This window comes from Halichoerus grypus, chromosome 2 (assembly GCF_964656455.1).
Source record: "Halichoerus grypus chromosome 2, mHalGry1.hap1.1, whole genome shotgun sequence".
NCBI lineage: Eukaryota > Metazoa > Chordata > Mammalia > Carnivora > Phocidae > Halichoerus > Halichoerus grypus.
In genome coordinates, this window is record NC_135713.1 from 141,018,388 (window position 1) to 141,162,566 (window position 144,179).

Sequence of the window (144,179 nt, forward strand, 5' to 3'; positions counted from 1 at the left end):
CCAACGCCCTGAGCCTCAGTGTCCTCATCTGTCAAATGGGAATGAGGATAGGCCCCTTACAGGGCTGTGGGGACAGTTGAACAAGTAATATATGCAAAGCTCTTTGCCCAGTGTTTGGCCCACGGTCAACGCACATGCGGGCCATTGTCACTAAGCATATGCTGGCCTGTGTTCATCTCCTTTCTCTTCATGGGGGAACCACGTGGCGCCCAGCTGGACAGGAAGTGCTTGGAGAGCATTATTCTTCTCAGCCTATGTCCTCCCATCTCTCCAGCCAGCACGGTGTCGGGCGGGTAGTGAGTTCCCAACAGATACTTGTCCATTGACTCCTAAGCTCTGCAGCTGAGCTCAGGCACCCCCTTTCCTCTGCAGCCCCTGAGATCCTGTGGCTCCAGCTGCCCTTGTTTCTCTTTGCTCTTTTATAGAGAATGCTACCTGCTTCTAAGCACTTTCTGGTTGTTTTTGTTTTAGAAAAAGATGTTTCTGTGATTTGATCTTTTGGTCTGTCTATGTGAGGTAAAGGAAAAGAAAGGAGAAAAATCAAGTTAATCAAGTTAATCAATTTAAGTGTGCCTTTTGAGTCAACCCAGTAAGAGCTTGTTTTTTTCTGCTCTTAAACTATAGGATATTAGGGGAAAGAAAATTTGGTTTCACTTTGCTTTATATTCTCCACTTGGAAAAAAAAGGAGAAAAACACGTTTTTGAATGCAGTGGTGATTGTCTTGTTTTTATAAGATGGTATCAATAAAGAGACACCCCATAAAGTGTATTCAATAGTAGGGACATGAAGAGGATTACATTCTCCTCCACCACTGGGTGAATTTTAAGTTAAAGGTAGATCTGATATAAGATGAATTTTGTACTCTGTCAGATAGCAAAAGAAATCATTGAATTAAATCTTAAAATATGCATAATAGATATTAATGTTGAACTCACAAAGGAGTTTTCTTGTTTAACATAGACTTCATTTTTTTAAAGATTTATTTATTTATTTGAGGGGGGAGGGACGGAGGGAGTGGGAGAGAAAGAAACCTAAGCAGACTCCCTGCTGAGCGTTGAGCCTGAGGTGGGGCTTGATCTTACGACCCTGAGATCACGACTTGAGCTTAAACCAAGAGTCGGATGCTTAACCCACTGAGCCACGCAGGAGCCCCAGTTTAACATATACTTTAAAAATAAATAAAAATGAAATAGTACAGTCACTTGGGAATACCGTGTGTGAGTTTCCTGAAAACGAAACATGCACTTTGTATCATCTAGCAATTGTACTTGTGGGTATTTATTCCAGAAAAAATGAAAATTTATGTTTATACAAAAACTTGCCCATGCATACTCGTCGTAGCTTTATTCACAGTATTCCCAAACTGGAAATAATCCAAATGTCTTTCCTTGGGGAACGGTTGAACAAATTGTTGCTTATTGCTACGTCCATACTGTGGACCACTCCTCAGCCATAGAAAGGATGAATTCCAGATAGATGCATCAGGAATTTTGTGGAGGAAAGAAATCAGTCTCAAAAGGTTACATACCGCCTGACTTTATTTATGTAACATTCTTGAAGGAAGAAAATTACAGAGATGTCTCGAGAACAAATCACTGGTTGCCAAACGGGAAGGAGAGAGGTCTTAGCTATAAAAGGATAGCACAAGGGAAGCTTGGGTTGATGAAGCAGTTCTATATTCTGATTGTGGTGGTGGTGACACTCCTCCACACCTGTGATAAAATTGCATAGAACTATACACACACACACATAACAGCATATAACACTGGTAACACCTGAGTAAGCTCTGTGTCCTCGGCCAACATCAGTGTCCTGGTTTTGATGTTGAACTCTAACTCTGCAAGGTGATACATTTGGAGCAAGCTGGGTGACGGGCACGTGGGACCTCCCTGCTTAGATATTTTGCAACTTCTTGTAAATCTGTAATTCTTCCAAAAATAAAAATTTAAAACAAAAATACGAAAAGGAAAAGTAGGAGTTCTGTGCAAAATAAATTTCCACTGCAGACATTAGTTTTTCTCCGTAGACATATCTAAAAAGGGAGCCATGTGGTATTAGAAATGATACACAGAACGTGAGCCTTGGGGGTGCCTGGGTGGCTCAGTCGGTTAAGCTTCTGACTCTTGATTTCAGCTCAGGTCGTGATCTCAGGGTCGTGAGATCGAGCCCCACGTCCGGCTCTGTGCTCAGCGCAGAGTGTGCTTGAGCTTCTCTCCCTTTCCATCTGCCCCTCCCCCTCCTCATATGCTTGTGCGCTCTCTCTCTCAAATAAATAAATACAATCTTTAAAAAAAAAAAAAAAAGAAAGAAAGTGAGCTTTGGGGCTCAAAAATGTAACCCAACAAACTTTCTCTTTGACTTAGCTTGTGAACACAGATGGGAGTCGATTTGACCATAAAAACTTCACTCTCCAAAATAACAACTAAATTTGAACTCCCAAGGGTTTTGATTGATCTTTTTTTTTTTTTTTTTAAGATTTTTATTTATTTTTTGACAGAGACACAGCGAGAGAGGGAACACAAGCTGGCGGAGTGGGAGAGGGAGAAGCAGGCTTCCCGCGGAGCAGGGAGCCTGATGTGGGGCTCGATCCCAGGACCCTGGGATCATGACCTGAGCCGAAGGCAGACGCTTAATGACTGAGCCACCCAGGCGCCCCGTTTTGATTGATCTTTTAAAAATCCAAGAGAGCTCCCAGCATAGCTGTTAAAGAACACACACACTTGTCCATATTTTCAGAGGAAGAAAACGAAGCATAAAGTTTCTCCCTGTATGCATTCTACATACTACAGATTTGCTGTTAAAATTCCTTATTCTCCAGAATCCTCTGTATTCCTTTCTCTTCTTTTTGATCCTTGTAATAATTGCATGAAGTATGTAGAGGAAAGGACCGATGCAGAAAAATCCTAGGCTGCTAATACTGCCATTCTTCTATGAACTGCGAGATGATCACACATAGCCAGACGCAGGTGTCCCCAGTAACTCAGAGACCGCCTCCCGGGTATCCCTCATATATGATACCAAAAGTCCACAAAAATGTGAAATGACTTGCCAACTCCTCCAAAGCACTGTGCTGATGTAAACGTTGTACTGTTTGGTCCATTCCATTCCCCAACATTTTATTCTTCTTATTTTCCTGTAAGCTAGGCCTCTGATAGGTAAAGAAACCACATTACTCATAAATTTGCAAGTGAAGCCTAGAGGTGACTGAGTCTGGGGCTCGTCCTGGCCCAGCCACACTCGCGGTGACTCGGCTGTCAGCTTCTGGAGCCACACTGCGTGGGTGTGAATCTCAGCTCCGCCACACGTGAGCTGTGCCGCCCAGGCCGGTTACATGACCTCTCTGTGCCACAGGTCCCTCATTTGTAAATTAAGGGCGATTTTGAGGATCAAAGAACTTCATGTATGTAAATCACTTAGTCAGGAGTCATCAAGCTTGTCCACGGCTATGGACAAGCAATAGCCTGCTGCCTGTTTTGGGAAATTGAGTTTTATTGGAACAGGCCCACACTCATTCCTTATGTGTTACCTGTGGCTGCTTTCTCACTCCAACAGCGACATTGAGCAGTGGTGACAGAGATCATGGCCCAGAGCGCCCAGGACATTTGCTAGCTGGTCCTTCCCAGAAAAAGTTTGCCATCACCTGATTTAGTTGACTACGTAGCAAAAGTTAAGTGTTCAGTAAGCGTTAGCATTTTGTCCCTGTTGCTGTTCACGTTCACACCGAAGGCTTGGAGGACAGACTCCCCCATCCACTGAGGGCCCAGGCACAGTTCATACGTCAAGTGATGTGTGTTCCAATCATAAGTCACTTAGAAAACCCATACAGCCAGCTATGTCTTAGGCCTGTGTTATGAGGGCAGCCTCCTGGTAGAACAGGTTTCTCTTTACTGAAAAAACTGTGGAATCACTTTAGTTAATCTTTGGGGGTTTTGTTTTGTTTTTTTGTCTTGTCAAAAAATCGGTTTGGAGCATAGTTGCAGCATGACTTTTCCAGGTCCCACCAACCAATGCATTTGCAAGAGAGCATGAGACAGTGGACTGCGACCCCCTTGCCGCCCCGGCCTCCCTGCCACCTGCTGGGTCCCCAGGGTCACGTTCTCTGCGGAGGGGAAGCATCATTACCTAAAAGGCCCTGCTGTTTAGGCAGTCCTCCCTGTAGGACTCCCCTGTCCCTCCCTTGAGTAAACCCCTTGAGTCACCCACCGAATTCTCATTTTAGCATAGGATCCAAATTCCATGACCCTGCTCCAACTCCTTCTCTGACCTTAGTCTGCCATTGCTCTCTCCCGCTCGCTCCCCTGGGCTGACCACGGAGGCCTTCTTTGGTTGCTAACCCTTGTGCCTCCTTTGCCCCCTCTTCTCCCCGGTTCCTGCTCATGTTTTTGGGTCTCAGCCCCAGCCAACTTTCTCTGGAGATCACTCACTCACATTTTCCAGCACTCCTTCCCATTTGAGGTCATTCGTCACCCTCATCACCAGCAGAAAGGATCTCGTTAATGTGCTTGCTGACTCCCTGACGGTCTGTCTTTCTGCACTAGCACCTAAGCTCTGGGGGAGCCTGGAATTTCTCTTACAAAATCGATACTTGATAAATAGTTGTTAAGTGAATGAATGAACTGGTGAGGTTTTTAACCCCACAACTTAAAAAAAAAAAAAACTGGCTGAGATAGAAGATAAGAATGCTTCAGGGCACATTTATTTAGGTCAAGGAGCAGTATGTGGTTGGAGCACAATCAAGGGACAGAAGACTGTGTCAGAACTATTTGGAATGTGCTTTCGAAATGTCTTCTTCTGATACACGCTTCCTCTCTCCTGCCGTTTAGGCAGCATACTTGGAAAGTCTGCGGAAATGTGTTTTAACCAGCAATTATACTCCTCCTTGTTAATCTTCCTCAAACTGCCCATAAAACCCGCAGATGGATGCAGTTGCCCTGAGCACTGAGTCCCCTAAGTGCCTACAGGTCATCATTCCCTTCCGTGTCTCTGGGATCATGCTCCAAAAGCCAAGTCCCTCCTTCAGAAGCAAACGCAAATCATTTATGAACACTCTTTAAACTTTTTGTTTATGGCTCCATTTCCTGTTTTAAAAAAAAACATATGTAAAGTTGGGGCACCTGGGTGGCTCAGTCGGTTGAGTATCTGCCTTCGGCTCAGGTCATGATCCCGGGGTCCCTGGATTGAGCCCCACGTCGGGCTCCCTGCTCAGTGGGGAGCCTGCTTCTCCCTCTCCCTCTGCTGCTCCCCCTGCTTGTGCTCTCTCTCTCACTTGCTCGCTTGCTGTCAAATAAATAAATAAAATCTTTTAAAAATATATGTAAAGTTATGAAAATAGAAAGAAGACCGTTAAGGAAAATAACCTTGCACCTCAGAGTAGTTCTTCAATATTTTCACAAAAAGTAAAAGTAGGCTTGTCGTAGGAAAGAAATGATGTCGTTAGCCCTCGGAAAGCCCTCTAAGAGAGTTCTATTTTTTTTAAGTTTTATTTATTTAAGGAATCTCTACACCCAACGTGGGGCTTGAACTCATGACCCCGAGATCCAGAGTCGCACGCTCTTCTGACAGAGCCAGCCAGGTACCCCCAGAGTTTTTTTTTTCACTAGTACTAAAATTAGATAAACATTCCACACAGAATGAGAGTTCTAAACAGCCCCTTAAATTACCTACACTAGGCTGCCGTGAAAACAGGCATGGGGCCCTGTAGGATCCACTCTGAGGACCAAGCATGTCCAGTGCATTGGACCAACCGTACATGGATATCATATTGAAAATGTATTTAAATTAACATACAACATAAAATGCACAGGTTCATACATGTGGAAAGCTCTAGATGAGCTTCAGAAATTAAAGGAAGGGGAAAATTTAAGATAATTCATTGGATTTGGAGAAAAAAATGCATTTTGATGTAAGAAGCTCCTAAGTAGAGACCTTCATTTCTAGCTCATACATTGTTTTTTCAGTTGTGCAGTAAAAAACCTTGCTGCTTCATTCATTTATTCATTCATTCATTCATTAAACAATGACTTTTTTTTTTTAAGATTTTATTTATTTATTTGAGAGAGAGAGAGCAGCAGAGGGAGAGGGAGAAGCAGGCTCACTCCCTCGATGTGGGGATTGATCCCAGGACCCCGGGATCATGACCCAAGCCGAAGGCAGATGCTTCGGCTGAGCCACCCTTAACAATGACTTCTTTTTTTTTTTCATTTTATTTTATTCATAATGCAAATGAAGCATGGTCATCGAAGAATGCTCTGCATCAGAGGAGGACTTCTGGGTAGAGGTATGAGGCATTGACACTAAGGATTCTTCTTTTTTTTAATTCATTAATTTTTGTATTAACATAACATATTATTTGTTTCAGGGGTACAGGTCTGTGATTCATCAGTCTTACACAATTCACAGTGTTCACCATAGCACCTACCCTTCCCAGTGTCCATCACCTAGCCACCCCTCCCACCCCCTAACAATGACTTCTTAACTACCGATTATGTACCAGGTGAAATTCTAGGCTCTCACAGAACTTACGTACTAGGGAAGCAAGACAGGCAATTATCAAATAGGAAAAAAAAAAAAAATTAATTCCAGATTTTAAAATGGAAGTTCTGAATGTCAAGCAAAATATCTGAAAGAATTATAGTCTTGACTAATCTTTAATATTCTTCAGGTAAATTTAACATCTCTCTGGACAGACCTAGGGAATATTAACTCTGGCGAGAATTCTGAATTTCGCACAGACACAGATTTGAGTGAGAATTTCAAAGCGGGGCAGGCGAGACGTGTCTTCTGGGAGGATTACATTTTTATTGCACCGAAAGGATTGGGCTCAGATTTTACAGAAGCAAATTAAATGTAGGGCATTCATTCTCAACATGGAACGAAAGGTATTTTCTAAATGGAGTTTATCAAATAAAATGGCTTTTTATGTATTTGGTGCAATAGAAAGATTAGTGTTTCATGGAGTGGGACATTTTGTGTTCTCCACAGAATGCACACTGAAGGAGAGCCCACCTGTACGGGAAAACGTGGGGCCTTGTTTGCAGATTGCTCGGTCTCTGCTAGGTGCAGGGACCTTAGTCACACCTTGACCTCACTTAAACCATGGATACGGGAAACAAGGGGCTGATTACCAGATGGAGAGGGTTTGGGGAGCAGGCAAAATATGCAAAGGGGATTAAGAGGTTCAAACCTTCCAGTTATAAAATAACCAAGGCATGGGAATGAAAAGTACAGCCTAGGGAATATAGTCAATAATATCATAATAACTTTGTAAGGTGACAGATGGCGACTACACTTACCATGGGGATCATTTTGTAATGTGCAAAAATATTGAATCACTATGATGGACACCTGAAACTAATAGGATACTGTGTGTTGATTATACTTCAGTTTAAAAAAAAAATTTTTAAGATTTATTTATTTGAGAGAGTGTGCGAGCGCGTGCACAAGTAGGGGGAGGGGCGGAGGGAGAGGGAGGGAGAGAGAGAGACTCTCAAGCAGACTCCCCACTGAGCACAGAGCTCAATGCAGGGCTCCATCCTATGACCCTGAGATCATGACCTGAGCTGAAATCAAGAGTTGGACACTTAACTGAGTCACCCAGGCACCCCAATAAAGAAAATTTTAAAACATAAATAAACCTGACAAACAACTTGACCAGGCAGGTGGGGAAAGGGAGGGAAACAGAGTTAAGCAATTTGCCCACGGTTGCAACAGCTAGTAGGTCAGCACGTTTAGACCTGCCTCTGGGGTCAGTAAGCACTCAGCCACTTTCCTGGGGTCTCTCTCTTAGTTGAGAAATGTCCATTAAACTTGAATCTGAATCAAGGGGATGTTATGGTTCATTTGGCTGTTTCTTTAAAGCAAAGTGCTCAGAGCCACTGGACAAAACCCTAGGGCCTTTGAAGGGCTCGTTTTGACAATGCCCAGCAAAGGTGTTTGGTCTTCTGCCTTGGTTCCTCACTGTGGGTCATAATGCAAATGAAGCATTGTCATCGAAGAATGCTCTGCATCAGAAGAGGGCTTCTGGGCAGAGGAATGAGGCATTGACACTAAGGATTCTTTTTTTTTTTTTTTATTCACTTATTAGTGAGAGAGAGAGCACAAGTAGGCAGGGCAGCAGGCAAAGGGAGAGGGAGAAGCAGATGCCCCGCTGAGCAGGGAGCCTGATGCAGGGCTCAATCCCAGGACCCTGGGATCATGACCTGAGCTGAAGGCAGATGCTCAACCGACTGAGCCACCCAGGTGCCCCTACACTAAGGAGTCTTCAAACTTAACAATTTTAATTATGAAATATTTCAAATACACAGAAGAGTATAGAAAATAATATAACAGATGCCTGTGTAACCACCTCCAGGATTAAGGAGATGCTAACTGCTGGGGAGAGAGTGGGTGCATTCTTATGCAGTCCTAAAATTTCCTTCTCTGTGAAGGATGCCGACGTACTGACACACTCCTGGTCTCTGGCCCATGGGAGGTGGAAGGTCTGCCCTCACTGGCAGGTTTGCGAACGGGGACTACTCATGCTCAGGGTTGTTCCTTGCTCCCTCCTTCCTCTTGAGAGCATGCTTGCCCACCGAGAGCATAAGCTCTCCATGGCTTTCTGCCAGGTGACAAGCCAAGTTTCAAAGGCGCCCATGTGGGGGTCCCTTTGGGGGTCCAGCCCTGTTGGTGATTGGATCAACACTTCTATTTCTGGGGCTCAGTATTTAGAATTCCAGAATTCCACATTTCCATCATTTGTTTACTTTAGTCATAAATGTGATCTTTTGTTGTTGATTGATCTGACTCTTCACCTTTCTTTTATTTGACTCAGAACTTTGGTGGGAAGAGGGGTGCTGTTTTGAGGGACCCCTCAACCCGCAGCATTAGAATCTAACCATGCTAAGAGCCCACCTTCTTAAAATGAGTAACAGTTACAGGCACCTGGGTAGCTCAGTTGGTTGAGCATCCGACTCTTGATTTTGGCTCAGGTCATGGTCTCAGGGTCCTGGGATTGAGCCCCGCGTCGTGCTCCTCGCTCAGCGGGGAGTCTACTGGAGATTCTCTTTCTCCCTCTGCCGTGAAATAAGTAAATCTTAAAAAAAAAAAATGAATAACAATTACAGTTACAGCTAAAGCTCTCCACCCACCTCATTTGCCTTTCCTTCCTTTCCTGGTGCTGACCCCTAACCGGAATGCTCCCTTCCCATACAGGTTTTTGGTATTTTTACTATATTGGCATATGTCTGTAAACAATATTATGTTGTTTCGTGTGCCTTAAAATTTTGTCAGATGATATCATCCTGTGCACATTCTTTTGTAACTTGCCTCTTCTGGTCATTATTGGTTTTGAGATTTTTCCCTATCGATATACATGGAGACCTCTTCGTTTCGTGTTTCATTGTATGAGTAAACCGAAGTTGTGTTCTCCCACTTATTTTCCTCAGAGTGAACAATGCTACAGTTTGTTTTAATTTGCAGATCTAATTGGCTTTATTAATTGATTCAGGCTCAGGCAGCAGAGGGGAGCCCCTGAAATGCTATCATTGATACGTTATCTGTTTCCGAGCACAAGAGATTTTCTAAGGGTAGTTACCTCTCTGAGTTAACACACGCTGGATGATTTAACAGACACACCCTGAAATCTCAATGATGTAACGTAAGGGAAGTTTGTTTCTTGCTTATGTGAAGTCCCAAGTCCGAGGTGGGAGTGAGGAAGGGAGGAGAGAATTCTGTTCCAACAGAACCATTCCGAGACCAGGCTGCAGGACGTTCTGCCTGTTTGTCGGCATCCAGCCAGAAGACAGAGAAAGGGAAGGAGTGGGGAAGGTACACGAGCTCTTTACCCCGTTTGGTCCGGATAGTACATACCTGACTTCTACTTACCTTCCACTGGTGAGCACCCGTGCACCTGCCTGCAAGCTGGCCAGAAAATATTGATCCACTGCCTACCGAGCATGGTGTTTCATATGCAGGATTAGAATCCAATGCAAGTAAACTTAGTAACTGTCATTTGAAATTAAGAGAAAAGGGAAGGCACATATGACAAGACCTATCCTCTATTTTTCCTAAGTTAATTCTGCTCGGTCTGGTTTTGGCCCAACACACTGAGGATACGATCCTCGCCATTAAAGAACAGCCACTCCTCCTGAAAGTGATTCTCAGAGGGCTACACACCCCGCAGGGCCAGGACAGGTAGCCTTGAATTTATTCAAAGGGCCACGGGCAAAGAAGAATGGAGGAGCAGAATATTCCCAGAAATGTGATCACAGAGTGGTTTCCTTTAGAGAAGCACCTCTTTATGAATTTATTAAACATACTCTTGCAAGAATGATTCGTTTGTATCCCCTCTTGTGACCAGTTTATTATTTTTTTTAAATATGTCTATGTGTTCTGTTTGGGGCAGAGTTCTCTGGCATAGGGCCATCTGGCCAGCTAATGCATTACAGTGTTTCTGAGTAGGGGCACCTGGGTAGCTCAGTTGGTTGAGCATTGGACTCTTGATTTCAGCTCAGGTCATGATCTCGGGTCGTGAGATCGAGCCCCACAGGAGGCTTTGTGCTCAGCAGGGAGTGTATACAGGAGATTCTGTCCGTTTCCCTCCCCCTCTGCCCCTACCCTCTCCCATCCCCACTCATGCACACACACTCTTTCTCTTAAAATTAAAATAAAAGTTTCTGAGTAGCCTGACCTAAACCTAATAGAGTACTCTGTTTCTTTGCCATCCTAACCTAAAGGATGACCCACGGGGAAGGAGAGTGGTGATAGTATCCTTTGGTGATTCTGAAACACACCCCAACCTAACACCCACACTCACTCACTCAGCCATCCTTGAGGAATCAATAACTCTAAATCAAAGATGGCTGGCGGCCATTGGTCATGATAACCTTCCACTCAAGAAGGAAGTTAAACCAAATCAAAAGTAGATTTCACCGTCTTTTTCTTAATGGGCAATAAGGGGAAAAAATTACCACAATGGTTTTAATAATTTGTGATCCTAGGACAGTCCAGCTGGGATGTAAGTGGTTACTTTAAGGAGTTATGCTCTCCAAAGGTTCTGGTGGGTTTTGCCTTACATTTTTGTTTTTCCCACAAACTTACTAATCAACCTTATCAAAAGGAAATTCATTTTGAGACCAGGGAACAGACTTGGGGCTGGAAATAGTGACCTGGTTTCTCTAGATATTGCAGGAAAATTACAGATTTATAGGTCACTGTTGTTTTTTTTTTTCCCCTACCAGAAGTGGCTAACTAAATTAGATTAAGGCCTGCAGGTCCTTCACCTGTCTCTCGTACAAATAAAATTTCCTAAGAGTGCCCTTTCGGCCCTACACGTTGGATGACTGGCACAAGAACATTTCAGCTGGAATAAATTACCTTGTTTGTCTGTTTCAGCAGAAACTCGGTTCTCTCAAGTGGGGGGCGGAGGGGTGGTGATATGAAAATCTGCTCAAAGCCAAAGGTGAGTGATAAAATACAATAGTCTCTAAAAGGATCCCTCTGCCTCTGAGACCCCAGAATCCTATGATTGTAGCATGGGGAATGGAATTCAGTGAGATCTACTCCCCACAAATGAGCAGACCGAGAATGAGAGGTCTGTCAGAGCTCGAAGACAGCCCCAGACTTATTTTTAGGTTCTGCGAATCTTCCAAGGTTCTCAATTTCAGAAACAAAACCCGCTCTAGCTAGTCGAAGCAGAAAAAGAATGTCGTTACAGGTTTAAAGTAGCCGTCAGGATCTCAGTGAGGGCCATAGAACCTGCTAGAACCCCTGGCCGTGGTCCCGGGAGGCAGCAGCCTCTCCCTCTACCTGCCACAATGGCTTCTGCATATAGGTTCCCATGAGCTGGGTCTGATCGGCAGAACCCGGCCCGTCTATCCTCAGATTGAAGATGTCAAGAGGGTTTCCAACTTCTTTGGAGAGCAAATGCTATGAAATCAGGACATTCTCCAAACATAAAATGGGCTGAAAAGCAATGGGTGGCCAAAAAAAAAAAAACCAAAAAACCATGTCAAATGCTCACTCTGGTAAAGTAGCATCACTCCGGCTTCTGCTTAGGTGCCTGGAGGGGCTGAGGCATGCCTTGCTGGGCGGGTTAATGACCCACGGGGCAGACTCTCGACCCGTGGGACATAGGCAATGGGAAAGAGCCGGCAGAGAAAATTTTTTCTTCCCTTGGGCGCCTAGGTGGCTCAGTCGGTTAAGCGTCTGCCTCAGCTCAGGTCATGATCCCAGGGTTCTGGGATCGAGTCCCATGTCGGGCTCCTTGCAAGGAGTCTGCTTCTCCCTCTGCCGCTCCCCCCCCCACTCATTCTCTCACTCTCTCTCTCTCTCAAATAGATAAATAAAATCTTAAGAAAAGAGATTCTTTTCCCTTCCTGTCCGCTGAGGGGCTGCCTTGAGATACTGTAGTTTCTTTGGTTTTGCTGAACCCATCCCGGGAGAGGGAGCATTCACCTCTTGCAACAAATAACAGGCTGACCAGCCTCTCTCGCATTTGCCTGGCACTCCTTCCCTTTTCCTTCACTCTTGCTTCCCTGGGCTTGCATCTCCCTACAAAGGGCAGCTCCTAAGGTTTTCCCTTAGGCTCTGGTTTCTCAGGGAACCCACGCTACTAGAGCGGCTTACGGCAGGTGCAACGCATTCTCCCTACTCCTAGCTGGGTCTCCATGACCAGCTTCAATTATTTTCCCTAGAAAACTAGTAATAGGGGCACCTGGGTGGCTCAGTTGGTTAAACGTCTGCCTTCGGCTCAGGTCATGATCCTGCAGTCCTGGGATCGAGTCCCGCATCGGGCTCCCTGCTCGGCAGGGAGTCTGCTTCTCCCTCTGACCCTCTCCCCTCTCATGTGCTCTCTCTCTCTCTCTCTCTCTCTCTCTCTCTCTCACTCTCTCAAATAAATGAATAAATAAAATCTTTAAAAAAAAAACTAGTAATAGACGCTCATGCTGATGTATACACCGCCATTCGCCACAGCTGTCGCTCATGCTGGAGGCTTCCCTTCTACTCTCTCTCACTTAGTGTTGCCTTATGTGCAAAAAGAGAATTTCTCATTGGGAGATTGGGGTTGGGAGAGTGGGAATGGAGGAATTCGCTTGCCAACTCTCTCAGGGTCCCTGAGAGTCTCCTAGCTCATGGTTGAAACAGCCTCTTGCTTTGTTAGAGACATGCTGACTTGCTTTAGGTTCCCTAAACCAACCGTTGTGCCCTTCCTCAAGTTGTTCTCTAAAAAGCTCTGCTTCCTCTTCTCTTATTTCTGCAACTACTCTACTTTCTGTTGAGCTGTGTATTCCTATAAGGCACTGTGCAGCATATTTATGTGGGCCATAGGGGACTTCAGTGATGGTTCTCCTGGCGTGTCTTCCCTCAAAGATGATCAGGTTCTTTGGGGCCAGGACCATGTCTCATTTGGCTTTGTAGCCCAGCTTCAAGCAGCGTTAACAGGCACGTAATGGTTATCCAGGAAGAAGCTGCTCAATGAACGCATACAGTTTATGGGATAGCTGGCGGAGTCGTCCCACTTGGAGTCCCTATGCAGCGTCATGGTGGGGCCTGCAAAAATCCCCTTTCTGAGCCCTCCTCCCAGTAGAAGAGCTGCTCCACCCTTCCACCTGGGTGTGAAATAGTCACACTGCACTGTTATATACTCATTCATTTATTCATGGATCCATTTAGCAACATTGACGCTAACAGTGCGTCTCTATCAGGCCTAGAGTTGCAATAGTGCACAGAGCAAAGATCATCCTTCCTGGAGCTTGCATTCTAATGGGCGAGGCACACAAACATTGTAATCTGTATTCAGTAATTCTTTCTTTCAACAGATATTTCTTAAGTGCTGTTGATTTAACTCTCCTGTGGCCGACATGGCAGAGATACCAGGGTGCCCCATGGAGGAGGCTCCCCTGTAGATCACATCATCACACAAATAGGTCATAACCAATGGCGGCATCTGTTACGGAGGAAAAGCAGATCAGAGAGATTCCAAATCTAAATGGCGCTGGAGGTGGCCAAGGAAGGCTTCCTTGGGAGCTGACATTCAAACTGTGTCCAGAAGGTTCATGACTAATAAGATAAAGGAAGGGTGGGAGGCTCATTCCAGACTGAGCCCCTAATATATGCAAAGGGATGCTGGCGTATTCTGGGATCTGAAAGATGCCCAGGGCAGCTGGAGAGCCAGGGGAGAAAGAGAGGGAAGCAGGAAAGGTGGCCTGGGCCAGATCATGCAGGGTTTGACAGGTCATGGAAGGAGTCTGGTCACACACGGAGGAAAATAATAGATTACAGAAGGGGGACTGGGGTTGTTGGTAAAAATTAGTTCATGAACTTCAAAGTTTCTCATCTCTATTCTTTTGTTTTACCTTCTGGTGTAAGTAGGTGAGTTTTGTCTTTTTTAGATCATATGGAAATTGGTGGCATTAAAAACTATACCAGTGACTTCCACTAAAAAGAACTCTTAGATTTAGTATAACGTTTGGGAAACTGAAATCTATTTAAGTGAAACGTCAGTTGACTATATTTGAGAATCTGAATACGTGTAAATGTTTTTATTTATCTGCTATGTTTCAACTGGCATGCACCTTCCTGCCCCTATGGGTGATAGATATATCCAAATAAGGATATTCTAATTTTGATGCCTTTAGGATGAAAATATTTTTCTTTTGCAAATTCAAGTGTAGACTCTTGCTTACTGTTTCTCAGGTGACATCTGGTGGTTGAAAAGTGAAATGCAGTTTTATGTAGTTAAGTGAGGTTCTCAAATTTGAGTAGGAAATCATTAAAGAATTTGAGTTGAATTGGCTGAAGATTAATTTTGCTTAAATTTTTGGCATTGTATGATCCACAGCGAGTAGGCGTTATGGTAGGAGATGTGATGGAGAGAATGGTAGTGCTCCACTGGATTTGGATTTCAGTCCTGCTCAAACCTAACAATTAATAGCTAGATTTGATTTTGTGTTTGCTTTTCAAAAGCACTCGAAAGAGATGCTGAATGAGCCAACCGGCTGCACCCAACCATTTCCAACATAGTGAATTATGTTGAATCATTCTTGAAATCCTAAGGGGGAAAAAAATCTATTTTTCTCTTAATTCTTCTAAGGTACCTCTGGATTCCGTTCGCTAAAACTCTGCTCAACATTTTTTGCATCAGTGTTCATAATTGATTTTCGTCAGCAGTTTGCTTTGTGCTCTTGCTGTCCGTTGTTGGTAACAATCATATGGTACTTTTACTGCTAGAATTTGGAAGATTTTCTCTTTTGTCTCTGTTCTGGAACAATTTTTAAAACACATCAGAACCTATTTGTTTCCTAAGATTTGGTTAAGATTAGCCTCTGACGTCTTCTGGCCCCCGTGTTCTTTGGGAGTCTACCAATTTAACATTTTTTCTTTTTCTTTTTTTTTTTTAAGATTTTATTTATTTATTTGTCAGAGAGAGCGCATGCACAAGCAGGGGGAGTGGCAGGCAGAGGGAGAAGCAGACTCCCCACTGAGCAAGGAGCCCGAAATGGGACTCGATCCCAGGACCCTGAGATCATGACCTGAGCCAAAGGCAGACACTTAACCCACTGAACCATCCAGGCGTCCCACATTGTTTCCTTTTTCTTAGGTTTCTCATAGTTAATGTTTAGATGTTTCTCTTACCAATTTTCGTAAATTGTATTTTCTTAGAAAAATCATTCATTTCATCTCGGTTTTCAAATTTATTTGCAGGCAATTGAGCAAAATCGTCTCCTGTGATTCTTTTACTTTCCTTTGCATTTTATATTATGTATATTTGTGCTTTCTTAATTCCCAGTCAGGTTAGCTAGTAGTTTACCTATCTTAATTGGTTAAAAAAATTTTTTTAAGATTTTATTTATTTATTTATTTGAGAGAGGGAGAAACAGGCTCCTCACTGAGCAGGGAGCCCAAAGTGGGGCTTGATCCCAGGACCCTGGGATCATGACCTGAGCTGAAGGCAGCCGCTTAACCGTTTGAGCCACCAGGCGTCCCTTAATTGGTTAAATGTATTCATTGAGATCATTTCTCCATTTTAAATTTTATTATTTTCTGCTTTCACATTTCTCAATTCATTTTTCCTTCTTTCCTTTTTTGGCTGTTGATTTTTTCCCCCGTCTTCTTGGTTAATTAATTTACTTTTATTCTTTCTTATTTACTAATATAACTTTTGGCACCACGAATTTGCTTCTATTGCTTTAGCTGTATTCCATGGACACTAATATGCAGTGTTACCAGAATTTTTAGTTTTGATATCCTTGTTGGCTCTAGAGTTTTATGAGAATTTTAAAGTTTCAGGTAACAGGGTCTTTTTGTCTTCTCAATCCATTTGCTTAGTGATCAGAGAATTATATCTGCGTTATTTCTGCTTTTTTGGCATTTATTGAGGTTTTTGTGGCCTAAATATATGGTCAGTTTTTGTGAATGTTTCTTGAGAGTTAAAAAAGAAAGTACTGTCGGGATGCCTGGGTGGCTCAGTTGGTTAAGCATCTGACTTCGACTCAGGTCATGATCTGGGGGTCCTGGGATGGAGCCCCATGTGGGGCTCCCTGCTCAGCAGGAAGTCTGTTTCTTCCTCTCCCTCTGCCCCTCCCCCCACTCGTGCACGCACATGCTCTCTCTCTCAAATAAATAAATAAAAATGTAAAAAAAAAGTATTACCTCTTTTTTCAGTGAACAGAGTTCAATATATGTCAGATCTAGCTTATAAAATATATCATTTTGTCCACTCTGTATCGAAAGCCCCTTCTCTATGTTCTCCAGGTAGTCTTCCCATGGCTTGGCAGCCTTAAATGAGGAGAGTGGTTTTGCTATAGGTGTTTCACAGCTATGATCCTAAGAGAGTGAACATCCCTGCCTCCCAAGCTAAAAACCAATTGTTAGCGGAGGTGTTGATAGGCAGAGGAAACAAACCTATAAGAACCAGTCATTCATTTATACTGACCAGCAGCCAGCTCAAGCAAACACTAGGATTTACATATTTATACGAAACCAAAACCTTGTGGCGCCTGGGTGGCTCCCTCTGCTAAGCGTCTGACTCTTGGTTTCAGCTCAGGTCACAGTCTCAGGATCATGGGATCGAGCCCCACGTTGGGCTCCGTGCTTGGTGTAGAGTCAGCTTGAGATTCTCTCTCTCTCTCTAAAGTAAGTAAATAAATCAAATCTTTTTTAAAAAAGAAAACTTTACTTTTTTTCTTTCTTTTTCTTTTGATTGTACCAAGGTTTCCACCAGCTACTTCACACAGACTGATCCATATAACACCCTCTGAGCAGTCACTCAGTACAACTTATTTTCTTGCCCAAATCGGGGTGGGATGTCCACTTCCATGTATTTCCCTGTCCTTGGTGCCATGTCTTGGTGTCGACAGTCTTGCCTTGATAATGGCCCTAACATTTATAGATTCTCCTTCCAGCGAGAACAAGCCATAAAATGCTTCTGTGCACCGAATTATGCACATCACTAGACGTTTACTTTTTGTTATATTTTATAGGCACCAGTTAATGTTAAATTGGCGGCATCAGGATTATCTCAGCCTATGTGTAATAAAAATCCAAAAAAAACACAATGGTATTTAAAAAAAAAAAGCCGTGGTTTTAAAAATACATAATTGTTTTTCTCCCATAAAAAGAAGCCCAGTATACCTGCTCAAATTAATACATGACAATTATTAAAAAATTCCAACATTACGGAAGTCCCAACTACTACTTGATACTTTCTTTATTATTTTCTTGATGTACAATTTCTTAACTTCCACACTTATGTATAGGGAGATGCTTTTTATTGAAAATTCTCAAGCAAGAGTAAATACTTAATTGAAAAGTTATTTTGTTCCTATGAGCTAGAAGTTTCTGAAAAATTTCCTATACGTCCAAGGAAATACAGAGATGACACATGAGTTTCATTTTCTAGCGACCTGTAAAAGAATGACCCTGCGATAACATTTTCTGAAATTCTTTTTTTTTTCAGAAATGGTAAGTTTATGATCATCCCATGGGTTGAAATTCTCAGGGAAAAGTGTTCTTTGGGGACTAAGTGTTGCAGCCATCGAACTATCTATCAACCACACTGAAGATTTTTCATTTCCCTGAGGCTGATGTGAGGGATGCCAGCCTAGGACCCCCTTCAAACCCGACTGATGATCTTTATTGTCTACCAGCTGCCAGGAAAAAACTGATCTTCAAAAGAAGAAAAATAGACTTGGAGGTTATAGTGGTTTACAAAATTAAGTATTAATCGTAAAGGCAGGTCCAGGCTTCGTGGTCGACTCTACTATATTCAAAGCCATATTGTCTTTAAAAGTTTGTTAACTGGGGCGCCTGGGTGGCTCAGTCGTTAAGCGTCTGCCTTTGGCTCAGGTCATGATTCCGGGGTCCTGGGATCGAGCCCCACATCAGGCTCCCTGCTCCGCGGGAAGCCTGCTTCTCCCTCTCCCACTCCCCCTGCTTGTTGTGTTCCCTCTCTCTCTGTCAAATAAATAAATAAAATCTTTAAAAGAAAAAAAAGAAAAGAAAAACTTAAGTAAGGATTGGTAGGGAATACAATGATGTGGAGCAAAATCGACTGTAAGATAAACTATTATTTTCACTATTTACTGTTATAATAATAATACCTATATAATATATAATAGTATATATATAATATAATATATAATAGTAATAACTAAAAGAGTTTTTTTAGTAATAAATAGATTTAGAGGAAAAATACGTTTGCATTTAAAGACTGAACCAGGAAATACAAAAACAGTTTAAAAAGCCCATCAAGCTGGTGTGACAGGCAGTGCTAGTAACTTCTCATAGCAACCCAGATAAATACCTTTTCAGGATGTTTTGCAGGTAGGGATGGCCCCATGTGACTCAGTTATAGTTAATGATACATAAATGGAAAGCCCTCAGTAGGGCTCTTAGGAAAGCTTCTTAAAGAGGAACGGATTGGGCACCTGGGTGGCTCAGTAGGTTAAATGTCTGCCTTCAGCTCAGGTCATGATTCCGGGGTCCTGGGATTGAGTCCCCCATCCAGCTCCCAGCGGGAAGGCTGCTTCTCCCTCTCCCTCTGCACCTCCCCGCCGCTCGTGCGTGCTTGAGTGTGCATGTGTGCGCACGTGCTCTCTCTCAAATAAATAAATAAAATCTTTAGAAAAAAAAAGAAAGATTTAAAAAAAATAAAGAGGAATGGGTTCACTGTCATGCTCCTTTTGCTCTTTGCCTCTGTAGCAGACATTGTAGGGGTCGCACCTCTGAGTTAACCCATCTACACTGGCAGTTCCCACTTGGGCCCATGCCCCTTTGCTTCTTGGCTTAATGGCTTTCTCTGGGAGCTTGTTTGGTCCTTGTGTGTGGCAGCCTGTAAATACTGAAGTTTAATACCCACAGAGAAGTCTTCAACCAGAGAGTTTGGGGATTTGTTAGTTATCTCAGCTTCTCCATCCCTTGGTGGAGCAATTGTGAGGAACGTTCTGTCAGCTTCCTTAGGAGGTCCCTAGGTAGAGTGAATCTATGTGTCCCCAGCAATAACCACTAAAGCCTCTTTATAGGCTTTTCTCCCTTCCCTTACTTTCTCCACCCTCTCACTTGGCTTCTTGGGACCACCTCCCAAATAAGCCCCCTCCACTACCCAAGTCCTTGACTCATGATCTGATTTCAGGGAAACCTAAACTTGCAATCTTCTTCCTTCTTCCTAGTTGGAATATAGTCATGAGAATTAGAAGGGAAGATATACCATGATTGTAGATAATATAACAGCATAAGTGGAAACTCTAAGAGAATCACTATAAAAATAGTACCAAAACTAAGAGAGTTGATTAAAGTAGCAATATAAAAAACTAACAAAAATCTACTATCTTCATATATTCAAAGAATAACTAGTGAAATGATATGAAGGGAGGGGAAATCACGCTTATAGTTGCAATAAAAAACTTAAGAATAAACTTAAAGGAAAATATTTACTCTTCAAAGATGTGAAAGTAGACATGAACAAATGTAAAAGCATACCTTGTTCATGGTTAAGATAACTTATATAATACATATGTTAATTCTTCCCAAGTTAATAAATTTAATGTGATTTCAATAAATACCTGGATTTATTTTCCCCCAAAGTAGACTATTAATTCTAAATGAGAGGAATTAGACCTATAATATACTAAAACATTTTATAAAGACTCTATAATTTTAAAAGTGTATATTCATTGGTGCATAAATAGACACAGAATGATAGCATAGAAAATTCAGAATAGGAGCACCTGGGTGGCTGAGTTGGTTAAGGGTCCAACTCTTGATTTCGGCTCAGGTCCTGATCTTAGGGTTATGAGATTGGGGCCTGCATCAGGCACTGTGCTCAGCAGGGGTGAGGAGTCTGCTGGAGATTCCCTCTCCCTCTGCCCCTCCCTCCACTTGTGCTCGCTCTCTCTCAAGTAAATAAATAAATCTTTAAAAAAAAAAGAAAATTCAGAATAGGGCAATTATATGTGAAAAGTTAAGTGACACCTAAAATCAGTGGTGAAAATATACTGTTTTTAATAAATGTTGTTGGCATAAGTAGATAGCCATTTGGGAAAAAGCAAAATTGGATCCGTATCTCACACTGGATATCAAAATAAAATCCAAATAATCTAGATATCTACAGGTAAAAAGTGAAACCACACAAAAAAACAAGAATTCATTTCTTTACAAACTTGGAGTGAGAAAAGCCTTTCCAACTATGATTATAAATCCAGAAGCATCAAAGACAATTCTAAAATATTGACAAATTTGACTACATAAAAATAAAAAGAACTTGTTCAAAGCAAAAAAAAAAAAAAAGCAAAAATCACAAAACAAAAACCTAGAAGAAAATATTTGCAATTTATATCACAAAATTATATCAGAATCACCTAATTGATAAAGAGCTCTTTAAAAAAAAATGGAAAGAGAAGCCCAAATGCCAATGGGGAGAGAATGTGAATAGAGAGTTCAAAGAAAAGGAAAGTCGATATCCTCCCACTTGTGAAAAAAGGCTGACCTTCACTCCTAAGAAAAAGGCATATTAAAATTACTGAGAGATACCATTTTCCACCTATTCTGATTGTCAAAATCCAAAAAGTTGAAAAAATAAAGTGATAAAGAAACAGGCATCCTCAGGCTTTGCTAGTGGGAGTGCAAAATAATACAACTTCTATGGAAAGGAATTTAGCAATACCTGTGTTGTGTTTTCATTCATCTTTTGACTCAGCAATTCTACTAAAGATATGCTTCCCCAATATGAAATACTGATGAATCATTACTTTTAACAGCAAAAGATTGTAAATAACCCATACATCTATCAGTAGAGGACTGGTTGAATAAAACAATGGAGTATGATGCATTAAAAAAAAAATGAGGACGATTTCTGTGAACTGATACCAAGTGAGTTCCAGGAGATATTGTTAGGTGAAAAACGTAAAGTGTGGAGGATTATATGTAATATGTGTTATGAGCTGAATTGCGTCTTTCAAAGAGATGTTGAAGTCCTAACGCCGAGTACCTGCAAATGTGAACTTATTTAGAAATAGGATCTTTGCAGTTGTAGTCAAGGTAAGGTCCTACTGGATTGGGATGAACCCTAATCCAGTGACTGCTTATAAGAAGAGGAAAATTTGGGCACCTGGGTGGCTCACAAAACTGTCAAATACAGTAAATACTCTGATGGGCTGTCTAGTGCAGGACATAGTCTAAGGGCAAAAAGAACACAAAAATGGTTTTAAAATTTCACTCAGTAGGTTTACTGTTAGTGGACATATTAGAACTATAATTTGAAAGTACGCAATTGTTGCAAGAAAACGCAAACAAGTACTATGTTGATAGTGTAAGGAGCCAAGATTTTCAGTGCAAGAGAAAAGAAATGCAAATACAAAAGGGGTTAAGGAAAGGCAAACCTCTGATATTAAATTAGAATTGGTACAAAATGTAAGAAATGAAACCGTACAATACGAATATATTTTGTAGCTCTGATCTCTGAAAGGGCCTGGACGTGAGGACCCAGGCAGCTGCCTGACCTCGTTGCAGAGGTCTGCTCTGGTTTTCTGTTGGTGGGATTCTTAATCCCTTCTCGGAACTTCCCATCGTAACAAATCACTGAGAGTCTGCACCAGCAGGTGTCTTGCTTGTGCATGCGTTCCTTAGAGTATCCATGCTGCTGCTGCCCCTGCGGAGACCCCTGAACTGAAGTTCTTGATGGCCTGATTTCCCCTGAGGCTGCCAGATGTTTCCAGACTACCAGTTACAGGGGCTCAGGCGGTGCTATAGCAACAGACCTCATTTTGGACAAAATGTGCGTCTATAGAGAGGTTTTACCTTCACAATACACCCAAGCTGCCTACTTCCTCCTACTTAGTGGGGAGAGGAGAGGGAGCCCATCTTCTGTCTCCACATCTGCCAATGACCTTGTGCTGCAACTCTCCAGTCAGGAAGAGCCCACGCCCCTATCAAAGACGGACATTTCCCCTTGTGTCCTGGACTCCAGGGCACAGACACCCTCCACTAGTCTTCACCTTGAAACCCGACACATCTTCCAGCGACCACCTCATTTGTCTGATCACCTGTATCGCAGAACCATGGAAATCCCTGTCATTTCTATTCCTCACCTTCGATATCTCCTCAGCCCTCTCAGCGAGGCTTTGGTCCTCACCATCCCACTGCCAGGGCTCTTGCTGGGGGTGGCCGAGACTTCCCTGTTGCCAAACCCAACCAGCATTTCTGTTTTCATCTCACTCAGCCTCTGGGCGGCAGACCACACCAGGTCTGTGATCATTCTCTCTTCCAAACACTTTTTTCTTCCATAGACTTCTGGTTTTCCTCTCTTCTCTGGGACCCCTCCTTCTGAGTCTCCCTCCTCCTCCTCCTCCTCCTCCTCCTGTCCATGCACCTATGTTGGAAGGCCCTAGGACTCAGTTCTCAGATTTCAATTTCTCCTCCACCTGTGTGAGCTCATTCAGAGTTATGTAAAATATTGTCTACACGCAGGGGCACCTGGGTGGCTCAGTTGGTTAAGCATCCGACTCTTGATTTCGGCTCAGGTCACGAACTAGGGGTTATGAGATCGAGCCCCAGGTAGGGCAGGGAGTCTGCTGCAGGTTCTCTCTCCTTCTCCCTCTGCCCCTCCCCTTGCTCGAACTCTCTCTGTCTCTCTCAAATAAATAAATAAATCTTTAAAAATAAAATGAAATATTTTCTACATGCAGATGAAGACCAAAGTCACATCTTTAGCTCCAGTCTCTCTCCTGGCTCCAGAAGCATTTTATCCAGCTGCCTGTTCAACTTCTCTGCCAGGATGGTCTCTGGAGTCAGGCTGCCTAGGTTTGTATCCTTCTGTGAAAAGGAGATAATTGCAGTACCTACTTCACTGGGTTACTTAGAACAGTGCGAACACAGTAAGTGCTCAGTAAATACCCTATTTGTTTACTTGTTTAAATTCCCTAGAAGTTAGAAAGAAGGAACCTGTGTGTGTGTGTGTCCGCGCATGTGCACGCGTGTCTAACTCTACAATGAATTCTAAAGGCCTAGAACAGTGCCTGGCATCTAGTAGGAACTGGGTATTGATTGAATGAGCAAAGGGATGAATGAATGAATCCATTTCTTTAGAAGAGGAAAAGGCGGTGCGCCCCGGAACCAGGCGAATTGCCGCTGGTTGCCTGTGTTTTAACTACAGGAGTCATCTATGGCTTTTTTCCAACCTCCCGACACAGTTCTCTTTGAAATCTCTCTTCTTATTGACCAAGTGTGGCATTTCTGCCTCTGGTATCTGACAGTGTGGGTCATGCCCTGTTTCGTTTCTTTGAAAGTGTGAAATATAGTTAACTGTTCAAGCCCATAAATAAATGCTTTTTCACTTAGGCTGAGTTTCACCAGCGCTTAGTAGGAACCTAGAAAGAAGTTCTATTACGTAAAATAGCTCTATGTATCTATAGAGCTCTATCTATATATGACACAAACAAGTTTTATTTATTTATTTATTTATTTATTTATTTATTTAACTGACAGAGACAGCTAGAGAAAGAACACAAGCAGCGGGAGTGCGAGAAGGAGAAACAGGCTTCCCGCCAAGCAGGGAGCCCGATGCGGGGCTGGATCCCAGGACTCTGGGATCATGACCTGAGCTAAAGGCAGCCGCTCAACCAACTGAGCCACCCAGGTGCCCCATGACACAAACAAGTTTGACAGTAAAAGGTGGGTAGGGGAGCGGAGGTGAATGAGGGGTCTAGAAAGATGTTGCTGAATAAAAGTAGACAAGTGCACGGGAAAAGTTTACACAAACCCGCAGCGGCGCAGTGAGGCTCTGGCCGATCGCCCCGCCCCCCGGCCCCGCCCTTTTCTGTGCCCCGGCCCCGCCCTGCCCGCTCTCTGGCCCAGCTCAGAGCTCGTTCCGGCCCCGCCCCACATCTTGGCCCCGCCCCTCCCTGACCCACTCTGCACTCAGGCCCTGCCCCACATCTCGACCCCTCCAGCGCGCCCGCCTCGTCCTGAACCCCGGACTCGCTCCTTGCTCCAGCCCCGCCCAGCACTCTGGCCCTGCCTAGCATCCCCGCAGAGCCCCGCTCTGTCTCCCGACCCCGCCCCATCCCTCGGCCGCCTTGCACTTCGGCCCTCCTCCGCCCCGGCCCCGCCCCACATCTCGGCCCCGCCCCGTGCTCCGGGCCGCCCAGCCCCGCCCCACACTTCGGCCCTGCCCCACATCTTGGCCCTGCCCCTCCCTGACCGACCCTGCACACAGACATCTCCACCCCGCCTGCGCTCCCGCCTCGCCCAGAGCCCCGGCCCCGCCCCTGCTCCTGTCCCGCCCAACGTTCCGGCCCTGCTTTGCATCCCGGCAGAGCCCCGCCCCGTCCCCAGGCCCCGCCCTACATTCCGGCAGGGCCCCGCCCTGCCCGCCCTGAACTCCGGCTCGGCGGCGGCCGGCAACTTGGCAGAACCCCGCCCCGAGCCCCGGCCCCGCCCCGAGCCCCGGCCCCGCCCCATATCTCGGCCCCGCCCTGCGCCTTGGCTCTGCCGTGATCTGCGTCCCGCGGAGCTCCACCGTGCCCGGAACGGTCTGCAGGACCAGGAGCTCCCGCGGCCGGAACCCTCTGGCCCCGGGTGGCCGCTGCGGCCCGAGCAGCTTGGCGAGGAAAGATGGCCGCCCTGACGACGGTCGTGGTGGCGGCGGCGGCCACCGCGGTAGCCGGGGCCGTGGCGGGGGCGGGCGCGGCCACCGGGAGCGGAGTGGGAGCAGCGCAGGTGCCGCAACAGGTAAATCGAGACGGGCCAGAAGCCTCTCAGCCAGCGGGCGTGGGCCTGACTGAGGGGGCTGTGGGTGCCGGGGGCGGGACGGGGTCCCGGCCCTCGCCGAACAGGTGTCCTCTGCAGCGCGGTTCCGCAGGCGGGAGGCGCGGCGCTCGCCTCCCTTTGCTCGCGGCCTGGCCCACGCCCGGCGTTGTGCTTTGTTAGCTTGTGCGTTTAACTGCTTCTCCAGAGCCACCTCCATGTGGTTTTGGAATCGAGGAAAGATCTGGGTGGAAACCCGGGCTCTGCCGCTTCTTAGCCTTGTGATGAGAACATATCCTCTCCGCGACTCAGTGCCTTCTGCAAAAACTGGATCCGGTAACTGCACCTTACGGAGCCGCGGTCCTTGTGTCTGGGAAGGCCCTTGGCACGGTGCTTGGTTGGAGAGCGATTCGGTGCCCAGGAATTGGCTGCTTTGTTACTGTACCTGCGTTGGGAACACAAGGAGGAATAAATACGGGGTGGTCCGAGGCCGATGTGTTTCCAGAGATCTGCCTCGGACCCCTTTGTCTGGCAGCATGGACCACAGGATCCTCAAGAGTGGTTGGATCCAGTTGCTTAAGCCAAGACCTTCACTGCTCTCATTGTCTCACAGCCCACACCCAAAGCGTGGGCAATTCCTCCATGTTCTACCTGCAGAGTAAATCAGGAATCCCACTCTTCACACCTCCCAGTGCCACTGTCTTTGTCCACGCCATCATTTCTCCCTGGCTGAAATAACTTTCCTAGTTGGTTTCTGTTCTAACAGTCTTGTCTTCCTAAAGTATTCACAACAGCCAGGGTGATTCAGTCCAGTAATGACACTCTTCTGCTCAGAACCCTCATAGTCAAAGCCAATGTCCATGGTCTACAGGGCCTGTGAGCTACCCCCACCATCTCCCTGTTAGCTCTTCTCCAGTCCCCTGCTCTAAGTCGGCTGCAACCATACCCGCCTCCTGGTTGACCCTCAGAGAGGCCTAGTTCTCTCCTACCTTATAAGCTTTGTAATTGCTGTTCCCTTTGCTTGAAATGCTCTTCCCTCCTGGTTCTATGGCTAGTTGTGTTTCTTTCACTTAACTTTGTTCAAATGCCATCAGCTCAGTGATTCTTTTCATGACCTCCCTAAGCTGAATCCCCTTACCGAGCATGCCCTGTTCCCTTTTCTGGTTTTATTTTGCTCCATATCACTTATTACTATATGCTCAATTACATATTTTCATTTTTCTCCACACCTCTGCCCCCTCCATGGGAATGTAAGCTGTAGGAAGGCAGAAACGTTTGGAAGTCTTTTTCACTATTGTGTTCCCAGTTCCACTCTTGAGTTTAGTCCTGGAACATAGTAAGCACTCGCTAAATATTTGAGGATCAATCCAAACCTAAAGGAAGGCCGTTGTGAGCTGAGGACAGGTTCCATCTTTTTCTTCCTATAAGGGAGTATAGCGATTTTCTGTCTTTACTTGTATGAGCTCAGGAAATTCCACCTCAGGCAAATGTTTTCACACATCCTCTGTAATTCTCTTTATTATTCTAACTCTGGCCCAAATGTCTCGGGGGGAAAAAAGTAAAATATATAAAAATACATAATGCATAAAATATTTTAAAGATAACTTTTAACATTTTGTTTAATGTATGATCCTAGTGGTTTAGCCATCTTTCTGGCTTTCTCCATGAAACCTTTCTGGCTTACTCTGGTTCAAATTCTTATAACCGTGTTTTGCCTCCTGGTTTGCATTTCTCACAAGTTGCGTAATATTGTTATTGATGAACCTTTTTATCACTCCCTTCTGGTGATCCTCAGAGGTTTGCCTTTCCAGGGCATGGACCAAAATCATCTATGGAGCTGTTTCAAATGTTTTATCTGTTCCCGACGTTTAGCAAAGTCTGGAGATGTTTTTGGTTGTCAGGACCAGGGCAGGGATGGGTTGTGTGGGCTACTAGCATCTAGCGAGTAGAAGCCGAAGGACAGCCCCCCACAACAAAAAAATTATCTAGTCCAAAATGTCAGGCGTGTTGAGGTTGACACCCTGCTTTCTGTGCTCTCATCATTTTAGGGAAGGCGGAGCCTCGTAGTTGATGACGACAACAGTAACAGAGTAGATTCTCGAGGGTGTTTGGACTTTAAACAAGGAATTAGAATCACAGCTGTACCATATTGAGGTTTTTGAGGATTTTAACTATATGTTATCCATCTTTGGACTTCCCTCAGTATACCACACACATACCTACACACTCAAATTCTCAGCCTACTGTTGAACTTGAATATTTGTCGTATGATTGAGTGAATGAATATTCCCACTGACCCTAATAGTGAAACCAACTAATGTTTTCTTGAGGAGAGATTTTCCTGATGACAACCTCATGATGTAAGAGATGTTCACTAAAATACTTGAAAGTCCTGTATTAGTCTGTTAGGGTATCCATAACAAAATACCACAGACTGGGTGGCTTACACAATAGAAGTTAATTTTCTCACAGTTCTGGAGGCTAGAAGTCCAAGATCAAGGTGCTGCCAGGATTGTTTGGTGGTGTAAGGTCTCTCCTTGGCGTGTAGATAGCTGCCTTCTCATGTGTCCTCAGGTGGCCTTTCCTCTGTGCACGCGTAGAGAGAGAGATCACCGATGTCTCCTCCTCTAGTCCTGTTGGAATAGGACCTCACCCTTATGACCTCATTTAACTTTATTACTTTCTTAAAGGCCCTATCTCCAAATATAGTCACAAAGGGGGGTTAGGGCCTCAATGTATGAATTGGGGGGGGAACATAAATTAGTCTATAACAGTTCTTTTAAGTTATTTTGGAGAAATTATCTTTGAGGTTTTAGAAACATTTTATATTTTATTTTATTCTACAACCTCCTTAGGGTGTGGAACCCTATAAATTTCTTACCCATATTGAAAAGTAATACCATGCCCTGTCTGTCCTTTCTAATATTTGCATATTACTTGTTTTGTTTTGTTGTGTTTTCTTTTTAAGATTTATTTATTTATTTGAGAGAGAGACAGAGATAGAGAGCACGAACAGGGAGGAGAGGGAGAAGCAGGCTCCCCGCTGAGCAGGGAGCCTGATGTGGGGCTCCATCCCAGGACGCTGGAATCATGACCTGAGCCAAAGGCAGACGCTTAAATGACTGAGCCACCCAGGTGCCCCAAGTATATTATTTGTTGATAATCCCCCTCACTATTGCCTTTCAAGACTGAAGACCACAAATCTCTGTACCTTCCTCTCAAATGCCATTTCCCTCTTAATCATTTTAATACTTGAATTATGAGTTTTTAAAGGTATTTCTAACAGTGTCACACTAATGTATGGCTCTGCTTTAAACCATGATAGGGCTGTGTCTTCTGTTTTGTTTTGTTTGTTAAGTGAACTTCCCTCTGATGGCCTACATGTTAGGGCCCTTGGCTGCTTAGAGTAGTCCTTCAGTAATAACTACATTCCTTCTCTGACTTGACATGATTATTCACAAGGAATTTCCTCTAGAAGATCACACACATGCATAGGGTTATGTCCATGTTTAGGTGTGGTAGGCTGAATAATGGCCCCCTCAAGCATATTCACATTCTAATCCCCAGTACCTGTGACCCTGTGACCTTGCATGGTTAAAAGGGACTTTGCAGATGTGATTGAATTAGGTATCTTAAAATGGGGAGATTATCCTGGATTATCTGTGTAAGCCTAATGTATTCACAAAAGTCCTTATAAGAGGAAGGCAGAAGGATCAGAGCCAGTGGTAGGAGATGTGACAAGGGAAGCAAGAGGATGCAGTGATGTGAGGAAGGGGCACGAGCCAAGGATGAAGGTGGCTTCTAAGAGCTGAAAAAAAGTGTGGAAGTAGATGCTCCTCTGAAGTCTCCAGAAGGAGCACAAACCTGCCAACACCTTAATTGTAACTGGGCCTCCAGAACTGTAAGAGAATAAATTTGTGTTGTTTAAGCCAGCAAGGTTGTGTTAAACTAACCTGTAGTAAGTTGTTGCAGTAGCAGTAGGAAACCAGTACACCAGGGAGGATCTGAGAAAGCCCTAAGCCTTCATCTTTGGCTGGCCTTGAAGCTCTGTGCAAGTGACGAAGGCTAAGGTTGACTTGCAAACTGCCTGCCTCCATGTCGAAGCTTCATGTCCTGGTATGCACACAGACCCCCTCAGCAAGGGCTGGGAGATGTATTGGTTCACGGCAGCTAGGAAGACCTCTGACCAGTCAACCATTAGGTGACAACTGAGCTAACCAAGCAGAGGTTTCATTGCCACGCAAACAAACAATATAGACTTTGCAGAATCAGTGCAGGAAGTTGACTAAACAAACGGCAACAACAACAAAGCTTGGGGTTGGAAGAGAATCTCAGTTTCAGAGTTAAATTATATTTTCTTAATATAATTGTTATATTTATAATATAATAATTATATAGCAATATAATATTTAATTATATTAACCAAATTATAGTTTTTAAACATCAAGTTTTTAACAAAAAAAAATGAGACATGCAAAAAACCAGGGAGGTATGGTTCACACACAAGAGAATTTTTTTTTTAAGTGGTAAAAAGAAGCTATCTCAAAAGAAGACGAGATATTGGAAATAATAGACAAAAACTTTAAATAAGCTGTTTTAAATTCATTCAAAAAACTAAAGGAAACCATGGCTACAGAATTAAAAGAAAGCATGAGGATAGTTTCTCACCAAATTAAAAATACCTATAAGGAGATTAAAATTGTTTTAAAAAATCAAATAGAAATTCTGGAGTTAAAAAGTACAGGAACTCAAATGAGAAGTTCATTAGAGGGCCTCAGCATCTGATTTGAGCTTCCAGATTCAAGGAAACTTGAAGATAGGCCAATTCAGATTATCCACACTGAGGAACAGAAAGAAAAAAAGGAAAATGAACAGAGCCTCAGAGTCCTGTGAGACATCATGAAGGTCATACATACTGAGAGTCTCAGAAGGAGAGGAAAGAGAAATGGGGAGGGGCAGAATATTAGAAGAAATAATGGCTGAAAACATCCCTAATTTTTTTTTTAAGTAGGCTCCACAGCCAGTGTGGAGCCCAATGTGGGGCTTGAACTCACGATGACCCTGAGATCTAAGACCTGAGCTGAGATTGAGAGTCAGAGGCTTAACCGACTGAGCGACCCAGGTGCCCTGAAAACTTCCCAAATTTGATGAAAAATATTAATCTACATATTGTTAGAGCTTGATGAACTCCAAGTAGAGTAAACTCAAGAGATCATACCTGGACACTTCATAATCAAACTGTTGGAAGACAAAAACAACAAAAAACTTGAAAGCACCAAAAGAGAAGCAATTCAGCACATACAAGGAATCTTCAATAAGATTAACAGCGAACTTCTCATCAGAAACCTTGGATTCCAGGGGCGCCTGGGTGGCTCAGTCATTAAGCGTCTGCCTTCGGCTCAGGTCATGATCCCAGGGTCCTGGGATCGAGCCCCACATCGGGCTCCCTGCTCAGCAGGAAGCCTGCTTCTCCCTCTCCCACTCCCCCTGCTTGTGTTCCCTCTCTCGCTGTGTCTCTCTCCATCAAATAAATAAATAAAATCTTTAAAAAAAAAAATGAAGTAGGGGCACCTGGGTGGCTCAGTCATTAAGCGTCTGCCTTCGGCTCAGGTCATGATCCCAGGGTCCTGGGATCGAGCCCCACATCGGGCTCCCTGCTCTGCGGGAAGCCTGCTTCTCCCTCTCCCACTCCCCCTGCTTGTGTTCCTGCTCTCGCTGTGTCTCTCTCCATCAAATAAATAAATAAAATCTTTAAAAGAAAAAAAAAAACAAACAGAAACCTTGGATTCCAGAAGGCAGTGGGATGACATAGTCAAAGTGCTGAAAGAAAAGGACTGTCAACCAAGAATTCTATGTCCACCAAAATTATTCCTTAAAAATGGAAAAATTAAGACATTTCCAGACAAACACTAACATATGCCAGCATATATGCCTTACAGAAAGTATTAAAGGAAGTCCTTTAAACCGAAATAAAAAGACTACATAAAAATTCAAATCCACATGAAGAAGAGGATGAATAAAGAGTACTGGTAAGTAAACAGGGAGGTAAATATAGAAGTCAGTATAAATATATTTTTTTGTTTCCTAACAAACTTTTTTCAGAATATAGAGGAGGGAACATTTTTCAACTCATTCAACATTTTTCAACTCATTATTTTTACCCTGATACCACAATCAGACAAAGAAAACACAAGAAAGAAAATAACAAACTAGTATTTCTTATGAATATAGATGCAAATTTCCCAACAAAATACTAGCAACCCAAATCTAACAACATATGAAAAGGATTACATACCATGATCAGTTGGGATTTGTTCCAGACATGCAAGGTTAGTTCAGCACATGAAAATCAATCAATGTAATACAACTTATTAATAGAATAAAGGACAAATTACATGATCATCTCAATAGATGTAGAAAGAGCAATTTACAAGATCCAACACCTTTTTGTGATTAAAACAAACATTCAACAAACTAGCAATATAAGGGAACTCCTCAATCTGATACAGGCATCTATAAAATGCCCACCGCTGATTTAATGACAAAGGATTAAAAGCTTTCCACAGGGGCACCTGGGTGGCTCAGTCAGTTAAGCGTCTGCCTTCGGCTCAGGTCATGATCTCAGGATCCTGGGATCAAGCCCCGCGTCGGGCTCCCAGCTCAGCGGAGAATCTGCTTCTCCCTCTCTCCCTGACCCTCCTCCCTGTTTGTGTGCTCTCTCACTCTCAAAATAAAAAAATAAATAATAAATAAATAAATAATAAAAAATTTAAAAAAATTTTTTAAAAAGCTTCCCACATAAGATAATTATGGAACAAGACAAGAATGTCCATTCTCACCACTTATTCACTGGAGATTCTAGCAAAGGCAATTAGGCAAGAGAAACAAATTGGAAAAGAAGTAAAACTATCCTTATTTGCAGGTGGCATGATTTGTGTATAAAAAATTTAAAGGATCCATGTAGAAACTACTAGAGCAAATAAATTCAGCAAGATTGAAGGATAAAAAAGCAATCAATAAAAATCAGTTTTAATTCTATATACTAGCAATGGGCAATTCAAAGTGGAATTAAGAAAATAATTCTGTTTACAGTAGTATCACAAGAATAAAGTACATAGGAATGTAAATTCATTGTTAAATTACAAAAGAAGTACAAAGCTTATACTCTAAAAATTCCAAAACATCATTGAAAGAAAGGAAAGAAGATTTATACATCATTGGATATTTTAGGTTTATGAATATGAAGAGTTAAGACAGCAATACTCCCCAGATTGATTTACAGAGTTAAAATCCCTGTGAAAATCTAAGTTGTCTTTTTGTGCATACATTGATAAACTGATCCTAAAATTCATATGGGAAATGCAAGGGTCCCAAAATAGCCAAAACAATCTTGAAGAACAAAGTTGGAGGACTCATACTTCCTAATTTCAAAACTTACTACGAAGCTATAGTAATCAACTGTGTGGTACTGGCATAAGGATAGACATACAGATCAGTGAGAGTTAAGAGGTAAACCCTATGTTTAAGGGCAGTTGACTTTCAACAAGCGAGCCAAGATAATTCAGTAAGGAAAGAAGATTCTTTTCAACAGGTGGTGTTGGAATAACTGGGTATGTACATACAAAACAGTGAAGTTGGACTCCTGCCACACACCATATATAAACATTAACCCTAAATGGATGGAGACCTAAATATAAGAGATAACACATTTGTGAATATCTTAAAAACCATGACCTTTGAATGTTTGTGAATATCTTAAAATTCATGACCTTTGAATGTTTCTTCTGTAGGATATCTAATGCACAAGCAGCCCAAGATAAAATGGATAAATTGGGCTTTATCAAAATTGAAAATATTTGTGCTTTGAAGGATATTATCAAGAAAATGGAAAGACGGCTCAGGGAAATTGGGAAGGTATTTGCAGGTCTTTTATCTGAAAAGGGAGTTATATCCCCAATATATAAAGAATGCTTCCAACTCGACAATAAAAAGACAACCCGATTTTTATTTATTTTTTTTGATTTTTTAAAGATTTTATTTACTTGAGAGAGAGCGTGCATGAGCTGGGAGAGTGCTGAGCAGGGAGCCTGACGTGGGGCTCGATCCCATGACCCTGGGATCATGACCTGAGCCAAAGGCAGATGCTTAACCAACTGAGCCACCCAGGCACCCCAACAACCCAATTTTTAAAATGAGAAAATAAAACATAGAGTTAACCTATGATCCAAAAATTCCACTGTGAATTGTATGCTCAAGAGGAAGTATATTCATACTAAAACTTGTACACAAATGTTCATAGTAGCATTATTCATATTGGCCAAATAGTGCAAATAACCCATTGTCCATCAGCTGATGAATGGATAAACCAAATACAGTAGATCCATACAATAGAATATTATTCAGATATAAAAAGAAATGAAGTACAGATTTATGGTACAATGTAGATGAATATTGAAAACATTATGCTAAGTGAAAGAAGCCAGACATAAAAGGTTACACATTGTGTGATCCCATTTATGTTAATTGTCCAGAACAGGCAAATCCATGGAGTCAAAAATAGATGAAATGATTGCCAGAGGCTTGTAGGGAAGAGGGGTGGAAGTATGATGGGTATGGGATTTCTTTTTGGTATGATGGAAATTTTCCGGAATTAGATAGTAGTGATTTTGCACACATTTGTGAATATCTTAAAAACCATTGAATTGTACACTTTAGATGGATATACAATATGGTAATGTGAATTGTATCTCAGTGAAAAAAATATTTCCTGAATTCATTACTTTTTTTTTTTTTTTTTTTTTAGCTTGCGCCTAGGAATGTAAAGCCTTGTTTCCTTTCTGTCTCATCTACATCAATCTGTCAGCGATTCCTCTTGGTTATAGATGCAAAATCTATTTAGTCTTACTTCATTTTTTTTTCAAAGATTTTATTTATTAATTTGACAGAGAGAGACACAGCGAGAGAGGGAACACAAGCAGGGGGAGTGGGAGAGGGAGAAGCAGGCTTTCCGTGGAGCAGGGAGCCCGATGCGGGGCTCGATCCCAGGACCCGGAGATCACGACCTGAGCCGAAGGCAGACGCTTAATGACTGAGCCACCCAGGTGCCCCTACTTCATTTTTTTTTTAAAGATTTTATTTATTTGAGAGAGAGAGAGAGAGAGAACAGGGGGGAGGAGCAGAAGGGGAGGGAGAGGGACAAGCAGATTCTGCACTGAGCCTGGAGCCAGACGTGGGACTCAATCCCAGGACCCGGAGATCCTTCTTTTTCTATCCGCGCCACGCCAGTGGTCCTAGACACCATCATTCCTCATCTGTTCCAGCTACTTCCTTGATCCTTCTGCTTCCAGTCCTGCTTTACCTCCTCCCCCACCTCCCGCCAATTTATTCTCCGAAAATGGCCAGAAAGAATTTCTTCAAAAATTACATGTGTCGTGGTATTCTCCTGCTCAAAACTCTTGAGTAAAATCCAGACTCCCCAAGTGACTTAAAATGCCAATGTGATAGGCCACGTACCTGCCTGTCTACCTTCATCTCCTACGAAGCTCCCCACCTTTACTAACATCATGTCACCTTAGCTCTTCCTCTGCTTGACCCAGCCACGGTCTCTCCTGCCCTGCGACTTCTGCACCCTCTGGGCCCTCTGCCTGGGACCCCTTCCCCTACTATTTTTGACGTGGCTGGCTCCAGTCTTCCTTAAGTGTCATCCCCTCAATAGAACCTCTGTGGCCGTTCTTACTGAAAAAAACAGTCCTTTAACCCATTATCTCCATCTCAGTCCTGTTTATTTCTTAAGTAGCACTTATTGCAATTGGTGTTTTTTTAATTAATGTTTGTTTACCCTTTTTGTGGTAAATCTGTTTCCCTCACCAGACTTTCAGCCCGGGGCCATATTGATGTGGGTCATCATTGTTTCTGTGGTGTCTAGCGCACCACATGTCATGTCCTAAGTGTTCCATATGTATTGCTAAATGACTGAAAGAATTAGATCTTTTTGTAAAAATCCCCAGAGGCTTAATATTTCTTAATTTAGCATTTTAAGGTAGATATTCCTTCTTCCACAAATATATTTTTAAAAATTAAATAAGACAGGCCCCCAGATTATCCCCCAAGAGACTTCATTATTATTACTGATGCTTTCTCTCTGAGAAAAATTCTGCCTTCATGTCTTGCCATTTTTATTATTGATGGTAAATTTGTTTTTGTTCTCTGTGTAGAATGATAGCTGTTTCGGTACTTCAGGTGGGATTCGTCCTTTTCACCTTCAAAACTGGAAGCAGAAAGTTAGTCGGACAAAGAAAGCAGAGTTCATACGCACAGCAGAAAAATTTAAAAATCAGTAAGTATAAGAACATTATCTTCAATTAACATTACTAGCCGTGTTTTTGTGGACAGTATGGAGTTAATTCTACTCTACCCTCTCCAGTCCCACATTAAGTTACAAAATTCTAGTCACTGGCTTTCCCGAGATGAATGAGAAAGGCAGGGGTATGAAAAAGACAAATGATAACAGACTATTTAATATAAAGTTTTAAGTAGAGTTATTTTCACATATTATTTTGAATCTGTGTTTTAAGGGAAACAAAACAGTTATTTCTTTAGATCGCATACGTCAGTACATTTTCATTGCCCAACGTAAGCACTTGGTAACTATTTTTGAGGGAGTTAATAGTTTTAATAAAGAGTCTGTATCCTCAAGTTATTTTTCTTGAAATGGCCTTTTAATTGATCTCCCTCCCTTGGTCTCCCCTTTCAGATCTGTCTTGCACATCATGACTAGAGTAACTGAGAAGTTGCCATTTATTTTAACTTTTAGTGTATGTGTATTTTTTTTCTTTTAATAGCCAGTGATATCTGTTGAATATTCAACATTGTCAGCAGTACCATGATATGATAAATATTGTGCAGGATGATCAAAAGCATTAGAACTCATACCACCCAACCCTACCCTGCAGCTGAGAGCTTTTTACAAACACTGCTTTGAATTTGTACAATATCAATTTGCTAAAGAAATCAGGAGAAATGGAGCCTGTTGTAAGGAATGGTCTCAGGCCCTGGATTAGTGGCAGTTCTGTTTAGAAATTCTGCCAACAAAAAAGGATACTGTTTAAATTGAGAAACGTTGGGGCGCATGGGTGGCTCAGTCGTTAGGCGTCTGCCTCCGGCTCAGGTCATGGTCCCGGGGTCCTGGGATCGAGCCCCGCATTGGGCTCCCTGCTCAGCGGAAGCCTGCTTCTCCCTCTCCCACTCCCCCTGCTTGTGTTCCCTCTCTCGCTATGTCTCTCTCTGTCAAATAAATAAATAAAATCTAAAAAATAAATAAATAAATAAATTGTGAAACGTTATACCATACTGTAGCTTTGGGAGATTGAATGCTCTCCGCATTGATATAATGCTTATATTTTTAATAGTCAGAATTTGGGAAAATACAATTTTATTTTATTTTTTATTTCGAAAATGCATGACTTTAGGTAGGACTGGACTGTAGGTTAGGGTTCTGGCTCATGTTTGTCCCTAGATAGGTAATCGGCCAAGTGGTTAATGGCCATGTCTATAGCAAACCAGTAGATTATGGTGGTGTAGAGACTTTTTTTACCAGTATATGTTGGTTTTGCAGCTCTGATTAGGCTTTCTTCATCTTGTTATAAAATTTTGGAAAAACTCATGGAAAGAGTATTAGAAAAACCCGTTAATAGAGTGTCTCTGGCCAACAATTTTCGTTGAATACAAAAAAACATGGTTCAGAATATAATTCTGATTTTTTTTTAGCATAGGTAATAATATATTCACATGGTTCAAAAATCAACACACATTGAGGGGTACACAGTGGAAAGTCTCTGTTTCACCCCGGGCCCCCGCCACCCACTTCTCTTCCCTTCAGATAGCCACTATTTTTAGTTTCTTTTGTATCCTTCCACAGGATTTTTATACGCTTAGGAGGAAAGAAAAATACATATTCAGATTTTTCCTTTTTTATATAAATGGGAGCATACTGTACACACTACTCTGCATCTTAATTTGTTTTGTTTTATTTTTAACTTAAGAGTATACCGAGGAATTGTTGATTTTGTCAGACAGGATCATGGCATTATAGTTAAGTATCCATAATCTCCAGAGATGCACACTCAGGTATGCTGGGGTGAAATTATATAATGTAGTGGATTTACTTTAGAATGCTTTAGTAAAAGGGAGAGAGAAAGAGAGATTAAAAAGGAGAAGAGCTAGGTGAACCGAGAGAGGTCTAATTGTCAAAGAAGAGTGGTGTGAGGGTACGTAAGGGGAGTCACTGGATCACTCTCTACTTTTGGTTGTGTGACTAACATTTTCATATAAAACCTTTGTTAGAAGAAGAGTGTATCTCGGGAGCTCTTTCCCTGTCAGCACACAGAACCTGGTACTGCTTTGCTGTATTCCAGGGCGTGAATGCACCGTAATTTATGTAACCTGCCCCATAGTGATGGACATTTAGGTTATAGTCAATCTTTGGCCATAACGAATCACAGTATCTACATAGGTCCACATCATTTTGTGTATGTGTTAGTGCATCTTTAGGAAAAATTCCTAGAGGTAGAAATGCTCAGTCAAAGGCACATGGGTTTGCAGATGTAATAAATATTGCCAAACAGCGCTCCACAGGCAATTTGCAATTCCACGAATAATGTGTGAGAGGACCTATTTCCCCACAGTTTTGTCAACAGAATATGTATTTACACTTGTGATTTTTGCCAGTCTGATAGGTGTACGATGTTACTGTGGTCTAGTTTTACTTTGCATTTCTCCTATTATGAGTGAGGTTGAGCATCTTTTCCTGTGTTTAGCTATTTGTCTCCATTAGTACATTTTGAATGTCTTTACAGGTGAATATTTCTAATCCAGGAATCACAAAGCATAACTTACTGTCCTAGCATATCCCCTGTACATGTAGACATTTCTGTCTGATCCTATAATTTCCCTCACCTGCAACCAGAGCCTAGATGGGCTTCCCAGTCCTCAGCACAGGACTCCAGTAGCCATGCTCAGTCCTTAAGACTTGATATGTAGACTGAGATCTATTTGACAGCTCTGTGCTACCCTTTGCTTCCTCTCCCAAGCCCACATACTACGGTATGATCTTCTTAGCCTTTGAGGCAGCCAGGTAGGGCCCAGGGGAGTCCCATCTGTTTACCCCACTGAACTTTATAAATACTGACTTTTTTTTTATGGATGGCAAATTGGAAAATATTGGGAAACTCTCTCTTAGATAGTTACCCCTCAGGTTGTATGAAATTAAGTCAATGGCCCGAGACGTTCCACCATTCATTAAATACAGGATTCCTGGAGAAGAATTTGTGTTGATTTCTGGAAGAAGAAAATAAATTTCTTTGCCCAACCAGAAACTCTTCTTGCTAGTATCTGTTTTGTCTTACCCAAGGGTTCAAGCTAGCATTAGAACTCCTTACTGGTAGATGGACTAGATCCAAGGAGCAAAAATGACACAGAAGAAGCTTTGAAGTCCTTGTAGACGATATCCCTAATTATACCAAAATTCCTGTCTATGTAGATCGTTTGCTTCTTGAAATTTTAGTTTTATTAATTATGTTAATAACACATTTCTGTAGTACATAGTTACTACGTGGAGGTGTGCCCTCATATAATTTAATCACAGCCCTGCTTAGGTAGTAGAGAGCTGCCATACTCACATTTTAGTGAGGAGGAGGTTCACCCCAGGAGAGGGGAAAGGTCTTGGCTCCGTTTACAGACTAACTCTATCTCCTGTGGAAGGCAGGCGTCAGCAATGGTGGCCGCTTTGAGGCCACAATAAGACTGAGTTGGAATCAAGAGCCAAATTGCTATTGTATTTTCAAAGCCAGTGCATGACTGCCTTTTCTGAAACTCACATTTTGTAATTTAAACAGCAATTCAAATTACTCATGATTATAGTTGAACTTGACTCTTTTCTAACTACTACTTTGACTCCTTAGCCTTATTAATTCTCGTAATTATATTTGGGCTCCTTAGATGAATTAATCCATCCATAAGTACTGATTATAATGAGTGTCTTCATATTTTAAACAATTAAAAATATATTTAAATCACATTGATGCCATTTGTTTCTTTTCCTAAAGAGTTATTAACATAGAAAAAGATAAACACAGTCATTTCTGCAACCAAAAAAGTGACTTCAGAAGTGAGCATAGTATGCTGGAAGAATTGGAAAATAAATTGATTAACAGCAGGAAAACAGAAAGTAAGTTGAGTTCATGATGAGCTACAAACTGTTGAGTGACATCAAGTTGTAGTTGTTTTGCTTTGTCTTTGTGCTTTGACTGTGTTATATTCTCCATCAAAATACTTTCTAGTTGGTAATAAGTCTGTCTTTTAGGGATTTGTATCTCTTTTTTCAGGTCGCTATTTGGTCATTCGAACTGGATTGTTTTCTATGTACATTTCTTTGTCTTTAAGAGGAAAAAGAGGGTTTTGTTTTTTGGTTGCCAAACCAATTAATGCTATTAAAATTTCTTAAAATGAAGGGAAATCGGTTCCTGGGCTTTCTAGTCTTAGCTCATCAGCCTGGTATTGTTGACTGAATAGGTCAACATCAGTGGATGCAGAAGCTAGATCTCGTAGTGGTATGAAGTGGGGAGGCACACAGCTGCTCAAACCTGCGTTCACTTGTCTGTGATAGAAAGCCTACCATTTCCGCCTCAGGGGAGCGGTCTGTGCATCCAGTGAGGTAATATATGTGAAAGTACCCTATAAAGTGCACAATGAATATGTTCTGTTGTTGGTTACAAATATTCATCATTGTTAACAGTGTACTAAATGTTGCCCTTAAGAAAAGGATTCTGTAAAAATATATTGTTTTGTTGTAGATTTTATATGTTGCAAAATTTTTATGTTAGAATGAAAAAAACTGCTTAGTATTACATAAAGGAAACATAATGGTTATCAGCTAAGCCTTATGAACCTTAAGACTTATATAAAAATTACACTGCCTCTACTCCTTTATAGTCAGTTAAAAGAAATTCTTAATAAATGCTTTCTTTCAGAATATACGACTGTAGTATTGTAAAAAGTCATCTTCTGTCAGGTGGTGGCAAGAATCATTCTTCCTCTTCTGTTGGGATGACAGCAGGACCTAATATAATTACCAAATGTCCAGTTCTCCTCTTTGATTTATGGAGACATCTAAACATCCCTAGTTTAATATTTTTTACTTTCTCTTAGTTCTTTAATAGATGACTAAGAAACTGATCTCTTTTTTTTTTAAAGATTTTATTTGTTTGTTTGTTTATTTATTTATTTTAGAGAGAGAGCAAGAGTGTGAGCAGGGGGAGGGGAGGAGGGAGAGAAAGAATCTCAAGCGGACTGTCCGCTGAGCCAGAATCAAGAGTCAGACCCTTAACTGACTGAGCCCCCCAGGCGCCCCGAGACTGATCTTTCTATCTCTTGATCATGCCATCGTCGGAGTGTCTCCCTTCTGTGCATTCCCTTTTGTAAGGCAACTTTATTTCTATCTTTTCATTTCCCATTATTGTACAGCTTTGCCTCTCTTTATTCACACTTGGTGTTCATCTTATCTAGGAGAGGAAGGAATGCGCTGTCCCAGTATAAGTTTTTAGACGTTTCTTCTTGCCATATTACAACTTAGAAGTAGTAAATACCTTTTCCTTGCCTCAAATATCATACCACAATTTTGGCCTGTGTTTATGTAATACTGTACTTAAAGGTTGGCCCATACATACTGTCAGTTCCAAATGAATAATTAAGGGATCATTTGCCCTATTGCAGTATCACTGTAGTTGATCAAACTGTGACAAAAACAAAATAACAGAACTGTTTCCTACTTACTACACTTCGCTAGAGAAGTTGCCCAACCTACATTTCCAACAGTGAATGAATGAAATCCTATAAAATACATTAGACATGTTTCTGCTTTTATGGAACTCTTGAATTTTAATAGAAAGCAGAACAAATCCTGGGGCATCTGGCTGGCTCATTCGGAAGAGCATGCAACTCTTGACCTCAGGGCTGTGAGTTCAAGTCCCACATTGGGTGTAGAGATTACTTAAATAAATAAATAAATTACTTTTAAGAAAAAATAGAACAAACCAAAGTCACATATACATGTGTGAGGTTTGTTTTAGATATTAGCACTGGCTCTGGGCCTATAGGTAAACTTAAAAAAAAAAAAATTGGTTTTAAGGGGTGCCTGGGTGGCTTAGTCAGTTAAGCATCTACCTTTGGCTCAGGTAGTGATCTCAGGGTCCTGGGACGAGTCCTACATCGGGCTCCTTGCTCAGCGGGGAGCCTGCTTCTCCCTCTCCCACTGCCTGCCACTCCCCCTGCTTGTGCTCTCGCTCTCGCTCTCTTTCTCTCTGATAGATAAATAAATAAATAAAATCTTTTAAAACATTAATTGGTTTTAAGGACTTTGGGACAGCTGTTTGGTACTTCATGCTTATTTGTGGAAAACTTGCAATAAAGGAAGAGGGGGCACATAAAGTACCCAACAATGATAAAATAATAATATCATATGAATATATATATGAATATATGATACTAGCTTAATAATTTAAATAAACATTAAAGTAAGGTTATTACTTCAGAAAGAAAATACAAGAGAAGAATCCAGTCTTTCTGCTGCTGATACAGAACATCTGAAAATGTCTCTGAGACCTTCGTCTGGCTTTCACTGTGGGCCTAGCGTGTTACTTCAGACTAGCCCGTGGGTTGAGCTTGGCAACCTGAGGCATATAGGTACCACTGCATGGCAGCTGGCACCTCCACAAGGCCGTGACCGAGACACCAGTGGGTCTCACCGACCCCTGTCGTGGAGGATGTGTTTAGATGACATTAGTTCTCATCAGGAAGTTTGTCGGTATGCATAGAATTAATATTGGGTAGACAGTTTTAATATTCCGACGGTAGAGATCAAATTCTGTTTCCATAAATTATAACAAAAAGAAAAAAAAAACTTTTTAAGAATAAAACATGCCTACATCTGAGCTCCTGTTCCATGTATTTAGAACATTGTCCAATCATTCAAACTCCAAAGAGTTAAAAAACGGAGAGAGAGAGAAAAAGAATGAACATTTCCTTTTATAGTAAGACTTAACCCATTGTGCTTTTAAATATTGGAGGAAACTGGGAGATGCTTTAGTTAAGCAAGGTTACTTAAAATGTTCAGGCTGTTTTGACACAAATATCTTTTGTGATATTTTTTTGACCATCTTTTGTCCTTTATTTAATTGCTCTTGGCTATCTTTTACTAAGTGATAGTGATCAGTCTTACGTGTAGAACCCTGAGCTGTAACCACCTTTGTCATAGAGTTGTTTAAAAGTACATACTTCTTCCTTGTAGGAGCAAAAATCCAGCAACAATTGGCCAAAATACATAACAATGTAAAGAAACTTCAGCACCAGTTAAAAGATGTGAAGCCTACACCTGATTGTGAGTGAATTTAGATTTCTGTTCTGTCTTATGTATTAGTATTTGCTATTGCTCATTAGAAATATTTATATACTCTCCTAATAAGTGCTTTTTTTTCCTTTGGCCTTAATGGAGCCAGGCCATAATGTATTGGTTAGGGATCAGGAAAGATACATTAATAATTAACTGTGACAGGTGGTGTTTATGTAGTTGCTTTACCTTTAAAATGCTATCACATCCTCACAAATTATGAAGTTGATTGAACAGAAAATAGTGTCATGTACAGGATGGAACCTCAGGTATGGAGGAGTTCAGATTCAGCTAACGAAGAAGAAAAGAGGGAATTTCCTGATTCCTAGCCTTGTGCTTTTCCCACCATTTGCTTTTTGAAATAATTGCCTTTCAAATAATTGCATTTCGAATACATAAGGAAAAGGTTAATAGTATTGGGACAAATGCTAGCCATTTGGAAAAAAAGGAAATGGCGTCCTTACCTCCCTGCGCACACCAACATTCATTCCTGAAGGATCAAATCACTTATTAGTTATGTGATTTTAGGCAAATTACTTGATCTCTCTGAGCTTTTATTTCCTTGGCTGTAAAATGGAGATAATCATAGGACCTCCCTCAGGATTCTTGGGGAGATGAAGTGAGACAATGCATATAAAGCACCTGTCTAATGTTTATAACCTAGGAAGCACTAAAAAATGGTAACTATGACTATCCTAATTATTATTTATTAAATTAATACATGAAGCCATAAAAATCCTAGAAAAGAACATGAGTTCATATTTTTATAATTGTATTCTAGTTTATAAGAATGACAATCAGAAGCCATAAAGCCAAAAATAGACATAATTGACTACTTCACACACACACACACAAACCCAAAAACATAAAGTTGACAAATTAGAAAAATATCAGCAATACATATGTAACTTAAAAAACTAATGACCATAACATATAAAGAGTACCGACAAATTGGAGCAACAAAGGTAAGTAACCTAATGGAAAGATGGGTAAAGATTATCAGGGGCTCGTTGATAGCAAAAGAAATACAAAACACATATGAAAAAAATGCTCAGGCTCATTAATGATCACAAAAATGTCAGTGAAACCAGTCATGATCCATCTCGCCTCTCATTTTGGAAATGGTTCAAGGTGCTCGGGAAGGGGACGCTCAGGCACCGTGAGTGAGTAGAGCCTCCAGGCACCAGCAGGACAGTGCACCAGTGTTGACCATACTGTAAAGCACATACACTTTTTGATTTGGCATTCAGATTTTTCAATTATTGTCTGAAAACACTTGAGCATGCAAAATCACTACACAAAAGTATTTACCACAGCATTGTATCTACTGAAAGGTTCATCACTTGGAGAATTAATGAAATGACTCAGTGTAAATGTAGACAATGAAATATCATGAAGCCATGGGGTGCCTGGGTGGCTCAGTCATTAAGCGTCTGCCTTTGGCTCAGGTCATGATCCCAGGGTCCTGGGATCGAGCCCCGCATCGGGCTCCCTGCTCAGCGGGAAGCCTGCTTCTCCCTCTCCCACTCCCCCTGCTTGTGTTCCCTCTCTCGCTGTGTCTCTCTCTGTCAAATAAATAAACAAAATCTTTAAAAAAAAAAAAAAAGAAAAAAAAGAAATATCATGAAGCCATGAAAAAAATGAGGGGGGACATACATATATTGACATGGAAACTTAACCACATGTATTTAACCACATTTTGTTAAATGAAAACTGCTTCTCACAAGGCAGTATGTATAGTATAAAACATTTCTGTGGGAAAAATAATGCTAGTATGGTTTAATAATACGTGTGCACAGGAATAAATCTATAATCAGAAAAAAACTGCAGTCATAAACATTAGCTTTATAAAAGCACAACTGTCTTATCCTTTAGGTTAAGAAATGTTGATAAATTAAGGCAACATTCCGTTTTCTCCTAACATTTTATTCTTGGTCCTACTAAAATACGACATAACCGTCTTTCCATGTTATTTTTTTTACAGTTGTTGAAAAGCTCAGAGAAATGATGGAAGAAATTGAAAATGCGATTAACACTTTTAAGGAAGAGCAGAGGTTGATGTATGTTTTAAGTTCATTTTGATATAAAATTATTGACCTTTATTTTTCATTACCTCTCCACTAGGTTGTTGTACACAAGCCATTTTATTGTTCTGTATTTAATATTAGTCTTACACAAGAGCAATATAGCACCTCTCTTCTTTTATTTTAGGTTTCAGATTGCTTTTCATGTTGCAAGTGAATTTTCACTTATATTTGGACAAGATAGAAAACCCAAATAAGAATTTGAAAGATGTTTTTTTTCCCCTCTTTATAATGTTAATAATTGTAAGTCGAGAGGATGACACGTAAAGAGTCAGGAATAATGAAATTTGAGGGGAAAAAAGGCAAGGTTGATATGGATTGGTTTGTATCTTATTATTCAAAGTTTACCTTTAAAATTTCAGTTATGAAGAGCTTCTTAAAGAAGAGAAAACCACCAATAATGAGTTGAGTGCCATATCAAGAAAAATCGACACATGGGCTTTGGGTAACTCAGGAGCAGAGGCGGCTTTCAGAGCCGTGTCAAGCAAGCTTCCTGTAGACAAAGAGATGCTGAGCACTCTTCCAGAAGAAGTGGTAGATTTCGAAAAATTCCTTCAGCAAACAGGAGGGCGACAAGGGGGCTGGGATGACTATGACCACCAGAACTTTGTGAAGGTGAGAAACAAACATAAAGGGAAGCCAACGTTCATGGGAGAAGTTCTCGAAAACCTTCCTGGAAGAACACAGGAGGAAGTTCAGCAGCACGAGAAATGGTATCAAAAATTTCTGGCCCTGGAAGAAAGAAAAAAAGAGGTAATAATCACAACAATAGCTATTACTTGTTGTATGTTTCTGTCTTCCAGGCACAGTGCTAGACTCTTTAACATGGATCATTAACTTTACAACCACTCGTGAAGTGTGTTTATAGTCCCCCACCCCACTGTCCTATAAAAGAGAAACTGAAGCAGTGAGAAGTTAAGTAATCTTACCCAACTAAGGGAGCACCAGTTGAGCTTCCTCAAGGCCAAACGTTTCTACCCTAAGAAATACAACAGGCCAGAAAACTTCTGATGGTGGGCAAAACCCCCCTGTGTCCGCCTGAAGTGTGGGAAATCCAGAGCTACTTAGGCTTTTGGTAAAAGTCATCTTACCACCAAGGCCTGATTGTTTTCAAGAGAAAATAAAAAGGTGGTAGGGAAAGACTCTTTGATTCTTAAATGTTTCTTGGAGTTTTGGAGCTTAAGCCTCATTGTTTATTTTAAAAGACTCAAGATGTTGGCTACCCCAGAGGAAAGAGTAAGTCTTACTGGTAGCAAATACCTAACAGGTTCCATTTTCACAATCATATTACTCTGGCTTTGGTTTAAATCAGGACTTCTCAACCTTGGCACCGTGAACTGTTTGGGCTGGAGACTTCTTTGCTGTCCTGTGCATTGTAGATGGTTAGCAGCATCCCTAACCTCAACCCTCTAAATGCCAGTAACACCCCCTTAGTTGTGATCATCAACAATGTCTCCATGCATTACCCAGTGCCCCCTGGATGGCAAGAATTGCCCCTGGTTGAGTACCATGGGTTTAGATAGTCTGAGTCTGAGTCCCTTTTTTTTTTTTTTTAAGATTTTATTTATTTGACAGAGAGAGAGAGACAGCTAGAGAGGGAACACAAGCAGGGGGAGTGGGAGAGGGAGAAGCAGGCTTTCCGCCGAGCAGGGAGCCCGATGTGGGGCTGAGTCCCTTTTTTGTAGACTTTCACTATAATAAACATCAGCTAGCTTGGTTTGACAGCAGAAGTATGATTGTTCAACAGATGACGTACCTAAGGAGCATTAAAGAAATGTCAATTCCACATTTAATTTAAAATTTTAGAGAAAATAACTAGGGTTCATTTGTTGTTTTTTTTTCCCTTCAAAATAAGTTGAATGTAGGAAAATTGACATTTGGAACTTTAAGAAAATTTTTTTAAATAAGTCTTTTTTTGTTGTTTTTTAGAGAGAGAGAGTGTGCAAATGTGCACTCATGGAGGGGGTGGGGAGGGCAGGAGGAGCAGAGGGAGAGGGAGGATCTTAAGCAGGCTCCACATCCAGCACGAAGCCCATCACGGGGCTCAATCTCATGACCCTGAGACCGTGACCTGAGCCAAAATCAAGAATCAGGCGCTTAACCGACTGAGCCACCCAAGCACCTCGAAACAAGTCATTTTTAAAAATTCAAAATAATGAGCTGTTAAGAATTATTTGGGCTTTTTTTTCCAGGATACTGAAAACATGGGGTCCCTGGACCAGCAAAGTCAGCATCACCTAGGACTTGTTAGAACTTTCTGGGCCCTAACCCCAGACCTAATCTGAACTCTGGGTGTGGGGAGCAATCTATGTTTTCACAAGGCCACTGGGTTATTCCGTTACGAGCTCAAGTTTGAGAGCCACCTCTCTAGGGAAAAGGAGCAGGCACAGCGCTTCTTGTAATAAAGGTGAACCACCTGGATTCTAGCTCACTCTTCTTCTCAGTCTATTTCCTGTTGTTTGACACCTGATTGAATGTAGGAGTGAGGTAGATGGGGTGTCAGGTTGAGGGGCTGTTTACTGAAGTAGGACATGTTGGAGAAGAGGGAATTTTGGGGGAGAGCCTCAGGAATGTAGTTTTAATTCTACTGAGTTTAAGATGATGAGTAGGAAGGTGCCTGGCTGGCTAGTGAGTGGAATGTGCGACTCCTCATCTCAGGGTTGGGAGTTTGAACCTCACGTTGGGTCTAGAGATTACTTAAAAATAAAATCTTTTTAAAAAAAAAGATGATGAGTAGGTGATTTTCCATTTTTATTTCCCACTTCCCTTAACATGTCCTGTGTTTTGCCCAACTGAAGATAATGATTTTCGGACGTGCTCTGAACTTTCTGGCCCGAGCACCCTTGCTTGTCTTGTTCCGTCTTTCTGGAGCCTCCATTCTTTCTTCCCCCCCTTCAGTGCCAGCCCATCAAAATCTGCCCAGATCAGATGCTACTTCCTGCTTGCCCACTGAGACACAGGAAGTCCCCTCAGAATTCACAGACACCTCGTGTATACTTTTTTTTTTTTTTTTTGAGATAGAGTGTGAGCAGGGGGCGGAGGGAGGGCAGAGGGAGAGAGAGAATCTCAAGCAGTCTCCATACCCAACACTGAGCCCGACCCCGGGCTCAATCCCACTACCTGGAGATCATGACCGGAGCCAAAATCAAGAATTGGACACTTAAGCAACTGAGCCACCCAAGTGTCCCTTGTTTATATGTCTTCTTTGACATGCTAGGGCACATATATGTGCTAGTGTTTATGCATGTATCTTACCTCACCTGGAGCTGTGCTACTCAAACTTGGTCCATGGACTAGATGTTAGTTTGTAAGCTGTTGCTGGTTTCCAGTAGGATAAATCGACTGCACCAGAATCAGCTACTCAATAAGCACACTGTTTAGTTAAGTTCACTTTTTTTTTTTCTGTAGAAAACTTTCTCATTGAAGGAAGCAGTACACTGATTTACATTCTGGCGTAAATTGCTGATATTTTTGTGGACCTGCACTTTGAGAGACTCTGTTCTAGATGGCACTTGGTACTGTTCTAATTATCTGTGGCTCCTATCACACCACCTTGCGTACAGTACACGTACCACAGGGATTTGTCTCATGAATGTATGATACACCATGAGAAAAGATGAAGAAACAGTGTCCTGACTGGAGGGGAAAGTCATTCAATAGATGTATCCTTTATGGCTGCCAGCAGGCTGCTAGAATTTTAAATAATATTTATATACCCATAAATGCAATATAGCAATTTTACTTTTTTTTCACACTTGTGAATCAGTATGTGCCAGGCACTGACTCACTGCATCTTCACAACAACCCTGTTTGAGAGGTACTACCCACTGCCATTACAGATGAGCAAAATGAGGTCAGAGAAGCTTCGTGACTCATCCAAGAGCACACCTACTAAATGGCAGAGCCAGGATTTGGTCCCAGACGGCTGGCTTCAGACCCATGCTCTCAAGCAGCCCACTTGTAATTCCTCTTCTGATACTTGACAGAGAAAAAGTCACTCAGAAAGTATTCTAAGCCTAGACAGAGGGTTTGGAAGCAGAGTGAGTTGATCAGAAGAAAGAGATGTTCCCTATGAACGCAAACGAAGGGGGTAAAGGAGAGGAGGCCACTTGATGAGGTGCAGTCTTTGTGAACCTGGAGATTAAGAGAGGAAGAAGGCCAAAAGGATAAACCAATACTCAGTGTTTAAAAGGTACATTATTGGGGCGCCTGGGTGGCTCAGTCGTTAAGCGTCTGCCTTCGGCTCAGGTCATGATCCCAGGGTCCTGGGATCGAGCCCCGCATCGGGCTCCCTGCTCAGCGGGAAGCCTGCTTCTCCCTCTCCCACTCCCCCTGCTTGTGTTCCCTCTCTCGCTGTGTCTCTCTCTGTCAAATAAATAAATAAAATCTTTAAAAAAATAAAAGGTCCATTATTTAAAAAAAAAATGAAGTAGGAAAAAAATTGCATTGGTTTAGGAAAAAAAAAATGCTTTAAAACCTAAGCAACCAGCATCCTGCAAACAATATTCTTTCTAGAAAGATGGATTTGAGGTCGCCTTTTCGAGTGCTCTTGGTTATTAAAAATGTTTTTCTCTTGCTGTCCTTTTTTTTTTTTTAATCAGTCTATTCAGAACTGGAAAACCAAAAAGCTGCAAAAGAAGGAGGAAATTTTCAAGTTGAAGGAAAAGGCAGAGAACATCTCTCTGCTCCTGCACAATAAAAAAGAAGATAATCAGAAGCGAGAAGAGGAGCAAAGAAAGAAGCAGAAACTGGCCGTGGAAGCGTGGAAGAAGCAGAAGAGTCTCGAAAGGTCAATGAGGCGTGCCTCCCAGGTGAAAGAAGAAGCAGAGAAAGAGAAGCATCAGCAGAAAGAGCGCCGTCGCCGGTTTAAACTAAAAGTGCTCCTGGAGAGTTACGCCCAGCAGAAGAAAGAGCAGGAAGCACTTCTGAGGCATGAAAAGGAGATGAGGGAAAAGGCGGAAAAGGCCGAAAAGAGGAAAACCGCTGCCGAGGAGATCTCCAGGTTTCAGGAACGAGTGAGTCAATAACAGTTCCTGGGTAGCCTTCAGGGCCCCCCGTAGGGGTGTTGCCTCCAGACTGAGGTCAGCGAAAACGGGAGACCGCGCAGAAGTGGGGTGATGGAGGTGGTGGGCCGGGGTCTTCAGGAGGCGGGCAGGCAGTGAGGGAAGCCTTCCAGAGCTGCGGGTGGCAGACCGAAGGTGATGCTGGGGTGGAGGCTTGAAGAAGAGGGGTGGGGGGGTGGATCCTTCCTGGCAGAGGGAACAGCATGAAGGGCAGCTCGCAGGAGGGTGACGGTGTGGTTTGGGGGGAAACCTGTAAGAACTGCAGGAATGTCAGGGCACCACACAGGAGCTGGGAAGCAGCAGGGGACGAGGCTGGAAAGGTGGCCATGGGCTGGGCCACGCATGTCCTGTCTTCTCTGCCAGACTGCCGGTCTCTACCCCACAGGTGATTTGCTTATTTGTTCACTGTCCATCTCCCCACCACCGTGAAAGCTCCATGAGAGCGGAGGGTTTGTCCTTTTTGTTCATCCTTGTACCCTAGGGTCTGGTACAGTATAGAAACTCAGTATGGACTTAAGGGAATCAAGGTTACTGCAGCGAGGTAGGGGATAATAGGGGAGTTTAAAAAAACATATACAAGAAAAATGCTAATAGAAGAAAGAGTTTACAGTTTTACTATTAAAGTGGAATTCAGTCCAAAAAGTATTTAAAAAGATAAGGAAGGCTGTTTTTTCAAGGTTTATTTATTAGAGAGAGAGGGTTGAGGGCGCGTGCATGTGCGCGTGGGGGTGGCAGGCAGAGAGAGAGAATTTCCAGCAGACTCCATGCTGAGCATGGAGCCCAGTGCAGGGCTCAGTCTCATGGCCCTGAGATCATGACCTGAAACCAGGAGTCGGGCACTTAACCAACTCTGCCACCCAGGCACCCCAGGAAGGATACTTTAAAATGAAAAAGGGTTCAGATGAGATAGAACTAGGGGCGGCTGGGTGGCTCAGTCAGTTAAGTGTCTGCCTTCGACTCAGGTAATGGTCCTAGGGTCCTGGGGTCAAGCCTCCAGCCAGGCTCTCTGCTCAGCAGGGAGCCTGCTTCTCCCTCTGCCTGCCACTCCACCTCTTGTGCACTCTCTCTCTCTCTCTGTGAAATACATAAATAAAATCTTTAAAAAAAATGAGATATACCTGTTATGAAATAATTCTTATGAATTGTTATATGCATCAAAAGACATATAAGCAACTGTCATAAAGCAAAAAATAAGGGAAATGCAAAGAAAAATAATAGACAAAAGGACATTAATGGAACTTCCCTTAGTCCATATGTAAAAATCTTCCTAAATAACAAAAGATCCCATGCATTCTTCCCACCGCCCACCAAAAAAGGCAAGCAGGCCGCACAATAAAAGACCTAGGAAAAAAAGAAATCATGTAAAACAGAAAATATGTGAGAGATCTAAAACCAGACATACCCGTATCAATAAGTGAAAATAGGCTTAGCTCAACTATTAAAAGAAAAGGAGTTTTAGATTGAACTATAAAATAAAACAAGAGATAGCTAAAGAAAGTGATTCAGGAAGGATGTGCATGTGTTACATTTATATTCAGGATAAATACAGCTCTTAGCCTTTGTTGGAAAAGGTTAATATTGAAGTCTTGATATTTAGGGTAATTTAATTTTACTTGCAAGCAACTGACCTTTGAAACAAATTCCACTGAATTTTATTTTCTTAATGTTACTCTTCTTTTGTTGATGTATTTTTTTAGGATTTACATAAACTCGAATTGAAAATTCTAGATCGACAGTTAAAGGAAGATGAAAAGGCAGAAAAACAAAGGAAACTGGCAAAATTAAAAGAAAAGGTGCTGTGTGCTAAGATTTATTTTTATTGTTACTATCCTAACTCCTTGATTTGTAAGGAGACAAGCATAAAATCCATTTTCTTTATATCCAGAGCTCTATTTCTGTATCACTTTCTCTAGATTTCGTACTTAACGGATTTACATATTACAAAGCACAGTTTAGTACAACTTAAGCAACTGTTGTTGGAATTCTGCCATTTCACATTCTAAGCACCTTATTTTCTTTTACCCTGAATTAATTTTCTCTTCCTACTCTTCATTCTGTTTTTCATTTTTTTTCTGTATATGCCTCTGTTTTAGACCTATGGCAGCTAGGAGCATTGCTTAATCTCCCTGGGAGTACACGGACTACAGATGTTGGTGACTCTCATGGGAACGGAAGGAACGAAGGACTTCTGGTGGTTATTTATCCTAAATTTATTGTCTGGCTATCCCACTATCACACTTGGTGGCATTACATTTCCCTCAGAATAGAAACAAAAAATAGAAAAACAGTGGAAGCAGAATAAAGTAATTGAACTAGAAAAAAGAAGCTAAATTAACAGTTTATTAATAGATTGATGGAGTCCAGATTTTAGGTTAGCTCTCGGAGCACAACCAGAAGTTTGCTGAAAAGGTTAACAGTTTTATTTCTGTTTAGCGAATGTCAAGGATGTTTCTTATAACTGCTTGCTGTTGTTACTAAAGATCTCACTCACTAGTCCAAACTTAATAGTTCATATAAAGTAACTGGCACTCATTTTCATTCTGATTACAGGTTGAAAACAATGTTAGTAGAGATCCCTCTAGGCTTTACAGACCTACCAAAGGTTGGGAGGAACGGACCAAGAAGACGGGACCCACAGGCTCTGGGCCACTTCTGCGTATTCCACACAGGTAAAAAGGAGTTAGAGTGGGTGTCCACTTTATAACAACTTAATAACTACATATTTATATTTTATACAATTTCTATATGCATGCTAGATTTTACAGTAAAAAGCTGATAAAAGTTGCTAAATAGTGTTCAATTATTTGGATGTTCTATCATTCCTATACATTGAAAACTTGAGCTATTTACACTTCGTACCTAATGACATAGAGTGGCATTTTACATGGTGCTTAGATTCTGACATGCATATGTCAACAATCTTGTATGGTCAAAGTCACCCATGAAAAGCCTTTTACTTATATAGGAGGCATATTATCTCTCAGTGAGTCCACTGTAGAATTTAATTAGGATTTTTAAAAAAATTCCCTTTGTATTTATAATTGCCCTTCTTCTTCTCCCTAGGGCTATTCCAACCTGGAGACAAGGACTTGACAAAAGAGTATGAGATAATGAAGTTGGTATTCAGTTGATGAGAATGTCAGCATTTTCATACCAGGAGAGAGTCAATAACTATGTTCTTTAAATAGTACTAGCCCCAGTCAGATTGATAACTCTGTTATATGTGAATCAACAGGTACTGAGTTTCATGCGGCATTGTTGTAGCTCGTGTTTATACTCAGAGGGTATTTAATGTGTATGTTGGCCTATTATTGATGTAAATGTTTTTTGAATAAGTATATGTTACAAACATGATTTCATTTAAATACTCAGAACATTTCAAAGATATTTTGTTTTTGTCATGGCATAGCAAAATAAATTGGGACAATCATAGAGTAACTTTTTTTTTAAACAAAAATTTTTTAACATTTATAACTTGGAGGTGAATTAGCTCAAGTAACAAAAATGTAAAGGTTTTCCTTTTTTGGGGGAAGTAAGTTAGTATTTTTCTAAGTTTAACAAATTGGTAGTTTGTCAGTTGTTACATTTTTGTGTAATAAATATTTTGTATTTGTTGGAAGCATGCTTTGTTTTATATAGAGAATATTTATTTTAAAAATATGCCTCACCTCATATATATCCTATTATTTGTATTACCGATATCTTTTTGGTTTCCTTTAGCTATTCCCAATTTCCCTTTAGCCTTTCTGGATGTCACACATTTATAAAGCCTTTGTGTCTATCACATCTTCCTAGCTGGTGCAGTTTTCTTTACTGCTTCTGTTTGACTCAAAATATTTGGTCAAAAGAGTTAACTTTAAAATTTCCAAACTTTTGTACGTGAAAACACAATTTAACTTAATTTGACTCAACTTTTCATATTATAAAATCTTAGTTCCTAACTTTAATCAGTTCCCATCTTACAGGAAAGATACATATATGTAATAAATATAGAAAACTCGTTTCTTTTAACTTTTATCTTAGAATATCTTTCATTTATAACTTGATACATCTAGGCCAAATGACTCAGAAATTTACTACTAGTAGTAACCTTTACTTATTTCACAGTTAATCATCAAAGCAGATGGCTTCCAAATTTTGTAAACCGAATTCTGATTACACAATTATTGGTGCAAAATGAGAGAAATAACATAAAACATCCTTAATCAGGAATGCGTGTTTTATTTGTAGTCCTTGTTCTCTATAACTTTTTTTTAAATGATTGGAGGCAGTTTAAGAAATAAAATATTGAATTGGACAACAGATTTTAAACACAGAATGGAACTACTACAAGATAGAAAAAAGAAAGGTTTCTTACATAATAGATTTTGAACATGTTGTTTTTTATTGCACAGAAAGGCAGCTATCCATTTCCTGCATCTAAGGGAAGCATACTGGGTAGTGTGATTTTATGGCTTTTTGTCTGTTTTTTGGTTTGTTTCTTAATAAAAGTATGGAGTTTTCTTTGACAAAACCAGTCTTTCTAACTGAATCTGAAATAAATGAGGGATTTATTATATGGATCCTCTATATAAAAGGTATAGAGTAAGCAATAATTAATAGTATCTTCAGTTATAGGCTCATAGAAGAGATAAACATTTCTTATACTGATTTAAAAAGGATATGAGTAAGAAATTTAGAAAAAATCCCTAAAAGGAAAATGTTAATAAAGCACCCATAATTCCATTACTCCAGGGTAACTTTTTCCAAAAATATGCCTACATATTTTAAAATAGCTATAGTCATAGAGTATATTTTATTTACTATACTAAATCACATTATACATACTTTCCTATGTTTCTATAGAATTCAAACATTATTGTTTAATGGCTAAATAATATTCAATTATATAGATGTTTTACCATTCCAATACTTTTTACATGGGGTTGGATTCTGTCATGCATATGTCAGTAATCTTGTGTGGTCACAGTCACCCATGAAAACCCTTTTACTTACCTAGGAGGCATATTACATTATTTCTCAGTGAGTCCATCATAGAATTTGGATCAGATTGCTGATTCCTGAGCTGAGAATCAGATGAAAATATTTGGGTTCTCTTTAGTGGCCCAGTTGAATAGGATTGTCTTTCTGAGCATATATAGACTGCATTGTTCATCCTAATAAATTAAATATGTGTGATATGACTGCACTTTGAACATGCTCAGACATTTGGTGGTGCATGTTTGTGAGAGTAAGATCTTAACTGTAATAACAGAACGAAAACTCTAGACTGGGCATACCTGAAAAGCAAGGAGTGTGGCCTCCCTGTTTGTAAGGAAGCCCCAAGAACAGCCCTCCGCCCATACCCAGCCCTTTGGTAATGCAGTATTTGTTAAAGACATACAGGAATACCTGTGAATAAGTAGTTAGTAGTACCTAAAATTAGGCGCTCTGGATTACTGAATAGGTAGAAGATAACTCCAGCCCACACAGTATGTATTTTAAGTAAATTTTTCTAAGAAAGCTAACAAAATCATACTCAAACTTAGCCTAGCTGACTATAGAGAACTTAGGTTTGAGCCTGATCTTTGGGTGGATTTTTTCCCCAAAGACTGCCTCGTGACGCAAATTAAGTTCCTCTTTAAAAAAAAAAAATAGCCAGAAGCATGTTTTTCATTTTTTAATATACGGGTAGTTGGTGAACATTTGAGCTTGTTTGCTTGGCAAATTGATGCAACATTGATGAACACACAGACTCAAGCATTAAGAATTCAATCTTTTAAGACTTGAAAAAGAAAATGATGCAGTCACACGTATGAATATAAGTCTATATTGTGTGTATATATGTATATTGTGTATATATACAATATACATATCTATTTTAAGTGATTGCTGGTATCCTAGAGAGGACTAGGAACGCCTCTGAACTTAGGAAGCGTCAATAATTATTTAATAAACATTTATCTCCACGGCTTGATTTGAAGGTCTAGCCTCCCTATCCAGTTTAAAACCGGGGCCTTCCAAAAAAGATTAATTCTGATCCATCCATTTTCACATATACCATCGTTTAGGGCCGTGATTGTCTCAAAGCGAACTAGAAGCTTTTGATCTTGCACTTCCTCTCAAATATCTAACGAGGATAAAAAGTTCTGGAGGGATTTGTGGGCTGAATTTTACAAGGCTCGAGAGCGGTATCCAAGCCTGCGGGGCTCAGGATAGAAAAGGTGCGGTCTAGAGAGAAATCCGAGGCATAAAGCGCTGCGTAAGAGCGCTCACAGCGAGTAGTTTCAACTACCGACGGGCGCGCGGCCGGCGCACTGCCCATCCCCGCGCGCCATCCCCGCGCGCCAGTGTCGCCCCTCGGGGCTCCTTCACGCCGCGCGCCAACTGCTTCCGGGTCGCGGCGGACGTCGCTTCCGCAGCAGCATGGCGGCCACGGAGGATGAGCGGCCGGCGGGGAGCGGCGAGGGAGAGCGGCTGGATTTCCTGCGAGACCGGCACGTGCGGTTCTTCCAGCGCTGCCTCCAGGTCTTGCCCGAGCGTTATTCTTCGCTCGAGACCAGCAGGTAACTGGGGGTCACGGTCAACGGGGGTGGGCACGGGGCCCCGGCCCCAGCGGAAAGGCACCGCGGAGCCGGCCGGCTGACCCGGCGCCTGCAGGGCCTGCGCCGCCGCCCACCCGGCCCTGCCGGGTTCCTCTCCTCTCGGGCGGGTCTGCAGTCACCCTCACTCCCCCGAGCTATGGGGGGAGGATTGGGGCAGCAGTAAGTCGAGGGCTTGTGGAACCTCCAGTTTCTGCCTTTATCACTTCCCAACCATTTTTCCTGTCAACTCTGAGCTTCCTCTGTATTCCCACTACGAGGCTGTGAATCACTTGGCCTCGTTACTTCCGAGTATAGAAGGAAAAAGACAAATCATTGTAGGTAAATAGCCTCGCCTGTGCTACCCTTTCCTCCAAAGCGTTATTAACTCTGAATTGAATATCTGTGTGGTGTGTCACGTATAGGAGCGGCGCAGAGCCTGTAAGGTTTGAGTAGAAATTAACTTTCCAGGAATTGTAGATCTAAGGGTAGGAGAAGGTTGGCGGAAGAGGTGCAGTGTTCCGTGAAGCAGCCTGTTAAAAGTGTATTTGCTGTAGCCTTGTGAGTTGGAGTTGGCTGAGGAGTGTGATTTGGCTGCGGCTAAAAAACTGTGAATTAGTCATTCAGAGTAAAAGTCTGGGGATGAGAGGAAGGAGGCGGTCCTTGCTCTGCGGTGCTGTGTTTTGAGTGAGGCTCCAACGCCGCGTGGGACTGGATAAGGAGAGAGCCGATTGGTTTTGCTCTCATCTCCGTATTTTTTGAACTCTGATTCTCTGGTGTATTTTGAACATTTCATGGCTGGGTCAGATTTGTAAGTTTTATAGATTACTTCTGCCTAGTGCTCTAGAAATTTAGTATGAGAGGAGCTGGAGTACAGCTGAACAAGACAAGTGGTTTCAATAGAGTTCTGTGCAGCATGGGGTTAATGTGTGTTAGCATGGGGTTAATGGGAGCGTGTAGGAAGGGCAGATATCTAACCCAGACTTCTTTAGAGAGGCCTTCCCAAAAGAGATCCATCCCTTCCAGTCACCACCTGAAATTATATATTTATTGGTTTATTTGTTTAATATTTTTCTTTCACGCGGGATAGTAAACTTCACGAAAGATCTTTTTCTAGTTTACCTCTATGATACTAGAGCTGCCCTGTCCGATGTAGTAGTCGCTAGCCACATTTGGCTGTTTAAATTTGGATTAATTAAAATTAAATCACACGAAAAATTCAGTTCTTCTGTTTGCAGTCGCCACTGCATTTCAAGTGCCCAGTCACCACATTGGCCAATAGCTTTTGTTGCTGTTTCAACATTTCCATCATCCCAGAAAGTCTTTTGGGCAGTACTGCACTAGGACCTTGAACAGTATCTGGCATATAAGAGGCACGAAGTAAATATTTGTTAAATAATGTGAGCAGAGCCCTGAATAATGAACACATTCTTGCTAAAGGGAGAGTGAAGCATTATTTATAGTCCTTTCTCTATCCATAGGTGTTGATTGATCATCAGAGCACATCCCTAGACCTAAATTAAGGTTTTCAAAACTTACCCCACTGAGTAGAACAATATGCTATGAAACAAAGGATGATAATAGATCACACATTTTATGGGGATTAATTTTATGTGAATTTGAAGCGTTTAGATAAAAAAAAATCTTCCATCTTGTGCTTGTTAAACAGTTGAACTTTGCTCGTAGCTGTCATTTTAGGTCTGTGGTTGTATTTTCAAAGTGCCAGTGTTTGCTCTATTTAAAATTCCAGCATGGACAAAACCATATATACTAATGCATGTTGGTAAACTGTGTAATGGTGCTCATAGCGTAAGTAAAACTGCAGAAATTGTCTGATTGAACAACTGATTTCATAACTTCAGTATAATCTTAGAATCTACACCAGGCATTATATAGTAGATGATAATGTATAATGTCATGGTACATTAGTTAAGAAACATTATGTCCTTTTTATGCCTAATGTTTATCATTTGAGTAGAATATTTTTTATTTCTTGTTTTCTTATGGCACACTTAATAACCGCATTTAAACTAATGTGCACATAGCAGTTTTTGTAGTGATTTTTTCAAGTTTCTCAGTTTTTCTCTTTCCTGAGTCAGTCTTTGCTTTCCTTAGTTTAGCGTTAAGTCCTTTTGTGGTGTATGTGATTTATAATTGTATGCTTATGAAGGAGCTCTGAGCTTTTAAGCAAAGGCGACTGATCACAAAATTTCTACTGATGCCAGAGTTTTCAGATAAAACGATGTGTTTGCTAAGTCACAGTTCTTAACCTGGTATTGCTATTTAATTCCATAGACATTTGTTGAGTGCCTACTGTTTGGGTACAGGGATGCAATGCAAAACCGGTGATTTTTGGTGTGCCTTTCTTCTTACTGATAGATGTGACAAAGGAGACTCTCAGGAAGGCTGATAACGGACTAGACATTTAGATACTTATTTTTTGACCCACCATTTTGGCAAAATTACTTTCATTTCCCTTTTGCTTTTAGTTTGACAAATAGGACTGAATAATTTTTATTTTTCTAATAACAATGGCTTTATGAAAATAAAGTGTTGTTTCACCTGTGGCTTTTTTTCATATTAACTTCTGAAAGGTGGTAGTTATTAGTTACCTCATGTGAATATTAAACCTTGGGTTGTGAGCTTTGTGCATTAACAGGCTTCTTTTTTGTGAGTGGTTTAGAGAGTTTTTTGGTCATAAGTTGTTAATGCCATTCGTATTTGGGTAATGGGAGTTAAAATAGGTTTTTTTAATCGGAGAACAAAATACTGACCATTTTCTATGTATGTTACTTTTACAGATCCAGCTGCTCTCAAAGAAGGGTTTAGATGGTTGGTTTTTATTTTACAGGACATCACAATCTACCTAGTCTTTCCTAGTCCTTCCATATTCCCCTGTGTAGCCTGTGTTGTAACTGCTCAGCTGACTACCGTCTAGCAGCTACTCTGCTCTTTCATTCCCTCCCTTACCCGAAATATATTGCAGTCCAGCAGTGTGTTTCTCAAAGCATGATGGCGACGATGGGAGGCTCTAAATCAGTGACATCCTCACATGCTTATAAGATGCAAGTACCTGGGGCACCTGGGTGGCTCAGTCAGTTAAGCGTCTGCCTTTGACTCAGGTCATGATCCCAGGGTCCTGGGATCAAGCCCAGTGTCAGACTCCTTGCTCAGCAGGGAGCCTGCTTCTCCCTCTCCTCCCTGCTTGTACTCTCTCACTATCCTTCTCTCTCTCTCTCTCTCAAATAAATAAATAAAATCTTAAAAAAAAAAAAAAGAATGCAAGTACCTGAGCCCCTCCCCGGTTCTGCATCAGACTCTTTGTGGGCCTGCCAGTGTGCATTGTGACAAGCATCCCATATAGTACTCATGCACCCTAACGTTTGAGACTGTTTGCCTGATAGGAGAAACAGATGTACAAACAGATTCTTAGAACAGTGCCTCCCAACTCTACTATGCATATAAATTACCTGGGGATCATCTTAAAATGCAGATTCTGATTGCATAGGTCTGGGAGGGGTCTAAGGCCCTGCAGGTCTAACAGGTTCCCAGGTGATGCTGATGTTGCTGATCCCTTGACCACACTTGAATTTGTTTGCACAATGATTGTGGATTCACAGGATATTATGGGAGCACCTTAGCTCAACCTGAAGAGAGACATGTCTCAGAGATGGCTTCTTGGAAGAAGTAACCCTGGAGCTAAATACTAAAGAATGTGTTTAGTTTGGGGGGATGGGGGATGGATTATAGGCAAATGGAAAAGACAATAAAGGCAGATAAGTGAATGTTGAGCAGAGACACTGCAATCATTTGTTTAATAGTGGTTCAAAATGTAAGGCAGGTGTGGTAGGAATTTAGTCTGGCGGGCAGACATGGGCCAGATTACAGAAGGCTTTGTGTGCCAGGTCAAGAAACTTGAATTTGATATCACATAAGTGATGGAACTTTGCCAAGCAGTGGATCTTCCTGGTTAGATATGCATTTCAGAGTGATCGTTGAATTTGAGATTGGTTGTTGTAGTAGTAAGTGGGCCCAGACCAGAACCAGGAAGACCAGTTAGGGAGCTGTTGTAGACCAGTTAGGGAGCCGGATGCTGGGGCAGAATGGATAGGATGAAGGGGTATAGGAAAAAGGAGGAGTTCCAGGATTCTAGGATTGGAACTGCCATCTGGTCTAGAGAACAGGGGCTAAAGGAGTAGGTTTAGAAAGGAAGATGATTTCTTTCTTTTCTTTTTTTTTTTGACAGCGAGAGCACTAGTGGCTTGGGGAGGGAAGGTGGAAAGGTGGAGGGGAGAAGGGAGAGAGAGAATCTTAAGCAAGCTCCACGCCCAGCACCAGGCAAGGCAGGGCTGGATCTCACGACCCTGACACTTAACCAACTGAGCCACCCAAGTGCCCTGAAGATGATTTCTGTAATAGTACTTATTATATAGCTACTTATTTTTTCCCATAATTTAACCTGCTTAAGATTAGGAGGCTTGTTTTATTCGTTTTTGTCATGACATCTGTCTGTAGTAAATGTTTAGTAAACATTTCTTATTGAAAAATTATTTTGCATGTAAAGTAATTCCAAAGATGTGTGACTGTACTTAAAAATACTTACCATCAAGCCAGCTACTGAAAAATATTAAAGATAAGAGTAAGGCTTAAAATTCTAGCATTCCTGCAGCGTTTCACTCATTCATTCCAGAGTGTTTTTGGGGCCGCTGTGTGCTGTGTATTTTAACTTCATGATTAATTTCCATCTGTCCTCTAAGGCTCTCTCATCATTTCCACTGTTATCAATTTTATTGAGCAACTGTGTTCCTATTTCTAAATATTTCCTGTTTCTAAATGCATGTTCATAATTTTAGAACTTTTTGCAGTATGATTTAGTTATTGCCCCACCTGAGATCTAGGCAGGAATGCAGTCACCTGTTAAAGACACTTGGAGATGCCGGTAAAGAGACTGTACTGGCGGAAAGGGGCAGAGCAGGTGATCCAAAGTTTGGGAATCTAGTCAGTGCCCATGTATCAGTGTTTCCAGTATATTCGCAAATGGTCACTTACCTGCTCTAGCCTAACGGTACACTACTCCTTTATTAGCACAGGAAAGTTATTACTATTGCTCAATTCTTTTTTCCACTGCCCAGACTGGTTTTCCTTTTTTTTTTTTTCCCCTATTTAATCCTTGGGGGTTTTTTGGGGGGTGCTGTTTTTAAGCCTGAAAATGTTATTCTTAAGCCTGAAAAATTGGAGATCTTCTGGAGACATCATTTAGTTGATGCCTCCCATCTGTGAATTGATCCAGTGGGGCAGCAACTTGATTTAGAGGAGACAAACTTTACTAATTCATCCATGTAAGATACACTTTCATATGTGTTGTTCAGAGTGGAAGAAGGGGCAGGAAGATGTGGCTGGCTTACTTTGCTTTTTCAGGTTATAGTTTCAGAGTTCAATTCTAGGGAAGAGAAGAAAGGAAGAGAACAAACAAATGCTCTCCAAAGTAACAAAGTCAAAATACCTTCACCAGCCTGATTTTGGGCTTGTGTGTTCGCGTGACTTCCCCTCTAGACACCTGCCCCCAGGTGGGTTGCCAGCACTCCATACCCCAAGTAGCCCTCACTGGAGCACCATAAAACCCTCCATTATTTCCCTCAGAGGCCCACAGCCCAAAACTGCTTTTTTTTTCTTATGACTTATTTAATTCTCTCCCTCTCAGAGTTTTAGGACTGCTTAAGAACTCTGGTGTGCTAAGAAAGGAGTATTTTCCCAGCCTATCTTAGAGGGGAGGCCAGACATTTGCTCCAAATTGACTTCTTGGTTCTGTCTGCTAGCCGCTGCTGGGCGCCTCACTTCATAAGCATAAGCTTTTCACTAGAGCTGTGTTAATCCTAAAACCTTGGTCTCACCTGCTAGGAGTTGAAAATACTGGACTCTCAGAAGCCTTTAATAATTAAGTAGGCAAGATTTTAAAGTAGTTTACCAGCAACTGACTTGATTTCTGGTATTTGCATCCATATTCAGAAGCAAATAAAATGAAAAACAGATCATTCATATAACACTTATATGTAGGTAACAGTATGACTTTGGAGCAGGGTTACTTAACCTTAGCACTGTTGACATTTTGTTGAATGGCGCAGTCCTGTGTGTTGTAGGTGGGACATTTAGCGGCATCCTTAGCGTTTACCAGCTAGCTGCCACTGGCACCCTCCTCTGTGACAACCAGAAATGTCTTTAGAATGTCCCTTGGGGCATCACTGCTCTAAAGCGGTGCCCTTTTTTTTATTTTTAAAGATTTTATTTATTTGACAGAGAGATAGAGCCAGAGAGCACAAGCAGAGGGAATGACAGAGGGAGAGGGAGAAGCAGGCTCTGCACTGAGCAGGGATCCCGATGTGAGACTTGATCCCAGGACCCTGGGACCATGACTTGAGCTGAAGGCAGATGCTTAACCATCTGAGCCACCCAGGCGCCCCCCACTCTTTTTTTAAAACAGGCTCCATGCCCAGCATGGAGCCCAACATAGGGCTTGAACTCATTGAGATCAAGACCTGAGCTGAGATCAAGAGTCATACGCTTAAATGACTGAGCCATCCAGCCTCCCCTAGAGCAGTGCTTCTAAAGCCTGGCTGCACATTATCCTCACCTGGGAAGCTTCCCACACCGCCCCCCCCCACAATACCAGTTATGCAGACCCCACCTTCCACCTAGAATTTCCATTTCATTATCATAGAGTAAGGCCTGGGCCTCTCTGTGTTTTATTGGTGGTGTTTTAAGTGTTTGTTTTTAAGCTGATTCTAACAATGCAGCCAGGTTTGAGAAACATCCCTGTGGAGACCACCACTCTGCAACTCCCAGTTCCTAAGTGGTTTTCGTTGGTTATCTAGCGTTGAAATCTCAAGCAAATTACTTGAGTTCTTTGGACTTCATGGTCTTGAGCTAAAAAAAATTTGAGAGTACTTAACTTAGAAAAGAATACCAGCTTATCTTTATAGCCCTTTCAATGTTTTCTAATCATGTATGTTTTTTATTGACAGGAAGATCTTTGATTTATCCAGCCTCTGTAGGTTGTCTTATCGACAACCTCATGTTGTCCTACACTTTTGTCTTTGTCTTCCTTTTGTTTTTTTCTATAATAATGCTTTAATAAACTAAATTACTAGATAATTTTAATTAATTATATCTGACTATAACCATTTATAGCAAAACCGAAAACCCTAGTGAGAGCTCTCCAGGGGGGTTAGATGAAGTATTGCAGGCCTTTTATCTGTTGGTGACTTCAATAAATATTTGAGTATGTATCACCACAAGGCAGACTTATCTCCTGAGACATAATTGTCATGAAGAACAGTGATTCTCAAACATGTCTGCTGTTAGATAGAAGGTCTTCCCATTTCTAAAGTATCATTTTGTTTTGGGAAAGAGCAGGGTTGTGTGGGGGTGGGGGGGGCGGGGAAGAAGGTTGCCACCCAGTGACCTGAGAAAAGGCCTGTAGTGTGACAGCGTGTGTAGATCCTGAGGTGGTCGCTGACTCCTGTCAAGTCAGGGACATGACCAGTAATGATAGCTTCTGTTTGTTGTTCTGTTCTGCTTGTGGGCAGGGAGGGCAGTAATGTGAGGTGTAATAATTTATAGATAAGGAAGTGGACTTAGAAAAGATTTAGAAAAGGGCCTGCCCAGGTTGTAGATGGCTGTAAATCAGCCAGCCTAGGATTTGAACCTAGCTCATTTGATGGCAAAGTCTGAGCTCTGAACTGTAGCCTCCCACATAAAGGGGTTCCACTGCCCTTAATTTATCCTGATCGTGCTCAGATAAATCACCTCCCTAATTCTGGTGGATCTCAGTGGTTTGTTAGAATTAAACTGAGATAGTATATAAGAAATTTTCTAGCTCAGTGTCTAGTACATAGTAATAGTCTCTCAATAATGTAAGTTTCCCAAAATCTTTTTCTTAAGTGTACCAGTATCGCATTATTTTTAGTTTTTGCCTTAAGCTTTGGTTAGAATTACTCTTTGGTTTCTCCTTCTGTTATCTAATGTATGCCAGTCTTTTTCAACCCGGAATCAAGGAGAATTATACCCTTAAAAAAGAAAAAAGTGACTTTTCTCATTTTTCCTGAAGTTGGTAGTATTTTTCTAGATGCATGGGAAAGAAGTTAATTTATTACACGCAGTGGATGCTTTAGGGCGTTAAGGTTTATTTCTCTTTTGGAATCTTAGTTGAAAAGGTTACAGAATGTGTCCAGTGGCTTTGCTGTCAGATTTTAGACCAGATGATTTAAAATATTAATTTGTTATATTAGTTATAGGAATTGTTAGAATACAGAAATGAGATAACCATGCTCAGACAGCAGTATGGAATGCATCTCAACCTGAAAAGAATTATATATAACAAATTCTTTATGTAAAAAGTAATCACTAAAGTACTAGTTTTTATATGAAAACAAAGTTTACATTTCTCATTTAGTGTATAGTCTTGGAGGGGAGTGTGTTGCCTTACAGTTTTTCATTCCATCGAAGAATCCTCTCTGGGAAAATGGAGTTGAAATGCATATGTATTTTTTAAAGTATTATTTCCCAAAGTTCATTTTAAGTTTTTTCCAGTCACATTATTTGTAAACAAATTTGAATACAGATGGACTTATTCTAACATTCCTTAAGAATTATGCACAAACTGTAAGTATAGTTGCTCTTGGCAAATAAGTAGAAATAGGGATTTTATATATTTTCAGCCTTTTGAATTTGCTTGTACTGACTAGGTGCAGGGAATTCTTTTTTAAATCTGCTTTAGCCTTCAGGTTGCTTTAGTGAATCCATGCATGTATCAGATGAGTAGGACTGGTTTTTTAACCCCTAAATGTTCCTTTTTACAAATGAAACAAAGGTTTGATCGATATTAAACTCTAAGTATAAACAGGGCTTTTTGGCTTTTGTAAAATGAGATCACTGTTTGAATTAAGTTTAAAATTAGAAAGACTTTATTATTTTTTGAACCAGAAAGACTTCAGTGTTTTGACAGTTGAGATGGAATTTTACTTTTTTTTTTTTTTCTTTTAGGCTGACAGTTGCATTTTTTGCGCTCTCCGGGCTGGATATGTTGGATTCCTTAGATGTGGTGAACAAAGATGATATAATAGAGTGGATTTACTCCCTGCAGGTCCTTCCCACAGAAGACAGTGAGTGAGTTTTTAGCATTTTATTTTTAGTGTGGCTAGTTAGTTGCATAACATGTGTCAGACTAGCAAATCTCAGTATTAATTCATAAACTATTACCATATTTTATGCATCCATGTTTTCCTTGCAATGCTACACTCCCATCCCTTTCAAATATGACACTTGAAAAGTCTAATCATTGGGGCACCTGGCTGGCTCAGTCAGTGGAGCGTGGAACTCTTGATCTCAGGGTCGTGAGTTCGAGCCCCACGTTGAAGGTAGAGATTACTTAAAAAAAAAAAAAAAGAAAGTAAATAAAAAATTAAAAAGTCTAATCGTTAATCTCTTGAGAGAACCACTATGCAGTTGTCTGGGATTCGAGATTTGCAGTTGTAGCCACATGTTATGTTCTGCACTTCCGTGTGGATGACTACTTGTCAGTTATTTGTACTTGGTATTTTTGTTGAATTAGTTTTGTAGCATTTGCTGTATTTTTCATTCCCAGCCATTCTTTTTGTCTTTTCAGTGAACTCTTTGTCATCAAAAAGTTTCATTACAGTCTCCTGTCGGTTTTCCTTCTCGGGTCTCATTAGCCTTTCTCTGATGGTTTCTTAGAACTCTTACTAGCACTGCAGTCCTTTTCATGCTTATAAACTTTATAAATTTTGGTCAGTTATTTTTCTTTTTTTTTTAATTAGTTTTCAAAATTTATGTTACCTGATCAACTAAATGCACACAAGCTTTATACACCTTATTGTTCACTCTGTTAAGTGTAACATACCTAACATTGATTTAACTTGTAGGTGTTAGAAATTCTAACCTTGAAAAGAGAAGCAGATAAACTCCTAGGAAATGACACAGTTTTTATCATGGTCACCACTTACCTGGCTTCTAAGAGCCAGTATTTATAAAATGACCGTGTGTTTTATTGGTTGGAGTAAACATTTATAAATGTCTCACTTAGATGAACTTTAGGGAAATAATAAGCTAAAGCTTTGTTTAGAAAGAAAGAGGTTTGATCTATTAGCAGATGTTCTTGGACATAATTTTGTCTTTCTACTTTATTGTTCTTGGATTTCATAGTGTTTGTGTTTATATAATTTTTAAAATCTGCCTGTTGAATTCTTGTTTAAAAATGATTAAGCATTTTGGGGCACCTGGGTGGCTCAGTAGTTAAGCGCCTGCCTTCGGCTCAGGTCATGATCCCAGGGTCCTGGGATCAAGCCCCACATTGGGCTCCCTGGTCAGCGGGAAGCCTGCTTCTCCCTCTTCCACTCCCCCTGCTTGTGTTCCCTCTCTCGCTGTGTCTCTCTCTGTCAAATAAGTAAAATCTTTAAAAAAAAAAAAAATGATTAAGCATTTTGAACTAGGTCTGTTACACATAAATATCTACTCACTTTTCACCAGCTGCATGAAGCAGCGTACGTGATATTCTGGTCAGTAGAGATTCTAGCATGTTGGTGAGTAGGATTTATTGAATGCCCTGCTAAACCTGTGGAGAAGGGCTGTGATAATTACAAGATATGCTGCTTATTCTCTTGGAGCTTGTGGCTGAGGTGAGGTCACAGTTCTAGACACCTGCAAAGTGGAAGTAATTTGTTTCCCCTTTTTACTAGATTTTTTTTTTACTAATTTAAGTAGGTCTGGGATTTTTTCTTAAACTATAAAAGTTAAATATTAGATGTAGTATTATTATAGATTCTAATTTTTGATTATTAAAAATACATATCCTGATTAAATTATACACTGTAGTTTCTTAAAGGGATGTATCTCACATAGTACACATAGGAAATTATAGTGTTAGTCATAGGAAAGCTGTTCTGTATGTTTTTTGCTAAAATATATTTTATATTATTTTTAGAAAGAATTTATTGATACTCATTTCCCTGAAATAAAATAGCCATCGCTACTCTAGAAAAATATGGATCATAACATTTGAGGGAGAGAACTCAGGTTTTGGTTATCAGTAATTTGTCATGTATTCACTATGCTTTCTACTTTCTGTCTTCATATTTCTCCCCACTCTTGAGGATTCTTTGCTGGCCTCTGTGATTGAGCTGTGCTATTGTCTTCTCTTAAAATATATTTATTTTCTTCTACCATTTTATTGTAAGATTTTCACAACCGCTTGATACCCATTAATACATGTATTCTTTTTTAAATGCAACTTACAGAATGGTTAAAATAACTGGTTAATTCTTCTCCCATTAGAAAAGCAGTGCCACAAAATAATAGGCTCCTGTTTTTACGCTCTTAAATGTGGACTTTATACATGTCATTTTGTTATCCCTTGGGTGTGTGACTAAACAAGTCCATGAACTTTTTTTGTGCAGTTAGTTTAATTAAAACCCATATTCTTGGGGCATCTGGGTGGCTCAGTCGGTTGGGCGTCCAGCTCTTGGTTTTGGCTCAGGTCATGATCGCATGAAGCATGCGATCAGCTCTGCGCTCCATGGGGAAATCTGCTGGAGATTCTCTCCCTCTGCCTCTCCCCCCCTCCTGTTCACACGCGCTTGCACGCGTGTTCTCTCACTCTCAAATAATCTTTTTTAGTATTTTAAATTTTTTTTAAAGATTTTTTATTTATTTATTTGACACAGAGGCAGCGAGAGTGGGAACACAAGCAGGGGGAGAGGGAGAAGCAGGCTCCCTGCTGAGCAAGGAGCCCGATGTGGGGATCGCCTGGGAGCTCGATTCCAGGACCCTGGGATCATGACCTGAGCCGAAGGCAGATGCTTAACGACTGAGCAGCCCAGGCGCCCCTAAATAATCTTTTTTAAAAACCCATATTCTCTCTAAAGACTGCTTTGTTGTGAGAGATTTGCTATTATCTGAACTTTCATATTATTCGTAATAATTGCATTTGCTACATACTCACAAGAATGGCTAAAATGGAGAAGGTAGAAAATAACAGTTGTTGGCGAGAATGTAGCACAACTGGAACTCTCACGGGGAGCTGAAGGAAAACTGTCCAAGAGTTGGAAAACTGGCAGTACTTACTAAAGCTGAACATCCGTGCAGTCCATGACCTAGCACTTCTGCTTCCTAGTTCATACCCAACAGAAGTGAAAACGTGTTCACCAGAAGATACGTACTAGAATGTTCATAGCAGTGTTTTTCACAGGAGTCCAGAAGTAGGAACCATAAAAACTACCCATCATTGGTGTAAGAGATGAATGATGTATTAAAATATTCACACAATGGAATACTATACAGTGGAAAATGAGAAAGAACAGTCTATAACTATAAAACAAAAATTTTGATGAATGTCACAAACATGTTTTGAGAGAAAGAAGTACCTAGTGTATTATTCTCTTTATACAAAGTATAAAAATAGACCAAACCAATGGGAACTTTTGGGGAGTGAAGGAAGTATGAAGAAAAGAAGGTAGGAGCAAAGTAGGAGGGGGGCGTCTAGGGTGCTGTCATGTACTTTTCTTGAGCCAAGCACTGGTTATATGGATAAGTTTACTTTGCAAAGTTCATTGAGTTGTTTCATTATGATAATATGCTTTTCTTATGTTTATTATAGTTTGATGGAAGTTTTAAAATTTTTCTTTGAATTCATATTGGTACTCACCATCTCTTTTGAGACCCATCAGGATTCTCTTTCGCATTGTACTGTGAACTCCATGGATTTCATTGATTTGAAGCCCATTGCTTTTTTTTTTTTCATTTGTCACTGCTTAACTGTTACTTAAAATATTTTTGCTTGCATCTGAATTGTAAACTTCTAGCAGGGGAGAGAATGTGTCCATCTTAGATTTTTCTTTCAGTGCCTAAAGCTTTGTTGTGTCTCAGGAGTTGTTGGACTATTAAATCATCCATACCTCTTCCAACTTAACTGTTCCTCTTCTCTTTATTTTCACATTTGGTCTACAGCATCATGATATTGTGATTTATAAGAAATGTATATTTGGTCTTCAATCACAGTTCCTGGCTCACAGCTCCCAAAACCCTTGGCATTTCCTAAGCATTGAGAGTGTTAAAAGATATCTTTTGTTATGTTAATGAGGTAACTTTTGGAAAGCACCTAAGGTTGAGGGCTGTTGGTCCTTGGAGCCAGCCAGTGATTAGATGGTTGGAACTTTCAGTCCCACCACCTGACCTCTTGGGAGTGGAGAGGGGCCAGAGGTTGAAGCAATTGCCAGTGGCCAGTGATTTAATCATTCTTGCCTATGTCGTGGAACCTACATAAAAACCCAGAAGGACAGGGTTCAGAGCACTTCCTGGTTGGCAAACATGTGGAGGTGCCGGGAGAGCGGGGCTCCTGGAGAGAATGGAAGCTCCCTGCCCTTTCCCCATACCTTGCCCTAAGCATCTCTTCCATCTGGCTGTTTCTGAGTTACATTCTTTTATTGTCAAGTAATAGGTTTCTCTGAGTTCTGTGAGCTGCTATGGGAAATTAATTGTACCCAAGGAGAGGGGCTCATGAGAACCTAGAGTCCATTGCCAGTCGGTCGGAAGCAGCACAGCTAATGGGGCTTGCATCTGGTGCCTGAAGCTGGGGGTAGGGGGATGGTTTGGAGTCCTGACGGACTGAGCCCTCAGCCTGTGCAATCCGATGGCTATCTGTGCATAGTGTCAGAATTGAGTTGATGACATTGAGTTGTATTCAGTTGAGTTGAATGAATGGCTCGTGTTCTAAGAATTGCTTGTTGGAAATTGCATCTCAGGACACCTAATTTAAGCATCCTCTGACTCCTCAAATATTTTCTCATTCATAAGGCATTTGCAGACTGAGTAGAAGGTGCTTTCTGTAACTCATAGGTCTGTATTTGTCCTACTTTGTGATATCACATAAAATCTTAGGGAATTTAGGGGAAATCGGAGGGGGAGATGAACCATGAGAGACGATGGACTCTGAAAAACAAACTGAGGGTTCTAGAGGGGAGGGGGGTGGGAGGATGGGTTAGCCTGGTGATGGGTATTAAAGAGGGCACGTTCTGCATGGAGCACTGGGTGTTATGCACAAACAATGAATCATGGAACACTACATCTAAAACTAATGATGTAATGTATGGTGATTAACATAACAATAAAATGAAAAAAAAGGAAAAATAAAAAAAAATCTTAGGGAATTTAAAAATCTATAAATATTAAAAACCCAGGACCATAAAAGAAAAACTTGGTAAGTTTGATTAAATAAACACTTTTAAATGTTGTGTAGTAAGAGGTAAGGTTGAATAAGTAACAGGCTTGGAAATTGTGGCAATATATATAATAAAATATTAATATCCAGACTGTGACGAATTCTTAAAGATTGAGAGGAAAATAACACATCACTGTTTAGAAAATGACAAAATTTAAGAATAGGAGGATCTCAAAAGAAGTCAATAACTACATGAAAGAGGATTAACCTTACGAGAAAAGTCAGGGAGATACAGTAGAAACAATGGTGCATTATTTTTTATCTAACACATCAATTTAGCCGGAAGTTTGGAAAGTTGGCAAGAATACAGGGGAAAGAGCACCTTATTTTTTTTTTTTTTTTTTAAGATTTTACTTATTTGTTTGTCAGAGAGAGAGAGAGCACAAGCAGGAGGAGTGGCAGGCAGAGGCCGAGGGAGAATCAGGCTCCCCCCTGAGCAAGGACTCGATCCCAGGATCTGGGATCACGACCTGAGCCGAAGGCAGACGCTTAACTGACTGAGCCACCTAGGCATCCTGAAAGAGCACCCTAATATCATTTTGGTGAAAGTGAAAATCATTGTAACCTTTTGAGAGTCATTTTTGAGTATAATCTTTTATCGCATCTGACATATTCTCGTGTGTGTTGTAGTGGGTTGAATACTGGCCCCGAAAAGATAGGTCCGCTCAGAACCTCAGAATATGACCTTAGTTGGAAGATGGGCCTTTGCGGATGTAATTAAGCTAAGCATCTCCAGATCAGTGACTGGTGTCCTTCTAGGAGAAGGGAAGAGGGAGATTCCAGACCCTGAGGGGAAGGCCCTGTGAGGGCAGAGGTGGAGGTTAGAGTGATGCTTACTACACAGAGGAATGCCAGGATTGTCCAGAGCCACCAGAAGTTGAGAGAAAAGCATGAGACGGTTTCTCCCTCAGAACCTCCGGAAGGAACCGGTCCTGCCAACACCTTGATTTTGGACTTCTGGTTTCCAGAACTCCGAGTGAATAAATTTCCATTGTTGAAATCCTCCGGATTTGTAAGAATTTGATACCTCAGGAAACTAATGACATGTGCACAAAAATCTGTGTAGAACGTGTTTTGGCATCGTTCGTTACACTGACCAAGTAGAAAGGGAGTGAAACAGTTAACTAAACTCTGGTCCACCAAGAATACTATGTAGTATTAAAGTGATCGAGGTAGATCTATGTATATACCAACATGAGAATGTTCAGATATGGTTAAATTATGAATACCAACATCTACAGAGATGTTTCAACGATCTTTGGCTATCAACATACAGCGAAAATCCTGAAAGAAAATCTTTGTGGGGGGGAGAGTTGGGAACAGACTTGGGGGGATGGCAGGATAAGGTAGTACTTTAATTTTAATCTTTATACCTGCATTGTTTGTGTATTCACAGTAGGTTTCCATATTTAAAAATTGAAGTTAAAAAAACCTTGAACCTCTCCTCAAAACACAACAAAAATAAAAAAAAATAAATTTAATATTACAGGGTTATTATACACAAATATTGATATTTTGCTAATGCAGAAATAATGCTGTACGTTAATTAAAAATTTATGATTTTTAAGGCACTGTCAAATACATTGTCAAATTTGTTCTTCCCCTAATCTGCCTTCTCCAGAAGAGGAAAATGAGAGACAGTGATTAAGAGACCTGCCTGAGCATTTTGGCGGCTGGTTTTGGTTGGGGCCGTCCCGCATCTAAGGCAGGAAGATGGTGGCCGCAAAGAAGACGAAAAAGTCGCTGGAGTCGATCAACTCCAGGCTCCAGCTTGTTATGAAAAGTGGAAAGTACGTGCTGGGGTACAAGCAGACTCTGAAAATGATCAGACATGGCAGAGCGAAACTGGTTATCCTCGCCAACAACTGCCCAGCCTTGAGGAAATCTGAAATAGAATACTGTGCCATGTTGGCCAGAACTGGTGCCCATCACTACAGTGGCAATAATACTGAATTGGGCACAGCGTGTGGAAATACTACAGAGTACGCACACTGGCTATCACTGATCCAGGTGATTCTGATATCACTCGAAGCGTGCCAGAACAGACTGGTGAAAAGTAAATCACGCACAATTTTTCTTTAATAAAACTGGCCACAGCTTGTGTTAAAAAAAAAAAAAAGAGAGACCTGCCTGAGGCCACACATAGCTATTAAGTGATAGAGTCAGACTGAAATCCCAGGCTTCTGACTCCCAGGCCCCAGTGCTGCTTTACTGGTGAAGTATATAGGTCCCTGGTGGAGACTGTCATGTGTGACACTTAAGTACATCATGAATATTTAATCAGAGTTAACCCTGGCTTTTCACTTGACCCCAGGGTTGTAAAGACCCCAGTGGTATCTTACTATAAGTGTGTGGTCAGACCATTGGAGGGTTGGGGCCCTTCCTGTCAACCTCCAGAAGTGTTTAGGAAACACAGGGGATCGGGCTGGGAGTTGTGTGTTCCCTTATCTCATCAAGGATACAGCCAGAGAATTTTGGAGCTAGAACAGAGCAAGGAATATTATAGTCTGTCATTGTACACATGAGGATATTAAGATCCAAAGAGACAAATAATTTGTCCACGATAATATAGCTCATTAATGCTAGAGGCAAAATTAGAGTACAGTTTTCTGTTTTCTAGTCCTTTGAGAGTCCCATTCCTGGAGATTTCCAGTACTGATTCCGTACAATAGGTGCTCTGTTCATCATGTGTGTTTTCCTGTGAGTTTTTTTTTTTAAAGATTTTATTTATTTATTTGACAGAGCGACACAGCGAGAGAGGGAACAGAAGCAGGGGGAGTGGGAGAGGGAGAAGCAGGCTTCTTGCGGAGCAGGGAGCCCGGTGTGGTGCTTGATCCCAGGACCCCGGGATCATGACCTGAGCTGAAGGCAGATGCTTAACGACTGAGCCACCCAGGTGCCCCTCCTGTGAGATTTTTTTAAAGTAGATTTTTAAGTCCCATTGCTGCCTTTTTAAAATAACATGCCTACAAGTGTAAGTATAGTTGCATGTGACCAAAGCACAGTCAACAGTAACCAGTTCCAACGGATTCGTTAGCTTGTTGCACATTTCAAAAATTATAGCATGTCTGTTTTGGAAGAATTATAGATCAAGAATTTTTGCAGAGATAGCCCCGCAGTGATTATGTGCTCAACTGTCCCTCACCGTGTGTCTGGTAGGCCACACCACAGATCTTGTCACAGTCCAACTGCAATTCTCAATTCTCCACTTACTGTTTTGTTGCATGAAACTATTAAGTCTCTATCTATGAAAAGAGTCTCCCACCTGCCTTTTCCTTAGTTGGCCTAGGTCTGACTCTGAAACCAATCTGTGAAATTTAGAAAATAGGTATACAAACCCATTTTGTAGGCTCTAGAATGTTTTGTTCACCTTGTCTAGGTCTCTTGACAGTCTGAAACAAGGAGGTGTACCTAGATGCTTGTGATATATTGCTATCTGAACGACTTCCCCGTAACAAGATAAACTAGTTTGACTCTGTGCCTCTGATAGTAGAGGATACATTCACCACATCAGTGGTTCTCGATTCTGACTTGTCTGTCCAACAGGGATTGTTTTTATTTTTATGTATGATTGTCCAGGCCCTACTCTGAGGGTTTTGATGTGGGCCTGAGATAGGACCCAAGAAGCCTGTATATTTTTTCAGACTATGCAATTGATCCTGTTGGGACCCAGACCCACCCTTCCGGTTTATTTTGCAGCTACTGAATAGGAACACTAGATGGCACCATCCAGCAACCTCCAAGGAAGCTTAGGCTATCGGGAATATGCATCCCGTTGTAAATTTGGAATGAATTGTGCGTTTATACTTAATAATTATCATGAATAGGGAGGCTAACTAGAATTATGAAGGAACGCACAATAGCAGACAAATATTGACAAGAATCAGAAAGGATTGCCTAATGAATTTTTTTTTTCAGTGACAGTATACACTTGAAAAGGGGGAAGAGAAGGCATTTTTTTTTTTTTTAAAGATTTTATTTATTTGACAGAGAGAGACACAGCGAGAGAGGGAACACAAGCAGGGGGAGTGGGAGAGGGAGAAGCAGGCTTCCCGTGGAGCAGGGAGCCCGACGTGGGGCTTGATCCCAGGACCCCGGGATCATGACCTGAGCCGAAGGCAGACGCTTAACGACTGAGCCACCCAGGCGCCCTGAAGGCATTTTGATTTTAAAGAAGCTTTTCTTGGGGTTGCCTCGGTGGCTCAGTCAGTTAAGCGTCTGCCTTCGGCTCAGGTCATGTGAGCCCCACGCGGACTCCGTACTCGGCTCCCTGCTCAGCAGAGAGCGTGCTTCTCCCTCTGCCTCTCCCTCTGTTTCTCCTCAGTGTTCACGTGCACTCTCTCTCTTAATAAATAAATTGAATGAATGAATGAATGAATGAATGAAATCTTTTTTTAAAAAAACCAAACTTTTCTTGATCAATTACACAGAAGCTGTTACTTTCCTCCTGTTTCACTTTTGTAAAAAGCTAACGAATCCGTTGGAACTGGTTACTGTTGACTGTGCTTTGGTCACTGTGCTGAGCATAATCTGCCCGTGTCCTTTAAACCTTACAGGAACCCTGCAGAATACCGCTCGCTGTACATTCCTGCTCCTCGTTCAGAAGTGGAGGGACTAGCTCAGAGAGGGTGTTGTTTGCCTGTAGAACACAGAGCCAGTAAGAAGAGGGTCTTGAGTTGGACTCCACTTGGCCATGGCACAGTCTCCTGACCTTTGGTGATGTTTTTGAACATCAGTATTTTTGATGCTGAAATTTTCAGAAAAGTTATTGATGTAAATAAGCTAAAAACATAGAAATGAACAAATAGAAATACTGTTTAGTCATTTACCTGTAAGGAAATGATATTTCATTCAGAAAGATTTTTTCAAACCCTGACTAACAGGTGTTCCTCATTTAATTGCACTTCACTTTTTTTTTTTTAAAAGATTTTATTTATTTATTTGAGAGAGAGAGTGAGAGAGAGCACAAGAGGGGGGAGTGGGAGAGGGAGAAGCAGACTCCCTGCTGAGCAGGGAGCCCGATGTGGAACTCGATCCCGGGACTCCAGGATCATGACCTGAGCCGAAGGCAGTCGCTGAACCAGCTGAGCCACCCAGGCGCCCTAATTGCACTTCACTTTAATATGCCTTGCACATAGTGCATTTTTTACAGATGGAAGGTTTGTGGCAATTCTGTCGTGCAAGTCAACTGGTGCCATTTTTCTAACAGCATTTGCTCGCTTCAGGTCTCTGTTTTACATTTTGGTAATTTTCACAATAATTCATACTTTTTCATTATATTTACTGTGGTGATCTGTGATCTTTGATGTTATTATTCTGATTGTTTCGGGGCACAACAAACTGTGCCCATATAGGATGGTGCACTTAATTGATAAACGTGTGGGTTGTGACTGCTCCACTGAGCAGCAGTTCCCCTTCATCCCTCTCCTCGGGGCTCCTTAATTCCTGACACAGCAGTACTGAAATTAGGGCAGTTAGTAACCCCACAGTGACCTCTGAGTGTTCAAGTGAAAGGAAGAGTCGCACATCTCTCGCTCTACATCATAAGCTAGAAATGATTAAGCTTGGTGAAGAAAGCATGTCAAAAGCCTAAGTAGGCTGAAAGCTAGGCCTCTTGTGCCAGTTGGCCACGTTGTGTATGCAAAGTAAAAGTTCTTGAAGGAAATTAAAAGTGCTACTCCAGAGGTGCCTGGCTGGCTCAGTTGGAAAAGCATGCAACTCTTGATCTCAGGGTTGTGAGTTTGAGCCCCATATTGGGTGTAGAGATTACTTAAATAAAAATAAAACTTAAAAAAAAAAGTGATACTCCATTGAATACATGAATGATAAGAAAGCAAAACCATCATATTGTTGATGTGGCGAAGGTTTTATTGGTTTTAGTTGTTGTTCAGACACTAGGCACTGTGGACTTTGAAGATGAAGTTAAGGTTACTAATCAGCTGACGTCAAAATAGGGAGATTATCTGCAGGTGTTTCGTGTACGGGGGTGGGGGGGGTGCTAGGTGTTGCCCAGTACAACCACATGAGCCCTTTAAAGGAGAAGGCGGTACAGGGGCCCAGATGGAAGCAGTGGCAGGAGTGGCCTCCAGGAGTGAGCAAACACTTGGAGCCCTCAGTCCCACACCCGCCCAACAAGCTGAAGGAACTTGAGGGGCATTGTTCCCCAGAGCCTCCAGCAGGGAGTGCAACCCCTACCAGCACCCCGGTCCAGCCTGGTGGACCTCACGGACTTCGGAACGTACAGAAGTGTGCGACAATAAGTGGGTGTGGTTTCAAGGTAGTAAGTTTATGATAATTTGTTAGGGCAAAAATGACTCATACAAAGAACAAAATTCACTCTCCTGTCATACCACACAGTTTTCTTTTTATTCCCTTCTGGGTTTTGTTGATAAGCATCCTTTGCTTAATTATAATCACATAAATGTTTGTGTCCTTCTTTTGATCATTTCTCCATGTTGCTACATAGTTTTCCCTAAGTATTTTAGCAGCAGTTTAATGTTCCTTTGAGGAGATAGAGTGTCACATTAACCTGTTGGATTTCTGTTTGCTTCCGGATTTTACCAGTGTAATACTACATTGCGTGTTTCTGTGCATGTGACCTTTCTTATATTGGAAATTACTGGAGTAAATTCTCAGATGTATCATTATCCAGTCAGAGTCTGAGCCTTTTTATTACTCTTACTGTATATTGACAAGTCTTAAGTGGCTTACCCATTTTTTAGCAAAATCTTTAGCAAAGATGGGAGAACTGTGTTCCTTAGTATCTTCACCATTAGACAATACCCTTTTTCATGTAAATTTTTTTGTTAAAGGGGGAAGGTGGTTAGTGGAAAGTTTTACATTTAGTGGGTAAAGTTCCCTAAATTGTTCAAGAAATTAATGTTTAAGTTACTATTCTAAGTACTATTGGAGATACAAAGCTAAATAGAGTATCTGATGTGAAGAAATAGAAGAGTGAAAACTAATTAGTATGAATTAGTCATGTTCCAGTCGTAAGAGATATGAAACTAGTTTCGCACCTCAAAACCTATTTATAGGGGCGCCTGGGTGGCTCAGTTGTTAAGCGTCTGCCTTCATCTCGGGTCATGATCCCAGGGTCCTGGGATCAAGCCCCGCATCGGGCTCCCTGCTTGGCAGGAAGCCTGCTTCTCCCTCTCCCACTCCCCCTGCTTGCGTTCCCTCTCTCGCTGTCTCTCTCTCTGTCAAATAAATAAATAAAATCTTTAAAAAAAAAAAAAAAAAACTATTTATACATCTACTTGATTTTTTTTTAAGATTTATTTATTTTTAGAGTGAGAAAGCACAGGGAGAGGGGCAGAGGGAGACGGTGAGAGAAACACAAGCAGACTCTGTGCTGAGCGTGCAGCCGGACGTGGGGCTCGATCTCATGACCCTGAGATCACACTTCAGCTGAGACCAAGAGTCAAGCGATCAACTGACTGCACCACCAAGGCACTCCAAATCTACTGACTTTTTATTAAAATGCATGTACATTCTGTGGATACTTCACTTCTGTCCTCTACATCTGTCATGCTGATTTTCTAATAGCTATCAAAACCATAATTACGTTCTCATTGTGGGTGTAACTAATTTTTCATTTATAGTTTTTTATTTTTTTCCAGCTTTATAGAGGTATTATTGACATATATATGAGTGTAAGGTGTACAACATGATTTGTTACATGAATATATTGCAAAATGATTACCACAATCCCCTCACATAATTTCCTTTTGTGTGTGTGTGTGTGGTGTGACAACATTTAAGATTTCTCCTTATAACTTTTTTTTTTTTAAAGATTTTATTTATTTATTTGACAGAGAAAGAGAACACAAGCAGGGGGAGCAGGAGAGGGAGAAGCAAACTCCCCGCTGAGCAGGGAGCCTGATGTAGGGCCCGATCCCAGGACCCCGGGATCATGACCTGAGCCGAAGGCAGACGCCCAACAACTGAGCCACCCAGGCGCCCCACTCTCCTTATAACTTTCAAGGATATAATACAGTCCTATGAATTATAGCCATCATGCTGTACATTAGATCCCCAGAATATACTCATCTTACAGGTAGACGTTTGTACTTTTGACCAACATCTCCCCATTTCTCTCAGCCCCTGACAACCACTATTCTACTCTGTTTCTGTGAGTTCAGCCTTTTTAAATTCCACATATAAGTGAGGACATAAAGTATTATAGTATTTGTTTCTCCCTCTGACCTACTTCATGTGGCATAATGCCCTCAAGTTCCATGTATTATGTCACATAAGGCAGAATTTCCTCTTTTATGGATGAATAACATTCTGGTGTTGTGTGTGTCTGTGTGAGGAACAGAGAGAGAGAGAGAAATTTTCTTTATCCACTCATCTGTCGTTGGACACTTAGGTTGTTTCCATGTCTTGGCTATTATAAATTATGTTGCAGTGATCACAGGGTTGCAGACATATCTTCAAGATAGCGATCCTGTTTCCTTTGGATATATACCCAGTAGTGGATTGCTGGATCATATGGTAGTTCTAGTTACAATTTTTTGAAGAACCTCCATACTGTTTTCCATAATGGCTGTGCCAATTTATATTCCCACCACCAGTGCACAGGGCTCCCTTTTCATGGATGTGACTCAAGTTTCTGGCTTATTAAGTTCCCAGTACTTCAAAGCAAAGTACGTTATTAGACTCAGAACGAAGATTTGTCCAATACTAAAATACTAAGTACATATATTTTTTGCAAGTAGAGCAGCTTATACCTTTAGTTTGCTCACATGTAAAGAAGCAATGAGTTAAAGTAAAAAGACACTGGATGGGAAATTAGAATTCCAGATTCTGATGCATTACCTTGAACATGTCACTTAACCTCTGGGCTTCTGCTTTCTCTCCTTTAGCATGGGGTTAAATATGTTGATCACATGAAAAATGATCATATGGAAAAGATATGGAAGCATTTTGTGTGCAGTGAGGTAGGCTATAAACTGAAGGTACATGGTAGGAAATCATTATTTTGTCTCTGGTTTGAAAATGAGAAGGGCATCTGGCTGGCTCAGTCGGAAGAGTGTGCAACTGTTGATCTCAGGGTTGTAAGTTCAAGCCCCATGTTGGGTGTGGAGATTGTTTTAAAATAAATAAACTTAAAATTTTTTTTAAAAATTAAATGAGGAAATTCCCACAAAAAGAGAACAGCCCTGGCTCATGGTGAGCATTAACCAATGAAAATGGACACAGTAACAAAGCTTTGGTACTAAACCGTTAGCTAGAATGAAAATGGACACAGTGACAAAACTTTCATACTAAAATGCTCAGTTTCTGAAAGAATGTTTAATTGAACTGCTGTAGAGTCCGAACAAAAATAAAGTATACTCTAAATAAGTACATGTATTTATTTTCTAGGATCAAATCTAAACCGCTGTGGTTTCCGAGGCTCTTCATACCTGGGTATTCCATTCAATCCATCAAAGGTGAGTTACTGTCTGGGTCAGGAGGAGGAAGAAGGGAGGTGGCTGATAAAATTAGTGAGAAAGAAAACTAAGAAATTACCCAGACGGAACCAAGCTTCCATGTTTTGATATAGCTGGGTACTGTCTACTAATGTACATTATACCTGCAGCTCCTGGAAGGAGTGTGGTCTGCACCTCACTTCCTGGCAGAATGCACAGCCCATACACGCACAGAGATCCCTGCTGTCCCAAGTATCGTGACTCTCCTCCTGTCGTTTGTCTGTATAAAAATTATTGGTGGTTTCCTGGAGAATTGGGAATAAAGCACTCGTGCTTGGTGCTTGCTCTCTAGGAAGCCAGAGAACTTCTATGTTAGTGAAAGACTACATTCGACTCACGTTTCTTAGGAATAAAAGAAAAAGCTCTTGCCAAGGCAGTGATTGAAGACCTGGGTAGTGATGAACTTGAGGACATTTGTGGCAACAAGCAGGCTGTCTTCAGGGTTACGGCCATAGGCTTTGGTACCAGCACACACCGTGTAGAAAGCAGGGACTCCTCACAGAGGGAGGAACTTCTGTCTTCTTCAAAGCAGCAGACCCAGAGCCAGCTCTGAAGGTGTTTGCATCTCGGCACAAAATAACTATTTTTCTATAGTAGAAGCAGAGAGAAACTTCCTCATTTTTTTCAAAAGAGGGCCACACAGCATAGAAACTTTTCCTCTGATGGGGTCACTCTGCTTATATATTGGTTATAAGCTAGTGTCTAGCAACACTGAGTATGTCAGGATTTATATCCAGTTGCAATCTGAATGTAAATGGCATATTGCCCATTTTTTCATGCTCTGCTTCAACATTTTGGAATAAATAGCAGTGATTTGGGAGAAGGCAGCATGATTTCATGGAGGCACTGCTTCAGCTTTCTTCCTCTGTCTTAGGCTGTAGATCCACCTGCCTGTGTCGAGGTCATGTGAATGTGCCAAGATGTCTCCAATCATGTGTGCCCATTGCTTTTAGCAGGGAGTCTGCAAACAAAGGATTCGTAAACTATGTTCCCTTTTTCCTACACATACAGTCTTTTCCAGCTGATGCTGGTCCTGGAGAAGATAGCTCTCCCTTTACTCCTAGTGGACAGGCTATCTGGGTGCCATGACGAGTGGTCATGATGACCATTCTCTAGTGCCATACCTTGTGTGTACCCACCCTGGTTGAAATAAAACAGGGCTTTGATACATTTTGACAATCCCCTTCCTCTTGTCTCCCCCACCCCCAAGACATTTTTAAACAGGAATAAAATTGAAGAAGAAACCATTTTTGTCTTGGTTGGCAGAGTCTCCTGACACCCATTTTTGGTGACATTCACCTAGACGCCTGGCATCTTCTGGGGAGGCCAGGTGCCACTCTATGCCACATTGTGTTCATCTGAATTTGAGTGGTGGAAGGAGCAAGAGATGCCAGGGGAACTCATATCGGCCTCCCAGGGGTTATCACTGAGAGTGGTTGGCTGAGAGTCCGCAAGAATCTGAGGAGGCGCATAGGATTGTCCGATGAAGTATATAAATACAGTAGTGTCATCAGTTTTTCTTCCAAAACCACCAAACCACCTGTGGGCCATTGCCTTACCTGATAAATGCCCAGGGCCTTCCATGGCCATAGAGTACTTTTTGAGAAACACTGATGGATCCTCTCAACCCACTTTTCTCACTGTTTTCCTTCACAAATGCTATATTCTCTGTTAAATTATGTGTTGTCTCTAATACATGCTAGACACCCAGAATTTTCTTTCTCCATTTTGCTTTTACTTTTTCTTCTACCTATAAAGCCTTCTCTCCTTTCCACCCACCAAGCTCCTCTTCTGCTGCAGAAAAAAATCCCTTATTTAAGTCTTTGTGTTACTGGGGTGCCTGGCTGGCTGAGTCAGTAGAGCATGCAAATCTTGATCTCAGGGTGGTGAGTTCAAGCCCCACACTGGGCATGGAGCCTACTTTAAAAAAAAAAGTGAAACAGTCTTCAGATTTGACTAACAGAAGATAAGATGACAATTTAAAAAAATAAATCTTGGGGCGCCTTGGTGACTCAGTCAGTTAAGCGTCTGCCTTCGGCTCAGGTCATGATCCCAGGGTTCTGGGATCGAGCCCCACATCGGGCTCCCTGCTCAGCGGGGAGCCTGCTTCTCCCTTTCCCTCTGTCTGCCACACCCCCTGCTTGTGCACTCTCTGTCAAATAAATAAAATCTTTTAAAAAAACAAAAAAAAGGTAAATCTTTGTGTTACTGTATCTCCCTCATGATGCTTATTACATTCTACTTTGTATTGTAATTACTTGACCAGACCCTTTCTTCTGCCCTTAAGGTTAAGCTCCACATTTGATTTCTGTTTGGATTCCCCACGGTGCTTTTAACATAGTAGATGTTTAGTTTAAGTACCAAAAACTGAAATATGCTCTAGGAGTTCTAGGCAGGCTATTATAAATGTGGAATAGAATAGCCAGGAGTACCAGAGTTTGAGCTCTAGGGAGGAACTCAGAATGAAAGGGTTAGCAAGATGAAAATTTGTTTGGCATGTTTGTGAGACCACAAAAGAATCGTATATGTAAGGCCAGATGGGTGGGGTGGGTTCCGATTATAGAAGGTATTGAACACCTTGCAAACTTGTTCTGTGAGGAGCCACAGAAGGTGGGTGAGCAGGAAAATAATGTGATTCACTCCCTGGTGGGTCCAGGAACCTAGTTCAAGACTCCCAAGAAGTAGTGGCCCTTTGGATATTTGCCTTGTACTTGCATCATCATCAGGATAACTAGCATCTTTGTCATGGTAATTTTATTTAATCCTCACAATAACCCCTTGAGGGAGGTATTAATATCCATTTTCCAGAAGGAGGAAGTGAAGCAAGCCAATGAGTAGTAGAGGCAGGATTTGATGCATTTCAGTGGTTATAGAAGTTAACATTTATTAGAGTGGGTAGAGGAGTCTGCTTAAACCAAAACCTTGGTACAAGTTTCACTTTGACCTTCTAGTATGATGAGTATTATTCTAGGATTTGAAGCAATTACTGATGAATCCAAACTAAAATAGAAGGGAAACCTATGACAGAGATGAATTTTAAAATATGCTTGTATTCTGTCAAAATTAAAACGTTCTTCATTGTGTGTCAACTGTACTTCAATTAAAAAAAAAAAAAACCTTAAAAACTTTTTTTTTTTTTTTTTAAGATTTTAAAGATTTATTTATTTGAGAATGCCTGGGTGGCTCAGTCCGTTAAGTGTCTGCCTTTGGCTCGGGTTGTGATCACCAGGGTCCTGGGATCAAGTCCTGCATTGGGCTCCCTGCTCGGCGGGGAGCCTGCTTCTCCCTCTGCCTCTGCTGCTCCCCCTGCTTGTACTCTCTCTCTCTCTCATAAATAAATAAAATCTTAAAAAAAAGATTTATTTATTTATGAGAGAGAGAGGGGGAGGGAGAAAGGGGGGGAGGGGCAGAGGAAGAGAGAGAATCCTGAAGCACACTACCGCTGAGCAGGGAGCCCAACGTGGGGCTCAATCCCAGGACCCTGGGATCATGACCTGAGTCGAAATCATGAGTTGGCCATTTAACCAACTGAGCCACCCTGGTGCCCCAAAACTTAAAACATTTTTAAACTGACAAATTTGGGGCGCCTGGGTGGCTCAGTTGGTTAAGCGACTGCCTTCGGCTCAGGTCATGATCCTGGAGTCCCGGGATCGAGTCCCGCATCGGGCTCCCTGCTCTGCAGGGAGTCTGCTCCTCCCTCTGACCCTCCCCCCTCTCATGTGCTCTCTCTCTCATTCTCTCTCTCTCAAATAAATAAATAAAATCTTTAAAAAAAAAAAAATAAAAAAAAAAAATAAACTGACAAATTTGTACAATGTGAAATTTTACATTTTTCAAGTGAAATCTTTTTTAAAAAATAATTGATTCATAGGATTGGCTGATTATTTGAAATTAATTATAAAACTATAAATGCTTTGTATATTGTGGAACGTCAAGTTACTTGGCATAATAAACACTTTTTATATCCAGTTTTATCATTGCCGGTGTCAGCGCCTAGGTTCTTTATAGGATTTCCTACTTTGTCACGTATTTTGTAACATAAGAGATCTTTGATAACTGTAGTTATCTTTTGTTAAAACCGTCAGGTTTTAGTTAGTTGAAACTAATCCAACACACAATGTGTTAATGGTTATTCTAAGTGCTAATGTTTCTTAGAAGCTCAAATAATTTAATTGTATATGAGAGCAGAATAAGGTTTTTCAACTGTATAATATTTTTATATGGTGATTACTGTGGTATTGAATTTGCAGTAAAAGAATTTTTATTTCTTTTATAAATCTTTTTTGATTGAAAGGCTGTATGCTTTTCTAACTTCATTGAGACTTAAGTTATAATTAATGCGGTTGACTACATATGGAGTTCAAATAATTTGGTTTATTTTTGTATCAGAACTGCTTCCATAAAGCTTGAGGTTTGCGGGATACATTTAAAAATTGTGTAGCCTGGAAAGCATGCAATTGTATTTACATTGAGACCTACAAAATGAAGGTTTGTTTTTTTCAATCAGGTGTTGGTATAAGTCAGTACAAACATTTAATTTTACTAGTTCCTGAAACCTAGTGTCAGATTACTTAATGAAATAAGTTTTCAGTTTACTAGTTAATTAACATTATGTTAATTTTGAATTTAGAATCCTGGAACAGCTCATCCTTACGATAGTGGCCACATAGCAATGACCTACACTGGCCTTTCATGCTTAGTTATTCTTGGAGATGACCTAAGCCGAGTCAATAAGGAAGCTTGCTTAGCAGGCTTGAGAGCCCTTCAGCTGGAAGATGGAAGGTACGGATCACTCTGGTTTTTTCCCTTTTCTTTTTTTTCTTTTTTGGAAAAATTTTATAGAACTGTAAAATGGGTATAATACTATACTAGAACTTTAGAGTTTATCATAAACCCTTTTAGAATCCTTTAATGTTCACTCTATGTACAATCCCTAATCAAAAAATAATCCAAGATTTCTTATTTCAATAAAAAGAAATCATAATAGCAGAGCTCCTTGTTTTTTTCTCTTGTTTAAACTGAGACAGTGAATACATTCATAAGTAAGTGGTTGAATGGTTTTAATATTAGGATGGACTTTAATTTACCTTCTGGGTGACAAAAAAGATATTTTGAAGTAAGCATACACTAGTCTGTACTTCTGTTCCTTAAGACATAGTGACTGGGGCAGAAAGGAATGAACATTGACTTACATTCTAGTGAAGGTAGATTCAGTGATGTTTGTAAAGGATAGAAAAAGAACTCAGTTCAGTAGTATTTGGTGGTTTGTATGGTATGTTTAAGGAATCTTCCTAGAGTTTTAAGGTGAAACCTCCCCCCGCCCCGCCCCAAATCTAGGAAGTGGCAAAGTGATACCATCTAGAGAAAAGAGTTTGCAAACCAGTTCTGCTGTATTGTTACGTCAGTGCTCCATCAGCTGATATCTCTGTTTTCCCTTCAGTGTTTAAAAAACACTGCTCTTGATGAGGGGAAAATTAATTTAGACTTGTAAGATAAATTATCATTAATTGGAAATACTGTAGAACTTAATTTTTACCTCAGCCAGTGTATGTGACTAATATCTCAAAGTTTCCATATAGTCTTTGATTACTGCCACCTTTTCCTTGTTTATAAATAAAGAAATAGATATCAGACTCAGACTATTACCTCTCTAAAACTAATGGAATAGGTAAAAAAATTACCACACAATATTGTGTTAGTTAGTGGTTATCTACATATACATTTAGGAGAAATTTCACATGTCAAAACTTGGGTTTGGAAATTTCTTACTGCCCAGTGGGTCCTGGGTGCTTTTCCCCCCATTAATTCTCAAGCTAGCGTGCCACGATTGTCCGGGATAGGGAGCAAAGAAACTTCAAGTGGTGCCATCTGGGAAGCATTAACTGGTAGTGTATAAAGCTACCCAGAAAGCAGAACTTTGAAATGGAGTGGTGATTTAGAGATCATTTTATATTATTCAAGTTAATAGTCCTGTTCTTTATTGACTAATATAAGTAGTATATGGTTTTTAAATCCATATTTAATCATAGATTTTTCTGCGAGTAAAGACATGAAGTAGGTGTTTCTTACCCCTCCCTCCCCCCCAAAAAAATAAAAACTAAATTATAGTGCGATGGAATCGTAAATCGTACTGTTACTTCTTTCAGCTTCTGTGCAGTCCCTGAAGGCAGTGAAAATGATATGCGATTTGTATACTGTGCTTCCTGTATTTGCTACATGCTCAACAACTGGTCGGGCATGGATATGAAAAAGGCCATCAATTATATTAGAAGAAGTATGGTGAGTTATGTTGATAAATGACTATTTTAGGTTATTATTGTTGCTATATGGGGACTGCACTATGATGCACGTCTCATCTCTCCTCCACCAAGAATCTGGAAATAAGGGCAGTAAGGTTGCTTTTTGGATATGTTGCGTAATCAGAACGGCCATATAGAAATAATTGTGAAGGACAGATTGAGTCATTGGCCGTTAAAATTCACACGTCATTTGATTGTATCTAAGGAAACAAATGTCTTTACTAGAAAGAGATTGGTCAGCCTTAGAAGGAAAAAAAAAAATGAAGTAAAATCTCACAGGCACATGTTTGATAGCCTTTGCTAGCAGGGGTCAGTGCGGAGCCCTGGCCAAGCATAATGGAAAATTATGGTTTCTTAGGTGAGACTATTTCTATATTTGGTGTGAGGTGGGAGTTCCGTAAGTCATTTGACTAGCAAGAACCACATACAACAAGATTGACTGGGCTAACAATAGATTTTCGGATCTTTTTGTTAATACTTGTGTGTGCCCCTCCCCCCCCCTTTTTTAAAGATTTTTTTAATTTATTTGACAGAGAGACAGCAAGAGAGGGAACACAAGCGGGGGGAGTGGGAGAGGGAGAAGCAGGCTCTCCTCTGAGCAGGGAGCCCGATGTGGGGCTCGATCCCAGGACCCTGGGATCATGACCCGAGCCAAAGGCAGACACTTAACAACTGAGCCACTCAGGCGCCCCGTGCCCCCCTTTTTTTTAATCTAAGGTTTATTTTAAGGCAAGTATCAAATAGAAGTGCTATTCTTTCACAATACAACTTAATCTTTTCCTTGGCAGTAGTAAGGAAAGCTTAGTCTCAGCCAGAATTATCCTTTGCTCTACTTTTTTGTCTGTTGTATGAAACTGAGACATAGAAATGTTGCTTCCCAGGTTTATTACTTCCCAAATCTGAAGTTTTCGTTTCATAGACTAGACTCTTTTAGGATTAATTCAACTTTTACTCGTCAGTGTTTCAAAATGAAAATTAAGTTCTTAGAGGAGTGAAAATTTTTTTAACTGAATGTGTGAATATGGGTCAGATTTTGTAGAATCTGCAATAGCCCAAACTTCGGAGAGCCCGTGGAGCAGAAAGAACAGGCCCTTCAAGGAGTTTCAGAGGGAAAGGAGATTTATATTCAGTAGAAGGATGGGTGATGTGTGTTTTGGCGTAACTGCTACGGCGGCAACGCTGTGTTCTTCTTCGTGTGTTGTATGTGGAAATACAGCGTATTGATTTGCCCTGCTACCAGTGACGGTGACTTTGGAGCACCGGTTAGGTTAGCATTTCTCTGCTTGTCATTATTCAGTATCTTGTGGTGAGGGATTTGGAGACTGTTAAATAACCTGTTCCTCATCAAACTTTTATCCGCTGGTGGTGGTATGCAGTTGAGGATTTTCCAGCTCTGTCATTCCTCCTGTGATTTTTCAGTTGAAATTCTGCTTTTAGAAAAAGCTTTCTCTTTACATCTGTCTGTATCACTCTGAACTCCAGATTCTTGTTTTATCCAGTGGGCTATTAACCTGTTACTGTCGTTACTTATTTTGATGGTCAGATTGTCCCGGATTCAGCCAGTGCGAGCCCCACCAAGCGGACGCTTGTGCCTTTTTTTGTCTCACCCCCTTCATTCTTTGAGCAGCAGTTGGCTTTCTGGCACAAGAGTTTCCAGGTTCATCTTGTACTTTCCTAGCCATAGCCCTGGAATCCGTCATTTTGGCAAGGAGCCCTGGTTCCTACTGGAGGATGGTGTGTAGAAACGAGGTTTTGGGCACGATCGCTGTGCTCACTGGCATTGGGATATTGTGGCTTCTAGTCCCTCTCTCAGCAGGCCGAGCTAGGAAATGTATGTATGCGTGTGTCTATGCACAGAATCCTTCCCCCCCCCCCCGCCCCCCAGTTATACGCACCCACTCACCTCTATTTCCTTATCTATGTGTGTAATAAAAACCATGAGTCCTATTGATACCTCAAATTTCAGTCCAGCACCACAGTTCTTTTTTATCTTCCTCCTTTTTGTAACTCCCTTCTCAGACAGTCACCAGCCTGGTTCCCATTATCCAAGATACATTGCTCTTTTTGTTTGAACCTGAGGGTATATAGTCAAAATACCATATTTAAGAAATACTTGAGGGGCTCCTGGCTGGCTCAGTTGGTAGAGCATGCCCCTCTTGATCTTGTGGTCATGGGTTCGAGCCCCACATTGAGTATAGAGATTAATATTAAATCTTTAAAAAAAAATGCTTGAGTTACTTCTGTTATTCCCCCCCCCCCTTTAGTATGGTTATGTTATTTAGTTAAAATACAGCTAAGTTTGTTGGTGTTTGGGCTTCATTTTAGGGTTTTCCCCCAAGTTGTTAATTTTTTAAAATTTACTTAATATGTGAAATATTGACTTGGTTCTGAAAGTCAGAACTGTACAAAAAGGGATATTCCAAGATGTGTTACTCCTTACCTCCTGTCCCTTCTATCTTGCCCCCTTGCTCACTCCCGTAGTTGCCACCTTGTTCCGTTTACACTGTAGGGGACCAATCTCATTAGCATTTGCTTTGTCCTTCCCGTATTTGATGAGCAGATATGTACATTTTTGTTTCTCCTTCCTTCTTCCTCACAAGGTAGCACACCACAGATACTTAGTTTCATAGTACTCCGTTGTGTGCATGTACCTAGTTTTTTGAACTGTTCTGAACATGGAACACGTATTTTCCAAAGACGAATAATGTTGAAATTAATAACCATCTGCATATGCATTTATGTATTTTTGGAGATAGATCTTCAGAGTGAATTCCTAGTAGTGCACTTGCTTGATCAAAAGGTAAATGCATATGTAATTTTACTAGATGTTGCCCATTTTCTCTCCAAAAAGGGCAGACCAGTTTCTCTTCCCACCAGTGTAGGAGAGTGCCTGTTTCCATACCACCTCGCCAAAGCAATGTGTCGTCATCCTCTTTAATTTTTATCAGTCTGATGGGTGAAGAATGATCTTTCAGTGTGTTTATTTTTAATTTGTATTTCTTTTATTATGAGTGAGCTTAACCACTTTCTTCACTCCAGGACGATAGAGCACCAGGCCACACACAAGCACCGGTAGCCTGCAGCCCAGTTTGCTATCCCAAGTTCCAGTCCATTATTAGTTTGCTTTTCCTGTAGGAACTCCAGTTTTGTGTATGCTCTTTCTTCTTTGCTTATCTTTGATTTCAGTCACTTTTTCTCTGACCCTTTTTACTGCTGTGTCTTAGTTTTAGTCTCTTGGCTGTTTTCTGCCTTTCGTCAGTGTCCCTTACTGTCTTTTCTTTTGAGACTGTTATTCCTTGGTCTTATTATTCCTTATTTTCTTCCATTTCTTTCCTGAAGTCATCGAACTGTTTATTTCTTCCTACTGTTTGTCCTGTTTTTAACTTTTAGTTTCCTTTTCATACTCTCAGGTGCTTGCTTGATAATCACAGTTGAGTTTGGGCTGCTGTATTACAGTTTTCCTCTGCTTTATGTCCATTTTGGGGAGGCAGGGGCAGATTTTCATATACCGAGATGTTTTCATTCCATTTGCTGTGTTTTCAGAGTTATTTTATATAGATTTGTCTCCTTGTTTAGTCATTTTGCAGATGTTCTTTCTTAGAAAAATTTCTATTTAAGAGTACACTCTTTTCAGTCAACAAAGTATGATTTCTTTAATGAGTTTTTGTGGGGTTTGATTTTATTTGTTTGTTTTCATGTTGGGGAAAGTGTGTGTTTCATGATTTCCTGGTAGAAGAGAGATTCTCTTGTTTCTCATGTCTCTAAATGTTGGTCCTTTGGTGTCCTTTATGACCTGATCTTCGGAGGGTCCGTCTCTCTTCCTTGTTAACTTGATTCATCAAAGTCATGCCCTCTGAGCACTGCACCCTCTGAAGTCCCTTCCCAGTGGTCAGCGCTCTACTGTTCCAGAACTCACGCAGTCCCGGCAGCGCTCGCCTGGCATGGTGGGCCGGCCCGTGATAGGGATTGTGACCACGTGGGCTGAGTGAGGCCCAGGGATCTGAGTCGTCAGGGGGAGATCACCACTGCTCTGGGGCCTGTGCAGCTTTTTGCCGTCACATCACAAACTCTTCAGGATTCGTAAGTGTGCATACAGAGAAGTTTTAAGTGGTAAAACCAGTATTTATTTAGTACATTGTAATATTAAAACATTAGAAATATTGAGAGTTAAAGTGTTTTCTTTGTAAAAAAAAAAAAAGCTATATATATATATATATATATATATATATATATATAAAAGAATGAAGTAGTTTGGACAGTGTTTGCCTTGTTTCCTTACGTAACTTAGGACAGGGAGGGAGCATCGTTTCTGTCTCGGTAAATGATCAGACTCCTTCCTAAGTTCATAGCAGCTTCTAACACTTTCTCCTTTGTGTTTTCGTCATTGTAAAACATCTCCAAGGATTCCTTTCTTCATCCTTTGTGTCACAGCCGTGGTCCTCACTCATGCAGGCCCCTGCCTTCACTTAGTTCTTCCGATGGCAGCACCAGCAGCCTTCCCGGGACTAGCCGTTTTTTTCTGTAATTCTGTGTTTGAGCTCAGTTTCACTTCTAGCGGTGCCACTTCTCATTTCTTGATTTGGTGGCCAGTCTGTTCTTTTGGTTCTGCCTTTTCAGAGACCGTCACGTGGGTTTACTACTAAGACAAAGGAAGAGACAACACAACCATACATTTTGCTGTCTGTGCATGAACTGAACAATATGTGCAGTGACCAGTTACTAACAGACTCTGAAAAAGGTGGTGGGACTAGTTACTGATTATGATGCACATCTGTCGTTTATGTAGTGACTTGTGAACTGAGGTGCTAGCAGCAAGTTTGTACTCTGTGCAGTTGCTCATAGTTAATATACCGTGGTTGCGGAAATTGGAACCATATTGTGTTGTTTAGCTGAAGGATGGTACGTGGAATTTGTGCGTATCAGAACTGCACAAAAGAGGGACTACCTATATTTCGCTCTTAGGGTGGACCTTCTCCCTCCGGCGGTGATTTTAGATCTGTCTCATGCCTACCATTGGCTCCCTCCCCCACCCCGATTTTCCACAAACTTCCCTTGCTCTCTGCAAAAGGGTGACAGGAGTGGGAGAGGCAGCTTGCTGGGATTTGAGGTTTCTTTTTCTATAGACAGGTAATTTAAAGCTTGCACACGTCTTCCAGCTTTGCTAAGGTTTTGGTTTTATATAGTTGTATTGTTCTGTTTTGATTTTATGGGATATATGGGGAGATCCACATTTGGGCAGGTGCTGTTACCCTCAGCTACCCACAAGCCTCAAAATAGACTTGTTCCATGTTTATAATATTTTATTAGTACAGCATCTTTACATTTTCCTTAAACTTGTATAGTCTTGCAAGTAGGAAAAGAATAAGGGTTGGGGCTTTTTATTGGGTAGAAATCAAATATATAGATGCCATCTTTGAACAGTCTGTCTCAGAATGTGCCTGCTGTATGCATTTAGTGATTTGACTTGAAGAATAAGCCAAGACCAGGTACTTGGGAATGCCTACAACTACTCCTTTGTGGGAAAGAGTATTTTGGAGATATGAGGGAGAAACCAAAATGGATCAAGAGACCAAAAATTAGCTAACAAGGACTTATTTATTATCATTTCCCTATTAAACTGAATAATGTTTTTCTTTTTCAGTCCTATGACAATGGGCTGGCACAGGGAGCTGGACTTGAATCTCATGGTAAGACATCTTAAAGTAAATGAACATGTAGTTTCTTTTATTCCTTTAATTAACAATGGCATCTGCGACATGGAGAACCCTGGAAGTTTGCCTCAGCCCGTGGTTGTTGTCTTTCCTACTTCTCTCTTTTGACACTTTATGCCACTTTGAATGTCTTCTAGGTCAGTAATAGGTCAGAGAATGTTCAGACTAAGATTTTCACACTTTTCTAGTATTTTCAGGTTACCTATTTGACTGTCAGCTGTATGATAATATCCTGGGGTGATTTCTTAAGATAGCGCCAGAAGACAGCAAGTTTTCTTTTTTGGCATAACACTGAAAAGCTAGATGCAGAATATTAAGCATGAATCAGTGAACTTGTGAAGAAATGAAAATGTCTTTCTCAATATAATAATCCTTAGTCATTGCCGTAAAACATTTTGCTGCATAGCATATGTTCAGTGTATAAATTAATAGCGTTTCTCCTTTCACCCTTTTCCCCACTTGGGGCAGAATCAGAATAGGGAGATGATATACTTAGTCTGTCAGCACATCAGTAGCCTGAAGTTTTTCAAATTGAGTATTTCCATGTAAGAGTAAGTAAGCGCCATGCTCCTTTTTAATTTTTTTTAATTTCTTCCTTTTTTTTTTTTTAGATTTCATTTTTAAGTAATCTCTACAACTAGCATAGGGCTCGACTCCCAATCAAGAGTTGCATGCTCTACTGACTGAGCCAGCCAGGCTCCCCAGCAATGTTCTTTTTTTAAAAAGAAAGAGCCTAGATCAAGGAGGCTCTCTGAGTGAACTCCTTAGGTTTCCTCTTTATTATGGCAGTCTCTTTGTGCTCGCCCTCTGGCAGCATGACAGATCTCAGAAAGAACAGGTCTCAGCCCTGATACCTGCTTGGGACCTGGCCCCTCACTTAATCGCTCTGAGGGTTTCCTCGTTGACCGACAAGAAATAATTGGACCTTCCTTTAATTTTAAAATTGTTGCTAGGATTATAAGAGGTAGGGGGAAGGTGGTTTGTAAACTTTAAAACATGTATAAAAAGATATTTTTAACATCTACTCCTTGACCCCATCTCCTTGTACTTCCCCTGAGACCTTGTCCTGCTGGTCTTCTCCCTCTCACACATCTTCATCCCTCCTTCAATGTAGATATTTGGAGAGTGCGTATCACGAAGGGCCATGTAGAAGACTGTCTCGGTGTTTCCTCTGAAGCCATACTATAATCAGGACACCATAATTCCTGTGTGTGCCTACATTTGGATGAGATTGGCCTTGGGGCAAGCTGCAGTCGCAGTTCTGTCACTGGTCATCACCACTTGGTGAGGAGGGATATGTACTCGTGGGTGCACAGAGAGGAAATCTGGTGTCTGAGAATTTCCGAGAAGCCAGGGCCTCGTGCTCGGTGTTGGAGAGGGTGTTAACAGGCACTCTGGCTGAGGCGACACATTACCAGTACGGGAGACCTGTGATTCAGATGCCGTGGGTCCCAGGAAATTGGGATTGCATTTGCCGGAACATGAAACAGAGGGCTGCTCAAACATGAGTCTCTCTGACAGCTCCTGTCAGGAAAGCATCTTGCTGAGCCACACTTAGTAGTGATTTTAAGTCTGTATGACTTGAGTAGGATTACACCCATTGAGATCATCAGTCATGGACTGTGGTTCATGCAAAAAGCTTAGATCTATCTTCCTTTTCTCTTTGAATTTGTTTGGTGGGCTTGAGACCCAAAGCTCTAGAGAAGGGCGTCCTACTCAGGGTGCCACAGTGGGCTGGTGTCCTGCCAGTGGGCTCCAGGAATGCTTAGATACCAGCTCCCTCCACCTTGGGGGCAGCCAAGCAAAGCTGTGGGTCTGGAGCCCCCACTCAGGGCGCCACAGAGTGCGGACGCAGGTCAGGCATCCTGTCGTCCGGGTGCTGTGAGGTTAGATAGGCTGAGGAGACTGCTTTGGAGGCCCTCGGCGTGGCCTTCCTTCCACGCCTTCTCTCCTCTCAGCGCTGCCAGGCGAGACCTCCTCCTCAGAAGTCAGCCTGCGGTTTGGCTGCCCCTGTAAGCCTTTGTCTTCTCCCTTCTTCTTCTTTCTCTGGTTAATCTTTTCAGAGAAGCAGTCCAAATATACTCTTGGCCCTTCTCCACAAGTGGCTTATTCTTCAGCCTTCTATATAAGCCTCAGCAGCTTCGGGAGTTTCTCTTGTAAAGTCACCAGTGATCGACATTTCAAACCCATTGTCGCCTTCTCACTTCTCGCCCTGTGTTTCCTGAAGCACTGGAAGCTGTTAGCCTCTCCCCTGCTTTCTGGAAGCGTCAGGTTCCTCTTGCCCCACTTCCTCACAAGTTGTTTCTGGCTCCATCACCATGCTTGTGTCTTCCTCTCGCCCCCTTACCTGGACCCACCTTTTTCTTGCCTTCGGGTGGTTCCTCTTTCTGAATCTCAGGGCTCTTCTTGTACTTGCTGTTCTGTGTACGGAAAACCCTCCACCCTCACCTCTAGCTTGCACTTGGCTCTGTTTCATATCCCTAGGTCTTGGCTCCAGTGATTGCTTTTAATTATCATTTTTGAGATTGCAAATCACCCACACACACTCCATTCCGTATCCCCTTTCCTGTCCTTGGTTTTCTCTGTATTCTGTTTTATCATGTGTGTGTTATCTGTCTGTCCGCACACGGGAACGGAGATCTTTACCCGTTTCAGTCACTCTTGTGTCCCCCACACCTAGTACATGTGGCGTGCGCTGAGATGAACGAATGGATGGTTTTATTGGTCCCCCTGTGCTGGTGGCACCAGAACTCTGTTCCAGATCTGTCTTGTTGCTCTGGAGCTGCTGAGTACCCTCCCCACCTGCCTGCCAGGCCGATCTCCCTCCGGAGCCCTTCAGCGCCGCAAGCTGCGCGTTTGTAGAGCCATCGTGTTTTCATTCCTTCCTCCCACGCCTGAATGTGTTCCTCAGGAATGTGGAGCAGCTACTTCCGGACCTACTGGTTTTTCAGTCCACAGAAGCCAGAAGTCCAGAATTCGGGGCGTTTGATCTCATGTTCTGTTTTGTTTTGTTGTTTTATTTGCACTTACACCAGTGTTCTCCTGTAGGTCGCCTGTTTATAATCCTTGATCTCCAGACTGAAAGGACTGGAATTTATGATGAAGCAGCTGCCCTGTGCCAGCTACCAGTTAGTCTCATTTAATCCTCACACCAGCCCTCTGGGAGTAGGCATCTGTGTGTGACTTGGATTCCGTCAGAGAGCGAGACCACCATGAGTAGTAAAGAACTGGGACTTACTGTAGGAATAAGATTGTACACAACTGTGGAGGAATATGGAGAAGGAAGGGCCTGAAGGGCAAGTTGGTGGATTGGGGGGAAGTCACTGATAAGGCGTCCTGCGGCCCCGGCCCAGGTGGGCAGTGAGACCTGGCAGGTCAGGTGCATCCAGCGACCAGAGCAGGGCTGTGGTAGAGGAGTCTGGCGGGGGCCGTTGCTCCAGCATCTGACTGTGGGTCTTGGGTCACCAGGGCAAGAAGTAAAGCGGACTTGCATTCCAAGTATGTGGGAGAATCAGGGCAAGGTGCAGTCTCCTGGCACCTCTGCCTTTGTCCCTCAGCTCCTTGACCCGCAGCTGGGACAGTGGGTGCTGCTTCTCTCCTTCCAGCGGGTCCCACACAGACTCCGCGGACTGCGGACCATACAGGGAAGCACCTCTGGCCCAGGCAGGTGGACGCGGAACCAAACCACTGCAGTAGCCATTGTCATTTTTCTCAGACTTGTGACTTCCCCAGTAGGCTCACATATCATCGGGCATGTAACGTAGCCCACTGGAAACCCTGTGCGTGCTCAGCAGTGCCCCTCATTTTAGTTCTCCGTGTCCGCTTCCAGCCTTGCTTTGTAGACGCGCCCGTGGGCCACCCCTTCCGTGCATCTCGGGCTGCAGAGAACGTGTGCTCCCCCCCATGTTCTCACGGGCCTTTTCCCCGAGGGACGGGGCCTACATTCTTCCCTTGCCCGAAATGCTTCCCCTCCCACCTGCTTCTCCTCTTTCCCCTTTTCCTAACCTTCCGAGTTTTGCCAATCTTCCTGTGGCTGGTTCCATTCTCTTTCAAACTCTTCATCGTTTCTCATCCCTTGGCCCTAAGCAATGCCTCCCTTTTCTGTATTCCAGCCATACTGGGCTCATACCATCTTCATGGCACCTCCCCATTGGCCTTAGCGTCCCCGCTACGTTGTGAGCCAGTAGGTCACATTCGTGTCCAACTCCACTTGCCCTCATACCGTGCACTTGTCAGCAAGTATTTGAATTGGCTGTCCTCTCTCCCCCTCGGCATCCCGAAGTGCGGGAGGCTGAGTGTGGGCTGCGCGTCCTCCTGCTGCAGTTCATCGGCTCTTCTCCCACGACTGCTTAGCTGAGAGCCCATTTGTCCTGCAAACCCTTCTAGGCCGTGATCATCAGATGTGAGGATTCCTTTTTATCCTAGTGAGTCTCTTAAGCACTAGCACAGTTGTAGGGTAAAGTGTTCGTGTGTTTGGAAGAATTGGGTTTTCCTGCTCTGCTAGAATTAAAGCTATTTTTTCCTCTCAGGATTCATGATATAAAAGTAATAGTTCACATAAATTAGTTTGATTTCATGGTTCTTCAAAAATCTCTCTACTCCTTAATCCAGAAGAGAAATTTTCAACTCTTTGGCCTAATTTCATGTAAGCATTCAGCTTCTTGAATTTTCCTTACTTTACCTTTTCCGTGGGATATTTTAAGTGTGAAATGGTGTACTTTTATTTTTATACCTATTTTTAGCTTCCTACTTCATCTCTAGCTATAGGATTGTTAACCTTCTTAAATTATATATTTCAGAGCACATGGACTCCTTCAAATAATTTGCTACATGCAAATAAATAGAAGAGAATGCTTAAAATTGGGCTTTAAAACCTTATGGGAGCAGTAAGTTAGCTTACACCTGTTAAAACACTGTTAAAATGTAAGTCAGTCCTAGCATCCAGGACTAGAGGCAGGAACACCTCCTTCACCCTGCCCCCAGGAGCACTGAGGTCGGTTGTTAGAACCAACCTCGGTGGTCCCTTCCATCTGTGGTGTCCATGACTATGGTATTCTGCACCACACCGAAATGATCCATATGACCAAAGCATCTCCCTTCAGGTGACAAACTCAGCAGGTGCAGTCTTTCTCTTGTTTGCACGTGCCTTAATATGTCTTACTGTAAGAGCCTTCAGTACAGAAGATTCTTTTCATACCTTCTTCAGCCAAGGCATAATGAACACAACCTTCTCTTGATGAATTCAGAAAACTATGAGAAGCAGTTTTGTATTGTACTTTAATGTAATGATGTAATATTCTTTTTTTTTTAAGATTTTATTTGAGAGAGAGCACGAGCAAGCGGGGGGAGGAGCAGAGGGAGAGAGAGAAGCAGACTCCCCCTCCTGAGTGCAGAAGCCCGCGGTGGGGCTTGACTTCCTGACCCTGAGATCATAACCTGAGCCTAGTCAGATGCTCAACCAGCTGAGGCACCTGGGTGCCCCTGTAATTATGTAATATTCTTGAAATGTTTTGAAGCTTGTAGGAATCATTGATGTAACCTTATTTAGCCCCTTTTGGTGCTAAATAGAATATGAGTTCCTGTGCCCACTTTTTTATATTTCTTAATTGACTTATTTATTAAGATGTTACTGTCTTTTCTTGCTCTCTGTATCTGCGTCTAACACTCTAAGTTAATACTGTTAGCCCAGGTTTTTAGAATTAGTTTTTAAGAATTTTGTATAAAATATTTGAACATCTCAGGGGTAAATGTTGGTAAATGAATTTTAGCTTAAAGCATAGATTTTGCAGTAAGTGTTTTTGGCTACTCAGAGCTCAAACTTACTTCAGAAGTTACCATTGTGCAAAGCTGGTGATTTGGGCAAAGTAGAGAGTATTTTTACTTTGAATTGTGCCAGTTTGCTTTAAAGAATCCTAACAAGTAATTTGGAGAGTAACAATTAAATGCCTCTTTTTACCTTTTGGTAGGTTGTTTTTTTTTTTTTTCTAAGTTTGATTTATTTAAGTAATCTCTACACCCAGTGTGGGGTTCGAACTCACAACCCTGAGATCAAGAGTTGCATGCTCTTCCGAGTGAGCCAGCCAGGCACCCCTACTTTTTGGTAGTTAATGAGTACATATTATCTGTTGGAGATTTTATATTTAATGATGTAATAATACCTGAAGTCATGGCCAGGTTGTCAGGAAAGAGAAATTGAAATTGGTGGGTCACTGAAGACGAAATAAGATTGGTAGTTGCTTAATAGGAATTATTCTAAAAGGTTACTATAAATTTGTTTTATTTTTCTCTTTTCATTAACTCATGACTGACATAGATCTCCGGAATCACTGGGAAAAATTCTGAAGATTAAATAGTTCTTACTGACAGTGACCTTTTTAATGTGCTGCCTGCCTGGAGTTTTCTAGAGGGAATGCTCACTTTTCTTTTGCCAGAGAATGCATCCAAGACGTGTAACAGTAAAAGGGAAGTTGTAGGATGAAGCGTATTATAAACCCTCCATTTCCGTAGCTGAAATTAATCAGTAGTGGAAAGTGTTGTTTCTTTTCCTGTCTGGAAAAATAAGGACATTTCAGTTCCTGAGGAAAGGAATCACTTTTGTGAGTGTACTGGTTTCCTGTTGCCTCGGACTTAGTGGCATAAAACAACACAAGTCTGTTCTCGTACAGCTCTGGAAGGCAGAAGTCTGAGCTGCCCTTCCCAGGGCTGCTTCCTTCTGGAGGCTCCAAGGGACAGTCTGTTCCTTTGCCTCTGCCACCTTCTGGTGGCTTCTGACACTCCCGACATGTTGCCGAGTCACTCCAGTCTCTGCTTCGTAGTTCCATCGCCGCCTCTTTCTGTCATTCCCTTCTGCCCCCTTCATAAGGACACTTGTGGTTGCATTTATCCAGGGAAATCTCTCCGTCTCAAAATCCGTAGTCACATTCACCCAAAGTCTCTTTTGCCGTAGGGGGAAGCGTTGCCATGTTCCAGGGGCTAGGACCTGGACTTCTGAATCTTTGCGGGTCATTATTCAGTCTACCACAGGGAATGGATTATCCCCGCGTGTCTCCTTCCTCATAGGCCCTTCTTCTCTCCCCACCCCCAACACGATCTCTCCCTCGTCCCTCACTCAGACTTGTCTTCCTTAAATTTTTTAAGCTGAGTAGGTATCATATCTGCATATCTGCTTCTAGCTTGTCTGTGTTATATGTGAAAATTAGTCTGTGGGCTCAGGCAGATGGAACCGCAGTCCATGAGCACTGTGTGGTTTTAAGGGAAAGAAATCAGACTGGGGCGACAGGGAGGAGGAGTCCTAGGTTTTAGTGTCAACTCTTCCATTAAACCATGTAATTTTGAACATGTTCCTTAACCTCCGAAGTCTTTTTTTTTTCCCCCATAAGTAAAATATTTCTTAGAGCTTTAAATTATTTTATTTATTTATTTATTTTTAAGATTTTATTTATTTATTTGAGAGAGAATGAGAGAGAGCGCATGAGAGGGGGGAGGGTCAGAGGGAGAAGCAGGGAGCCCGATGCGGGACTCGATCCAGGGACTCCAGGATCATGACCTGAGCCGAAGGCAGTCACTTAACCAACTGAGCCACCCAGGCGCCCGAGCTTTAAATTATTTTAAATTCCTGCCTGTTTCATCAAATTAATATTGAAGACTCCAACACCTTCTGGTTATTTTAAAGGTATAATTAATTGTCTTCTAAATTTACTTTATTTTACTGATTTCCAGAATTGTATAACCATTGTTTTTTTTTCTCCAGCCATTTCATGTTATTTTCCTAGGCATCTGATTTGACGTTTGAAGTATTGTGTGGTTTCGATTAACAGGAGGATCAACTTTTTGTGGCATCGCGTCACTGTGTCTGATGGGTAAACTAGAAGAAGTTTTTTCAGAAAAAGAATTGAACCGGATAAAAAGGTGGTGTATAATGAGGCAACAAAATGGTTACCATGGAAGACCTAATAAGCCCGTAGACACCTGTTACTCTTTTTGGGTAGGAGCAACTCTAAAGGTGAGAGAAAGAATAAAATTGAGAAACCTATACTCTGTGTTGATACAAATTGTGCTTTAAAAGTTTTGGTCTTTGTAATGGTCACTAAATAACGTTAAATTTAGGCTGCCGAGTTTTTTCTCTTGCTCCGGCAAAGCTAATCTCTGTACGGTTTTTCTATAGAATTCAGGTATCTGTTGTGCTGCTTGAAAATTGCCATTCTTATAAAACTTAAGTGGCCCAGAACATAGATGAGAAAGGATAAGGTATAAGGTATAAAGGTTGTAAAAATCTTGTTACCAAAACTGACGGACCAGTAGTCTATCTGAAGCAGGGATCTATCTGAACATGATAGCAGTAAAGGCTTTATGGGAAGTTACTAATCTTAAAAGATAAACCATGGGTCATTCCCTTGAAAACAGTTTGTGGTTTTTAATTTTTTATTGATTTATTTGCCTAACCCTTCTGAATAACTTACTGATTGACACTTTTGCACATTTCTCTCCATTTCTTACCTTTTTGACATGCCTAATTTCATAAGCTTATTAACCACTAAATACCCTCAAGTTTGCTCTGTCTTAAAATTGCCTTTCCCCTTTAAAATGTTTCACCTAATTCTGATATTCTGAAATCTAACAAAAGTCTGTGTTCATCTTTTATATAATATCCTAATTTTTTCTCTTAAATTCTGAAATGCTGAAAACAGAATGATTAAAATAAAGGCAGTGTATCTCCCTCTCTCTCCTCACTCCTAGTGCCATTCCTCGGGTGTACCGCTTTAATATTTTTTTAATTATGGAAAATTCCAGACATATTCTGAAGTAGAATAGTGTAATGAACCCCTGTAAGTCCACAGGTGGACGCATCAGCTTTTATCCCAAAGCCAGCCCCAGTCTTATCCATATTCCAACCCCTTGCCCTTCGCCTCACTGTATTATGTGAGGGCGGATCCCAGATAACATTTTTTATATTATCTGGAAATTTTTCAATATAGTTCCTAACCAAAAATAACTTTCTAAGTAACAGAACTGTAGTGTCATTGTCACATCTGAAAAAGCCCTAATTCCTTGATACCTTTAGGTATCTAGTCATTGACTATGTATATTTCCTTTTGCATCACATCAAGAAGCACATAATCTTTGGTCATCTCCTTTTGATCAAAGGGCTCCAGAGCCGTCAAACCGGATTTATTCTCTATAAAGTCCCTCATCAGCTTTTTATTTTATGATGGCAAAATATACATAATATAATATTTATTAGTTTAACTATTTGTAAGTATATAATTCAGTGGTATTAATTACATTCACAATGTTCTATAGCCTTCACCAGTATGTATACCCAAAACTTTCATTATCCGCAGTATATACTCTGTACTCATTACCATTCCCCTCTCCCTCTGGCCCTGGGTCATCTCTCTTCTTTCTGTCTTTATGAATTTGCCTGTTCTTGGTACATCACATAAGTGGAATCACACAATATGTGTCCTTCTATGTCTGGCTTATTTTGCTTAGCATAATACTTTCAAGGTCCATCCATGTTGTAGCATATATCGAAATTTCATTCCTTTTTATGGCTGAGTAATATGCTATTGTATGTTTATATCACATTTTGTTTACCCATTTATCCGCTGATGGACACTTGGGTTATTTCCATGTTTTAGCTGTTGGGAATAAGGCAACTCTGAACATAGATGTACAAATAATTGAGTTTATGTTTTCATTTCTTTTGTATATTTACCTAGGAGTGGAATTGCTGGATCATATGGTAGTTCTCTGTTGAACTTTGTGAGGTACCACCATGCTTTCCACAATGAGGGTGTGCACCATTTTACATTCCTGCTAGCAGCGTACCAGGGTTCCAGTTTCTCTATACCCTCAATAACACTTGATTTTTCTGTTTGGTTTTGGTTCTTATAATAGCCATCCCAGTGGGTGTGAAGTGCTGTCTCATTGTGGTTTTGATTTGCATTTTCCTAATGATTAGTGATATTGAGCATCTTCTGATGTGCTTATTGGCCATTTCTGTATCTTCTTTGGAGAAGTGTCAATTCAGGTCCTTCACCCATTTTTTAATCATGTTTTTTGTTCTCAAGTATTTGGGATATTAATCCCTTATCAAGATATATGGTATGCAGATAATTTTTTCCCATTCTATGGTTGCCTTTCACTCTGTTGGTAATGTCCTTTGATGTGCAAAAGTTTTTAATTGTGATCAAGTCCAGTTTATCTGTTTTTCATGAAATCATTGCCAAAGCCAATGTCATAAGGATTTTCCCCGGTATTTTCTTCCAACAATTTTTGTAGTTTTAGCCCTTGAGTTTAGGTCTTTGATTCATTTTGAGTTAATTTTTATATATGGTATAAACTAAGGGTTCAACTTCATTATTTTGCATGTGGATATCCTGCTTTCCCAGGTTTGTTTGTTGAAAAGCTGTTCTTTGCTCCATTAAATGGCCTTGGCCCTTTGTGGAAAATCAACTGAACACATACATGTGGGTTTGTTTGTTTGTTTTATGGGCTCTCTATTCTGTCCCATTAGTCCATGTGTCTCTCCCTATGCCAGTACCGTACTGTTTTAATTCCTACAGCTTTTGTAGTAAGTTTCAGAGCCAGGGAGTGTGAGTCCTTCAACTTTGTTCTTTTTCATCATTGTTGGGGCTGTTCGGGCCCCTTGCAGTTTCATAGGAATTTGAAAATTGGTTTTTCCATTTTTTACAAAAAAGGCTATTGCATTGAATCTGAAGATCACTTTGGGTAGTATTGACTTTTAATAGCTTAAGTTCTCCTACAGTGAGCATGGGATGTCTTTTCATTTATTTAGATCTTTAATTTCTTTCAGCAGTATTTTGTAGTTTTCAGTATACACATCTCTCACATCCTTGATCAGATTTATTCCTAAATATTTAATTCTTTTATATGCTGTTTTAAATGGAATTGCTTTCTAATTTCTTTTTGGATTGTTTGTTGCTGTTGTATAAAAACCTCATTGGTTTTTTTTTTTACAGAATCGTTTTAGCAGCCATTGAGGTTAACATATGTTTTAATCCATTATATTGTTCTTTTTGATGCTCAAAACATCCCATTTTTAGCCAGTCAGAGATCCTTCAAGTAGGCTCTTGAGTCTTTTCGATATGACCTTGGTAGTCTTTGACAATTTTCTGAAAGCAATCATTTTTAAACATTTTAAAGATTCTTAATTCTTACGAATATCACAAGTTTAACTGATTTTTTTTATTTTTAGAAGTATTTTCCTGTTTTATTTTTTTAAGTAAGTTTTCCACCCACTGTCAGGCATGAACTCATGATCCTGAGATCAAGAGTCACATGCTCTACTGACTAAGCCCACCAGGCACCCCAACTTTAAATGATATCTTAATTTCTCTTTAGACATTATCTTTGATTCCCAACTATGAAGAATGAAGATTTAGCCTCCCTTTTTTCAAGCAGATTATTACTGGTTATATATTTTTTAGTCCTGAAACTTTTCCTCTTGCACCTTCTAATTCTGTCATATTACCTTTACTTTTATAATGTCGAGTTAAGTAACATTCATATTTTATTTAGTAACAGTATTCACATATCTTATGCTTTGCCTGTAGGTTGATTCTAAAATTTAAAAACCAAGAATCAGCACTGACTATGATCATGTAAATACTGTTTATTGCTGAACCAAGTACATCTTAAGGTTATAGTTTCTCCTTATGTAATGACCCATCGGCCACTTGATGGAAAATGTTTCTAGCTGATGGATTCTAATGAGTCTCTTTCCTTTTTATTGTATTGACTAAATTAAAATGAATGAATGTGTTTCTTATTTGTATCATAATTCTTTTAGGCTTTGTTTCTCTTTTTGAGAAATAATGGTTCTTTAATCACTCATATCTTCTATGGCTCTTTGATTCATTAACATACTTTCAACTGCTCTGTGTCTTAACAGGAATTTTTTGAACCCTCTTGTCTGCTGCCCCACCCTCCCCAATACCCTTTCATAGTTTGAGTTATTCTTTATTTTTTCTATTTAATGGGATCTTGAGAGAGAGAATAAACATATGTCCTAAATCTTAAAGCTACATAGTTTTTTATGCTAAAAGTATACTTGTGTCACCTTTTACCTTTCCTGATTAAAAAGCTACAATTTTTTTACTAGTCTCAAAACTGTCATCTGGTTAATAATTTTTGTTGCTCTTTTTTGAAATATTTTTGGTTCAAGTTACTAACGGTTTGTAAGTAATAGTTCAAAAGCCTATAATAAGAATTAGAATATCGATAGATAAAATTAATAAAATAAAAGATAAAATTGTCCTTTTTAAAAATGACTGATTAAGTTGAACAGATTGGCAGAGTTGTGTTTTGAACCTAGCTAAATGTGATGCAAAGAGATTAGTTGGGCATGGTTCAGAAGAGGGAAGTAGTGAGTAGGTCAAGGAAAGGAGAGTAGTTGTGATCAGATGACAAAAATGATAATAATGTGGTTGACTGATTCTAAGTGCTCAGGTCTCCAGAGGCTTGCTTTAGCTACAGAAAAGCATATTTAATTGATGTATATCTGAAAATTGAGCCAAAGGTCAATATGAAAGTTTGATGTCAGTAAATTTATATTTGTCCTGTCATTTCAGCTTCTGAAAATTTTTCAATACACCAACTTTGAGAAAAATAGAAATTACATCTTATCAACTCAAGATCGCCTAGTAGGGGGATTTGCCAAGTGGCCAGATAGTCATCCAGGTAATTTATTTTTTGTATGAATCTAGAACAACTTTATTTCTTGAGTAGACCCTCAGGCATCTTTGTCAGAAAGGGCATAAGAGAAAATTCAGCTACAGTTGTAAACTTAATATGTTTTTTAAAAAGGTAAATTGTTTAAGTTTAGGGGAAATTTAGCATGTTGAGGGGTATAAAGGAAGGGTTGAATTATCAAGATGTATTGCTATAGTATGCTTTGTTTTCCATATATTTCACTTATCAGTGTTTTATTTCATTTGAGGCAGTGAGGCAGATGGTCTCAATGGGCCCTGTCCAAAATAGAGAATCATTTGGTCCATCCAGAATCTTTAGGATTATTAGCTGTCGCTAGAGCTACGTAGAATGAATTACCAAGTCCAGAAGGGAACCTGTTCTTACTCTGTTCAGAAACCATTACATCAAATATCTCTAATTCTGAAGGTAGCTGTCCCTCACTGTCCATACCCTTGTTCTCTGAATTTCATCAGATTCAGGTTAATTTTTTTAGATGGGTACTTTGCTATCTGAACTCTTATCATTCACTGTCTAAAACTCAGGAGCCAAATAGATTCAGACAATATGATATTCATTGTTTTCCAAACTCAGGAGTGGCAGAGAAGTAAAGAACAAAAGATTCTTGGGTTTAATAAGTACAGTCGATCCTTGAACCACACAGGTTTGAACTTTGCCTGTCCACTTGTAAATGGATTTTTTCGATAAACATTATATTGTACTGTAAATGTATTTTCTCCTCTTTAATGCTTTTAATTTCTAAAGCCAAAGAATATTTTTTCTAGTTTTATTGAGAAATCATTGACCCTACATCACTGTGTGAGTTGAAGGCATACAGCGTGATGGTTTGGTGCACATCTATAATGAAATGACTGCCAGAGTAGGCTCAGCTAGCACCCACCTTCTCATAGAGATACAGGAGAAAAGAAGATGGTAAAGGGCAAACAATTTATGTTTCTGATGAGCAGTCTTAGGGTTAACTGTCCGAACACGTTTCCTGTATGTCGTATAGCAGGGTGAGCTGAAGTCCTCGTGTTGTGTGTTACACCCCCAGTACTTACTTATTAGTGGCAGTTTGTTCCTTTTGACCCCCTTCTTCCAATTCCCCCTCCCCTGCCACCCCTGCCCCTCCTAAGCACAGGTCCAATCTCTTTTTTTCTATGAGTTTGGTTTTTTGTTTTTGTTTTTTAGATTCCACATGTAAGTGAGATCACACAGTATTTGTCTTTGCCTGACTTATTTCACTTAGCATTACACCTTCAAGGTCCATCCATGTTGTTGCAAATAGTAGGATTTCCTCATCTTTATGGCCGAATCATGTTCCATTGTGTATGCATATACCACAGATTCTTTATCCGTTCAGCCATCGGTGGACATTTAGGTTGTGTCTGTATCTTGGCTATTGTACATAATTCTGTGAACATGGAGGTACAGATACCAAGGTAGTGTTTTCATTTCCTTTGGGGATATTACTGGATCGTATGGTAGTTCCATTTTTAATTTTTTGAGGCTTCTCCATACTTTTTTCCATAAGGGCTGTGCCAGTTTACATTCCCACCAGCCGTGTACAAGGGTTCCCTTTTCCACTTACACGCCGGCGTTTGTAATCGCTTATTCTTTTGATTATGGCCATTCTAGCAAGAGTGACATAGTATCTCACTACGGCTTTAATTTGCATTTCCCTCATGGTTATTGATGTCAAGCATCTTTTCATGTACTGGTTGGCCTTTTGTATATCTTCTTTGGAGAAAGAGCTATTCAGATCCTTTGCCCCTTTTTCAGTTGGGTTACTTGTTGTTTTTTCTGTTGAGTTGTAGGAGTTCTTTCTGGTTTTTTTTTTATGTTCTAATTTCTAAAGCAAAATAGTATTTTTAAATTTTGGTATGTGTAACCATAGCTGTAAATGTTAGAGCAGTACCTCAAGAAAACTGAGAATTGTCTTGATGACATTATTTTTCATCAGAGCTTGTACTATTTTAACAAATGTACATTTTAACAAATGGGAATAGGGAAATGACAATATCTTGGAAAGCATGTCTGGCATAAACATACTTGAAATACATTTTGAGTATTTACAGTAGATTTTTTTTTTTAAGATTTATTTATTTGCCTTAGTGAGCAAGCGTGAATGGGGGGAGGGCAGAGGGAGAGAATCTTCAAGCAGACTCCCCACTGAGTGTGGAGCTCGCCAGGGGCTCGATCTCACAACCCCTGAGACTATGACCTGAGCCAAAATCAAGAGTCGGATGCTTAACCACCTGAGCCACCCAGGCGCCCCAGAATAGATTTTTTTTTTTTAATTCTTGAAGGTATTTTCTAGCACTTAGTTGCTAACTTTAATATTTGTGTAAATACTTGGATGTAATACTTTTTACAGATATGGTAAAATGTCTTCAGAACCTGTAAACTGCAGAGCATAGAAAATCTGTGTATCATAAATTGAATTTATGTGGAAAGACCTGTTTAATAGGGCCTTTGGGAAAATCATTTTTTAAGAGTCTTTAAAATTAGCATATTCTTGGTTCTAGTTAATTTAGTAGCAGATTTGACACAAAGCATTTTTATATACCTTTACAGAAGAAATTTACGAAACTAATGAACTTTTATTATGAAGAAACTATGTATTTCAGCATTTGATATGCTTGAATATACCTACAGATAAGTTTTTAAAAAAAGCTTTGAGGTTTGAAACAATTAAGTTCTGGTTCATTGACTTTTACGGAAAGCTTTCTGAGAAAAAAATGTTTTATTTTTCCATTACGTGGAAAGTAGAAGATCCTATTTTATGTTATCCTGGATGGATTTTATTTCTCTTTCAGTTGCATTTTTTCCTAGAAAAGTTTCCTCATTTCTAGTCAATAAAATATAATGTTGCTTTGTGCCTTCTGTAATCTTAGAATAACTACAAGGAAAATTTCATAGTACAGGGGAAATTAAATTTATTTTTTGTGGTCTGAAAATGAGAGAAAAGTGAGCCAGAAGAAACCTAAGCATTCTCTTGAGAAGACATGAAAGGAGATTGACATGGGCCTCCACTAGTGAGATAACATTTTCAGAAACAATCTTGAGTAAGCACAACTATCTGTCCCTGTTTTGAAAAGTAGTTGATACTCATGTAAGTAAAACTTTCTAATACTTCTGACAAAGTTTGAGTCGGTAAGGTGTTCTGAACTTCAGTAGCTCTTGAGGCCATAAATGATGGCCAGTACAAAAATAGGAAAAATGCCTGATGGCTACAAAATCTGTTTTTTTGTAGTATGCCCATAACTGCAGATCTCTGAGCTCTTCAGAGTCCGTATAAGGCTGTCCAGCAGGCAACAGCCATGTGATTCCTGTGGCCACTTGAATGGAAGAGGGTCGCTGCCCCCAAAAGACGGGAAATAGTAGGGAGGCCAGTATAGAAAAAAGGTTATGGTATTTATAACCACAGAGAATGTGAGTTTGTTTTTACTGTCAGGTCAGACATTTTTTGGATGATTGACATTCCCCTAAATAGGAAAACTAAATTTGGTACAGCATTCCACAGCAGATTATTCTGTTTAGGCATCTTTCACTGAACACAGTACTGAGGTAGTATTGGTTACGGAAATGTCAGAGCTAAAACTTAGGGGGGAGGGATATTGCTACTTAGAGTCAGAGGTTTATTTTCATTTTTCAGGAAAATTTTTCCTTTTATGATACAGAGCTAAAGCCCCTTATTTCTGTATTCTGTAGGAAGCAAAGAACCCCCTGAGAGGTCTTGTATTACTGCTACTCTACTTGGTTTTTTTAATCACAGAGGATGTTGGGAATGTCACCTTTTCATTTGAGAACTGTTTTCCTTTGTTAATGATATTTTCTTCGATAAAATATCTGATTTTGATCATCTGTTTTTTTTTTAATTGGTGTTTTGACAAAGACTTTGAGAAAGCACATGTTTCAAAACCTGTATTTAACATTTTTCTAAATTTAATTTTAATGTGCTGGACTAATAGATATGTAGTTATAGTACTTTGCAGCATGTACAAATAAGAATGGCTGTTATGATAAAAAAAAAAAAATACCTCGTTTTCAGATGCTTTGCATGCATACTTTGGGATCTGTGGCCTGTCACTAATGGAGGAAAGTGGAATTTGTAAAGTTCATCCTGCCCTGAATGTAAGCACACGGACTTCTGAACGCCTTCGAGATCTCCATCAGAGCTGGAAAACCAAGGACTCTAAACAGTGCCCAGAGAATGTGCACATCTCCACATGACTGACTTCACTTAGGTCGGGAGGGTGGGGGGATTTGTAGCATAACTGTAGCTCAAGGTTAAAAGCCATGTATAACCAATGTGCTCTTTTTTTAAGAGGTAGTCTCACAATCAAATCTCGTGCCGATGTCACTTTGGAATATGGTCTTGAGCCAGTAACCTTTGTACTGGGTTTCAAGAAAATCTTTGTTGAAGTCTGAACCACAGTGGACTCTGTTGTGGTTCTTAAATGTTTCTACTGTATTTCTAAGAAGTTCTTTGGGGCAAATTAACTATATGTATGTAGGTTATATTTTTAAAAAACTCTACGAATTGTATCATACTGTAAAATGGACACAAATCTTCAAAACAAGTTTACAGTTCACATAGCATTGATAATCCTTGGGTGAACACTTAGTGATCATTTAAAAAGCTTGATAGCTGATGGTAGGAAATTGCTTTAATGAATTAAGTATTTAGGATTCTTCTTTGAAAACAGATGATTCCATAATTTTTAAACAGAAGAATGACTTACTTTGTCATATTGTGTGTGCCAGTTAAACTTATGAGGCCTACATAAATGAAATTAACTTCATAGCAAGGATGAATAGGCTTAACTAATACAGTAATTTTCTAAAGGGACATTGATTTAAGAAGACTATTATGTAATTGAGGGAAAAATAATTTAACTGTATGTGATTGTGAATGAGAAAGTTTTGTGCTGTGTGGGTCACTTATTTAGATGTTGTGAGGGTGAATAACAGTTGTGTTTGATTTTAATTTCATTAGTTGCTTTTTCTTCTTTCTGGGGAGAAAATAGTCATCTAGAAGGAAAGACATTGAGTGGTTTGGTTTATTTTTCTGAAATACGTGATACTGTAAATTGTACTTTTATAAGGGAGTTATTTTTAGCTATTGGTTTTTTTTTAGTTTGTTGCCTCCAGTGTGTTAGTGGTTCTGATTTCAAAATGACAATTTTCTAATTTTTTCAAAGTAAATAAGTAAAACTCTCAGTAAAAAACCAGAACCACTAAAGTAAATTTAATGGTGCAGCTCCATACATGGTCATTTATATTTTTATATTTTCAGGTAAGTGGAAGGGAAATGTTCTGTTTAGGGGTTAAAGACTGGGGTGTCGCTTTTGTTCTTCTTGTTTTGTTCATTCTGTGAACTAGCTAATTATAAAGGAAATCGTGTAAAAACTCATCTTCATTAGTAACCAATTTATCAATAAATCACATCCATCACTGTTGTTGGAATGACGTTCAAAGATGTGAGACAAGTACTGAAATGGAGAAGAAAATCTCTTCACTGAAGGAGATAGGTTAAAGTTAAAGTCTTGGTGATAATAAATGTTGAATTATTCTACACAGCTATCAGTATAAAAAATTACTAGTATTACTGTTTAGGAATTATAATATTTAAATTTTGATTTCCTGAAAATGCCCTTAAATGATGGTCCTTCCAAAGGGAAATCTGGTATGTGCTTAGAGAAATGATTCATTTGTTGTTGGCATCCTTAGTTTTAAAACTCCTCTTGCCCAGGTCAACTTTATTATTTTTTTAATTAGAAATAAAATCCATTTTCTGATTGTGGGGGAAAATATAAGCTTAAAAGCAGATGTTATCTTTCAATGAGTTATTTTAGTTGCTTCTATTTAAATCCTGGCAAATTAAGACATCCCTATCTCAAACTAAGTCACTTCCTAGACATGGGGAGTTAAAATAGCATATATGGAATGGCTTTAGAGCTATTATAAAAAACCCAGATTGTTTTTCCTGAATTGCCACTAGCAGTTAGAAGGTAAGAAAGTTAGTAATAATAGTAACCGTATCCGTAAGTGGAAGAGAACTCCAAGTTTAAAAGTATTTCATAAAACTATTAAGAAATATTTCCTAACTCACTTGTATAATTTAATAGCATAAAATTATAAATTACAATATGATTCTAAACAGTACACGTGTGAGGGCCCTTTTTATGAAATCTTGTGGCCCAGTGAGTGTTCACCTTCCATCGTGACGTGCTGACCAAAACACACAGGCCAGGGACCTGCAGAGAGACGACTCTTGTTTCTAAACAGTTATTTACAAGAGAAGTATTTATTAATAAACTAAATTATAAGTAATATTTCACATACTTATTCTTTGGCAGTGGTATTCTAATGAGCAGGGAAGTAGGAAGTCCAAAATCTCAAATAACTCTGTGTTCTGCCCCCACCCTCATTATGGTATTTTTCAGAAGTTAGTACGAGAAGCTTTTTTTTGAGCATCTCCCTGAAAACAAGATTAATCAGGTCATACAACACAGTTCAGTGTATTCATCATCTACAGTATTTTTAGATTTGACCTGTAATATGTGTACATTTTTATCAGATCTTTAAATAGTTAATATTTCATTTCAGTTCACATAGAGGTTTTGCTTACAGTGGTCCATAGTTTGGAAACGGTCGGACCTGCTAGTATTTGAGAGTCTGTTAAGTAAGGAGGTGCTCTGGAGTCTGATGACTTGAGCTTAAATCCCAGGTCTGCAAGTTCAGCACTGTAATCTTGGACCCTAACTTCCCCATCCATAAAATCAGGGAGGGAGGGCTAACTCCTGAGGTTATTCAAGGATGAAATGAGATAATGCATATAAAGCACTTGACATAGTACCTGAAATACAGTAAATTCCTAATTATAATTTCTGTCCTAACCATCATAAAATGATTGTTACTAAAATCTCTCTTCTGTAATAGAGATCCCACAGGGGTTAAGCTCGGGGACGATGACGGCAATAGTGTACTTTCTGAACCTTCCAGTAAGAATACAGAGTAACCAGGGTAGCCCCAGACCCTGTTCTACAAAACTAGATGACCGTTGTCCTCATGAACTTCAAAGTGCAAGGAAGGAAGGAAGGAAGACGACTGGCCGACGTAGTTTCAGCATCTGTGGGAACGGGGAGAGCAAGCAGCTGTGTTTCTGACAGCCCCCCGTTTCTCAGCCGACTGGCAGGGGGCCAGTCAGCAGAAGCTGGAACTGTGCAGGCTTCAACAGGTTCCATTTGCAAGTGAGTGTCACAGCAATGTACCAAGGTCTGACGAGTGTGCTAACGTAGTCTGGGCCCAGTGCTGTATGTGTCTCAGAGCTGATGAGACAGAGCCTAGCACTGAGGAGAAACTGCTAGAATTAGGATTCCAGCTTGACAGGACAGCTATGGTAAGGCAAAGAGAAGAGAAAGTCCAGGTAAAGGCTGGGAAGGAAGGTCAATAGTGATGTCCTGTCAACCACTGTCAAAATGAAAATGGAGCTTTAGGGCAGTGGAGCTAAAAAAAGTCATCGTAGAACACGCCCCTCCTAAAAAAGTACAGGAAAACACTCTTCCAAAGAAAAAAACAAAACAAAACTGTGAGAAGGATTACTATCAAATCTCATTGAGAAGTTAAGAAGAATTAGAAGAAGCAAGCTGGCATCCCCAAAGATGGTGAGAGCACACCAGAAAGATAGGACCACAAGACTGATGAAGGCCTCAGTATTTTTTTAAAAAACAGTTATGACAGGAAATTTATAGTATTTAGAACTGTATCATTAAAAATGGGAGAAGCTGAAAATTATACAACCAAGCCTTAAAAACTGGAGGAAAAAAGCAAACCAGAAGAAAACTGAAGGAAGGAATTCGTAAAAAGGGAGAGCAGGAGGGAACTTAAATACACAAACCACCAGCGAACCCCTTCCAAGAAAAAAGGGAGGACGCAGAAATACACATTGAAATGACAACTGGAGAAATAACCACAAAACAGGAAATTTTTCAAAATTATAAGACTAATTTTATATAATTAGAAAAATAGTTTAGAAATATGCAGATTGCCAGGATTTACCGTCATAGACACACAAATTTAGAACAAACCAATTACCATAGAAGAAACTAATAAAGGACTTCTTACCAAAAAAGTGTCAGGCCTTGATGATTTCAGGGGATTTCTGCTAAACCTTTAAGATTAAATAATCCCAACGTTGATACAATTCCAGAAGCTAGAAAAAGAATCCTGAACCTCAAAGTGCCAAAAAAAAATTTTTTAAGACTTCTGAATTGATTTTATAAAGTGAATACATTAGCATTTCCAAAACTGGACAAAAGATTGTACCAAAGAGAAAATTATAGACCACTCACAAATATCAATGCAAAAACCTTAACAGTGTATTAGCAAACACTCCAACAGCACTTTAAAAAGGTAACAAATCATGACAAAGTTGGGTTTATTATAGGAATGCAAGGATAATTCTATCGTTGACAATCCATCATATTAAAAGAGTTAAGGAGAAACTCATTCCATTTTTCAGAAAAGACATTTGATGGAATTGAGCATTCAGTTCATGCTGAATGTACTCGGAAAACAGAAACTGATGAGTAATTCATTCACATTGTACCTCTGCCCAAACGCCAGCATCTTAATGTCAAAACAAAAGAGGCTTCCACAAAGTGAAACAAGACATGCCCCTATCTCTCTCTACCACTTACATTGTTGGTTTTAGCCAGTGCAGTTTGACAAAACAAAGCCATGTGAATTTCATGGACAGGAGGAGGTTATTTGCAGATACGCATTTATATCTGGAAAACCCGAAGAAATTTGTTGAAAAACTATAAGAGAACTTACTAAAGTAGCAATTACAAATATACATTCAAATATCATACTTGGATATAAGTGTCAGCACTCACCAGGCATAAAAGAGTGTATATAACTCTGATTCCATTTAAATGAAGTTCAGAACAGGCAAACTTTATAGGTGTCAAAAATCAGCATCCCCTTTCAGTCACTACCCCCTCCACAAAGGTAAGCACACTATCATGACTAAATCACCATCGTTTTGTCTGTTTTTAAACTTTATATAAGTGGAATCATACAGTATTTTTCATCTGGCTTCTTTAGCTCAACAAGCCCAGGAAGAGTACAAGGCAGCTTCTATGGTGCTGGTTACATAGGTGCCTTCGTTCTGTGACTACTTACCAAGCTGTATACTTGCCGGTTTGTGCACTTTTCTGTATGTATATTCACAGTTCAATAAAAATGTTTACTAAAAAGGATAAAAGACTTTATAAATATACAGACCTAGTTAGAAGGTGCCGTTGAAGAGAAGACCCCTTTTGTGATTACAAAAAGAAACTTACGTGTAAACCTTTTTTAAAGTTTATTTTCAATCTCTACGCCCAACGTGGGGCTCAAACTCACGAACCTGAGGTCAGCAGTCACATGTTCTCCCGACTGAGCCAGCCAGGTGCCCCTATGAGGAAAACTAAAAAATACACTTTTGATCGAAAATTAGACTTTAACAATTTAAAAAGATGTGTCCTATTCTTAAGACTCAACATGAAAACATGTTTTTCTCCCAATAAAAATGATCATGTTTCATGGCTTCTGTTTGAGAGAACATCCCAGAAAAGCTATGGAAACTGAAAAAAAAGAGAGGGACTAGCCCTACCAGACATTAAAACCCACTCTTATTAAATCCTCCATAATTAAAAGTTTGGTATTGGCACATGAATAGGCAGGACAGAGGAGAAATTCCAGGAATAGACCCAATGGTAGTCATACTGTAAAGGCAGCATCTCAATTCAATGAGAAGATGAAATTTTTCTTATTTTTTTAAAGATTTTATTTTTAAGTAATCTCTACACCCAATGTGGGGCTCAAACTCAAAACCCCAAGATCAAGAGTCGCACGCTCTACCCACTAAGCCAGCCGGGCACCCCGAGAAGATAAATTTTAAAATAAATGGTATGGGACTGACCAGTGATTACTTGGTTATCTACATATATTGTTAAAGAATTTATATCTTCTTTCATTTCGGACTTTTTTTTCTTTGTTACAATGAACATTTATTCTTTTAATTTAAAAAATACGAAAAACAGTGGTAGTCCTCACCCCACCCCACCCCCATCCTATAATTCCTGAAGTTAATAATCACCACTGTTGTGTAAATCCTCAATCCTTTCATCTCTCTCCATACACATGTATGTTTATGTATCTGTATATTTAAGCACTGGTCATTCCAACACTACATACATACTTACAGAGTTACATATGGATCGACATATAAACATGAGGTATGTATTGGGTATTGCAACTTATTTCCATTCAGTGATATATTATAAATGTCTTTCAATATCCATACTTTGTTTTCAACGGTGGTGTAATAGTAGTAGTATTAGTATTACTAGCATTATGTGGCATAAATGTATCATGATAAGTATCTTATTTCTCACAATTACAAAAATATTGTTGCAAGATCCTTGAAATGTATCATCGCCTACTTGGGTGACTCTTGAAGCTAAATTTATGGATGTGGAATGGCTGGGGCAGAGTATGCACATTTTAAATTCTGATAGCTTTTCCGAAAAAGACATGTTTTTCAAAGATTGTGCTGGGACATGCTTCTACCTTGACACTGAGATTTTAAATATCAGAAAATAATCTTCTGATAATAAAATACCTCTCGTAATTCAGAACTGTGGCATTGGAGAAGACCTTAGTGGCTTCATTCCTCACCCTCATTTTACAAACTATAAATCTGAGGCCCAAGATGAAAGATCTCATGCAAGATCATATACATACCATATTCTTAGATAGGAATGTATCTATCTCTAGAACATATCGTATATCCACATATAAATAGAGACATGTAAGACAGAGATAGATGTAGTTTCTAACATACATAAAGTTTGTGGCGGAGCTTTCCATCTCCAGGACAGGGATTCTGCCCACCCCCCCCCCCCAACCCGTGGCATTCCTTTGACGGAGGTATGCGTCCTCTTGCCCATTGTCACATTTTTCCAGATGTTCAGTTCTAATAACTTTTCACTGAGGCTCCCAAGGCTTTGACTAAGGGTTGCCATTAAAAGTGTACGTGGGATTCCCTGAACTGATGCCGTTCTACGCCATTGACGAAGCTGGGTGATGGGTGCACGGGGCCTCTTCATAGTTCGCTCACAACCTACTGTGAGTCCCTAAACATTTCAAAAAGTTTTTAAAAGTGTCTGTGGGAACATGAAAGGCATGTAAAATTCACTAGAGGAACTCCAAGCCCTTTTGCTTTCCTGTAAACCAGATGTGCAAGCCAGGAGTTTGGTAGGGCTTTATGAAGTCCCTGAGGAGTGAAAGAAAATCACTGAAGGAATCAATTTGATAAAGTACACAAGTCACTCGCTCGAATGTTAATGGATTTTCATCTTGCATTTGAATTTCAGCAGCTGACTTCCACACGAGAATATCCACAAGCGATACTCTGCTACAGAGTATCTTCCTTTCTGCTGCACAACATACTGTAGAAAACTATTCAGTGGTTTAAATTATAGAGACATGCATAGAAGAAGAATCATTCAGGTAATACCTTTTACTTTTATGACTCTTGGTACCGATTTTAATATTTCTCATTCAGGGACATTTGATTATTTCCAACTTACAAGTGTTGCTGTGAACATCATATATGTTTTCCTGTGGGATTTCTAGCAGGCAATTTCTGGATTAAAGGATGTGTACTTAAAAAGTATTGGTAGTTGCCAGGTTGCGGCATCAAAGGAAAAAAAAATAGTATTGGTAGTTACTATTAAATTGGATCCAAAAAGAGGGTAGCCATTCATAAGCTCACCCACAGGAGATTGGAATACCTCTTCCTCATATCCTCTGCAACACTGGATATTATCAGTATTAAAGTTTTCCCATTCTGCATACGAAAAAAATTGGCGTTCCCTTGTTGATAAACAACACATGTAGTCAACAAGCCCTGCCAAGTCTGGGGGAGGTTGATTTGTGCTGTATCAGTCAAGGCTAATTTTTCATGTCTTTGAGAGTGAAATCAGAATAATGTTTCTCCATTAACGTAGGCTTTTAGCAACAGTTTTAAAAGTGTGTGGCCTGCAGACAGGAGCATTGGCATCATCTAGGAACTTTCAGAAATGCGAATCCTCTGGTCCCACTTGAGACCTACAGCATCAGAAGGGGGTGGGGTGGGGAGGAGTGGCTATCTCTGTTTTAACAAGCCCTCTGAGTGGTTCTGCTGCGCTGTCAAGTTTGAGAACCAGTCACTGATGCAGAAGCAGCGGCTTGGGCGGGAGAAGCAGATGAGAACCCCATAAGTAATGGCAAATATCATTTTTAAAAGACGGGTTTTTGTTTTTGTTTTTAATTGAAGTAATCTCTACACTCAACACAGGGCTCAAACTCACAACCCTGAGGTCAAGAATCACATGCTCCTCTGACTGAGCCAGCCAGGTGCCCCTAAAAAAGATAGGAGTTTGAGTCGACAGTAAGCTCAGCATGTTTCAACAATGTGATCTTCACTCCCAGCCCCAAAAGTTGATACTGTCTTTGTGTGTAGTAGTAGGGCTGCAAATGCAGTCAATGCTCAGATAGATGTGCAAAGAAAACGCATTTTCTCAAACGGACCCGGGCTTCATTTGCCGGTAACTTTGGCTCTCAGGGTAGGGCAGGCTCAGGGGTGGGGCCATTTAAATTACGTCAACTGACTGTTTCAGTCTTGGCCGGCATCAGTGGCCGCTTCTCCTGCTCCTTGCTGTCCCCGATGTATGTGCCTCCTGGAGGTTGATGGGGTCTCTCTTGCAGGTTGCTGCTCTGATCTGGTCCCTCACCTGGTACCCACTGAGCATCTGCCGGTCTGATGCATCCATTCCAGGTGGGTTACTGCCATTTGCCTCTGATTACACTGTCCCAGCACTGGGGCCTCTTTGCTCTTAGGCCAGTCCTAGATCTGTATGCCCAAATCTCTGTCTCCATTTGGTATTATCTAGCTACCTCCCCTCCCACTTTGGTGCTGGACGTGGAGCTAAGCTAAGTGTGTTTCTTCTAGGACTCAGCCTCTTGGAGGCTATGCCTAGAGAAGCAGGTCACAAGGCCACCCCATTACCCCATGTGTGAATATCTAAGAGTTACACGTCAAACTAGAAAATGATGATGGGTCTTCCTGGTTGACAAATACACATAATGACAGATTTGGAAAAACAGGTCATACAAATAACTGTGAATAACACAAATCCATAATTAACTTCATTTTCCACCCTAGGCCACCATCTGGCAGTGGTGGTTGCTGGCCTGGAACAGAGTGTACCGTGTGCAAAGCTTTCTCCCTGGGGTGCTGGTTGGCCAGTCCTGGCTTCCTGCAGTCCCTGGGGAGATCCCCAGAATAAGTATCGGCTTTCTCCTCTTATTTTATCTATTTTTTTTAGTAAACTCTGCCCAACATGGGGCTTGAACTCAGAATCTCGAGATCAAGAATTGCACACTCTACCTACTAAACCATCCAGGTGCACCATCTTTCTCTTCTTAGAGGGGGTGTAGGGACAGCTCTTTACCCACCTGCACCCTCTCCATCTGAGATGCCACACGGTCTGAGTCAGGCCATCTTTGCTCACATGTCCCCAGCCTCCTACTTCACCAACATCACCCTTTCAGGTGCCTTAGAGAAACGTAAGCCTGGAAAGCCGGGCTCAAATTTAGAAATCTTGGCCTCAAGGTTCCCGGCCTGTGTCCAGCCCTCCTCTTCCCCTCCTAGGCACCCTCCCACACCTTGAGAAGCTTCCCTCCATCACATCCTGGACCTGGGGTATACACCCTGACAAGCACGGTCCAAAAAGGATGCAGGGAAGAAGCCCATGCAGAGCCAGGAAGTGGGTTCAGGCGGGAGCACCAGGATCTCTGGTACCTGGAGCATGGTCTAGGAAGGGGCCTCACTGATTCCTCATCTTACGGGGAGTGTTGGGATGGGGTCCCCTAAAGTGCGGGGGCGTGGGGGGGTTTGATCTCAGGGCGGTACCTGTGTTCATTCCTGTCGGGACCTTGGGCATCCTGACACCTCCCCTCCTCTGCCCCTGCCTTCTACCCTTTCTGCACGGTCCCAGGGCCGGGGATCACAGAACTACCCCCTTGGCCTGTGGCGGGGCCTTGCCTTTCTTCACTTCCCAGGTCCTCTCTGCCACTGACCTGACGTGTTCATTGGGCTTGTAGGAAATCTGGAACGTCCTCTCCCATGTGACACAAGCCTGGCTTTAGGATTCTCGTTTTGCTATAACCTCAAAAGCTGCCCCTTTCTTCCTCTTTCTCCATGCCGAAATACTCTAAACCTTTGGAGGCAAATGAGTGCTTCTGGAGGAACAGGAAATGCCAAGGCAAATACATTAAAATTTTTCAGAGTTGGCTAGAATGAAGGGAGGAGGAGACACCGGTGGGCTCTGAACTTTCAGGACACCACAGTCTGTTCAAGCCGCCACACATTCAAAAGGTCGGAGGTGGGAAGATCAGGTTTTGGGGGGAGGGGCGGGGGGCAGGGAAAAATAGCCATTTGTCATATTCAGGGGGCTTGAGCTCACAATCTCAAGGCAAGGCCGTCAGTAAGCAGGTGAGTCCTGGAGGACTTGCCTGGAAGGAGATTTGCATATCATTTGCAACTCCTTTTATTTATTAGGCATTTATGTCAGGTTGCTTTAGAGGGAGCAGGTGAGGATTCAAGTGAGTCTTAACCGCACACCCCTGCTTAGCCACCCTCTGGCTCCACCCATACCAGGCTGCTGCAAACCCGAAGCGCACAGAACAAATAACACGTGGAATAATGGAATTAATCCAGGAATAGCTATGTGAGAAACCTACAGAACTTGGGGACATGGGAGCCGCAGGAAGCTGGCCCCCCCGGGAAGCCCCAGTAAGTCCCCTGTGCTGGAGAAGGGGAGGCTCGGCAGGAAAGCAGGGATGGAGCGCAGGTCCGCAGGCTGGGAGGGCACAGCGAGACCCACTTGCAGATGGCATTTGGGCTGGACAGGGCGGTATTTAATGCAAAAACAAACACATGCTTGTTTTATTTATTTGTTTTATTTTTTAAGGTTTATTTATTTGACAGAGCACAAGCAGGAGGAGTGGCAGGCAGAGGGAGAGGGAGAAGCAGACTCCCCACTGAGCTGGGAGCCCGATGCGGGGCTCGATCCCAGGACCCTGAGATCATGACCTGAGCCAAAGGCAGACGCTTAACTGACTGAGCCACCCAGGCACCCCCACACGCTTGTTTTATTAACCCATTTCCCTAAAAAGCAAGCATTTAGATTGCCTGCTCCGAACAAATTGCATTTTCAGAGCAAACAGATTATCCTAATTGGTGAGGGGAAGTTCCGGGTTTTTTTGTTTTTTTTGTTTTTTTTGTTTTTTTTTCAGAAAAATGCTCAGCTCATACATGGAGGGCGAATGGTGGGGATAAAAAAGAACTCTTTTGCAAACACTAATAAGGTCTCGGCAACAAGCATCAATGGATACCAAAGCCTTTAGAAAAGAAGTTGATGGAGAGCTTCACGGTGGAAGGCCAGGTGCCTGCACCCGAATCCCTCAGCTTCCGAGAGAACAAGTGGACCTCACGTGCCTCTCGATGAAGTGCTCTGTGAGGTAAAGAGTATTATCAATGAAGTATCGCTGCCTGCAGAAAGTTGACACTGAATCTTAATCAGTCTGCTAGATCTAACTTCTCACAAGGGAAGTGGGAACAAGTAAAATGGTACCACACAGAAGCCATCAGCCATACCCAGAAGGTAGGACATCCTAGAGGCGAGCCGGGTTTCTTCAACAAGTCAGTAGCATAAAAAATATGGAGGGCCAGGGATAAGGTAGGCAGCTCTAGATTAAAAGAAATGCAAAAGACAGAAAAGCAAATGCAACAACACGTGGAGTTTGGGTCCTAATTTGTACAAACTAACTTTTTTTTTTTTTAAGATTTATTTATTTGAGAGAGACAGAACACGAGCAGGTGGGGCGGGGGGGGGGGGTGAGGGAGAGAGAGAGAACCTCCAGCAGACTCCCTGCTTAGCCGGGAGCCTGACTCAGGGCTGGATCTCATGACCCTGAGATCATGACCGGAGCTGAAATCAAGAGTCAGACACCTAACTGGCTGAGCCACCCACGCACCCCTGTACAAAGTAACTTTTAAAAGACATTTCTTAGATGGTTAGGGAAATTTGGTGTTATGAACTAGATCTTAGAGAATATTAAAGAATTTTTAATTTCGCTATTTGTGACAATGGCTTGTTATATAAAAATTTTCTCTTATTTTAGAGATATATACTGAATTTGGATTGACAAATTCAGAACTTTGCTTTATTTTTTTTTAAAGATCTTATTTACTTATTTGAGGGAGAGCACACTCAAGTTGAGGGGAAGCATAGAGGGAGAGGGAGAAGCAGACTCCCCGCTGAGCAGGGAGCCCAATGTGGGATTGGATGCGGGGCTCGATCCCAGGACCCTGTGATCATGACCTGAGCCAAAGGCAGACGCTTAACTGACTGAGTCACCCAGGCGCCTCCAGAACTTTGCTTTAAAAAAACTATGGGGGGTGGGGCAGGTGCCTGGGTGGTGCAGTAGGTTGGGTATCTGACTCCTTTTTTTTTTTTTTTAAAGATTTTTATTTATTTATTTGAGAGAGAGAGAATGAGAGAGGGGGGAGGGTCAGAGGAAGAAACAGACCCCCCGCTGAGCAGGGAGCCCGATGCGGGACTCAATCCAGGGAGTCCAGGATCATGACCTGAGCCGAAGGCAGTCGCCCAACCAACTGAGCCACCAGGCGGCCTGGTATCTGACTCTTGTTGGTTTCTGCCCAGGTCTTGATCTCGGGTCTGGGATCAAGTCCTGCGTCGGGTTCCATGCTCAGAGGCAAGTCCACTTGGGTGAGACTCTGTCTCCCTTTGCCCCTCCCTCCCCCGTGTGCTTCTACGTGCTCTCTCTCTCTCTCTCAAATAAGTAAATCTTTAAAAAAAGAAAGACTATGGGGTGCCTAGGTGGCTCATTCGGTTGAGCATCTGCCTTCAGCTTGGGATGGTCTCAGGCTTCCTGCTCAGCGGGGAGTCTGCTTCTCCCTCTGCCTCTGCCCCTCCCCCGGTTTGTGCTCTCTCTCTCTCTCTCTCTCTTTCTCTCTTTCTCAAATAAATAAAATCTTAGAAAAAAAAAGAAAAAGACTATAGTGGAGTGCGCCTGGCTGGCTCAGTTGGTGGAGCATGAAACTCTTGATCTTGGGGTTGTGAGTTTGAGCCCCGTGTTGGGTGTGGAGACTACTTAAAAATAAAATCTTTAAAAAAATATTAAAAATAAAAAGACTAGTGGGACTCACCTCCAAAGCTTTTTATTCACAAAACTACAGTAGAGACAAGAATCTTTTTGTTTTTTTTAAAACTCTGTGGGCAATTTTGATGAGAAGCCAGCTTTAGGAATCACTACATTAAATAATTCAAAAGGTCCCCTCTAACAAGGAGACTGTATGGCCTTAAGGTGACCTCAAGCTGGTAAATGCACTGTTTCTTAAAATAGTGGTTGGGAGCCATGGCTTTAGGAGGCTGTTAGGTTTCTAGCAAAAGGATCCCTTTCCTGGAAGGGGCATCAATAGTAGGAAGCCTGGAGATTTAAAAAAAAAAAAAAAATCAGAAGCCAAGAAGCTTTCACTTTTCCACTTTAGGCCTTGCTGGTCTAGGCTATGTCCACCACTGGTAAAGGAAGATGCTGTTATTGAAAACATTTCACAGTGGGGGTTGGCTCTATGATATTTGTCAACAGAAAACATTTCTATTTTATCTCTACATACCTCATAGATGAAACTGGCAAGAGAAGGAAGCATGTCTAAATGTAAGGCCTATTTAATACGTAAATAGACAAATAGAGTTTCAGGAAGCGTGGCTCTCAAATGTCTTACCCACCAGGAGGCGAGGTGATAGGGGACAGCATGACAGAGCTTCAAACCCAAATTACTTTGGCTCCTGTTTTTACAACGGGAATGGACTCACATTACTGTAGAATCTAGAGTTCATGAAGCTCACTCCAGTTTATTAAAATGAAATTGTATTTAAGTCATAGAGGATTACAAAGTGGGTTATAGCCGGTGAATGTTTAATTGTAGTATTTATAAGAGACACAATAATGCCTCTTCCCTGCTTATAAATATATAATAACATAAAGCAGGTTATCCATTCAATGGTAAGAGCAAAGATGGCTTATCTCTGGGCCGTGCTTCTCCCCAAGGTTCTGCGATGGTGTATTTGGGGGCAGAGAGAGGGTGGTGGGGAAGGGCATCAAGGAAGATGCTTGCTTGTGTTAAACACAAATGTTTTCCTTCCGGTTCCTTTTTACGTTGTAATATTGTATCTCCTTTCGCTTATGTTTCACTGCTGTCTGAAGAGAGGGCAGAAATTGTCAGCTGGGGACGCAACTAAAAACAGTTCTGACTTATGGGGAATTGGTGATGATTTCAAAGGTTTATTTCCTCACGAACAGACTCCGGATAATGCAGCAGCGTGGGTTCAAAAACAGGAGACGTAAGGACTTTCCCCTGAAACCCACAGAACAGGAAGAGTCTCCAGGAGGAAAGTGAGTGTTCTACCCGAACCAGCCCAGCGAGGGGTGCTGCAAATGTCATCAAGTTTCCACACATCCAACACGACTCTGACTTTTCTATGATTTTTTTTTTTTTTTTAGAAAAGGTAAGCGATCATATCAGAAAAGTTGTAAGCAGGACAGAAGTCATTGTTGACAAGAAGGCCTCCGGGGCACCTGGCTGGCTCAGTGGGCAGAACATGCAACTCTTGATCTCAGGGTTGTGAGTTCGAGCCCCACGTTGGCAGTAGAGATTACTTAAAAAGAAAATCTTTTTTTAAAAAAAGTCGGGGAAATGCCTGCGTGGCTCAGTTGGTTAAGTGTCCGACTGTTGATTTCAGCTCAGGTCATGATCTCAGGGTCGTGAGATCGAGCCCCAGGTCGGGCACTGCGCTCAGCATAGAGCCTGGTTGGGATTTTCTCTCTCCCTCTCTCCCTGTTCTCTCTCTCAAATAAATAGAATCTTAAAAAAAAAAAACAAAAAACAGGACCTCCCTCCCATTTCTTTTCTAGAAATGGACCTGCAGATATAACCAACTATGTGTGAATACGTTTGTACTCACACACTTTCTTACAACAGTGACCCAAAGACCAACAGACTCAGCAGAAATTCAAACTGGCATTCACTTGACACAGGCTGGCATCTTCCTGTGCTGGATGGATGTCCATTACTGTCATCAGGAGAAATGGCCAGCCTAATCATCTCCGTTCTGTTTTGAGGATGGACAAAGAAATGACGTAAGGGCACCTGGGTGGCTCAGTCAGTTAAGCGTCTGCCTTCAGCTCAGGTCATGATCTCAGGGTCCTGGGATCGAGCCCCGCATCGGGCTCCCTGCTCAGTGGGGAGTCTGCTTCTCCCTCTGCCTCTGCCCTGCTTGTGTGCTCGCTGTCTCTCTCTCTCAAATAAATAAAATCTTTAAAAAAAAAAGAAATGACTTAATGTATAAAGCCATAAATATAATAATGAAACACTAAGAACCAGGAGGTCCCAGAACGCGATTCTGTGTTTTCAGTCCATCGTTCCTTGGCTGCCACCACGTAACAGAGTCTTGCCACTTTGAGACGGACAGGGGGGCAGCAACAGAAACCACCGCAGGCTGGGATGAACTCAGCCCCACCGGCAGAGACAATTAGGAGTTGAAGTTTAAGTCTCCAAATGCCAAATGCTTAAGGAGACAAGGCTGTGGGCCACACATGCTAACAGACCCTGTCGGTGGCTTTGGGCAACAGGAGCTGTTGCAACACTGTGGGTTCTTAGCAGAAAGCCAGGTTGTGGCTCTGGGAGCACACAGCTGCGTGTCTGAGCCGGCCTTGCTTCCCCCTTTTCTTCCCATCACAGAATGTATGGAAAATACTACTTGTAGCGCACCTGCCGGAAACCCAGGACGCAGCTTGTGGGCACAGCCCACCAGCCTGGAGGCTCTGGTGGCCCAGGTCCCACTGCGCACCCCTCCTCCCGAAGGGCAGAAGGTATCAGAGCTCAGCACACACAAGAAGCCCACTCCCGCTGCTGGAGTAGTAATGATGGGCTCCCTCAGTGAGGCCTGCAGATCCCGGGGTTGCAGCCCCAGAGCACCTGGGGCTCGTTAGAAATGGCGACACTCAGACCCATTAGACGTCATTTTATTTATCTTTATTTTTTAAAAATTTATTCATTTTAGAGAAAGAGTGAGCAAGCAGGGGGAGAGGCAGAGGGAGGGAGAGAATCCTGAAGCTGATTCCCCGCTGAGCGTGGAGACCGATGCAGGGCTCAATGTGGGGCTGGATCCCAGGACCCCGAGATCATGACTTGAACCAAAATCAAAAGTTGGCAGCCCAACTGACTGAGCCACCCAGGCACCCCCATCAAGTGTCGTTTTATTTTATTTTACTGACTTTTTTCGAGTATCATTTTAAAGGAGCTCCCCAAGGGTGCCTTGTGGACACTGAAGTTTGAGAAGTGTTGGTCTACAGGGTAATGTCTAATGTCCTCCTCCTTTGCATGCTATATCAGGCCCTATAAATGGAGAGCTGGGCCCTACCGACCTTCCCAGCCTCATCTTTGGTCATTCCTCCTCCCCAGCCCAATCACAGTGAAGTGTCTATAACCCCTGAATGCACTCTGCACTCTCTATTCTTTGCACGGCTGATTCTCTGCCTAGAATGTGCTTTACCTGCCCTTCTGAACTCTTGCTTACGCTTCGCTGTCAGTTTAAAAGTCCGGTGTCACCAGCCTCAGCTGACTTAGGCAGAGCAGGACACCGGCCCCTTATAAAGCCTTCCTTCCACCTGGTGTTCCCATGGTCTGACTATGTGACTATTAAAGAACACATCATATTGGACAATAATTTTCTTTTTTTTTTTTTTAAAGATTTTATTTATTTATTTGACAGGGAGAGACACAGCGAGAGAGGGAACACAAGCAGGGGGAGTGGGAGAGGGAGAAGCAGGCTTCCCGCTGAGCAGGGAGCCCGATGCGGGGCTCGATCCCAGGACCCCGGGATCATGACCTGAGCTGAAGGCAGACGATCAACCACTGAGCCACCCAGGCGCCCCTGGACAATAATTTTCTGTTTACTATGTATTTTCTCAAGCAGACTGCGAGCTCTTGGTGTCAGCAGCTCGGATTTACTCATCTTTGAATTTGTAGGAGGTAACACAGCACATGGTAGGTACGAAAAATCATGCTTATTGGATCCATCAATCAGGGAATCTTGCTGTCCATTTCTTCCAGAAAACCATTTCCTCTAAAAGCAATAGCGTCATGTATGATACGTATAAATCAGCTAAAAATAATTCTCTTTGTATTCCTCTGATTTGCAGCCAGTTTCATAAAATGCAAAATAACATGTAAACCCATTTCTTATCCGTCAAGCCAGATGTAAAATTATGGCCTATCTTTTCAAGACTGAACATATTTTAACTGTAATAAAGGTTTTGCAAGGAGAAGTTAAATCACATCTAAATAAGTTATAGAAGAAAAACATCTTCTGTTATGACCTCTATCTACTCAATCACTGTTCAGTGCTTATGTTTTTAAAAATGTAAGCCTAAATATTGATCACGGTTTTTCTTTCCTTAAAGATACTAAGAAATCCGGGGTGCCTGGGTGGCTCAGTCGTTAAGCATCATGGGAAGCCTGCTTCTCCCTCTCCCACGCCCCCTGCTTGTGTTCCCTCTCTTGCTGTCTGTCTCTGTCAAATAAATAAATAAAATCTTAAAAAAAAAAGATACTAAGAAATCCTTATGATAGCTGATCTGTATCCACTTTAAAAATCATATTCTCAAAACAAAACAAAACAAATCATGTTCTCCTATTACATCCTTTTTCTTCCTCAATAATTGTAAACATCCCCACACACATCCTCAGCTGGCCTCTACACACACCACTTTTTTTTTTTTAAGATTTTATTTATTTGACAGAGCACGAGTCGGGGGAGGAGCAGAGGAAGAGGGAGAAGCAGGCTCCCCACTGAGCAGGGCGCCCGACGCTGGGCTGATCCCAGGACCCTGAGATCATGACCTGAGCTGAAGGCAGAACCTTAGCCAACTGAGCCACCCAGGCGCCCCAAACACACACCACTTTCTAAATCTTCATCTGGATACTAGGGCCATTCCGCCATGTTGGGGAGATCCATAAAAGGAAGATGTTACAAAAGACCAACTCCCCCCCCCTCAACCTTGGCTGGACAATTATTGGTGTAATTTACCAAAGAATTACAGCCTGGGAGACCACAAGTGTGCTGAATAAAGCCAAACAGAGTTTCTTTCCTTTTCCGAGTTTAGGAAGTGGGTAGGAAGGGGATGTTGACTCTGTCAGGAGATGATGTGAGCATCCGTCTTTGAAAGGGAGAACTTTGGGACACAAGAAGGGGACAGGGTGATGATAGTGAAGACTTCAAGCAGAAGGAGAAGAGGACCCAAAAGGGGGCTGCCCACCAGCCCTCAGAAAACATGGAAAGAGGGAAGTAACTTCAAAATGTATGGAATAAAACTTTGCACAGATGACTGGTGGAGAACCCCCAGTTTAGGCAATTGCTTCTTTTAATGCAGAGACTTACTATTAAAAAGAAAAAAAAAAATCTCTCACATGTGCAAAATGGGTTTGTACAGAGCTTTGACCTGAGGCCGAGAGGCCCAATGAGTAAAGAGAACACAAGCGGGGAGAGGGAGAAGCAGACTCCCTGCTGAGCAGGGAGCCCAACGCGGGGCTCGATCCCAGGACCCTGGGATCATGACCTGAGCCGAAGGCAGACGCTTAACCGCCTGAGCCCCCAGGTGCCCCTGAAATTACCTATTGCTACTATTACTTGCTCTCCAACCGTAGCACAAGGCCCTCGAGCAGGCAACTGAATCTTGCACGGTTTCAGATTTCCGGTGCTTCCAACACATAAGAGGGGCTAGTTCGCTTTTGTTGAATAGAATTGAATTCCTCCCAGTTTCGCTGCACAGCCTGCAGTGGTCCTTGGAAAGGTAAATAAGCAGGTCTCCCCACCCAGCTATGCCCTCGTCCTGGCAACTTCTAGCACGCCCTTCCCTGTGTCAGATCTCATTACTGTACAACACAGGAATCATAAAATGTGCCACCTGGCTCAGCGGAAACAATAAAAACCAGTGTGTCCTTGTCTGGAAAGTGCCCCAAGCTCTTTAGAGTTGAGAGGGTGTTTGGTTCAGGGTTTTTACAATAAGAGGACAGCGCATCAGCCAGCTCAGGCAAATCTCAGAGAGAACAGGACTTTCGTCTTGTTTTTTTCAAAAAAAAAACTTTTTATTTTGGAAGTTTCAGATTTATAGGAAAATTGCAAAGATGGTACCGAGTTCCCAAATACTCTGCACCCAGTTTTCCCTATTTTTTTAAGATTTTATTTTTAAGTAATCTCTACACCCACCGTGGGACTTGAACTCACAACCCCAAGATGGAGAGTTGCACTCTCTACCGACGGAGCCAGCCAGGCGACCCCAGTTTCCCTATTATTAACATCTGCCGTTAGTGTGGTACATTTGCTACAATTAATTAACCAATACCAATGCATTATTATTAACTATATTCCGATCTCAAGTTTTACCTGGTGTCCTTTTTTCTGTTCCAGGATTCCACGCAGGACAGCATATATTTAGTTATCATGTCTCCTCTTGGTTGGGACAGTTTCCAGACTTTCCTTGTTCTTGATGACTTTGACAGTTTTGAGGAACACTGGTCAGGTATTTTGTAGAATGTCCCTCAGTTGGCCTGTGTCTAATGTTTTTCTCCATATTAGATGGATTATGGGCTTGGGGAGGCAGATCAGAGAAGAGAACGCATTTTTATACCTTTCTCCTTTTTAAAAATCCCGGGTCAGTCCCCACCCCCACGCCCCATCTTTTCCTCCCACCTGCCCCACCCCCACACAAAGCTGTTATTGCTTTGAGGGTGTCTGTTAGGACCAAGGAAATGAGGTTTTATTCTAGGAAGTATTCCAGGGAGTCGTTCTCGCCCAGTCGGATGTCCCTAGCAGGAATGGCTCCTCGGAAAACAATTTCTTGTGGAGCAAGGTGACCTCAGAGCCACAGACCAGAGGCCCTCGTGGGCTTTGGACAGTGAGCTCAGCTGAAGGACCAAGCAAAGGCAAGAAGCCTCTGGCTTAGAGAACAGACTTGTTCTTGTGGTTGCCAGGCCTGGTGGAAGACCCTGCCTGAGGGATTTTATAATCCTTTGTGAGCACTAAGAGAGCGGAATGCAGAGCGACAAGTGATAAAAATATGGCCACTGTCAGAGGCACCTGGTCCCAGAACCATCCCCACTTCCTCGGGCATGCCCGCGGCCTGAAGAAGAAAGGCAGAAGATGGAGAGGTTATGAATATGACAGATCCCGCATGGTGACGAAGAGCCCGGGCCCTCTCCTGGCCCTGCTGCTACCTCCCAAGGTCACTTTGGGACAGGTCATCCCACTGTTAGTGTCTCAGGGGGCCCGTCTCTGTAGGGAGGACGGAACAGTACATGCCTCCTCGAATTCTGCCGAGACCCAACTGGATGACGGAATTGATGGGATGCGGGGGCTGGGAGCAGAGGGTCAGGAAAGAATTCTTGAGACATTTTTGGTGCAAAAAGGTGGTTTTATTAAAGCACGGGGACAGGACCCGTGGGCAAAAGGAGCTACACTGAGTTTGTAAGGAGCGATTGATGATATACTTTTAAATTGGGGGGGAGAGGATGGGGTAGAGATAAAGGAAGTTTCCAAAGGATTTTCATACGTAAAAGAAAACTTGGGCAGGACCCTGGAGGTCAGGTGATTGGCGAGCTAAGGTTGCTTTTTGCTTCTAGCAGAGCATTAGCAAGAAGGCAGTTTTGAACTCCTCGAGGAACATCCTGCCTGTCTCAAGTATTTGTCAATGGGCTGCAAGTTGTAAGGAAACTTAATTTTATCTACATTTCTTTGGCCTTTGTTCTCCCCATCAGTAATTACTTAAAATAGTGCATGACCCATAGTGAGCGCTCAATACATATTAACTCTTACCATTATTATTATATAAAGATCAGAATGGAAATAATCTGGCAGTCATCCTAAAGTTGAAACCTTAAGGCTCAGAAGGCTTCTAAATAAACTAGCTGGAAAAAAAAAAAAAATTCAGACTTCTGGAAAAGATTCAGGAAGCTGCTCTCTTAAAAAGGAAAAAAAAAAAAAAGGGCTCTACTTACAACCCACCTATGCACCTGTGGTCAGGTTAGGGTTTCTCCAGAGCATGGCTGAGTTATACTTCCTCATGTCCCCTCCCACATGATTTAAACTTGGAATTATGTTCAGAGGGCAGTTAGCCAGGGCTGAGTACACTGCACCGTGTAGGGCCGTGAAATGGAACGAAGCCAACTGGACCTCGTTGGAACAGCGAACTTGGATATCAGCCCCTGAGCCAGCAAGCGAATGACCTGCCAACGCAAACAAGCTCCAACCTTCACTTCATCCTAGAACTCTGGTAAGGATGAGAGGAACTGTGGTTTCTGAAAATCACTCCGTATCATCTGTAAAGTGCTTTTATTTACTTATTTATTTTGAGTATATAATTCCTTAATTTATTTTTTTAATTCCAGTGTAATTAATATCATGAATTCGTTCACATTGTTAATTAACAATGTTACACAGTTTCAGGTGTACAATACAGTGATTGGACAATTCTGTACGTGACTCGGTGCTCATCACAGTAAGTGTGCTCTTGATCCCCTGCACCTGCTTCCCCCATCCCCCACCCCCTCCCCTCTGATAACCACCAGTGTGTTCTCTAGAGTTAAGAATCTGTTTTTTGTCTCCTTTTCTCTTTGTTCATTCATTTTGTTTCTTAAATTCCACATATGAGTGAAATCATATGGTGTCTTTCTCTGACTTATTTCACTCAGCATTATATTCTCTAGATCCATCCATGTTGTTGCAAATGGCAACATTTCATTGTTTTTATGGATGAGTAATATTCCATTGTATATATACATATATATATATATATATATATACCCCCTCTTCTCTATCCATCCTTCTATCAATGGACACTCAGGTTGCTTCCATATTTTGGTTATTGTAAATGATGCTGCCATAAACATGGGGGTGCATATATCCTTTAGATTTAATGTTTTCTTATTCTTTGGGTAAACCCAGTAGTGGAATTACTAGATCATATGATAATTCTGTTTTCAATTTTTTGAGGAACCTCCATACTGTTTTCTAGAGTGGCTGCACCAGTTTGCATTCCCACCAACAGTGTAGGAGGGTTCCCTTTTCTCCACGTTCTCGCCAACACTTGTTGTTTCTTGTGTTTTTGATTTTAGCCATTCTGACAAGTGTGAGGTGATATCTCATTGTGGTTTTGATTTGCATTTCCCTGATGATGAGTGATGTTGAGTTCTTTTCATGTGTCTGCTGGCCATCTGGATGTCTTCTTTGGAGAAATGTCTGTTCATGTCTTCTGCCCATTTTTTAATTGGCTTATTTGTGGTTTTTTGGTGTTGTGTTATATAAGTTCTTTATATATTTTGGATACCAACCCCTTATCAGATTTATCATTTGCAGATAGGTTGTCTTTTTGTCTTATTGTTTCTTTTGCTGTGCAGAAGCCTTTTATTTTGATGTAGTCCCAGTAGTTTTTTTTTTTTTTTTTTTTTTTTGAGATTATTTTCAAATAATCTCTACACCCAACGTGGGGCTCAAACTTACAACCCCGAGATCAAGAGTCTCATGCTCCACGGACTGAGCCAGCCAGGCCCCCTCAGTAGTTTATTTATTTATTTTTTGTTTCCCTTGCCTCAGGAGACATCTAGGAAAATGTTGCTACCACCAATATCAGAGACATTACTGTCCCTCCTCTCTTCTAGGATTTTTATGGTTTCAAGTCTCACATTTAGGTCTTTAATCGTTTTTTGGTTTATTTTTGTGTTTAGTATAAGAAAATGGTCCATTTCATTCTTTTCCATGTAGCTGTCCAGTTTTCCCAGCACCATTTATTGAAAAGACTGTCTTTTCCCCATCGTACATTCTTGCCTCCTTTGTCATAGATCAATTGACTATGTAATTGTGGGTTTGTTTCTGGGCTCTCTATTCTGCCCCATTGATCTGTGTGTCTATTTTTTTGTGCCTGTCCCATACTGTCTGGATGACCACAGCTTTGCAATGTAACTTGAAATCTGGCATTGTGATACCCCTCCAGTTTGGTTCTTCTTCTTAAAGATTGCTGTGGCTATTTGGGGTCTTTTGTGGTTCCATACAAATTTTAGGATGTCAGGTGCTTTTAATTGAGAAGTATTATCCGTGTTCTGTTAAACTCTTTGCCCAGGTCTCTGCCTCTGAAGAATATGACAGGAAAGAAATGCAGTGATTTCTCCTCTTCGTATGCTCTTTCCTTTCACATTTATTCACCCGGGGTGTTATCCCGGTGCAAGTGGATAATAATAACAGAGAGGATTCATTGAGCCCTCTGTGCTGCTTACACTGCTAAGCTCTTTACATGTGTTAATTTGGGTAGTCCTGACAACTCTCTGAGCCTGTGCTATGATAATATGCCCATTTGTACAGAGGAGTAAACTGAGCCACGGAGAAGTTAAATGAATTGCCAAAGGTCAAATAGCCATCATGTGGCTTTATTGGTAGGGACTAGGTTTAGTTGCGTGTAACAGAAAACTCAAATAAATGGGTGAAGGGGAGTAGGAGGTACAGGTTTCCGGTTATAAAACGAGTAAGTCATGAGGATGAAAGGTGCGGCATAGACAAGACCGTCAGTGGTTGTGCGGTGGCCCGTGGTAGCCGATGCCTGTGAGCACAGCATTATGTGTAAAGATTTTGAATCACCGTGTCATACACCTGAAAATGCTAGGACATTGTGCGTCAGCTGTACTTGCAAGGCTGGAATGGCAGCCCCACCATTCCTAGAGACTCAGGCTGGTCATCCTAGCGCGTCACTTCCATCCTCAGGCTCTCCGCAACAGCCCGAGCTGGGGATTCCCTGGAATGCCAGACATCAGAAATGTGTGTGTCAGTCAGAAGAGAGGGAAGGAGGGGCGCCTGGCTGGCTCCATTGGTAGAGGATGTGACTCTTGATCTCAGGGTCGTGAGTTCGAGCCCCACGTTAGGTGTCGCGTTTACTTAAAAAAATAACAATAAAGTAAAATATTTGTTAAAAAAAAAAGAGCGAGAGAGAGGGAAGGAGAGGGCAAAAGGACTGTCCAGGAGCCCCACCCAACAACTTCCTTGACATCTCACTGGCCATGTCTACCTGTAAAGAAGGCTGGGAAATTTGTTTTGTTTTTTTAGATAGGGCACGTTTATTAAGGTTCTGTAACAAAGAAAGGGGGGATAATCAATTACGGACACATGTACCATAAAATATAATTTCTCACACTGGAACTCTGGTGTCGGTGGGCAGGTGAAGAAAGGGCTGAATTACTGTTTTTATTTCCCACTTGTGGCAGTCCCTTGGAAAATCAAACAAAGGTGGTGGCTACGATAGAAAAAAAGGAAAATTAGAACTTTACTAAGATTTCCAGTTTTCCCTACCCTTGAATGAGATTTTGTAATTTCATTGTATTTAAATGTTAGTTAGGCTCTTACAATTAAGCTTAAAAGCAAGACAGAAGTGGTATTACGAAGAAATAATTTCCTTCTGCATTTTTATTCTGAAAAATTTTTTTAAAGATTTATTTATTTATTTATTTATTTGAGAGAGAGAACGGGGGATGGGCAGAGGGAGAGGGAGAGAGAATCTCGAGCAGACTCCCTGATGAGTGTGGAGCCTGACCAGACCCTGGGCTTGATCTCTAGACCCTGAGATCATGACCTGAGCAGAAATCAAGAGTTGGCTGCTCATCCGACTGAGCCACCCCGGCGCCCCTTTTTATTCTGAAATTTTAATCTGACGGCTTTTATTTTCCTCAAGACATCACTCTCAGATTTCCCTTTCAAAGAGTAAATGTCCAATATCAAAGCTTTCATTTGTCTTTTAAGGAAAGAAAGGAAAAGAATATTTGCATTAGCTGTTGAGAGGATTCCATAATTGGGTTAGATACAATGCTTGGTAATGGTCCAAACCTTTCATTTGACCTCAGTTTCTCCAGTTGTAGATATATTCATTTGTTCCTTGAATAATTACTTGTAGTGGGCTTAGTAGGTGTTGGATGCTTTATCTGTGATAGTCATTTTCCTCTCGTTAACAAAATAATGGACTAATGTGTAACAACTGGTTTAAAGTTGGGTGGCTCAGTCGGTTAAGCGTCTGCCTTCGGCTCAGGTCATGATCCCGGGATCCTGGGATGCAGCCCCACATCGAGCTCCCTGCTCCGCGGGGATCCTGCTTCTCCTTCTGCCACTATAGCTTCCCCGCTCATGCTTGCTCTCTCTCTCTCAAATAAATAAATAAAAATCTTTAGAAAAAATAAAGTTTGTTTCTCAATGAGAGCTTCTATGGTTAAATTTTTTAAAAGTATGCCCGTTCATACAGATAAACCAAACTTGCTACATTGCAAAAAGAAACTTAAAACTCTTTTTTGGAATCATGAGGTGCAAATATTTCAACTAAGTACACATTACACATAGCAAAACATATTAGGACTCTTTGTATGTAAGGATCCTGGAAGATAAATATTAACGATTTTCCTTCTTAAGAGTAAATGACATGTTGTGAAATGCCTTTGTGAAATACAGTGCTTTCCCCTAGCAAGCTGATGTAACTCTACAATGGATATATTTGCAGAAAATATTCTTCTTATATTAATGTAGCCGTATTGCTTCTCTAAGGAAATATTTATAAATATTACTCCTGTGTTCCAGAAACGTATTAGGAGGAAAAGCAGAGTGGAAAACTCCATTATGATGGAAAATGTTATAAAAATGTTTCCCCTGATAGAATTCAGAACTGTGTATGTCTCAGTAAATTAAGAGACATGAGTTCAGAGTCAGAGCCTCAGGCTGTGGCTGTGATGTTGTGGTTTGTCTTGGGTTCCTTACTAATTCTGATTACCTCCTGACACCAGACGAGCCATTCAAACCATTGAATTGTTCCCTTTTGTTTGCCAGCGCGCAGTGCCCCCCGCCCCCCCCCCCCCGGCCGTGGGCTGTGGGAGGAGCCTCAGAGCACCGAGGAGCTTTTTGGTACACCAGTTAGAGACCTATCTAAATGTGTGGGCATTGGGGAAAGCCACCCCAAAAGTGGTTTGAGGCCTTAGAACAGAGCATATTCACTTGAAATTAGAAAAGACACAGCACCCTCCGTTTCAATTATGGGTCCAAATAAGAAGCAGGTGAAGTAAAGCAGAGTCAATGAGAAGAGAGGCAGCTAGAATAGCGGGACTCTGAAGGAGAATGTTCTGTTGAAAGAGAGTCAGTATGGCAGATACAAAAACGCAGTTAATAAATACACTTCTCAACATGCTTTCCCTGTGGTGCCCTTGATCTTATTCAGAAAAAGATGATATATTATTTTAAATCTATACTATAGCTCCTCCCCTTGCCTTGGCTTGTGGTTTGGAGACAGGTAAAAATGTGCCTACCTCTTGGCCAAAAGGTTGTCCTTCCTGCTCCTCAAAGTCAATGTTATTTTTATAGCAGGATTTGTTTCTCCTCTGCAAATTTCTTCCCAGATATTTCCCTCCCCTATAATAGAACAGCAAGCTCGAGCCCTAGCAAATACTTTAATCAACAGATCAACCTATATCAGTGGTGTTAATATTCTTAATTTCAAAATAATGGAGGTACGAACTGTGCCCTTTGTTGAGGAACCCCAGCACAGCAAGGAGATTTTTAATATATACCTTGGTGGCAAAATAGAACAATAGACACACTTTGTCAGTTTTTGCCGGAGCCAGTCAAATCCTTGTTTGATAATTAGCAGCCAATCCTAGACTAATTGATACCTCTTAACATACCCCATCTCCTCATTCACTGCCATCAAAAACAATACTAGATCAGAATCTGAGATCCTATAAATCGTCCCTCCACCTTCCTCCCTGTTTCTTCCCTTCCCCAACAAAACCACCTTCTAAAACAAATAAGGAACAACAGCAAGACGGCTCTTAGAGCCACCCCATTTGGCTTATTACCAGCACCATCTCTGGCTTGTGACATCTCAAAGCAGCAATGCACTTGAGATCCTTCAGGATGGCAAAAACGTCGATGCTGGGTTATGAAGCTGAAGGTTGGCTACAAAGTGGACCTTTGCCCCAGGAAGATGACTGAGGTGCCAGGAAAGGTTCTTCAGCCTTGGAAAGAGTAAACTTTTGTGGCAGTCACACTGCACGAGGAGAGAAGCAGATCAAAGAAACTAAAAACGGAGTATGTGCTTAAATTATTTATGATGATGCTGCAGCTGTATTGATCAGAGGTGGTTTTCTCTCAACCTTACCTTCCCTGGACCTCCAGAAGCTGCCACCTGCCCCCAAAGCATTATGCCACGATGCGGACGGGTGGCAGTAACCCCAGCAGGTTACTGGTCGGGACCTTGGTTAAGAGAAGACTGGTTATCCATTAGAGTTCTGCCGTATCTCATGACAAACAAACCAACGATCTCTTCACATATCTCATTTCCTAGGAAAGAAATGGTGTATCATTTCACAGTGTACCCTGAAGGAAAAAAAGGTTCTGCCCTCCCTGTCCAGATCACATTACCTCAGCATCCAAACGCCTAATACAAAATTGAAGCTTTCAAAACACATGATAGTATCAAGAACCTTGTTTATCGTGTTCACTGCTGAGTCCGCGTTGCAAGAACACTGCAAGGCACACAGTAGGTGGTCAGTCATGGTGAGGGAGTGAATGTTGTTGGTCTATCGGGATTCGGGCAATGGATGCTGTGTGCTCAACAGCAGGTGTAGGGAGTTTGCTGGCTCCCTGGATAGCCTGAGCGGGCCATTCTAGGCTTCCCCTTGGGTAAAGTCTCATTTACTGCCATCTTAGATCGAGGATGGATTTAGGATATGGGCACACAGTTCCAACTTTGCCATTTGGGAAACCCTAAGACAAGGATTGATCCTTTGTCCTTAAACAGACAATCCCAAAGCAATTTGCCCCACGCTTTGGGCCAAAGATTAGGTGTGGTAAACTCCTGAAAAGAAGAAAATATTAGAAGATATAATGTCCTTTTCACCTCAGGGAAAAGAGACTTGAAAAGAGTTCTATTCTTTTTTTTTTTTTAGATTTTTATTTTCAGGGCGCCTGGGTGGCTCAGTTGGTTAAGCGACTGCCTTCGGCTCGGGTCATGATCCTGGAGTCCCAGGATCAAGTCCCGCATCGGGCTCCCTGCTCGGCGGGGAGTCTGCTTCTCCCTCTGACCCTCCCCCCTCATGCTCTCTCTCTCTCTCATTCTCTCTCTCAAATAAATAAATAAAACTTAAAAAAAAAAGGATCCTTTATTTAAAAAAAAAAAGATTTTTATTTTCATGTAAATTAATTTAAATCTTATTTTTCTAGATTTTGTTTTCAAGTAGATTACTTGAAAAATAATATTGTGGGGCTCAAATTTACAACCCCAAAATCAAGAGTCGGACGCTTCTCTGACTAAGCCAGCCAGGCACCCTAAGAATACTGTTCTTAATGCCGCTGAGGTAATCAACACTTTATTTTAAAAAAAAATCCAATTCTGATATAGAGGAGAAAAAAATTTGGTAGCTGACCGAACTGGTTCATTCCAAGAAGAAATTCTAAGAATTTGTCCCAGATTGGTGCTGAAAGCCATCTAGGAAAGGCATATTGTGACATATCTCCATCACAGACAACTTTGGTCCAGGTACTACCTGTCTGGGGCCCCTGGGTGGCTCAGTTGGTAAACGTCTGCCTTCGGCTCAGGTCATGATCCCGGGTCCTGGGATCGAGCCCCGCATCGGGCTCCCTGCTCAGTCAGAGGGAGCTCTCCTCCCCGCTTGTGCTGTTACTCTCTCTGTCTCTCTCAGGTAAATAAATAAATAAATTCTTAAAAAGAAAAGGGTACTACCTTTCTTCCTAATAGTCAACATTTTATGGGATTAAATAAAAAAGCATATTATTAAAAGAAACAGAAATGTTAGGTAGGCATGCCTAGTTTTCTGACAATATTTATTTATTTATTTATTTGACACAGAGAGAGAGCAAGAGAGGGAACACAAGCAGGGGGAGTGGGAGAGGGAGAAGCAGACTCCCCACGGAGCAGGGAGCCCAATGCAGGACTCAATCCCAGGACCCTGGCATCATGACCTGAGCTGAAGGCAGATGCTTAACCAACTGAGCCACCCAGGCGCCCCTTCTGACAGTATTTAAATCAATCAGAGAGTACTTGAGATAATCAGGTTCCAGCAAGAGTGTACAAATGGCATCAGTCTTAGATTTTAGAGAAGATGGAAGGTAGAGCCTATTTCTAGGAATTTGGGGTGGGAGGGACAGAGGGCTTTGAATGGGTTTATCTTTCTTTTGAGTCATTGAGTTCTTGAATGTGTAGATTAATATTTTCCATCCATTTTGAAAAGTTTTTAGCCATTATTTCTCCAAATATTTTCTCTACCTTCTTCTTTTTCTCAACACCATATATATATATGTATTATATATGTTTATATGTTTGTATATAAAACACCATATTTATATTTATATATACAATTTTATTTATTTTTTTAAAGATTTTATCTATTTATTTGACAGAGAGAGACACAGGGAGAGAAGGAACACAAGCAGGGGGAGTGGGAGAGGGAGAAGCAGGCTCCCCACCGAGCAGGGAGTCCGATGTGGGGCTCGATCCCAGGACCCCGGGATCATGACCTGAGCCAAAGGCAGACGCTTAATGACTGAGCTACCCAGGCGCCCCTATACAATTTTATTTTAATTTTTTTAAAGTTTTTATTTTTATTCCAATTGGTTAACATACAGTGTAATATTAATTTCAGGTGTACAGTATAGTGATTCAACACTTCCATACATCACCCCGGTGCTCATCACAAGTGCACACCTCAATCCCCTTCACCTACTTCAGCGATTTCCCACCCCCTCTCCTCTGGTAACCATCAGTTTGTGCTCTATAGTTGAGTCTGTTTCTTGGTTTGTCTCTTTTCTCTCTCTCCTTTTTCCCCCTTTGTTCATTTTTTTGTTTCTTAAATTCCACATATGAGTGAAATCATATGGTATTTGTATTTCTCTGACTGACTTATTTGCTTAGCATTATACTGTCTAGCTCCATCCATGTCCTTGCAAATGGCAATGATTCTACCACATCTTCTTTATCCATTTGTCAATTGATGGACATTTGGGCTGCTTCCATTATTTTATATAATGGAAAATATATATATCATATATATATATACACACATTTATATATATATGATATATATATATACATGTATATATATATACATAATTTGTATGCTATATAAAAACAAGAGTATGGATATAGCATAAATTATTCAAGCATTCCTTTATGGTGAAAATTAAATTTCTTCCAGTCCTTTACCATTATAAACAGTGTTACAATGAACATATTTATACATGCCTCCTTGAAAGGTGCTTCTCTGAATAGATACTGAAAAGTGAAATTGCTGGGTCACTTAACATTGTAATCACTGTTGCCAAATTGCTCTCCAAAGTAGCTGTTTCAGTACTCAAAACTGGAAGTTCTTAAAGGGACATATTCCCTTACACTCTAGAAAATTTTAAATTTTCAAATTCTTTTAATTTCTGATAATCTAATGAATGCATGATGATGTCTCATTGTTTTAATTTCTGTTTCCCTGATTACCTTTCTGGTTCTGCATCTTTTCATGTTTATTGGTCATTTGTTTTCCCTCATTTACAAATAATTTGTCCATATCCCTTACCCATTTTTCTGTTGGGCTACTTGTTTTTTTCTTATTGATGTGTAGGAGGTTATTCATATATTCCTTTTTTTTTTTTTTTAAGATTTTATTTATTTGAGAGAGAGGGAGAGAAAGAGAGTGTGCGCGGGCTGGGGAAGAGGCAGGGGGATGAGCCCACTTAGCGCTGAGCAAGGAGCCTGATGTGGGGGCTCAATCCCAGGACCCTGAGATCAAGACCTGGACTGAAGTCAGACGCTTAACTGACTGAGCCACTCAGGTGCCCCATTATTTATATATTCTTAAATGTATCCTTTTATCTATTACATATATTACAAATATTTTCTCCCAGTCTCTCTGATTTATCTTTGTATCTTGTACAGACTTTTCTCATCAGTATTTGATTTGCCTCTCCTTTTACTGCTGATTCTAAATATCACCTTTAGGTAGGGGGGCAGCCTGATCCACGGGAAGGGCACCCTAGGGGAGAGGAGGACGCGAGGCACTGTGACAGGAGAAAGTGACGAGTGCCCTTCGTTGTCATCCAGGGAGGAGCACGCAGCCACTCTCCCACTCGACCGCCCACGACCAACTCCTCCAGAGACATGTCAACTGCTGGTGCCCGGGCCTTCAGGCCACCTACCACCGGGTCCTCGATGAAGTGGGAGCTCCTGCTGCCGGAGAGATTGAGGCTGGCGTACAACCACCCGGCAGGTCCCAAAACAGTTTTTTTTCTGGGCTCCAATTATGAGATGGGGGTTGGTGTGTGCTGGATTAGCTGACATGGCCAGACCTGCAGAGAAGCTCAGCACAGCTCAGTCCGCTGTTTTGATGGCCACAGGGTTTATTTGGTCAAGATACTCACTTATAATTATCCCAAAAAACTGGAGTCTGTTGGCTGTTAATTTCTTTGTGGGGGCAGCAGGAGCTTCTCAGCTCTTTCGTATTTGGAGATACAACCAAGAACTAAAAGCTAAAGCAAACGAGTTCCTGACCACCCGAACAATCTAGATGTGGATATAACCACTGGGACTAATTTGATTTATTATTTGGCTATTGATAAGGTGATATTAACTGTGCTGTTTGGAAGGCATAAAATTATCAAACTTTAAACGGGGGGCTAATACTTGATTCAACAGAAAAATAAAGCAAACTTTTAATAAAAAATAAAAAAAATAAATATCACCTTTATTTTTAGTAAATAATTATAAATCATGTAAAATGTAATCATGGGCTTTGAATCTAGAGTTTTTATTCTGTCTTCTGACTCTATAGAGTCTTTATTCTGTCTATTCTTATACCAGTTATTTTAATTATTATGGCTTCATTTTTGATAGAGCATTGTTCTTTTATAAATTTGGGGGGGCATTCTTACGCATTTCTCCTTTGAATTGACTTTAGAATTATCTTGACCAGGGGCACCTGGGTGGCTCAGTCAGTTGAGCATCTGACTCTTGGTCTCGGCTCAGGTCTACATCTCAGGGTTGTGAGTTCAGGCCCTACGTTGGGCTCCATGCTGGGTGTGGAGCCTACTTAAAAATTTTTTCTTTTAACTTGACCAGTTCCTGGACAATTCTTAAGATTTTTATTGTGATTGTTTTGGATTTACAGCTTAATTAAAAGATTGAAGAGGAGTTCATGACTAATAGCTTATCTTACAAGGTACACTACAGGAAGTCATCAGGGTAAAAGGAAATGCTTACAGATAAGAAGAAATGATAAGCACTGGAAATTATAAACTTGTGAGTAAATTAATTGTTTCTCTTCTCTTAATTTCTTTAAAGAACACACAGTCTTTTGTTAGATTGTGTAAAGCAATACTTGTAACACTGTACTGTTGGGTTTATAACATATATAGATGTGATATGTAATAGATAATGAAGGGAGGAGGATTATAACCGCATTATAAAGTTGCTCTGTTTTACCAGAATTTAAGTCAGTATTAACCTAGTGTAGATTGTGATCAGTTAATATTTTTAAAAATATTTATTTATTTATTTGATAGAGAAAGAAAAAGAGAGGGGGGAGGGGCAGTGGGAGAGAGAGAATCCCAGGCAGACTCTCCACTGAGTGTGGAGCCCGACAAGGGGCTCGATCCGAGGACCCAGAGATCATGACCGGAGCGGAAACCTAGAGTCAGATGCTTAACCGACTGAGCCACTCAGGTGCCCTGTGATCAGTTAATATTTATATTAAACTCCTACAGTAACTATTAAGAAATAAAAATGTTAAAAATCAACAGAAGAATGGGACAGGTATACTAAAAAGTATTTCACACAAAAGAAGACAGGAAAGGAGGAACAGGAGAACAAAGAGAGAAGAAACCAACTTTACCTAACTGAGTCATGGAACGTTCTACCAACCGCAGAACACATGTTCTTTGGAAGCACATGTGGAATATTACCTCAAATAGATGATTTTCTAGGCGGGGGTCAATGAGCTACAGCCCAAGGGCCAGCCACCTAAATTTTCAAAACCGTTTTTAAGTGTATAATTCAATGGCATCAATTACATTGATAATGAGCAACCATCACCATTAACCACACTCAAAACTTTTTCATCATCGCCAACATAAACTCTGTCCCCATTAAAGAGTAATTCCTCGTTCCCCATTCCTTCCAGCCCCTCTAATCAACTTTGTATCCCTATGAATTGGCCTATTCTAGATATCTCATATATGTGAAATCATACAATATTTGTGCCTCTGTGTCTGGCTTATTTCACTTGGCATAATGTTTTCAAGGTCCATCCATATTGTAGCATTTATCGGAAGTTCATTCCACTTTATAGCCAAGTAATATTCCATTATATGTATATACCATTATATGTATATATATGTGGTATATATGTAAACATATACATTGTGTATCATTCATCTATGATCAACACTTGGGTTGTTGATTATTGTAAAAAAAATGCAGCAGTGAACATTTGTGAATAAGTATCTGGGTTTTGTTTTTGTTTGTTTGTTTCTTAAGTATCTGTTTGAGTCCCTGTTTTCAGTGCTTTGGGGTATACACCTAGAAGTGGGATTGCTGGATTATATGATAATTTAATGTTTAGCTTTTGGAGGGACCACTAAACTGTTTCCCACAATGGTTCCACCATTTCACATTTCCACTAGCCATGGGTTCCAGTTTCTCCAAATTATCACTGGCACTTATTTTCCATTTTTGTTTGTTTTAATTACAGTTCTCCTAATAGGTGTATGAAGTGGAATCCATTGCAGTTTTGATTTGTATTTCTCCATTGACTGATGATGTTGAACATCTTTTCATGTGGTTATTCAGCTGCTTGTTTTTGTAAATAAATGTTTGTTGGAACGTGACCTTATCCACTTGTTTACTTATTGTTGATGGTAGCTTGCATCCTGTAACTGCAGTGGTAGTCAAAAAGACCATATGGCTGCAAGTGTAAAATGTTTAATTGATATCTCACCCATTAAGAAAAAATGTGCTAACTCCCATGTTAGACTACAAAAAAAAGCCTCAATATATTTTAAAAACACTGAAATCAGGGGCACCTGGGTGGCTCCATTGGTTGAGTGCCCAACTCTTGATTTTAGCTCAGGTTATGATCTCGGGGTCCTGTGTCGGGCTCCTCGCTCAGCTGGAGTCTGCTTGTCTCCCTTTGCCCTCCCCCGGAATAAATAAATAAATCTTTAAAATAAAAACACTGAAACCATTTAAGGCATGGTTTTTCAAAACAGAATTAGATTAGAAATCAACACAGAAATATGGGAAATCTAAAATACTTAGAAATTTTTGTTTGCTTTAGACTTAATACTAAATACTTTAGACTAAATACTTAGAAATTTGGAATTATTTGGAAATTAAGCAACATATTTCTAAATAACCCATGAACCCTTGTGAAGAAATGCTAACGGTAATTTAGAAAACATTTCTAAAGGGCAAAAGAAAAAAAGGAGAGAGGGAAATAAGCCATAAGTGACTCTTAATGACAGAGAACAAACAGGGTCAATGGAGGGTAGTGGGTGGCAAATGGGCTGGATGGGGGATGGGTATTAAAGAGGGCACTTGTTGTGATGAGCATTGGGTATTTGTTGTATGTAAGTGATGAATCACTGAATTCTACTTCAGAAACCAATATTGCACTATATGCTAACTAACAAAATTTAAACTAAAAACATATTTCTTACTGAATGACAACAAAAACAATACATCAAAATTTATGGAATATAGCTAAATCAATACTTAATGGTTAAAGACTGAAAACTTCTCTCATATGATTGGGAATAAGGCAAGGATATCCACTGTTGTCGTGTTTATTTGATATTGTACTGAAGGTGCTAACCAAAGTAATAAGGCAAGAAAAATAAAGACTGGAAAGGGAATAGTAAAACTTGTTTAATTACAGATAATATGATAAGGAATCTACAAACAAAACATACAGGAATTAATAAATGAGTTTTATAACATTGCAAGATACAAATTAATTATGCAACTATTAGTTGTATTTCTATATGCAAGCAATGAACAGCTCA

General features: G+C 41.2%; 2 protein-coding genes across 5 annotated transcripts; both read left to right on the forward strand.

The window, feature by feature from the left end:
• Nucleotides 1-24,954: 24,954 nt before the first annotated feature.
• Nucleotides 24,955-54,319, forward strand: CCDC112 (coiled-coil domain containing 112). Of its 3 annotated transcripts, XM_036101106.2 has the most exons (10): nt 24,955-25,204; nt 35,434-35,555; nt 39,322-39,443; nt 42,561-42,650; nt 44,644-44,719; nt 45,106-45,496; nt 49,345-49,758; nt 51,504-51,599; nt 52,357-52,475; nt 52,870-54,319. In XM_036101106.2, exons 1-10 carry the CDS (start codon nt 25,088-25,090, stop codon nt 52,910-52,912), a joined length of 1,590 nt encoding a protein of 529 aa, XP_035956999.1. In that variant the 5' UTR covers nt 24,955-25,087; the 3' UTR covers nt 52,913-54,319. The 3 variants fall into 3 exon arrangements, with proteins under 3 accessions (XP_035956999.1, XP_035957000.1, XP_035957001.1); XM_036101107.2 differs by lacking the exon at nt 51,504-51,599; XM_036101108.2 differs by lacking the exon at nt 39,322-39,443.
• A 1,872-nt stretch (nt 54,320-56,191) lies between these two features.
• On the forward strand, nt 56,192-110,321 carry PGGT1B (protein geranylgeranyltransferase type I subunit beta). 2 transcript variants are annotated; one of them, XM_078067608.1, is made up of 9 exons: nt 56,192-56,351; nt 65,406-65,524; nt 80,026-80,093; nt 84,763-84,914; nt 86,279-86,411; nt 92,073-92,118; nt 99,960-100,144; nt 104,739-104,847; nt 108,911-110,321. In XM_078067608.1, exons 1-9 carry the CDS (start codon nt 56,212-56,214, stop codon nt 109,090-109,092), a joined length of 1,134 nt encoding a protein of 377 aa, XP_077923734.1. In that variant the 5' UTR covers nt 56,192-56,211; the 3' UTR covers nt 109,093-110,321. The 2 variants fall into 2 exon arrangements, with proteins under 2 accessions (XP_077923734.1, XP_077923733.1); XM_078067607.1 differs by lacking the exon at nt 56,192-56,351 and adding an exon at nt 72,275-72,709.
• Nucleotides 110,322-144,179: the final 33,858 nt, after the last annotated feature.

What these genes read in the sequence shown, in the direction of transcription:
- CCDC112 (XM_036101106.2), top strand. Translation starts at nt 25,088, where the DNA reads ATGGCCGCCCTGACGACGGTCGTGGTGGCGGCGGCGGCCACCGCGGTA. An exon ending in GCAGAAAAATTTAAAAATCA is followed by an intron (nt 35,556 to 39,321) that starts GTAAGTATAAGA and finishes CTTTTCCTAAAG; the next exon opens with AGTTATTAACATAGAAAAAG. An exon ending in TGGCAAAATTAAAAGAAAAG is followed by an intron (nt 51,600 to 52,356) that starts GTGCTGTGTGCT and finishes TTCTGATTACAG; the next exon opens with GTTGAAAACAATGTTAGTAG.
- PGGT1B (XM_078067607.1), top strand. Translation starts at nt 72,367, where the DNA reads ATGGTGGCCGCAAAGAAGACGAAAAAGTCGCTGGAGTCGATCAACTCC. An exon ending in CCAGAACAGACTGGTGAAAA is followed by an intron (nt 72,710 to 80,025) that starts GTAAATCACGCA and finishes TTTATTTTCTAG; the next exon opens with GATCAAATCTAAACCGCTGT. An exon ending in AGCTGGACTTGAATCTCATG is followed by an intron (nt 92,119 to 99,959) that starts GTAAGACATCTT and finishes TTCGATTAACAG; the next exon opens with GAGGATCAACTTTTTGTGGC.